This window comes from Solanum verrucosum, unplaced genomic scaffold (assembly GCF_900185275.1).
Source record: "Solanum verrucosum unplaced genomic scaffold, falcon-dt-bn FXZP01000180.1, whole genome shotgun sequence".
Taxonomy (NCBI): domain Eukaryota; kingdom Viridiplantae; phylum Streptophyta; class Magnoliopsida; order Solanales; family Solanaceae; genus Solanum; species Solanum verrucosum.
In genome coordinates this window covers 754134-898312 of record NW_026020402.1, presented here as the reverse complement: position 1 = coordinate 898312, position 144179 = coordinate 754134, and the positions used below count along the sequence as shown (strand labels likewise).

At 30.6% G+C, this 144179-nt stretch overlaps 11 protein-coding genes and 2 pseudogenes across 11 annotated transcripts; 6 read left to right on the top strand and 7 right to left on the bottom strand.

The window, feature by feature from the left end:
- Window positions 1-1211: 1211 nt before the first annotated feature.
- LOC125840215 (uncharacterized protein At5g65660-like) lies at window positions 1212-2446 on the bottom strand. Its single transcript, XM_049519178.1, has 2 exons — window positions 2122-2446; window positions 1212-1755 (listed from the first exon to the last, which is right to left on the bottom strand). Exons 1-2 carry the CDS (start codon window positions 2353-2355, stop codon window positions 1564-1566), a joined length of 426 nt encoding a protein of 141 aa, XP_049375135.1. The 5' UTR covers window positions 2356-2446; the 3' UTR covers window positions 1212-1563.
- A 5765-nt stretch (window positions 2447-8211) lies between these two features.
- On the bottom strand, window positions 8212-9587 carry LOC125840218 (uncharacterized protein At5g65660-like). The gene is made up of 2 exons (XM_049519181.1): window positions 9384-9587; window positions 8212-8421 (listed from the first exon to the last, which is right to left on the bottom strand). Exons 1-2 carry the CDS (start codon window positions 9585-9587, stop codon window positions 8212-8214), a joined length of 414 nt encoding a protein of 137 aa, XP_049375138.1.
- Window positions 9588-22357: 12770 nt separating this feature from the next.
- Window positions 22358-24419, top strand: LOC125840096 (cytochrome b561 and DOMON domain-containing protein At5g47530-like). The gene is made up of 2 exons (XM_049519077.1): window positions 22358-23519; window positions 24196-24419. Exons 1-2 carry the CDS (start codon window positions 22358-22360, stop codon window positions 24417-24419), a joined length of 1386 nt encoding a protein of 461 aa, XP_049375034.1.
- Window positions 24420-24951: 532 nt separating this feature from the next.
- Window positions 24952-27203, bottom strand: LOC125840202 (uncharacterized protein C594.04c-like). The gene is made up of 3 exons (XM_049519165.1): window positions 26927-27203; window positions 26419-26682; window positions 24952-25522 (listed from the first exon to the last, which is right to left on the bottom strand). Exons 1-3 carry the CDS (start codon window positions 27140-27142, stop codon window positions 25046-25048), a joined length of 957 nt encoding a protein of 318 aa, XP_049375122.1. The 5' UTR covers window positions 27143-27203; the 3' UTR covers window positions 24952-25045.
- A 6578-nt stretch (window positions 27204-33781) lies between these two features.
- Window positions 33782-67859, bottom strand: LOC125840095 (putative E3 ubiquitin-protein ligase RF298; annotated as a pseudogene).
- Window positions 57783-59872, top strand: LOC125840195 (replication protein A 70 kDa DNA-binding subunit B-like). Its single transcript, XM_049519160.1, has 9 exons — window positions 57783-57926; window positions 58016-58301; window positions 58395-58485; window positions 58638-58771; window positions 58848-58926; window positions 59008-59143; window positions 59234-59391; window positions 59477-59603; window positions 59681-59872. The coding sequence occupies exons 1-9, from the start codon at window positions 57783-57785 to the stop codon at window positions 59870-59872; spliced, it is 1347 nt and encodes a 448-aa protein (XP_049375117.1).
- An 8711-nt stretch (window positions 67860-76570) lies between the features above and the next one.
- LOC125840219 (uncharacterized) lies at window positions 76571-77094 on the top strand. Its single transcript, XM_049519182.1, has one exon. It carries the CDS (start codon window positions 76683-76685, stop codon window positions 76998-77000), a length of 318 nt encoding a protein of 105 aa, XP_049375139.1. The 5' UTR covers window positions 76571-76682; the 3' UTR covers window positions 77001-77094.
- Window positions 77095-79547: 2453 nt separating this feature from the next.
- Window positions 79548-81407, bottom strand: LOC125840093 (agamous-like MADS-box protein AGL21; annotated as a pseudogene).
- A 780-nt stretch (window positions 81408-82187) lies between these two features.
- On the top strand, window positions 82188-84731 carry LOC125840209 (protein C2-DOMAIN ABA-RELATED 2-like). The gene is made up of 3 exons (XM_049519173.1): window positions 82188-82419; window positions 82893-82988; window positions 84297-84731. Exons 1-3 carry the CDS (start codon window positions 82309-82311, stop codon window positions 84588-84590), a joined length of 501 nt encoding a protein of 166 aa, XP_049375130.1. The 5' UTR covers window positions 82188-82308; the 3' UTR covers window positions 84591-84731.
- A 3528-nt stretch (window positions 84732-88259) lies between these two features.
- On the top strand, window positions 88260-89584 carry LOC125840212 (protein C2-DOMAIN ABA-RELATED 2-like). The gene is made up of 3 exons (XM_049519174.1): window positions 88260-88471; window positions 88768-88863; window positions 89215-89584. Exons 1-3 carry the CDS (start codon window positions 88361-88363, stop codon window positions 89494-89496), a joined length of 489 nt encoding a protein of 162 aa, XP_049375131.1. The 5' UTR covers window positions 88260-88360; the 3' UTR covers window positions 89497-89584.
- Window positions 89585-107312: 17728 nt separating this feature from the next.
- Window positions 107313-107940, bottom strand: LOC125840214 (probable calcium-binding protein CML23). Its single transcript, XM_049519176.1, has one exon. The coding sequence runs from the start codon at window positions 107938-107940 to the stop codon at window positions 107503-107505; it is 438 nt and encodes a 145-aa protein (XP_049375133.1). The 3' UTR covers window positions 107313-107502.
- A 13739-nt stretch (window positions 107941-121679) lies between these two features.
- On the top strand, window positions 121680-121961 carry LOC125840220 (polcalcin Nic t 2). Its single transcript, XM_049519183.1, has one exon. The coding sequence runs from the start codon at window positions 121701-121703 to the stop codon at window positions 121959-121961; it is 261 nt and encodes an 86-aa protein (XP_049375140.1). The 5' UTR covers window positions 121680-121700.
- A 956-nt stretch (window positions 121962-122917) lies between these two features.
- LOC125840191 (probable serine/threonine-protein kinase PBL7) lies at window positions 122918-125441 on the bottom strand. Its single transcript, XM_049519156.1, has 6 exons — window positions 124874-125441; window positions 124530-124787; window positions 124269-124441; window positions 123996-124075; window positions 123738-123885; window positions 122918-123354 (listed from the first exon to the last, which is right to left on the bottom strand). The coding sequence occupies exons 1-6, from the start codon at window positions 125439-125441 to the stop codon at window positions 123013-123015; spliced, it is 1569 nt and encodes a 522-aa protein (XP_049375113.1). The 3' UTR covers window positions 122918-123012.
- Between the last annotated feature and the right edge of the window lie 18738 nt (window positions 125442-144179).

The following is a 144179-nucleotide window of genomic DNA, read 5'->3' as shown; positions in this document are numbered from 1 at the left end:
ATTTATTTTACTTGTCATTATTTGACTTGCACATTCATTAAGAAAATATTTATTACTATAGGTATTTAACCAAACTATTCCTATTACATGATGTTAAGTATTAGGTATTGAAAAATAAGTATTTAATGCTGATGGTAAAGTATGAAAAAATAATAATTGTTTTTTCTTGGTATGTCAAAGTGACTAATGAAAATCTATTTTATGAATAAGTGACCAGTAAAAGTGGACGAATAAAGTACTTTCTTAGTTTCAATTTATCTAATTTTAATTTAACATAAAAAATTTAAAAATAAAAAGAAATTTTAAATTAATATATTAAATTAAAAATATATAGAACAGTACATAACTTAATTAGTACTTGGGCAAGACGGATAGTTTATGATTTTCTGAAAAATTTATAGCAACTCTTCATGTGTCTACTTGTTGAAACTAAATTTATGTAGTCATTCATAAATTATGGTTTTCTAAAAAAGTTTCAATCGTTGAAATTACCATGACGGATTTAGTTTTCAATCAAATAGAGTAAGATAAGTTTGCTAAAATTAGTTATTTTTATTTTTTAATTTAGTAGCACTAATCTCCTTAATTTAACTTGAAGTTGTGTTACTTGTGCATAACACAACTTAGAAGTGATAAAATCAAATAAACGAAATCTTAAGCTGATTTGCCAATGTTCTTATTAATACTGTTAACAAATATGCCACATGAACCGTATTTTGTCCTTTTTCTTTAATTTGAGAAATTTTAGATAAAACTTGCATCCCACGAACTTTATTCTGCTGACGTTAAATACTTTTTAATACTCTCTCGTTTTGAATTTGTGTCAGTTTTCATACTAACATGAGGGAAAAAAAGTAATTTTTACTCTTCTGTCTTATTTTGTGTGATACCATTTGATTTGATATGTTGTTTAAGAATATGTGACACCATTCGATTTGATATGGTGTTTAAGAATATGTGACACCATTTGACTTGATATGATGTTTAAGGAAAAAAATGAAGATTTTTAAAACTACTGGTCTAGAACAATAATTTATTCAAATTAACTCTAAGGAAAACGAAAAATGTCATAATTTAACAATTTTTTCTTTCGGTCTATTTGAAAAAAAAAACTACATCTTCACATATATAATTGACATTTTTTAACTTTTAATTTTTTTATTTTACCCCCTTAATTACTTATTTTACTCTAATAATAGGAATGTCATAACATAATGTTTAAGAATACTTTTGATAGATAGATGAAGTATATACAAATCAGGGAACTGAAAATTTTTCGTTGGTATTTACAAATGAAGAGATTGGGAATGATTGAAATAAAATTCAATTTATATACTCAAGTACTCATGTATATGTACATACAACAACATCCCCTTTTTACTTTCTCTCTTTTCTCAATCGATGTTTGTATTGAAGTTCCAATTAAATTCAAACCACCCATTTGGTGGTGATGCTTTCAACAGATTTTTCTCCATATTCAAAGCTCAAATTTGAAATTTCTGATTAAGCATGAACCGAACTGACCATTACATCACAGCCCATGTCGGTAATGATCCCTTTTTATCAATATAAAGGTAATCCCACTACCATACGAACTGGTTTAGGAGGAGGAGGCTGCGGTGGCTTCTGCTCTTCTACCACCACTTTTTCCGGTATGGGCGGCTGACATGGACAAGGCATTGCTATGAATTTTGGAACTACATCACCTGGCATCAACACTGCAGGCATGCTTTGGCATTGGTTCTGCTTCTCACTCTGTAAAACACACAATTATAAGCAAATTAAGTTTAGCCATAAGCTTATAATTGACAGCTCGATACACTAAGCTTTTATTATATATGGAATTCGAGAAAAGAGTCAGATCACAAAGGTCTATGACAGAACAATTAATTATTCATGTTTATTTTATTTTTGTAATGGAAAAATCACTTAATTATGCATATATCATTTAAAAGATCACTCAACCTGCCTAATACTTATTATATCCTCTAAATTATCAACCTTAATCTTCTTTTATTAATATTATGATATTTTTTTTAGAATTATTCCATAAAGAATAAAAAAAATAAAAAAAAAATGTTTTTTCCCCTCTTTTTCATCGAAAAATGCAGGAGATCTTACCGTGTTTGTGTGTTTGGGTTTCAAGGATGAAGGATCGTCGTCTCCGGCTTCGATATCAGCGAGAGATCGACGTCGTAGGGTACGTATTTTGTCCCAATGATAACAGCAAGAAAAAACACCACTCAAGCTGAAAACGACAAGAAGTAGAAGCGCAGTCCCCAGAGGAAATCCTAGAGATGGACGAGACGACGAATCCACAATTTGGGGTGGTGCATAATATTGAGGACTCTCCATCACTTATTTTGCACCAACAACTTAATGAAGTATTAATCACTCTTCCTCCCAACATCCAACGTTGCACAAAAACAAGAATAGTAGATTGAATTGTGAGTTGTAAGAATGGGGATTTGATTTTGGGGTATGTATGTATTTATAGAATCAAATAAAATAGAGTGGGTACGTGTAAAGGTACGTTTGGCGTCCGGGTCGAGGTACGGAAAGAGAAAGTTGGTGAGGGTCCTATTTGCTTAGGTGCTCAGCATCATCTCTCTCTATATGCCCTACTTCTTTTTTATGTAGTGGAATTAATACTAACCATTCTAACCGATACATTATAATATCCGTTCATTTGATTGTTTCGTATGGAATAAATTTCATAATTTCGAAGCATCAAACTCTTGTTTGAAGTATATATTCTCCACTTTTAAACTATTATGGCAGTGACGAAGCTAAAAATATACACATAATTAGCAAAGAGTTAAAACCTTTACTGGCATTAATTAATTGTCATTGGATCCAATATCGCTAAAAGTTTTAGAGACATATACAAAGAGTGTTAATTACCGCTAAATGTATATATTTAGTGGCAATTAATCTATTGTCATTAATTAATTGCCGCTAAAGATCATCAAAAAATTTTGATGTAGTGTCAATATGACCACGCAATTCAAATAATTTGTATATATATATGAGTTATGATTGAACTCAATCAAAATTTGCAGCTTATAGATCAATACATGTTAGATGAAATTATAATACAACACCGTATCCTTCAATATATTCTGAAATCTTCTCCACTTACTCCACCAAACTCCCTTAATAAACTCCTTATCTCTAATATTCATTTTCCTTTATATTTACAAGTTTATTCAAATTGATCCGAACTCTTTATTCTTGATGAATTATGGATAAATTTAATTTCTTACATAATCCATCCAAATCATTAGAATGACCTGAGCACGACTCATACTTTTGTGAGTCAAATTTAACACCTCTAGTAATGGAAACGTGTAAGTTGTAATGGCAACTATAACAAAATATAATACTTACAAAAACAAATAATGATAACAATGATGATACGATGATGTCATAGTACACACACAAAAAAAATCTACGCAAAAAAAAAAGAGAGACACTAGTAGTAAAGTAAATAATGGGATGGGGAGAAGAATTTTCCAAATTTTGTTGAAACTGACTTTAAAATTTGCTGGTTTTTGAAAAGCTAAAAATTGGAAAATGCCATTCAGCTGGCGAAAACTGGAAAGCAATTATCTCCCTCCTTCAACTTGCGATCTGCACTTTCTTAAGATATTTATATTTTCACTATCTTATTATTTACTACTACTCTATCAATTCCTTCATTCCTTTCAAACCATAACAAATTTAAAATTCACACAAGAATACGTTTGTAGTTTTTGAGAAATTATGAAGTAAAAGCATTAAAAGGCCGAGCGGGCGAGGGAATGCATTTTTCAAACACGGATAGAACGATCTAAAGTGGTTGTGCAACCTAGAGAGATGCATAATCATATCTTTTTTATGAATGTGGTTTCGAGGTTTGTTTTATTTCGAAAATAAAAATAAAAATCTAAAGAGCATTTGATTTAAAAATACCAATTGTGGCATCCCTTCTGTCGCACCTCAAATGCACCATCCTTATAGACATAAACAATCCGCATCACAAATCTGATTTTGCGTAATTTTTTTTAGTCAAAATGCAAGTGTTTAGACTTTAGAATACCCTAACAGACAATTTTTTTTCTAAACAACACTTGAAAGCCCGTTTAGATTGGCTTAATAAAAGTAACTTTTAAGTCATAAAAAAAATAAAATCAAACTTAAATAATTTTTAAGTCAACAAATAAAAAATAGGGAAAGTCCTACTTTTGGTTTTTAACCTTTTAAAGTCATTTTAAACTTAATTTAAGTTATTTTTAACTTACCAAACACTCCCCAAAGCTAAAAATGATTTAAAATAGTTTGACGAACTTTTAAGTTAATTCAATGAGGCTCATAATTAGCTTTCGAATTTAGCATTTAAATAAATAAATAATTAGTAAGAGATTTTTTTTAAAAAACTACACTAATCAATTTCGAGCTATCTTTTAGCCGTTTTAGGTTACTCAACATGTTCGACTATATATATTTATTTGTTATAATGAAATTTAAAAGTCCTAACATTTCCATCAAAGTATATTTAATTATTTTTTACATAAGGGACAACCCTCCTTTTTTTCCGTCTTCTCAATCGTATAACAATAATTCACAAACACTTCTTTGTCCACAGGAAACAAATTAAAATAAAATGATCTGTTGTACTTTGATTCCTGTTCTGATTTTGTTTAATTATTTCATTTTTTGAGTTCCAGGTTTCGATTACTTGAGAATCGTTTTGTTGTGAGAGAATTGCCAAGTGTCTGATTCGTTTTCAGTTTATTTCAGATATTATTGTACAAAACTTTGAGATATGTACGGACAATATAATATTAAAACTAAAATAATTGTAGTCCATTATGCTAATATAATTTGTTTTCTGTTTAGATTTTCATATAGTTGTACAAACGGCAGTACATGAACAAGTACCGTAGAATAATTTTTTGTGATGTCTCACTGACAAAGGGTACAGTCCTTTATTCTTTTTAATTAGGTACAAATAGTAGCAGTTGAATTATAGCAAATGGAACAAGACGTTAGTTGTATAATGAGTGTAGCATTATATGAATTGGAGTTTGGAATCAAAATCACGCAAATAAAAAAGGAAGGAATATATATCAAGTGATCATGACTAAAGTAATATTTAAAAAAAAAAGGGAAAAATTACGCGGATAAACAAACATATACTAGTTAATTAGTTAATATAACTACATTTTACTTTAATTACAATTTGCGACCTACTTTTAGCTATAACGCGGCTAAACTTTTAGTTTTGTATAATTTGCACGATTGTATAGTTCGGAATTTGTATAATATAATTAATATATATATCTTTTGTATAATGTAATTTGTATTATATAATATGTATAAATGTTTAAAGTTCAATTGTTTGTGTTTGCATAAATTCATTATTTTGAGTTTATACAAAAATAGTTGAATTATACAAATGTACCCGCGAATTATACAAAGCCATGAATTATACAAACGAGACAGCTTAAAGTACTGGAGCTACAATCCGTAAATATACAAACTATAGTTATGAAGCATAAAGTTTATTATAATGACTATTTGCGAAAGTTTCCCAAAAAAAGGTTATTCTACCTATTGCCTATCTAGTATTTATTACAATGCGCTATTAAGTATTTTGATCCTTGCGCTGATTCTCGTCTTTCGTCTTTTCTTTTGTGTGTCGAGCGAGTTTGGAAAGAAGATTCCCAATTGTCTTTGTATGAAGAATCTTATCTTTCTAGCCCTAAGTGAGCCATAGTAAGTCTGGTCAAACGTCAGATTTATATGTGATTTCGACTAAATTGAAAAGAACAAATTCTGAGTAACTCAAAAGTGAAGTTAAACAAACGAATATTGTATGTGCTTTGGACTAAATTGAAGTGATTGTTGTGACCGTATGACTATTTAGGCGTATTTTTTTTCATAATATGTTGTAAGATCGTGCAACGACAATAGCATAACACTAGTTAAACATGTGGCAGGTAAAATTTGATGTAATATCCATCGCAAATAATTGATTATGCTTTCAAACATGATTAACTTGTAGTTGAAAAACTCATGTGACTTGTTAAGGTATAATTCCCTTTTATTTATGTAGTAATATAGTTTGATTTAGCATGTAATTTAAGTAAAATGATGGAGATTATTTGGGGACACGCACCCGGAGATATAAAATTAGAGACCTGATTAATTGATTTATAGTGAAAGAATTGTTTTTAAAAAATTAAGTTATAGTAACTTTTTTTTACAAAATATATGATTTGGTAAAAATATATAATTGCTTATAGAAAAACATACAATTATGTTATTGAATATATTTTGTTTGTTTGTATGTCATGTATACAATATATTGGACATACAAACAATATACACCCGATATACAAAATACATATAATTTATTGTTCGTCTTACTCTCGAGATTCCGTCTAAAATTTCTATGAATTACTCTAATCTTTACCAAACTATCTCAAAATTGAAAGATCTCAATCATTTGCAACAACACCCAATTCATATAAATAACAATTTCGCATAATCAAATTTTCGAATTCAAAAGTCTTGAAACCTTTTAATGGTTGTCAATAGAATCTTTAATGGATATTACAACTTTGGGTGTGTTTGTTTGTGTGTGTGTGAGAGAGAAAAGGGAATAGTGAAACTGTGGAACCTAATCTCTTACACTTCCTATTATTTGGCTAGAATTGGTAAAATATTTTTATATTTTGATACTATCAAGTATAAGTACCCTAAATAGTTGTAATTAAGACTTAAAATGACTTATTTAGTTTTAACTATGTCATAATATTTATATAGTGATAAAATTAATGAAATTTGTGATTTAAACATGTCATAATATTGATCACTTTTCATTAAGGTAAAATAATATAAAATGTGTTATTTTGTCTTCAAAGCAACTAAAGAGGAAATAAAATAGTGTGAATAAACTAAAGCAAAGTAAACAAATAAAAAAAAGGAAGAGAAAAGATATTTTACGTCTCCTTGAAAATTTGTGACCCTTTGGGTACGTAAAGGACGCAACAGAAATTGGTGACATTTAATTTAGTGTTCCCCTCTAAAATGTGAAAATATTAAATAACTGGGACATGGAACACGTCTTTTCACATATGATATTATATGTTCATCGACAAAATTCTACCTAAGTAGGGACCCTGTAGAGTACATGGTGAAAACTCTATTTTGGAGTTCCTTTGTCTTCTTGAGATACAAAAAGAAGATTGTTTGATTGGCTTTTACAGTAATATAATACTTCTTCAATTTTAGGACCCCTTTGGTCATCTGATCAGGACATGTATGCTTGTCGTGGAATAAACAGTTCGTAGAATGTGGAAATATTATATTAAAGAATAGTTTCTTCTTTTATTTATTTATGAATCTTCATGACTAGCTACTTGTAATTTGGTGAATTGTAGTAGCTAGTGATTGCGTTGTTTTTATTAAAATATTGTGTTATGATTTTAGGATATGTATTATCTAGTTCATTAAAACAATGATAGTTTTGTGCCTAACTTATGAGTGTTTTTTAAATGTGTTTAAACTTATGAGTATATGCAATGTTTTATGTTTTTCAGAAAAGAGTGAAATATGTTTTGAAAATATATGATCAGACAAAATTTGAAACTTCAATCGAGAATCTGATTTTCTAATTTTTCTTTTTTTTGAGAATCTATGGCTAAATGCTAACTTAATTTATGCGGTATTTTTTATTTTAAATCAGTCATATAAAAGTTGACATCTTACTATAATACTATATGATTTGTTAAATCTCAAATTTCATTTTTGAATTTAATGTTCAATCAAATATTGTCACATAAATTGATACGAACAGACTAATTTGTTTGTCAAGGATTCCAAACTTACAATTTTTGAGAGTAGGATATTTTAATCCTTGATGTACAATTTTTGAATTTAGTATTTAATGTTACAAAAGAAATGTAGACTTTTGATCCTGAACCTAAAGTACAAGTCAAATACGTTGAACTTGCCAACCTCACTCATGTGCAAAAATTTTAGTTGTGATTTTGGGAAGTTTTAGTTAAGCTTGCACTGAACAAATCACTTTAGCACCTCAGGCATTAAACACATGGCCTTAATTACAAATAAAAAACTTGGTAATTTGGTTGAACCACAATTCAATCTATACATACCAATATTCTAAAATCACTACTACTCCCTCCCCTTTTACTAATAATATTACCACAAAAATAATCCGACTACCATACGAATTGGCTTAGGAGGCGGAGGTGGAGGCGGAGGCGAAGGCGAAGGCGGCAGCTGCACCTCTTCAGCCACCTTTTCCGGTCGGGGAGGCTGACATGGACATGGCAATGCTATGAATTTTGGAACTTCATCCCCTGGCATTAACACTGCAGGCATGTTTTGGATTTGGTTCTGCTTCTCACTCTGCAAAACAGAGAAAAAACAGAGTTATTTTTTGACAAAACAAATAAATTAGACATTAGTGTCTAGTTAGATGAATATGTCACATAACATGTTATTCAACAAGACACCGTAACCAACATGGTTGTGGTGCACTGGTCTCGGGTTTGAGCCCTGGATATGAAGAAAATCATGTTGGGAGCGTCACCTTCGAATGGGCCCTGCAGTACGCGATTCCAATGTGGGCTCCGGACATCAAAAGGAAAACCAAAGAAAAGAAAAGAAAAAAAAAGGAAGAAGACTCTGTTTAATTGGATTTATGTATAAAAGTATTACTTTGCAAAACTCTAGTAAATTTCACTAAATACTATGAATTTTTTGTACCTCCAAAAAACTCTTAACTTTATTTTTTGCACTAAACTCGGGTAAAGTACATACTCCCTCCGTCTACAATTGTTTGTCAGGGTAAGGTCATGCACACCCCTCAAGGAAAATTTAATACAAGGTGTAATTTGACTAATATAACCCTACTATACCAAGAATACTAAAAGTTCACATAACTTTTCAATTGAACTACACTATTATTAAGGGCAGAATTGGAAAAAAGTGACTAACTATTTCTTGATTGTTTAAATTGACAATTAATCTTGGACATCTATTTTTAGTATACCTGCTAAACAAATGTGGACGGATGGAGTAATTGAATAGTGTAAAAGTTCAATCATCACCATCAAACATGAACAAACAGCATTTCCACGTAATTAGATTTAAGGGAAAAAAAGATTACGCAACGACTTAAAAAATAGGTCTTAAATAGTTAAATTAGAGTTTAACTAACATACACCAACACCATAAATAACATTTTTACACTTTCAAATCATGTAAAAGTGTCTACAGGAAATATGTAATCTTAAAAATAAAACACTTAACTTGTCATAACAAGTAAACATGACCCCCCAATCCCAATATATGAGTAAATTCCTTACCATATTATAATTGAGTTTATATTTGAAGGAAGCAGGATCATCGCCGGCTTCAAGGTCTGCGCGTCGACGAAGCAACCGGATTCTGTGCCAATGATAGCAGCAAGAAAATATGCCACTCAGACTGAAAACAGCAACCAAAAGAAAGGCAGTGCCCAGAGGAAATCCTAGAGATGATGAGTCCAAATAATACTGAGGATGCTCCATAATTACTAAGTATTATTCAATTTTATAAGTATATTCATGAACAGAAATAACGGAAAGCTTGTTTAAGAGAAAAATGGGATATTGGATATTTGTTGAGTTGTGAGGAAAGAAAAGGTGATAAGTGGGTAAGAATTTATAAACTTCAAAGTGTAAAAGTACGGTTGCGCTAAGGTACGGAACAAAATTTAAAAAAATGGGGACCTATTTGATTAATTTGTTATTCCTTGTCCAACTATGGGTTTAAAACATGCTTTCATATATCCAACTATGGGTCTAAACATGCTTTGACATTATATATACTCGGATTCACGCCACCTTTCTTGTTTCGATTTCAAGGCGATATATTGAAGTTAATAAATTTAAACTTTGAAAATAAAAATTACAATTAAAGAAGCATAATATTTAAAATTGTTTGATCAAATGACTTACATATTGAAAAAAGTTAATATAAAAAAAATATCTCCCCCCCCCCCTAAACAAAACTCCTTAATGACTGACTGCACTGAGAATATTGTTGTTATGTTTTTTGGTATGACAACAAGATCTTCGATCTATAAAGGTCCAAAGCCTTTTCCTCCTATATTTACCCTTATAGTTACATAAATATAATAACGTATCTAAGATCATAAGTTTCGGGGTATATTTGGTATGTAATAAAAATCTCTATCTTTATTAAATTTTGTGTTCAATCTAATACTAAAGTGAAAAATAAAACAGATATAATTTACATTACAAATTTAAGATAATGCCAATGAGCTGACGAAAACAAAGGAAAGCAGCTCTGTCCTTTATGGTATTGCTATTCCCTTATCCACCATTATGTATAGACGTCAACTTGCGCACTATACTCTTCTACTATGTAAAATTTAGGTTACCTTACTTTCTTGTCTACCACTTTGTGCAATGGTACTGGGATGGTCATGCCCTACTCCAATCTTCATTGTCCTGTTTTGCTTTTTCAAACTTCACTATGCTTGTCCTATTTTTGCTTCTAGAAATTGTTTTATTTCATTTTATATTGTCACTACTTATCAAAATGTTAAACTCATCTCCAATCAAATAATGACACATAAAATAAAGACCTAGGGATGAGATATATAAGTTGAGATTAGGTGAAGAGAAATTTAATTACAATTGCATTAACTTATCACTTATCAGGCTAGAGATCAGGAAAGTAAATACGTCCAACTACATTACTTCTTTGAACGAAAGGACTTCAGAATTTATCTTTTGTACGAGACACATGATGTATTTGGTACGGACAGTGGCGGATCTATGAAGGGTTGTGGGGGTGTCACGCCACCCCCAAACTTCGACGGAAACTCTATATATACATAGGTTTATATATATATATATATATAATATTTATATAATTATAAAGCGTGCCACCCACAGAACAAAATTGGCTTGTGGTGCCACGGTAGGAGGGCAACTTTAGAAGGTTGATGTTGCGGGTTTGAATCCCATTTGTACCTATTTTTTTGAGAAATTTGCTGCATACGTTTTTTAAGAAAAAAGAAGAAGCTCCAAGCACGTTTTTTTAAGAAAAAACAGCTGACACAATTTTTTATTTTTTTTTATAATTGTTATTGACTTAAATTAAATTAATTACATTATTACTCTTTTGACTTTTCTTTTATTTGATTAAATACTCAATAAAAGTGTAATATCTTATTATTTATATTTTATTGATTGATTTATGATATATATCGAAAAGACAAATAATTCAATCAAATATAAAATTAATTTAATCGATAAGTCTATTTGGCACCCACGGACTCTAAATCCTGAATCCGCCACTGGGTACGGAGATATTTTCTCACGTTTAGTTGGTCAAATTTTTTAGAGAATATAAATCACTTAAACAAAAAAAGAAGTTTGGAAAATAGTATTCCATATTTGATTGTATCATCTCTACCCTCCAGCACATTTCATCTGAACCCTTATCCTCATAATCCCCATCCCTACTACCTCACACCCATCCCATATTATTTGTCTAGATTATTTCTTAATGCGTGTTTTAGGGTAATATTTTTACTTATATACCAAACACAAGAAAAAAATTCGAGTTTGAGACATATAGCCTTTAGGTATGAAAATTGAAATCATTTCGCTAGGGAGTGCTTCTTCACCAATATGAGACTTTTTTACTCAAATATGTGAATTTAATCGGATACCTGATGAGAAAAAATAAATTATATGATGTAATGAATTTACAATTGCGGATTGGTTTTACTTGTTTGATATGATAAACTTGTAATTGAAACTTAGAAAAAGTAGTTGGGTAGTTTATTGCTTCATCAATAGTTGTGACCCTTTGGGTTCTTAAAAGCCACAACAGAATTTGCTTACATGCATTTAATATGATTGTCTTGACTACAATGAAAATATTAAAGAAATGGGGCATGGGACACGTCTTTTCTTTGACTACTTTGTTTTTTTTTTTCAATTGAATTTAGGACTGTATGACATTATGTTCAACGACAACAAATAAAATTAAAGAGATTTTAGCAAATGCAAGTAGGGACCTTGTATTGTGTATCACCAAAAGACAATGTGAAACCTTGAGTTGTTTAGTGCCGTTTGCTTCAAAAGTTTGCAAAAAACTGAGTTTGAATCTGCAAAAAAATTATTGGTTTCAGCTATTTTTCCAATAATATTTTAAAACTCAATTTTGTTGGAGTTGTGGGAAAACTTTAAAATTACTTACTTTTCTTGGACAAATATTACTCTCTCTGTTTTACTTTGTAAGACTTATTTTAATCTGACACAAATGTTAATGTAGACAATAAGAATTTTTGAAATTTATGGTATTAAATATATCATAAATTTGTATGGTCCGTTATAGAACTTTTGAAAGCTTTGGACATAAATACTACATATTTCATCTGTCTCTAATTACTTTTTTAGTTGTGCCTAATTTTTTATCTATTTTGTCAAATCAGGGAAATATAATTTTGTTTTACATATTATACCCTCGATTAATTATTTTGAAAGTAGAACTTCTTGAAAATCTTAAGTTTTTAATTGATCTACTTCATAATTAATTGGGGTAAAATGGTAAACTCGCTATGTCAATTATTATTTTCTTAATAAGTGTGTCAATTCAAAAGTGGACAAGTAATTAGGAACATAGGGAGTATTATTTTGTGTAGCTATAAAATACTCCATCTGTCCCTAATTACTTGTCCACTTTTCCTTTTTTTAGTTGTTCCTAATTACTTGTCCATTTTGATAAATCAAGAAAGGACAATTTTTTTTAACGTATTATACCCTCAATCAATTACTTAATGGTAAACTTACTATGTCAATAATTATTTTCTTAATAAATGTGTCAATTCAAAAGTGGACAAGTAATTAGGGACAGAAAGAGTAATATCTTTATTGAAAAATATATCATTATTTTTTAACAGTTTAATAAAAAAATAATGTCAAACAAAATGAAACGGAGAGAATATCAAAACAAACACTCTTTTTTTAAAAAAAATATTCAAAAATGGAGTTTGAAAAGTCTAAAATAGACGTCGATAATGAGTGGACCATCCAGTTTTCACCACAAAAAACTTGGAAGTTTCGTGCTACATGCCTGGAACAAATATTATTCAACAAAATCTACCTAAAATAATTAGGGACCATGCAAAGGATAATGACAATATATGTGAAATTTAGACCATCCAGCTCCTAATACAAACACTTGAAATTTAGGGAACATATACTATATTTTAACAAGTTCATTGCCCAATCCATAAATGCCATTGACTCGTTCATATTTGACTTAACATGTCCAGAGTAATTTATAAGTTAACTAAATGTCAGAAAATGAATAATAGTTGGTAATAAAGTAAAATAGACAAGTTATCTTTTAATTTATTAAATCGGATAAATAAAAATAAATATTTATTTTTAATACAACAAACAAATAAAAATAAAAACAAAAGAATCTAGAAACTAATAAAGATGATGATAGGGACTAAGGATATCAAGATTGGAAGTCTACACAAAAGTATTCTTTTATATCCACCTCTAGATATTCAAATCTCTCCTCCTCCTTTTTTATTTTTTCCCACATAATTCATTTTCTTAATTGTCATGGACCAAAAAAAAGAAATAAAAAAAAATAGTCTTGTAGTACGTTTTGTGTTTTATTTATATGAAGACACTTTTTCTTTAGTGAATTCCAAAGGAAATATATTATGAACTTTGAGAAACAAGTTATCTTAAAATTAATTATTTTGAAATTAATTAATGTATGATTTATCTCTCGTATCAATCGAGCCAAAGTAAGACTGATTATATAAAGACGCACAGAATTGATAACTAAAGGCGGGACCATGTATATATAGCAGATTGGCTGGATTCAAGTAGCCACTTATATTTCTGCGTCGATCTGCCTAAACCAAGACCTGATTTGCAGGTCCACTATACTTATCAACCCTTTTAGCAGGGCATAAACAAGATACAAGAATATTTTAAAGTGTTGTATTAATAAATCATTATTATCACATATCTTCATGTTGCTTTTATAATTAAATATTTGTGATTATAAATTTTCATATTCATAATTTTATAAAAATCGACTAGTCAATAATAATGAATAATAAGTAACTAGTTATTCTTTAATACGATTCTTTCACATGATACATACAATCTCTTCACATTTAGAAAATCATTTTTTTCTAAATTTTAAAATGATGGGTGTTTTATTCTTATAAAATATAAACTTATTAGTCAAGTTATACATTTTTTAAAAAACAAATTAACATATATATGGTATATAGCAATATATAATAATATACAAAATATAATTCGGTGTATAAAATATATATCCAAATATACAATAATATACTAAACACAATTCGGTATAAAGCAATATATAGTCGGTATACAATAATATACAAGACATTCATTTCATCTTTTTAGAAAAATATTTTAAAACTTGACGTACAATATTAGACTACCAAGTACCAATATACAAGATTATACAAAATTATAAGATATATGTAAACGCTCAAATACAATAATATTTTGATTTTATACACTATTATACAAATTAAAATTTAGTCAAACTTCACTAGTAGATTTCTATAAAACAACAAAATAGAATCTCTTGAAAATTTGTAGAGAGGTAGATTCGGTGATGGCCTATCATTCCAATTTATGAGATATCATGAATCAAAACATACGTTGATTAGAAAATATTTTGAAAGTTGTTGTCAATTTGCTCTTGAAATTTCGCTATTATTATCGTGTTTATTTGTAATTTGCGATTTTAGAGTTGTGGAAGAAATTTTGAGATAATTCTTGTTGTGTTGAGTTGGGTTCATCAAAACCTATCATTTAGTACTAATTACTTTGAATTTTTTGGAAGTCGAGAGGGGGCTTTGGCCATGACAGTTCTTTAGGGTCTTAAAACTCTTCGTTTGACCAATTCAGATAAGCCTTGAACACTTTAGCTAAATTATGTAAAGTAATTTTATGGACTAATGTAATTATATAGAACTTATACATCGATCTATTGACTATTTTATATATGGAAAAATCCTTTTGGCCATAATTTGGCCAGAATGGTAAAAAGACATGTTCACACTATAAACTAGTTTATTTTTAGATATTTCTGCCCTTTAACTTAAATATTGAATATATTCTTCAATTTTGTTTCCAAGACATTGAAAATGATTAATGAGATTAATTATTGATGATTTCATAATTAAACATGAGAAAGGAACCACAAAATTCACCAAAGAAAACATAAGTCTAACCCATTCTTCTTACTTGAAATTTTCATGATCTAAAAAAATTTAAAAATATGACAGTAGTAGTAAGAAAATATAAAAAAATATATATCTTTTTCAATTTCTAAATTTCCTCCTTTCTATTTATTCTTTTTTGTTTATTTATTTTTCATTTCTTATTTCTTAATGATAAAAAAAAGTACAAAAGAGGAGTATAGTGTAGGCTATCTATTTTACTTTATAATTTCTAAACGTGAAAAGATAAATTATATCTAAATTTAAATATTAAAAATTTGTATCTATAATACTCAAATTAAAAATATGAAATTCACCAAGTTGACAAAACAATTACTCTTATTTATTTAAAGGAGTTGTTGTTATGCATGAATTTTCTAGAAAAAAAGTTAAATGATAAAAATATATTTTATCCGATTATACTTAGACTATATGTGAACGAAATATGAAGAAAACTGAAATTACCATCATGTTTCGTCCATTATGTGATTACTTTCATATCTTCGAACGTATATTGTCACGACCCAGACCATCGTGATTGGCACTCACACTAACCCTTCGGTGGGAGAACCATTACTACAACCCAAACTAACAACTCAACCAAAATACTAAGGCATTTAAGTTACAGAAGCAAGTTAAATAGCTAAAAACTAAAGTTCCCATAAACTTCCAAAGGACCTAACAACTAAACAATGCGGAAAAATACGCCTAGAACCTGAAAGTCAATGTACCAAAACATCTAACAAGATCCATAAGTCTAACAAGAAGGGTTATGACCCCAAACTAATGAACTAATAACTAACTAGAAAAGTCTAAGTCCGAAATGTGGACATAGACGAAAGGAGAACTCATGGCAGCCTGGAAGAACTGACTCACCCTTGAATTCGATCAGCGATCACTGATCTTCTAAGAGAGGTATGGCAATAGTCACCTGAAGATGCCCTATACTCAACAAAAAAAGAGCAAGTGCATAATCAGTACACAACCACAATGTACTGGTGGGATCACGTTGCTATCCCACTAAGTACAACATACATAAGTCAATATAACACTACAATAACATGCATACATCGAACATATACACTATCATCATCATTTAAGAACAATGTATAATTTCACATTTCTCAAGATACACAATTATGTCAACTCATTGGTCCTCTCATGAAACCTAAACCCAAACAGTTAGCATACCAAAATGTGGTATCTGATCTAATGTTTATGTCAAAACGTGGTAACCGATCCTATATTATGCCGGAACGTGGCAACCGATCCAAGTTAGTGTGTCAGAACGCAACACCCGATCCATTCAACAAGCCATAATCACAAAGTACATTCTCATAATCATACAATCAAGTCATCATGGCATTCATCATTCATATATCCTCATTTACAATTAATGTGATCAATAATGCAACATTCGCATACATACATGTATCATAATAAAGCTAGTCACACAATCATAGAATCACAACCATCACCTACCTCGAAACAAGCTTGAAACCCTAAGAAACTTGATTCTTCCCTTTTCGAATTCGTTTCGCTTGTTCTTGGTCTACAAACAATTAATATAATACGGGAATCAATAAATGATAAGTAATTACTCGAATTACTAACAATCCCATCAACCCTATTTCAAACCTTTGATCCCAATATCTCAATTATAGTTGTTTCCACCATAATTTTCAAATCAAAACCCTCCCCAATCGATAACTACCCATTAGATTACGTTCTACGGATCAAAAAACAGATTCGGAGAGTTAAAACCTTACCTTAGCCTCAAGAATGGTGGAAAATGGTCAAGAAGTCTCCTGGGTTCGTTCCTTAGCTCTCAAGTTCAAAAATTGCAGAATAAAACGTTTTTGGGGTTTATTTTCGAATTTAAGTCGTGTCTGCGCTGCCATGGCGGCACTCGCCAGCTACAGCGGCCCCGCCCTGGCGATAGAAATCCACGCCAAAGATGCTTACACGAAATAGTGAGCTATTTTAATAATTCCAAGATCCCATTTCACAACACACCTTCAACCAACGACACTCAAAAAATTACCCATTCACGCCAAGATCAATTTCGAGAGTCCTACTCACTCGAATTCAATTCCGTAAAGTCGTACGGATTCCTTAACATCTTATTTATCTACTCTTATGATCAAATTCATAATTAGATCACCCAATTGCTACCAGATTTCCCTAGACTTTAATGACTCTGATTTCGTTCAAATCTTGACTAGGTTGGGAAGTTCCAAGTTACTATGAAAAAGTTTTTCGACCCAAAAATTTTCCACATTGGCTTTTCTATAACGACGGAACCTGGTCGTTACAATAGATACCAATTTACCCATCACTCGTCCCCGAGTGACAAACTTAGGAAAGATAAGCTAAAGAAAAAAGGGAGTAGTACCTGAATCGATGAACAATTGGGGATACTTGTCTCGCATGTCCCTCTCGGTTTCCTAAATAGCTTCCTCAACTAGACGATGCTTCCATTGAACTTTCACGGACTTGATGTCCTTGGTCCTCAGCTTAGCATATCACGATCAAGAATTGTAATCGGTTCCTCCTTATAATGAAGGTCTTTGTCTAAAACAATTGAGTCCCATTTAATGATGTAATCCCCGTCACCATGATATCTCTTCAACATGGATACATGGAATACCGAATGAACTCCAAATAGATTAGGAGGTAAAGCCAATCTATAAGTCACTGGCCCTACACATTCAAGAACCTCAAAGGGACCAATGTATCACAGACTTAGCTTGCCCTTCTTGCCAAATCTCATCACCCCTTTCATGGGTGATACCTTAAGAAGAACATTCTCACCAGTTTGAAAGGTCATATCTCTTACCTTATGGTCTGCATACTTTTTCTGTCTACTTTGGGAGGCAAAGAGCTTAGCTTGAATACTCCTCAACTTATGTTGAGCATTCTTCACTAAATTAACCCCAAAGGTTTCACATCTCCAGCCTCGAACCATCCTATGGCCGGTGATTTACATCCCCTCTCATAAAGTGTCTCAAATTGTGTCATATCAATGCTGGAGTGATAACTATTATTATAGGAGAACTCACACAAAGGTATGAATTTATCCCAATGCCCTCCAAAATCAATCACACATGCCCTCAACATGTCTTCTAACACTTGAATAGGCCTCTCTGACTGCCCGTCTGTCTGTGGATGGAAGGCTGTACTAAAAGTGAGTTGTGTGCCCAATTCATCATGTAACTTCCTCCAAAACTTGGATGTGAATTGGGTACCACGGTCCGAGATGATAGAAAGGGGCACCCCATGCAACCTCACTATCTCTTTCACATAAACATTATAATCTATTCTTATCGAAATAAAATTAGCTGACTTAGTCAATCTATCAACTACTACCCAAATAGAATCAAACTTCCCCAAAGTCTTGGAAAGACCAACCAAATCCATGGCTATCCTCTCTCACTTCCATTCCAGAATTTACATTCTTTAAAGCAAACCTGCAGACCAACCACAATATTTATTTTTAAAAATAAATCAAATGAACTATACACATACACAAAAAAATATACAGAAAAATATTTTTTTATTAACTGAACAAAATATTCAGATAATGATAAGCAAATAAATCCACACATACGATGTTTAAGACTGAAATTAATCATTGAAATAAAAAAGTTTTTAAAAAAATCACATCTGAAAAGTATCAAATATATTACTGAACTTTGTGAGAAGTATCACATTAAATGAAGTTTCTAAAATCACCTTGTATGTAATTAACTTATTTATAGTGTTATGTCATATTTTCACTATAAAACATCAAAAGAATTTATAACACGAAAAATTACTTTCTTATTTTTTAATACATAAAATTCATCTAACTATTAAATTTATCATACGGAACTTATCTTTCTATATTTATCACATAAAAGTACAAACTTTATTAAAAAACGATTTGTTATTATCTCAAAAGAATAGTCTTTAAAGTTTATCATAAAAAATATTTAATTTATTTTTTAAAATATGATTATGAAATATAATATTCAAATAACTATTATTTTTTAAAATATTATATTCAAATGAATATATTAGTGAAGAAAAAAAATAATCAAATCATATTATTTTTTTATATTGATGTTAATGTATTAAATATACTATAATGAAATTAAAATAAAGAAAACAAATGTAATATTATCCCCAACAAATTTTGTGTTATGAAATTAGATATTAACGAATATTTTTTTGTGTGCTTGATTTTAGAATTGAATGATTTGTATATAATAGAAATAAATAAATGTTATTTTAGAAGTTCAAAATTAGAAAATCATTTATAAAACAGTATCCAAAAATATCTTATGGAATTAGAATTTGTATAATTTAATTTTACATGTAATGGAAAAGAAAAGAGAAAGGATGACAAAAAAAGATGAAGAAAAAGGAACAAAGAAAGAGTGAATTAGGAAGAATTAAAAGAGAGTGAAGTTAGATTGTGAGAAAAGGACCAAAATTGTCCCTTATCTTTGCCTCAAGACTCAAAATGATCCTTATCATTTCATATGAAGCACTAATAGTCCTCCTTCTTTGTAAAAATGATACAGTTTTAATCTATCAAATATTTTCCGTCTATCATCAACGGAAGTTGCTTATATGCGTGTCATGCATTAAATTAAATAATTTTTTCTATCCTAAAAAACTAATTGTTCTGTATATTTCCTATTCGTATCATTCTAGAGGGTAGATATAAGCTCTAAATGGAGTCAAACCTATAGCAGCAAATCATAGCTTGTATAGAGAATTTGCTACTTCTTATTGTAAGCACTTTTCAATTAGCAGATCCAACCTTCAATTCTATTCGTGCACGATAAAAAAAATCTTCGATATCATTATCTCCCTGATATTATCAATTCTATAAGGATGTATGAATTTTCTTAACGAGTAATGATAACCCAATAATAAATATTAAATTATAATTTTATGCTTAATTGATACTAACATGCTCTTGTTTTAAACTTGAAGTGTGTTTCTGGAATTCTAGACAAAGGATTTAGTATATCTATACAACCAAATGATGTAGTGTAGTGGATAAGAATGTTTATCTCTTAACCAAAGGTTTCAGATTCGAGCTCTCGATATACGAACCAAATGGAGCCCTACGCGGCACGATTCTAACATAGTTGGACACCAATATGAATATTCTGAGTGAGAGTCTAAGTATTTTTTTTTAATAAATTTGTAAATGGATAAATGGAGCCAATATATGAGGGTGATATTAATTGTGAATACAATGGATCCTGCCACTCAAAATTAATTCATTTGGTGGCCTTAATAATTAGCCTTCACTGTTGCTTAATGAATGGACAAAAGGAGCTAAACCTTGTAAATTGACGGAAAATGTTAGAAAAACTAAAATTGCACCATTTTTACAAAGAAGGAGGACTATTAGTGCTCCATATGAAATGATAAGGATCATTTTGAGTCTTAATTGGCAAAGATAAGGGACAATTTTGGTCCTTTTCTCTTAGAGTGTAATAGGTCCCACATTATAAAGTCCATTAAATAATTTCCTTCACATAGTTAATAATAATTCTAACTCACTAAACTTAATAATTGTTGTTCACACGTATTTTTAGAAGCTTAGAAAATAGTAGTAATAAAAGGAAAAAAGGTTAAATTAGTCTTTTTACAATTCTGGTCAAATTATGGCCACATAATTCTGTCCATTTAGCACTTCCCTATATGGAAATAGGCCAAAGTCGTCTTCTTCTTCTTCCTTCCCATTTCACAATTAATGGCTTCTAATCTCCTTCTTTTTGAAATTGGCCAAAATCTTCTTCTTCTTCCTTCCTTCCAATTTCACAATTAATGGCTTCTAATCTTCTTCTTCTTCCTTCCAATTTCGGCATTAATGACCTTTTTTCCCTCCTCTTTCTTTTCTTCTCCCCTCCCCCCCCTCTTCATAAAGACTTGAAACATCGAGAGGATTTCGTATCTAAAATTTGGGACCGTTTAGAGAGAGGTAATTTTGAGTTGATCAAGATTGAATAGTTAGTGCATACTTCATGTTTAGTCAGTGTATATTTTATATAGAGTTAATCTATATTCAACTTTTTGAGTATATCATAATGTAAGTGTATCACTCATGTATATGTGAGATAATATATTGTATAGTTAGTGTATACTTTCTATGACTTTTGGCAAGTTATGTTGTATAGTCCGTGTGCACTTTCTACGATTTTTGGCTATTTTTAATATAAATGAAAACAAGACAATTTATTGTAGATTAATTACTTCATTGTATATATTTGAAATTGCACTTTTATAAGTTAAATCACCCAAATACATTGTATTGTAATTATCTTTAAAAAACTAAAAATGGGTCATATCCTAACTTACCGCAATTTTATTCTTTTTGAAATATCAATGAACATTCCCCAAATAAAATATTCCAAGTAAAATCTTCATACCTATTAGTGTTGCAACAAGATATAATTTATACACATAAATCCTAATTTATATGTGATTTTTCTATTGTATCCTTCATATTGTTTACCACAATTCGTATATGCATTATCTTTTACAACTTAGAAAGTACGTACTTTTTCGCTCTATTGGATAAACATATTTCATCAAATGATTCAACTATCTAAAACTATTTTCTTACTTTTTCATAAATTGAGACATCTTATACATCTCTATAGTAGAGAATGATAGTAGTAGTATTTACTAATGAGTGAGTTTTCCTATTCACATCATAATGTGATTTACTTCCAAATTTTAGTATAGCCTAGTCCATCCATAAATGGGATTAGTTCAATTAAATATACAAATTAAAAGCGGGTTTTTTTTAAAAAAAATTTACCTTATGTTTAAAAATTAGTACTAATCTTTAAAAAAAAGGTTAAGTTTTCCTACTCCCACTCATAGTGGGATTATAGATCCTAATCCGCGAGTAACTTCCAAATTTAACTAACCTAGTTCATCCCTAAATTGGATTAGTGAACGCATATTATAAATACACCACCCTCTCATCATAAGAAATTAACTACGTACTTGATGGCATACTCTAATAACCTGTTGGTTTTTTGCTTCTTTTTCTCCCTATGGTTCCTCTCCTCATATGCTCGAACCAACTGCTCCGATTTCCACTTCAATGGAAAATCCTACGATTCATGCAGCCATCTTCATACTTTGAATTCTTTTATTCACTGGAATTACGACGTGCCTTCTCGTACTGTCGATATCGCCTTTAGGAAGTCTGAAAGGCAGCACGGAAGATGGCTTGCTTGGGCTATAAACCCAACATCTACAGGGATGATCGGCTCGCAAGCTTTTGTTGCATTACAACGTTCTGATGGTACTCTCGAAGCATACACGTCACCTATCGACACCTATGGAACCACCCTTGTGAAAGGTGACTTGAGCTTTACGGTTCATGATGTTTCAGCCCAGAATATCAATGGACAAGTCATCATCTTTGCGAGGTTTGAGCTACCTATGAATGGAAGTAATGTTGTGAATCATGTTTGGCAAGAAGGACCACTACAAGATGATGATACACCAGGAAGTCATGGCATGTCAGGAGATAACTTGAGATCTTTTGGCACTTTAAATTTCCATTCTGGGAAAACTGTGCCTATAAGTAGTCATAATGTAAAACTAAATTCAAGGTCTAAGATAAAGATTGCACATGGTATTATCAATGCGGTTAGTTGGGGAATGATGATGCCACTTGGTGTTGTTCTTGCTAGACTGAGATATCTACCATTACAAGAGTACTATCCAGCTTTGTGGTTCAGTCTACATATTTATTGTCAAAGTATAGCTTATTTTCTCGGTATTGCTGGTGGAGGTTTGGGATTTTATCTTGGGAGACAATCTTCTTCAGTTAAGCAACACACTTGTCATAGATACATTGGTGCTGCACTTTTAGTGCTTGCAACATTACAAGTGTTAGCTCATCGTCTACGGCCATCAAAGGAACACAACTATAGGGTGTATTGGAATATCTATCACTGGTGTACTGGTTATGGTACTATTATAATGGGAATTCTCAATTGTTTCAAAGGTTTCCAGATGATGGACGTCGGGATTTGGAAGAATGCTTACATTGCTTTTCTTGCTTCCTTGGCCTTTGTTGCTGCTGTTCTTGAAGTTTCCAGATGCTACCTCAACGCTAACAAAGGAACAGCTACACCAGAAGGAGTTTCTGCAAACGGTATAGAAGACAAGGCATAGAGTTGCAACTAGTTATTTTCAATTTTGTAGGCATAGTTTAATTCGTAGCCCAAATTTCATGTACATTCCACTTCTAGAGATTAGACTAGATGTACTTGTTATTGATTGATGAATGCTATTAAAAACACGGCAATATATACAGGGTTCTTTTTTTTTCATATACATATTTTCGATGAACTCTACATACTCCACATACTGGTTCTTCACATGAGCAATGTGTGCCTTTTCTTTTATTTTGATAAAAAAAAAAAAAAAAACTCCATAACAAGTTCATAAAAAAGACCCTTCTATTGCAAACATAAATCCTGATTTCTCATAATAAATCTGTTCAGCACGAGAAATGGTTGACGGAATATCAAGATTACATTCTCAAGATCTCATGCTTCCCCAACAACTGAACTAAGATTTTTAAAAGAAATAGTTGTAAGCAAACTGAAATAAGAATGTTCTTTTAGTTGCAAGTAAACAGGAATAAGACTCTTGAATATTTGATTGAACATATTCATAAATTGCTGCAGAAGACAGAACTAAAGTTCCAACTCTCCAGGCCAAGACTATCTTCAATGCTTCTACTCAATCAAGCTTTATCTTAAGTGTAGCCATGGAAAATTCAACAAATTTCTTTCTATATTGTTTGCTTTTATTTCCATTGACAGCTCTCCTGGAAGTATCGGAAAAAGATTTAAGCCCAAGCTATGAAATTTCATGTGTTGTTAAGGAGACTGATACAAGGAAGAAATCTGTAAGATCAGTAAAACGGGTCATATTTCTACCAAGACAACTTCATCATATTATCTACTTACTACTACAACCAGCTTGGGAGTTAATATGTATGAAGCACTTCTTTGCCTATGACTCTGCCATCAGTAACAAATCATGAGCTCAAACCTTAAAGTTCTTGAGCTCTCTCCATATTAGCATGATCTCAAGAGATTCAAGGTTTCACATTATTCTCTTGTCGCTATTCTAATGAGAGAATTACAGAAATATTCATTTTTTTGTATGTCAGGCTTACTAACAGTTGCAAATTTGATGCAAATCAAATTGGGAGGAAGGAAGAGACACGACTTGGATTGAGAAACAACATCAGAAAGTACAGTGAGCAAGAAGTGGGGACAATTCTCAGTTCTACGCTGGACTAAACTACAAGTGTACCGAGATGATAGTTTAAGCATATATGCAAGTAATTAGGTTGTTTCTTTTGTCCATTCTTCGAATTCCCTTCAACATATAATACATGTTGAGATATCTGGATTCAGTTGGTCTGATTTCTTCCTACCTTCTTACATGTATTATGCATGTTTCTGGTGGAGAACAATCCTCATATTTTTGTTTCTTCTTAGCAAGCTTTCAGGCTATTGGATGAATGACACGGGACAGTTGCAAGCAAATCAATTGTACAAGACACATAATTAAAACGCACATTAGTAGATTACTTATTCAATAGTTCTAAATCTTATCGTGGACATTTAACAAAGGAAGACACCAAAGAGATTGAAAATAGACTCAAGTTTTCTTATCTTTCCCTTTTGCGGATGACTTGAACCATGGTATCCACACAGATGTTGTCCTCTGGTAGAGCTTGTATGCTTCAGCTCTGTAGGCTTGCTTAAGCATCCTATTCTCAACAAGCACAGTGACATGTGCAAGACACAAGCTATTAGCGAGTGCACCAACAAAAGTCCAAGTCTGACCCAAGTTCCAGGCAAATAGGAAGAGTCCCCACCACCATAACTGCTCTCCAAAATAGTTTGGATGTCGTGAATACCTCCAGAGGCCTTCATCAAGATTGGGAACCATTGGCTTGCCAAGCTCTTTTAGTTTCTGATTTCTGCTCACAAAATTGTAGAGCTCGGTATCTGCATAATAAGCAATTATAATGGCAGACAAGCAGATGAATACAGCAATGAAATCCCAGATATTCCATGGCTTGTCTTCAGAGTGGACAACATACATAGGCAGGCATATACCGATCAGAAAAATCTGCAAAACCATGTCAAAAATAAATAAAACCATAGAGGATGATAAAGGAGTCACTAATGTCTCTCTGTTCCACCACCAAACCAACTGCAAATTCAATTTGTCACATTTCGAGATATTACAGCAACCAGACTTGATTTTACACAATTAATTCAAACAATAAATTGGCTGTTGAAAATGCTTGGAAAGCTGTTTGCTAATGCTTGGTGAAGGCCAAGAAGGTTGGTCCTTCAGTGAAAATGCAACATGGTATGATATTTACCAGTACCATGCTTTTGAGCAAACAATGTTTTTGTTTATATGGTCGAGCAAGCAGAAAATACTAACTAAAGTGAGTGGTATCAAAACTAGAGATGGTATCATCTGAACAGCAAAAACTTTGAGGGAAGAACTTGGAATGCATTTCTTGTTTGTGAGGCATACTCTTTTATCGCTTGATTGAGCACTTGAAGACAACACGACAATCTATGAAAGCAATTAGGTATGCTATATCATAGGGAAGGAAAATTCTAAAACAGGCAATGTTAGTAGGCTTTAAAATCAGTCGATAAATCCTTTCCCTAGTTAGTAATATGGGTTATGTCCCCTAGAATTTTTATGAATGGGACTCTTCTCATTGCACCACAAAATTACTAAGAATAGAAGTCTGACATTGAGTGAAGTTGCATAAATGATCATACATATTCTCTAATACCATCTAAACAATGTCCTCAATTCTGAATGAATAGTTCACGAATAATTTATGTGTTTCATTTTAAAAATAAATTGATGACACTGCTTGCTGATCTGTTGTTTATAGGCTTACACAGTTTCTAGCCATTAGTATAATAAATAAGCTACAGAAAAGAAACAAAGAACTGAATTCATTAGGGCATTTAATCAAACAGATAAAGAATCACCTGCTGAGAGAAATAAACAACAAAGAAAGAGATCCACCACCAGTTCTTGCCAAACTGGTGGCTCATATCTGTAAATCTCCAATCTTGCCTGTGTCCCCATTGCCAGTTCTCGCGACGGAAGTAGTTATGAGTAAGTCTTATACTCCAAATCCAAGTTAAAAGTATAACCACCTTAGACCTCCACACATTATACTGCGCCAACGGATGATTTGCATAGAAATGCACTAACATTACTGGAATCACAGTCCAGTACAAATCTATCATCTGAAAATCAAATTCCAACAATAACCCAATTCATCAAATCATTACTAATATTAATACAATAATAGCACAATTTCCCTGAGAAACTTTTTGCTTACAAATGATAAAATATAACTTCAAAATCAACTTAGCCTAGTTAATTTGGAATACAAATCAAATTACCATATTTCAACAAAAACCCAAATCAAATCTAACAAGAAATTCATCACTGAAATTAGTTAATCTAAAAAAAAAAGTATAAAATTACCCAGTGACTAGATTGGAGATAACCAATGGCATAGAAGAGGATATTGACATTGAAGAAAAACAAGACATTAGCAAACAGAAGAGGGTGGTGGTAACACCAATTGTAGAGTGGATTATCTTCATGGTAATGGCGAAGGAAAGATAGGTAGAAAAGTAAGGAGGGAAGTGGAGCAAGAAACGCAATCAAGGGATTCTTCAAATTGCTATGAGTTGCCATGGTAGCAGCAGTTGAAAATTTGGGAAGTGATAAAAGCCCCCCCAAAATACTTCTGATAGCTATTAGCTTGTTTGGCCAAAAGCTTTGGAAGTCAAAAATGTTGGAAAAGACAAAAAAAAAACGTGTTTATTTAGAAAGTTGACGTGGTTGGCTAAGTTTTTAGAAATAAAATTAATCATTCCTTTTCAATTTGATTAGTTTTTAAAGTTTAAATTAAATCATATTAATTTGATATTTTAAACGGCTAAATTTTTTAAATATTTAAAACTATATAAAAAGTATTATAAATTACAATTTTTTACATAACAATATAATGAAAAATATATCATAAAATATTAGGTAAATTTGTTACTATCATTTAACTCTAAAAAGGAAAATCATGACAATTTAAAAAGAACAGATAAAAGTAGTTTTGAATAATGGAGGAAGTTATTTTTAGAAGCTAAAAAATTATCGTATTTTATTTTACTTTTGAAGTATTAATTAAGCACAAAATGCTGATTTTATATTGACAAAAATATTTAGATAAATGATTACTGAACACAAATGTTTCTTTCCAAAAAGTAATTATTTTTGAAAAATAATTATATTTTCAAATAAGCATATTCTAAAAGCTTGGTAAAAGAAATTATGATTTTATTGTGGCACTACTATACTAAATTGATCTTTAAAAAATTACTTATTTATTTTGGAATAGTTTTTCAATTTATTTGAAGATCAGTGTTTGGCTAATTAATTAGTAGATTTTTAAATTTTGGGTCTAACTAATTGGTCAAATGGGTCTCTCCGTAGGATTGCGTTACGTGTCCCTGTTTGGTCTTTCGTTAGAGTAAAGGGCAAATATGCTCTAGTTTTTTTACGGTAGGGGCACCAAAGTCCCAAAAGTATGACAGAGGGTATCTGTATACCATTTACGATAGTTTGGGGTATATTTGTCCTTTTTTTCCTTATTTTCTTAATATGTGTGTCAATTCAAAAGTGCACAAGTAATTAGAGACAGAGAAAGTAGTTAGAGAGGATTTTAGTCCTAGTTTACTTTGGTTGTTAGCAGTGGTGGATCCAGAATTTAAAGGTTGTGGGTGCTCACTTCCTTTAACATAAAACGGTTAGCAATCACATAGTGTAAACATATACTAACTCAAACTCTTTAATAAAAAAAGTAAACGTATACTAACTCAAACTCTTTAATAAAAAAAGTAAAAAAATAAAATAACGATTAATATTATCATCATAAAAAACAACCTCTAATTATAAGTCACAATGATCTACTAGTAATATTATCATTACAAAAAGAGACTTATAGTCTTAAAGTCATAATTGTGCTCGACGACTTTTCATATGTTGAAAACGATTACATTTCCAAATATCTTACGCTCTACATAGCAAACTAAACAACCATTCAAAAATTCATCACCAATACAATTACGAAGTTCATTTTTAATGTACTTCATGGATGAGAAAGCTCGTTCCACAAAAGCAATAAAAACAGGAAGAATGAGAGTCAACTTGATAAGCAAAAAAATTAGTGGCCAAGTTTGATGCAGATCTAACTTGATCAATACTTTAGCAAGATCACTAATTCCCTTCAAGTTGAAGAACCTCTTGTCAGAACCACGAGCATAAACTAGAGAAAATAGTCAAATGCCCCCTTAACCTATTACCCAATTCTCAACTACACACTAATACTTCACGGGGGTCCTATTACCCCCTTGAAGTATTTTAAACAGAGATATTGACACCCTTAAAACGTCAATCCCAATTTTTTCTTGCCCAGTGTAATATACACACTTACTTTTTGCAGAATTAAAAAATAAAAAAAAATCATCACCAAAATCATTCCTTTTATGCATTTTTTTTGTTTTTTCTCCACCATTGTCCAACTTCATTATTATTCTATTCATCTTCTTAACTTGTCCCATTTTTCTCTTCATTGTTCAAAGATGTCTCTTCTCCTCCAATCATCTCCATCACCATTACACCATCATCCTTCACCTTTCTTCTATCTCTCCTATAACCTATTTTTCACAAAACCCAATTGGCATTGTTGAATTCAATAAAGTTGACATAGATATTGAATCTTTTTATGATGATATCTTATTGTCATTATTGTCTTGACAGGAAGGTCTACGCTTGTTGATTTTTCAATGGCCCTTCTTGATGAATCTGAAGATGAATTTTTTCTTGTCAAATCTCAAATTTTAGTACCCATTTTCAGTTTCAGTAAAAAAAAACTCAAACTGATACAATAATCAAAAAACAATTTCAACAAAAAGCTATAATTTCGTCTTTCAATATTGGACTGAAATATTTGTTTTATTAAAAAGTATATTTTCGACTAGGACTGGTTTTAAGAGTCGCCACTTAATTTTTAAAGGGAAATTAAGAAAATTGATTTTTTCAAAAGATTAAAACAGGAAATCAATTGAAAAATATTTAAGGGGGTTTAGGGTTCTTATTAGCATTTCGGGAAGGGTTTAAATGCACCTGAAATGCCCGCTAATACGCGGTTATCCGACGATTAATTATTTGGCTAAAATAATTTTAACTTGGCTTGACTTGCAAAATTGAACTATTTTATAATTAGAACTATTTTAAAGGGGAAAAGGGGAAATATTTAAATATTGTCTAAGTGAGTTATCTTACAAAATTATTTGTTTAAGTCTTGTTAAGAGATGACTGGTTTAGTTAATTTTTTTAAAGCGAAATGGACGTCTTTCGGGGATTTGAATTGTTGATCTTAAGATTAATGAAAAATATTAACGAGTAAATAAACGTAATAAAAATTAAGAGGGAAAGAGGTTTGGGCCCAAATCTGGTTTTCTGTCCGCCTGGGCCAGTATTTGAGCCCATTTTCGTTTTGGGCCTTCGGCCCATTCAAGTCATTTGTACCTGTCCTATTCTAGCATAATAGAAGTATTTTCTATCTTTTGGACCTAGACCCAATTCTTCCACCTGTCTTAAACTAACACAATAATAGCAATTAAAAGGACAAGGGCTTAGGCCCAAAATACAATCTTTTATAAAGATTAGGCCTTTGGCCCAATCTTCCGATCTACAACATATTTTCAACTTCGGAGCCTGTTCGTCGGTTTTTATGGCAGGCTGACTCGGATAAAATAGAATTGGGCCTCCATGACCCAAAGAAAAATGCAAGGATAGGGTCCATAAGGACCCGAACAAGTTTCACATACAACGACAAAAAGAATAGAGGTTAGTATATTAAAGAGAAAAGAGAAAGAGAGGGGGGGGGGGGGGGGGCAGCCACATTTTATACAATTAATAATGAGGAAATGATGATTTAATGGGCATCAAATATAAATATAAAATATAAACCAAGAAAGCATCGTCATAATATATTGGGAATAACATACTTGGATAGCAGGCAAGTATGTCATGTATGCTAATGAAGAGCAATACTACAAGATTAGTTTAAGCATGATGAACATATTTATTATTATTTTTTGTTTTTGGCCATGATTCATATTCTATTTACACTACCAGTGCTAACAAAGAGAATAACTAGTCATTTGTTCAGAAACATGATCAATAAAACGGGCTAAGACGATGAAGATAACGACCCTCAAATAAGAATAACATTATTGATTCACTTCTTCATAAAATGAACAAACCCATTTTCAGAAAAAAAATAAAAATAAAGGAAAAGACCGGCTACTTCAAAAAAAAATTAAACTATCATATGTTGCAACACTTACTCTCACATGCTTTTCCAACTCACTTTCAATTTGGAAAATGTAAGCCGACACACACATAGTATAGGGGACTGGAAAACCATGTTAATGAGCAACCTCAACAAGGAAAGGACTCACTACATCATTCTGCATTTATTTTTTTTAAAAAAATAAAAAAAATAACAAACCTATGAAAACCAATTGTTACAGAGAGCTTAAAAGACACAGCAAACCTAAAAGAGGAAACGGACAGAAGGAAAAACTTCACAGAATCGATCCTCACAAGTAAAAGGTTTAAAATGAAAGCACTACAGACACAAGATGAGATCTAAAACCTTGACTTCTTGATCCATTCACCCAACTCGAGGTACACGAATGGAAAACGTGACGTCTGACATGAAACGCTATCACAGAATCCCAACAAATAAGGATAAAAACCAATACGGGCAAAGAAATTTGAGACTAAAGGAGATAAACTATTTAAAGAAACAAGTAGGATATCGAGTTATAAATATGAAAATCGTCTCAAAAATATACTTTAAGATTCACACAACCATATAAGTCATATAACCATGAAACCAAACCGAATAAGCAAACAACAACATTCAAACTCGAAGTAACCTCAATGAAGGTATGGCTCAGAAGCAGAAATTAAGGTATGCTCTCTAAAATGAGTTTTGGTTATACTAAAATCACAAGATCGACCTGGAACACATCTCAACATTTATTCGAATCAATATAGGCAGGGGATATGCATAAATTATCATTGAAAAACAAACACCACTAGACCAAGAGTAGAATAAGCCTAATCAAACACACTAAACAGTGAACCCCAAGGCCCTTAATATATATAAACAAAAACTCATACTGTCAATACACTTTGGAGACATGCTTGCCTAAAATACACACTGAAATTCTAAAAAAAAAGAGACCTAAGTAGTAAACAAAAAGAGCAGAGGACAACTTAAAGGCATCACTGGAAAGAATATTATCTCCGGTACGCTAAGATTCATAGGGAATTTTACCTTTTCGAGGGCAGCGATTTGAGACAAAAACGAGCAAGGAGCCGCTATTCCTACCACAAGAACTTGAATACAAACAACCAAACGAAAATCTGGGCAGAAACTTGAACCCAAAATGCCAAAACTATTATCTCTTCTCTTTCAAAATATGTTCTTAGTATGTCTTTGAAATATTTCTGCTCAAGTTGTCTTCGTATTTTTTTACTCCAAAAATTTTCACCAAAAAAAATCTCCCCTCCCAGTGAACAACAAAACGAAATATATAGAAGGGAGAATGGGATTCGAAAATAGGGGGAAACGGACCTAAAATCAGGCAAATAAAGGCCCAATTCAAAATTCAAAAAATCAAACTCTTTCACCGATTTGGACAAACATTCTTTTATGAGGTTTTTCGCCACAATCCAAAAGAGGAAAGAGGGGAAAACGCGTGCTCTGTCCTGCTGTACGCCTTGGACTGCTGGAATTTTGTCGCTGCTCGCTGGTTCTCCTTTTTGGAATCGCTGATGTTGGTGTCGTTGTTTAACGTTGGAAGGCTGGAAACGTTTCTGGGTTTCTCCCGTATAGTTGTTGCTTTGGCTGGGATTAGAAGGAAAAGGGGATTGGGTCGGGTCGTTTAGGAGTGGCTTTGGGCCAAAAAAATTAAAGGGGACTGAGGGAGTGGGCTGGGAATGGAAAATGGATCGGCTGAATTGAGGTTTGAGAGAATTGGTTAGGCGTATGTATTGTATGTATGTTGTGTTGCTGGAAAATTGGCAAAGAACATGGGATTGTGGACTACTGGGTACAAATTTGGATTGGCAAAATTGCCCAAATTTGGGTCTTAAAAGAATTGGAGGCTAAGATGGGTATTGGTTATATTTTCAGTTATCTAATACTATTGAATTACAATTGTAGCCAAATTCAAGTTGAAAATTTAGCCGAATTGAATTATATTGGCGAACTCGGCTAACAACAAAATAACATGTATTAATATAATTAATTTATGAGCTTCTTAATCTTAACAAAATAAAATAATTAACTTAATTATAAACTAATTAATTTAACAATATAAACGACTAAATAACCAAATGTTTAAATAAAGCTAAAATCCTTTTGAGACAATTTTCGAACATTCATAAAATATACTAATTAGACACATAATTATATAATAATTAATTTAATTATAAACTAACTAATTAACTCAAAATTGTAAACTATTAAATAACTAAACAAACTAACCTAGCATTTATTTAAACAAAATATTTTTGAGACGATTTTTGAATATTTATAAAGTTTAAAAGTATACACATATTATTTAAAAATTATAAAAAGTGCCAAACCATTTAAAACTAACTTGAAAAATATTTTGAATTTTATAAAGTAAATTATTTTAAATCATTTGAAAATTAAGAAACTCGAAAATTAATTATTATCGGGGAGGGTCAAAATTGGGTGTCAACAATATTTTCCATCGAGATGAAGAGATGGAAGAGTTATCTTTTTCTTTCTTCCGGTTATGTTGTCTTTTTTTAGAGGAAGATTTTGAATGTGTTGATAATGAAAAAGCATATTGTGGATTAAAAAGGTGAAAAAATGAGAAGATAAAATATTGTATAGGTGCTTCTAGCAAAGGTTCCATGGCAAACTACAGTTGCACATGTGTAATTATTAAAGAAGAGAAGGGGCTAAAGAGAGAGTGTATGATTTTAGTTAATTAAATAATTTATTAATTATATAGTATCTAATTAAAAAATGACAGTTGTCAAATTAACTAATTTTAATTTATTTATTTGACTCACACTTGCTTTCAGGAAAGTGAACACACTTGCTATGATAAATCAACACTTAATGGTGTCAATATTTATGTTTAAAATACTTCAAGAGGGTAATAGGACTCCCTTGAAGTATTGGTGTGGTGGAATTGGGTAATAGGTTAGGGAGACATTTGGCTATTTTCTCGCATAAACTATAAAACTATCAAGTTGAAAACTGAGATCCCGAAGCTTGTTACTGTAAAACTCATTCATATAATATTTAGCCAACCTCATTATCTTGCCCTTATCAAAACTACCAAATGAATTAACTGAATTCAAACTAGCCATACCGAGAAGTAAGTCAGTACTCACAACATCAAAACGATTATTAAGCTCTTGAAGATGCAAATCAATAACAACATAAAAAATTTCAACGCGCAAATGATGATAATATGTAACATCAAGAACTTTACGCTTTGACTTCCCACGAAAATAGCTAGCATCCATCTCTGAAATGACTACATCATGTTTATCACAAAAAGAAGAGACATCATCCATTAATAATTTGAATTCATTATCCCTCATATTTTGTAATCTTTGCTTTGTAAGAGCAAGGAATCCCATAGCATTGACAATATATTGATCCATCCTTTGTAATGAGGAGCTCAATTCATTTGTCATCATAAGAACTTTCCACATCAACTGCAGCATAAAGGCAAAATCAAATTTCTTAATCACATCCACAAGAGTTTTAGCAACAAGTCTATCAGTATTGTTTGGACACTCGCATTCAGTAAATTCAAGCACATGAATAACTGATGAAAATAGAACAATAATATTATCTAATGTTCTATAATGAGAACCCCAATGAGTATCACCTGTCCCCTGAAGCCTACGTTCTTGATTTAATCCTCGCCCAATATGCACTTTCCCTGATAGGAGCAACTCCTCTAACTTTTCACCTTGGTATTTCCGCAGTAAATTCCTGCGCTTAAAAGATGCTCTAATAATATTTAACACATTAGTAACTAAGCAAAAAAAGTCATCTACATTCGAATTCTTCTTTGCAAGAGCCACTAGTGTTAATTGCAATTGATGGGCAAAACAATGAATGCAATATGCCGTTGGAATCTCATTCAAAATCAACTTAGTTTTAAGATCATTTAGCTCTCCTTACATATTGCTAGCTCCATCATAACCTTGCCCACATATTTGGGATGGACCTAATGAGTGATCTCAAAGAAAATAGTAGATTGCCATCTTTAATGAACAAACAGATGAATTACTAACATGAATAATACCAACAAATCACTATCACTTCTCCTTCTTTGTTAACATATCTCAAAACAAGTGTTATTTGCTCCTTGTGTAATATATCATTTGATTCATCGACTAGTATCCTAAAATAACCCTCATTTAAGTCTTCAAGGATAAATTTGATTGTTTCCTTAGCACAAGAATCAATAATATCCTTTTGAATACTTGGAGAACACATCATTTCATTTTTTGGAGTTTTTTCTAAAATAATGCTTCCAACATCTTCATTAATATTTCCATACCATTGCAAAAGTTTAAGAAAAACACCTCTATTTGAAGAAGATCGACTCTTATCATGTCCACGGAATGACAATCCTAGTTTCAAAAAAAATCTTGTCACATCAACTGAAGCACTCAAGCGACATCGAGACTTACGTTTTTCTTTCTTTGTTTTTTATCAAAGAAAATGCGTATTGACTGATGATTAATCAAGCATGTTGTTGAAACACTTGTTGTAAATGCTATTTATATCTCCAACATGAGCTCTAAATCTTTCAGTAGCTTTGTTCCAAGCTCTAAAGCCGTTCTTTGTGAAAGCAGCACCAACTACATCTCCATGACTTTCAAATTTTTTTTAAACAAGTAACAACACAAACAAAATGCAGCATCTTTTGTTATGCTATACTCCAACCACTTACGATCATTAAATCAATCAGAAAAAAACTATCGCATTTTCTTCCCAAACTTAGTTTTAGGAAATTTATGATCCTTAGGTTGGCAAGGCTTTTTAGAATATAATATTGTCACGTATATTAGGATTATATTCTACAATGGGCTTTCTAATTTTTGAATCAGCTTCAATAGATTCTAAATCAACATTTGAAATAAATGTTTCCCTTTGAATTTTTGGAGCTATGGTTGAAGCGGTAGAAGGATGAGTAGAGCTAGAACTTGGATGCCCAATTTTTGATCTTGTGACATACTTATCCATCTCAATTTACAAAGATAAATTCCTGCAAACAAAATTCAATTTTATCATATAATTAATTCACATAATTCAATTAATTTTTATTGATATCTATAACTTTCTGTCAACAATCCAAACAAAAATTAATATATCTATTTGATCTTTCAACACCACAAACAATAATTACCAATATATGAGTCAATGAGCACAAAATTTTTAATTGCACAATTTGTATACATCCTAAAATTTAATTTTTTGAATCAAGTAAGTTGGTAAGAAAAAAAATCATTTCAAAAGTACTCAAAAAATATATTTTTAATCACAAAAGGCTAAATATGTGAGACTCTAAACCTATTTATCAAGTGACAAAAAAAGTATGTGGAATCTATTTTAAGAATTAAGACTTAAGAATACTAGCCATAAGCAATGAAAATCTCCAAACCTAATTCCCCAAACCCTTTTTTTTCATTGTCTAACTTAATCAAACATCAAATCTTATTACCTTGCTTTTGTATTTTGATTTTGAAAATAAAAAAGCTTGAAGTTTGTTGTTGGGTTGGTTGCTTTCTCTTTGAAACAAGAAGAAGAAAAACAATTTCATCGTTTTGTTAAACAAAAAAAATCTCAAAAGACGGCAGTGGAAAAGGTTTTAAAGCATAGAAAAAGTTAAAAATAAAAAAGAAAGAAAAAGTTAGTCAGTCTAAACTAATTAAGAATAGGAAAAGTCAAAACACGTACAAAATTCGGAGTAAAAGAAGCCTTAAAAAAGGAAAAAGTTAAAAAAAAAGGGTGCAAAATTCGCAGTACATGGATGGGGCTAATGAGATTCGAACCCTCACCCGCGTTGTTTTGCACAACTTATATTTCAAACGAAAATCAGCGCACCCATGACTGCTTTTGTTCAATGGATGCTTATTTATATTTAATATCGTATTTTTGATATTTTCTACATATGTACACAATTTTTTTGTCGAAGTCAATAGGTGCTTGAGCACCCGAAACATCTACGTGGGTCCGCCCCTAATTGTTAGTATTATAAATGTGGGTGTCTTATTAGATATTTTCAATGTAGTAAATACAAGAGTTTATAAATAGAATATTTTTCTTCAAATTGGTATCAGAGCTAAAACTTTCTGCATAGGCTGCTAAACCCTTTGTCATTTGAAGAATTCTTTGTTTAAGTGTTTCTATTTTTTATATTTCATATTGAAATCTTAACGGAGAGATTTAACTCTCACACTTTTGAATTTATTCTGTATACTTTTGTATGTTTCTCTACCTTCTCTCTAAAATTATATCACTGCATTTTTTCCTTAGGGCATCTCCAACCCAATCCTCTATTTTACTCTCCAATTATAGAGTTTTCTATTTTTTCAGACAACCAACTGCACCTCAATTCTCTATTTTACTCTCTAAAAATGAATCTTTTTCTCTCTCCTCAATATTATATTATTATTTTTGTTTCATTCTTATTTTCTTATTTCATAATATAAATTCTTTATTTCTTTTTTTCCAAATAATTACTTTATATAATTTTTAATATGATATAAAATTATTTTTTATTCTAAATTTTTAAATAACATAAATTGCAAGAAAATATACATTATGTGCGGATAGGTTTTAAAATTGCGTAAAATGAATTATAAATTCAAACACATGAGATGCATGTATTAGATTGTTGTATACATTATGTGCGGATAGGTTTTACTCGATTAATATCTACATATAATTTTATTTATCTAAAATAACTTTGAGATAACTATGAGAATCTCATCCTACGATTAAAAATATGATGAAATTCATCCAATAGTAAAAATCAAAATTACATTCTGTCCTATTTATCTACATAGTAATTTTATTTTATCTAGAAGTAATTTTTTGAAATAAGGATGAAAATCTCATCCTATGGTTAAAAATATAGTGAAATTCATCTCATGGTGAAAATGAAGATTACACTATCGTATTAATATTTATAGATAATTTTTACTTATCTAAAAAAAAATTGAGATAAGAATGAAAATCTCATCCAATGGTTAAAAATATAGTGAAATTTATCCCATGGTAAAAAGCAAAACTTACATTCTATATTACCCTTATGTAGAAATGAGACTTAAAAAGGACCAACACTGCATCTTTTCATTGTACTAAAGGCAGTACTAATTGTACATTTAGAAATGGGACTTAAAAAAATACCAACACTGCATCTTTGCATTGTACTAAACATAGTACTAATTGTACATCAATAAAGACACTTTCTCTAGAACTTTCTTACTGTATTTGACAATTTCCTAACCCTAATTTCTCTCCTCCTTGCTAAACTCGATGTATTCTCTCAACTCTTCCTTCTACTTTTGACCTCTTCAATGGCGAATCCATCTACTGCTTAGTCTTTTCTGTTTGTCTACAGACTTCAAATCTCTCTCTGAAGCTTTGCTGAAGATTTCTGTTTGTTTCGGATGAGCTGCGCAAGTACTTCTTCATGGTTTAAGTTTCTCTCCTCCTTGCTAAAGTCGTTATATTCTCTCAACTCTTCGTTCTACTTCTGACCTCTTCAATGGCGAATCCATCTGCTGCTTAGTCTTTTCTGTTTGTCTACAGATTTAAAATCTCTCTCTGAAGCTTTGCTGAAGATTTCTGTTTGTTTCGGACGACCTGCGCAGGTTCTTCTTCATGGTTTAAGCGAAATTTACATGTTTGCTCCATCATTTGCTCTTTCTCTCATTCCTAAATTGTCTTTTGTTTTGCTCTTTCTCCGATTCCTAATTTGTCTTCTGTAGACCATATTAAGCCATATTATACTGTATGTATGTGCTGCAAACTTCTGCTCAATAATTGCATGTATTTGTCTATTGCACTATCTTCACCATCGAACCACCAGAGCTCCTCAAAACCGCAAAATTGGCTTTCACACTTTCAGTGCTTGGAAGCTTCCGATTTCAAGGGTTTCTCGGTTTATTTTTTTCCTATTGTTTACGCTTTCAATTTCAGATCTTTGTACTCTTAAAATTTTGGTTGGTTTTTGGCTTTTTCCATCTGGAACTGTGTAAATCTGCATACATGAATAGTCACCTGCAAATTATAAAATGGATACTCATGTTGAGGGTGTGAATAATTTTCCTTGTCCTAAAGATACATAGGATTGTTTTTTTTTCTTTCAAAGGCTTCTCAATGTTCATGTAATTCCATTATTGATATTCTCATTGTACTATTTCATTGGTTCACATAGTAAATTATTGATGTTAGATTATATGATTTAATTTTTGTTCTTTTTAAAGATATGTTCCTTAAAGTACTAAACCATTAAAAAGCCATGTTGCTGTCTTTTGCCTTATCAAATAGAAGTTCTCCCTATTTTAAGAGTTCTACTAATTACTGGAAAGTAATATTAAATAGTTTTAGGAGAGTTGTAGTTGTTTTGTTCATGAGTCCGTTTTAGTAATGTTGGAATTTGAAGATATGTATTTGGTAGCTGCATCTGGTTCATTATTGTGTGTGATTTTTCTTTTTTTTCCTAACTAATTTATCCACAAATTCTTTCTTTTTTGCTTGGTATCAACGGACTTACATGGAGATTCCACCATTCATGTGAACCTCAGTTTTCATGGTTAAACATATTGTCATTTGTCACATATGTTGTATCCTCACATGTTTTTCAGGATAGTCCGAATTGTTAATGCCTATTCAAACTCATTAACTGCTAGGCCTAGCATTGTAGGGAAATAGTTGCTTCTAAGCTTATCCTTACTTTGTTTCATTAGCTTATCATTTCTTTTTTCACAATTAAATATCCTTAAAATATAAAAGCCATTTACATATTACGCTTACATAACAGGGAAAAAACTAAATAACAAAAAGAAGCACTATAATACAAAATACAACTTTCATGTTGTCTGTTGGTGAAGACACAATTATTATATTCAACAATAAATGTCACTTCTATTTCTAAGCCCTTTAACTAAATTCCAAATTAATGGTTCGTCCTTTAGTTTACTTTTGTTTAGGAATGTTAATTCAAAGGAGGAAGCATTGTTTAGTTGTTATTTTTTTTCCCACTTTCTAGGTCCTGTATTCCTGAATAAGGACAGAAAGCTTCTACAAAGTTGGGAAGCTTTGTACTATCTTCAAATGCAAAGTAAAAAAAAATTATTTGTTTTTTCCACAGATTTTCTACAACGTATTCCTTTGTGCGTGAATGATACAAAAGGTACATCATTTCTTTCTGCTACATGTCTGTTGTTTATATATTTTTCTCTAACAAATACATTTGAAAGGTCTATCCTTTATTTGCATCTACTTCAATTGTAACTTGTTGCTATTAGTTTAACTTTCTGTTCCTAACTCATTTTATGTCTTAATTGACCTCCGCTAAAGCGTCCTAACAGATTTAGACATGACTGTACTTCTACTATGACAACACTGTTCTTTCTGTTTTTATTTCTTGCTTATTCTTTTTTTTTACACAACATACAACGTTTATTATACTTCTGCAGTTTATATGTCATACGACCGAATAGTAACAGCTACAACTCTGAAGTAGTATAGTTGTTCCACATTCTTTCACAACCTTCAAATTAAGGTTCAAACAATTTTCAGTTCTCGAACTTTCTCTATTGATAATGGACAGTCACTGATTTTGGTGTTGTATTTGTATGAGAAGTTGTTTTGGGATTGGATAAAAGTATGACATAAAAGCTAATATACCACTACATTTAGCTAGCAAATGCACTGCCGATGTTTCGTTGGACAACTTCAAACTTATTGGCTGAAGCCTAACATTGGTTTTCTTTTACAAAAAAACATGTATACATCAGATTCAGTGTTTCCTCTTTTATTTCTTGTGGTTCTGCTTCAGATTTCAATTTACTTTTATTCTACACATATGGTGATAGTTGAGCTGGCAAAAAAAAATGGAACAACCAAATGTTGATGTCTTGGTGATAGTTCAATTAGGAAAAGGAAAAGAGAACAACCAATTGCTCACGTGTAAAATCCCATCATCTTAAAACACCAAAACTTTGTACGACAACCGCAAATAACCAGTTGCTCACATGTGAAATCTTACTATCTTTTCAATTAACTTTGGAGTAAAAAGACCATAACTTTGTACGACGACTGCATCATTTTCAACATTTCGACAATGTAAATAGTTCCATGTTGCAAACTGTGTTACATGCCAGTGGTTAGATCAATAGGCTACCTTTGGGTTTTCTCTGTTTTCTACATTGCTGTCACTCTTAGTAGTCTGTTAGGATCTATATGTCTGTCAAATTTTACCAAGGAATTATTACAAAGAACGAACAGTTAACACTTATAGGATAGATTAGTAACAACATAAAGAAGGAAAATATTAACTCTTCATTGTTACTTGTATATAGTGTAAAAAACTGAAGAAAAATTACAGAAAAATAAATGAGCTGATACCTAAAGGGACAACAGCGTAAAAAGTAACATAATCAAGGCAAACAACAGCAATAAAGGTCTGATTTTGCCTACAAAGTACCTGTAGTGCCATCATTTTCATTCTTATCTGAGGCTTTAATTCCTGTCCACTGTCATCCAACAAAAACATAAAAACTCATTTGGTTTCCCCTTAAAATATGTACATGCTGATAGTTTAGGGAGGAGAATAGAGGGAGAACAAATTGTTCATGGGTGAAAAACGTAAAAAACCTTTGACGAATGATATGTACATAGTCATAATTCAAGTAGGAAAACAAAAGAAGAACAATTGAATGTTCACCTATGAATCTCGCGAAAAAATAATAGTTCAAATTGTACACTTGTATGTCATGGTTGAGAAATAACTAATTGCACATAAATGGTTACGAGATGAAGATGGAAGCAAAAGTTAATAGTATGATACATGCTATGTGCTCTTTTATGCTTTTGTAATTTATGTTCATTATTTGTCCTAACCTCCTTTGGCAACATTCTCTTAATGCTTTGTTACTACATCAAAAGCTCATTTATGCGGGTAGACGGTCAGTTTTACTCTGCGTTGCTGCTTTCATTTGATGCTTTTTCCCCTTTTCTGTAAAGCGGTGAAACAATCTACTATTTTTGTGCAATTTCATTGTCTAAGCTCAGTTTTATAAGTCATTATTGCTGTACTTTTGTTTTGGATATGTGCAATGCCTATATTACTTGGAAAGGCATTCTCCAATGTAATTAGGTACTTATGTGACCTACTTTTACATTTACGTCATGCCTTTCTGTTTTCTTGTCGACAACTTCCCCATTTTCCGCATCAAATGACTGCAAACCAACTATTACTTCAAAATATTAAATGTTACTTCATGAACTTTTGTTTTCTCATATTCTACTGATTGTTTATGGTTAATGTACGTTCCTTTCAGTTACAGAAAAGATATACACCAGAGCTTTCACTTTTCAAGCATTATTTCTTTGCATTACTGCAAAACAAGGTAATGAAATACTTCCCTAGCTCATTTCTCTATTACACTATTTTCTTAAGAACATGAATTTTATAAAAAATTTAATCTGGAATGCTATTTTCATCCTTTCTTACAACAAATCATTACGTGTGCATATGAACAATTTAATCTAATTTGGTCTTGCATGTTTCAGAATAAAACTAAATACATACATCACTTTGGATTCTTTATGCACATAGTGCAGCTAGGGAGATTTTCTGGTAATAGTTTCGCTTACTTTCATTTTTCCAGTAGTTTTAGTTTCGCTACTTTGACCTGTTTCGAGGTTAACAATGAAGTAGAGGAAGGAATTCAACATGCAAATAAAGTGTTTGGTCAAAGTCTTGATCTTCTGTATCACTTCTATATAAGTTGTGGACAGAAGAGCAGCTTACAGCTAAACATTTGCAACAATCTCTTCAATTTTAGGTTTTATGGATTTTGCTGATTCTTCCATGTAGGACCCAAAATATAATGCCTTATATTCATGGCTCTTTGTTCGGTTCCATTTGAGAATGGAATCATTTTAGGGAATGCCGCACAAATGTGGATGTTGACCGCATTGTAAGATGTAGGCTTAAACAAGCTACGATAATCTGACTCTAACATTAGCTGATAATGAAAGATAGTTAAAAATCCGGAAAACCCAATTGTAACATCAATAGAAAATGGAGCCTTAAAATGATAAAATTACTATACAACAGAGTCGCACATTTAGCAGTATGAGACCAAATGTTTCCACTGAAAGCTGAATCACTTCAATTCTGCTGATGTAGCTTCATTTTGAGAGCTTTGACAAATAAATTTGTACATTAAACACTTATAGTAGTCAAATACTCATGTGTGTATATATGCATCTGCAAATCAAAACACAGACTTAAAAGGAACACACATTTTAATTTGATAATTTATCGTAACTTCAGTGTCCACTTTTTGTGCCTTCCTCTGCATATGAATACAGCAAGTTTTGGAGCTCTGTTTCCCAATTGTACGTACTGTCAGCTTTCTTCCCAATATTTAACTCATTCACGCCTTCTCCGTTTCATTCTATGCAATTCTTTATGGTCTTATCTAATAAAGCTCTTCAAATTGTACAGAAACTACTATGAAAGTTCTTAATTTATTCGCTGTTTTGTTTGTTTACAGGAAATTAATAAATCTGTTGTTTCTGATTGTTCAAATTTCTCAAAAACACAGAAAAAGCAAATGCAGTTCAGGTAACAATGTTTTTGAACTTACATTTGAACAGCTAATTTTATCAATCAACGTAGGAATTCTTTACAGCTATTAGTATAACCTTTTTCATGATTTACACCTACCATAAAAGTAACATTTGCCTATGCTGCCACAATCTTTATCTTTATGTTTAGCTTAGTGTCAATATCAGTCTGTTGCATTAATGAGTTGGGTGAATTGGCTTAGCAAAACGTTTTCACTATCATATGCCTGAAATCCATTGATGTCGTTACACTACTCTTATAAACAGTTGAACGTAGAGGTTAGTTATTATGAATAGTGAAACTGCAAAGTTCATTATACACTTTCTTACAATATTATTTCCCTTTAACTGTAGTTGAGTTACATTAACTACATTACAAGATTATGAGTACATACACGATAAATAGCATAGTGCCAATATTCTCTACAGATACATTCATTTTTCATCCAGGGTGTAAGTGTGTTATACAATTTCTTACAATATTATTTCAACTCTTCATCATGCATTTCCCTAAAAGTAAAACACATTTGAACCAGCCACACCAACCAGAGCAGTATAGGTTTCCCCAGCCCTAAACTTTCAATTCCTTTTACCTGTATCAATAGTCTAATATCAAATCAAGGTGCTTCGCAACAAGTTCAGAATCAAAATTGTGCTCTTCATTAGGTTTTTTTTTGTCAATTCTATGTATTTTTCCTACATTACATTAGGTTATAAATTATTTTAACAAATCATGAATTACTTGAAACAGGAATGGAAGAAAATAGAGATAATGTGCCTACCCAAGAAACAACTTCTAACAGAAATTTGCGTCGACGTACTAGATATGCACAAATGTCACCGGAGAGAAAAGACTTATTTTTATCCCAGCTAAGAGAAAAAAGGGCTGAATCAAAAAGACAAAAAACCCTTCATCAATCAAATAATACTGCTACTCTTACAATTAGCACTTCTTCATTATCTCCTCAACAAGGTTAGCTAGGCATATTCTTATCTTCGTTCTATGAAATCTCTCTTCTGAATATCTATAGCTATAGTTACACGCTTGAACTGACCTTCTATTAATAGATTTATTTTCCTCATTTTGTAGTTGCAGCTTCCAAACCTACAAATGTACCATGTACTTCAACTAGAAGAGAACATATAGTTAATTGCTTATCTACCTTCGAACTAGGTCAGTTCACAAATATTACTTCAACTATTTTGCCTATATTCATTTTTAATAATTACCTAGCTATCTCTAAATATTTCTATTCCTCGGAATAGATGAAACTTTGACAATAGCAACAGCCAAAGATTATCCGTATTTTTAAAGCAGAATCACTTTAGACGTATGAATAAAAGTTGGGTGCTTTGAAATGGTGACAAGTGATTTGCAAATGCATAGAATATGTCTGATTTATTTCCCATATGGTATCTTCAGTCTATTTTAGTGCTAATAGTGAATCATCGTGAGAATATTATTTATTCTACAGAGAATTTTTGAATATATAGTGTTTTTACTTTCGGAGAATATTTGCAATAATTATCTTGCTTTAGTGATGGTAGGAGACAACCTAACGAAGTTATGTTTTCCCTTTCCATTCTTTGAATGATCAAAACTGTCCAACACAATAATAACAATAGATTCATCCTTCGCAGCAACATAAAGTTGTTTATATGGCTATTGAACTACCAAACAAGCTTGAAATTGTCAAAATATCTTCTATTAGTTAACTTATCTTTCATTTGTTGTAAAGTACAATCTTATGTCTTCGAAGACAACATATGATGTAATGAATGTAGGAACAAGTACTCATTAAATCAATTGAAGAGGTTTTCTATGCATACTTCCATCGAAATGTTGTAATACTTATATGATGTTTCTCATTAGTCCATATTGGGCTCATGCTGACACAAGCCTTTTTTATTGTCAATTCTATGTATTTTTCCCACATTACATTAGGTTATAAATTATTTAAACAAATCATGAATTACTTAAAACAGGAATAGAAGAAAATAGAGATAATGTGCCTACCCAAGAACGAACTTCTGATAGAAATTTGCGTCGACGTACTAGATATGCACAAATGTCACCGGAGAGAAAAGAATTACTTCTATCCAACTAAGAGAAAAAAAGACTGAATCAAAAAGACAAAAAATCCTTCATCAATCAAATAGTACTGCTGCTCTTACAATTACCACTTCTTCGTTATCTCCTCAACAACATTAGCTAAGCATATTCTTATCTTCCTTCTGTGAAATCTCTATTGTAAATATCTATAGCTATAGTTACACGCTTCAACTAACCTACTCTTAATAGATTTATTTTGTTCATTTTGTAGTTGCAGCTTCCAAACCTACAAACCTACCAGGTACTTCAACTAGAGGAGAACATATAGTTAGTTGCTTATCTACCTTCGAACTAGGTCAGTTCAGAAATATTACTTCAACTATTTTGACTATATTCATTTTTCATAATTACCTAGCTATCTCTAAATATTTCTATTCCTCATACTAGTATCAACATCAGCTGCATCTCATGTTGCAAGCAAATTACCTTCAACACGTACTGCAAATAAAGGTATGCTTCTTTCTACCAAAATCATTAAAAACAATGTATTGTTTTGACTTTATATATAAAAAATAATTGCTTTTTACCGTGCACAGGTAGAAATAAGTTAGAAGTCAATCTACAAAATGATAATTTATTGCCAAAAGATTACCTGCTTTTAAAGAAAGTTCCAAATTGCAAATTTTGTGTAGCAAAAAGGTTTCAATATGAATCACCAGGTTTTTGTTGTGATAATGGATCAATTAGACTAAGTTCTCATAAGATGCCTACTGAGTTGCGAAATTTGTTCTTGGGTGACTCCAAAGAATGTCAACATTTTCGCACTTACAGTAGAGCCTACAATAATATGTTTGCCTTCACTTCACTTGGAGTACATTATGATAGAGAATTAGCAAAGAGAAATTGTGGCATCTATACATTTAAAGTCCAAGGACAAATGTATCACTTCATTGATGATTTGATACCCTCAACAGGAAAAGCAAAAAAGTTACAATTATATTTCTATGATAATGAAAATGAGCTAACAAATCGAATGACGTTATCAGATAATCTTAATGAGCTGATTGTTACAAAACTCATGGATATGCTCAAACTTAATCCTTATTCTACTTTTCTTAGATCGTTAACAGTTGTTCCAAATTTATCTGAATTTTACATTGCTCTAAACTCAAGTTCCAATTTAGACCAAAGAACATATAACTTACCAACTGCATCTGAAGTTGGGGTAATTTGGATTGAAGATCAATTAAATGATAAAATTCCCACACCACATATTCGAATTTACACTCATAGTAACAAAACCCAATTGGTCAATTACTATTATGGATGTTATGACCCATTACAATATCCACTATTGTTTTCGTATGGTCAAAATGGCTGGCATTGTGGTATTAAAAAATTCAACAAGACATATAGTTATTCCAAAACACAAATTTCTTGTGAATATGAGCAAATACCAAGTATAAAAAACATAACTTCTATTGATAGACTCCTTCACATTGAATCTATAGTTTTATCAAAAGGATTAAGAAAAAGAGAGACTATTTCTTGTCATGAATATTATTGTTATAAAATTCAAATAAGAGATGAAGAACCAAATGAAACTTTACATTCTGGAAGGGTATTTCAACAATACATAGTTGACCAATATATCAAACTTGAGACACAAAGATTAGATTTTGTTTCATTTAATCAAGATCTATTTAGAGTTGAAGTCTTTCAAGGAATTATTGATTTATTGAGGCAAGGAGAAAGAGATGCTTTCAATATTGGCAGACAAAAATTCTTTCCTGGTAGTTTCATAGGAGGCCCAAGAGATATGCGTCGAAGATATATGGATGCCATTGCTTTGGTACAACATTTTGGAAAACCAGACATATTTTTTATGATGACTTGTAATCCTTGTTGGCCTGAAATACAAGAACATTTACAACCAATGGAAGAAGTTCAAAACAGACTTGATTTAGTTAGTAGAGTATTCAGAGCAAAAGTAGAAGAACTTAAAACAGATATTCAAAAAACCAACATATTTGGAAAGATTGCAGCTTTTATGTATACAATTGAGTTTCAAAAACGAGGTCTTCCACATGCCCATTTTCTCATTATACTTATGGATGGATATAAATTGCTAACACCACAATCATATGATAAAATTGTATGTGCTGAATTACCTGATCCTTATATTGATCATCATCTATACAAACATGTGACCAAGCACATGATCCATGATCCTTGTGGGTATTTAAATCCTTCAAATTCTTGCATGCAAAAAGAAGGAAAATGTAAGTTTAAATATCCAAAACAACTTACTGAACAAACAATCAAAGGAAAGAATTTGTATCCTCTTTACAAAAGATCAAAAATGATCACACCAATGAAAGTTAGAGGACACAACATTGATAATTCTTGGACTGTCCCGTACAATTTGCTTTTACTGAAGAAATTCAGTTGTCATATTAATGTTGAAATATGTTCTGACATTAAGGTTATCAAATACATTTACAAATATATTTGCAAAGGACATGACAAAATTGCATTCTCTGTACATAATAATGATACTAATGTAGAAATAGATGAAATCAAAGAATACCAATCTGCTAGATGGGTTTCTCCTCCAGAAGTTGCGTGGCGTCTGTTTGCTTTTTCAATAAGTGAAATGACTCCAAGTGTTTGCCAGTTGCAATTGCATCTTGATGGACAACAATTTGTTTCTTTCAAAAATAACCAAACTATCGATCAAATAATAAACAATCCAATGATAAAGAAAACGATGTTAACAGAATTTTTTCTTATGAATAACGATGCTATAAATCTCAATTTACTATATAAAGAGTTTCCCCAACACTTTGTATGGTCATCATCATACAAAATGTGGTCACGTCAAAAACAACGCCTTACTATTGGACGTATTGTCACATGTCATCCAACCGAAGGAGAAAGATATTATCTTAGGTTGCTTCTAATGAACATAAAAGGACCAAAATCGTACGAAGATCTACGTACAATGGATGGAAAATGCTACACTACATTTAGAGAAGCTGCAGAAAAAAGAGGATTATTACATTCTGATAACAACTTAATTGAGTGTATGTCAGAAGCTGTAAGCTATCAAATGCCTTATAGTTTAAGAAGATTATTTGCAACATTATTAGTTTATTGTAATCCTGGTAACCCAAAAGATCTTTGGAAAAAATATGAAGACTCTATGTCAGAAGATTTTAAAATAATTTCAACTATTACAAAAAAAGATATCCAACAGTTAGTTTTAAATCATATCAATGAACTTCTACTTTCAATGGGAGATAACATAAATGAATTCAAAGATATATTTGGAAATGTTAGCTTTTCTAAAACAACTAATGAGGCGAAAGAAATATAATAGTCTCTGAAAAAGATATACATCTACAAAGCAAATTGAATGTTGAACAAAAAAGGGCATATGACATAATTCTTGAAAGAGTATATTCCAATAAATCAGGAGTTTTTTTCATTGATGGTCCTGGTGGAACGGGAAAAACTTTTCTTTATCGAGCTTTGTTGGCTGCTATAAGAACAAAAGGATGCATAACTTTAGCAACTGCAAGTTCTGGTGTCGCAGCTTCAATACTTCCAGGAGGACGAACAGCTCATTCACATTTCAAAATTTCTATTGACATCGATGAAAATTTCACTTGCAATATTAGTAAACAAAGTTCATTAGCGACTCTAATTCAAGATTCAAAGTTAATTGTTTGGGATGAAGTCTCAATGGCAAAAAAAAACACCATTGAAGCTCTTGATACACTTTTAAAAGATCTTATGAATACAAAAACATTTTTTGGTGGAAAAGTAGTAGTTTTTGGGGGAGACTTTAGACAAACACTTCCTGTTGTTCGTAATGGGAAAAAAGAAGACTTTATTGGTCAAAGTTTATTATACTCCCATATTTGGAATCATCTCGAAAAATTGTGCTTATTTGAAAACATGTGTGCAAAAAAAAATCCAGCATTTTGTGCATATTTAATGAGAATTGGAAATGGACAAGAAAAAACTAACAGCTGCAACAAAATTGAAATTCCCAATAATTTTGTCATTCCCTTTGCACATGAAATAGAATCTTTGAATCTTTTGTTTAATGTAACTTATCCTGATTTCTGTACATTCTATTCTAATTCATCTTTTATAACTTCCTGTATTATTTTGACAACAAAAAATGATTTTGTTCATAAAATAAATGACATGCTTATACATAGATTTCCCGATGATGCTACAGTCTATACAACTATTGATGAAACAATAGAACCAAATGATCAGTGCCAATTTGAAGATTTCGTGCATACCTTACATCCTGCTAACTTACCACCTTATAGATTAACTTTGAAAAAAAATTGTCCAGTTATATTATTAAGAAACTTAAATCCTACTGAAGGTTTATGCAGTGGTACACGTTTGATATGTCATGATTTTAAGTCACATGTTATCAGTGCTACTATTTCCAGTGGTGATTTTAAAAATAAACATGTTTTTATTCCAAAGATACCATTACTGGCATCACAAGATGAGAAGCTACCAGTTCCCTTCAAAAGAACACAATTTCCAATAAGGTTATGTTTTGCTATGACTATAAACAAAGCTCAAGGTCAAACATTAGATATTGTTTGAATATATTTGCGTGAACCAGTTTTTTCAAATGGACAACTTTATGTTGCTTTATCTCAAGCAAAATGTTCAGACAACGTAAAAATATTAATACGCCCGCCTATAGCAGAGGACACAAATGATCATTCTACATATAATGTAGTTTATGACGAAATTATTCGAAAAACATTCTCTTGATACTTTTAAAACCAATAAATGTAACAACTAAGCACCCTCATGGTACACATTCTTAAATTTCAAATTATTTTACTTCAGCTGTTTTTTTTAAAGATAAGTAACAGTTAATAGTTGATATTACTTTGGTCTCAATTTCACCTCCATTTACGTCTGACAATTTCGAGGTCCGACTAATTTCACAACTATACATTTCTCTACGTTTTATGTATTTTTCTCATGAGTTTATTTGGTCTGTGTTCTAACTTCGTTTTGTTCTTGGTACATTGTGTTTTCCTGTAGTTTTTTTTTCATACTTCAAGGATCTGGTGGGCAGAGAAGTGACTGTGGAATTGAAGAACGACTTTGCTATTGGAGGAACACTACATTCAATTCATCAATATCTGAACATTAAGCTTGAAAACACAACAATTGTTGACGAGGACAAGTACCCCCACATCGTAATTCCTTTTTATTCTTTCTCTTCTGTCTTTGTTCTTCTTATTTTTTGTTGTTCATTGCATCTGGGAAAATATCATTTATTGCCTATATTTAGTTTGGACATGCATTACATCTTGCTTCTCTTTCAGCTTATCTATTTGTGCGTGTAGATCTGTTGAAAGACTCTTTTTTGCCATCTCTTTCTCAATTGAACAATTCTTGAATTATTTCTTTATGTTTTTAGTATGCAATAAAATAACTCGTTGTTTCTCTTCTATAGTACTGAGGATTTTTCAACCCGATACTTTTGCTCCAAACTACTAATTTTGATTGGATATGTGAATCCAGCAGGTCAATTTGATGTATTCACTTTTCTCTGTAAAAAGTCCGAGTTACAGTTTTCTTTTAAATTAATTCTATATCTAGGTTCACCGAAAGTTCTTGAAGTTATGGCAAATAGTCTATTATTCAGTAATTTACTTGTTTGAATCCAAAATATGGAGACAGTCTTGATGACCTGCAGGTAATGGAGCTTTCTAGAAATAACTTAATCTTATCTTCGAATCAAATGCCTAATAGTAACAAGTACTTTATAAATGTCTTGTAGTATCTGACTACGAGAGAATTTTGTATTATTTTTGTATTCTACCAAACAAGTTGAACCTTGCTTCAGTTTATTAAAATATATTCTTCCCTAAGTTCATAAAAGTGCTTTCTTTATCAAAATGTAGATTCTAAGTTTCGTATGACACTATAGCACTGCTATAGTCATTAAGTCAAGGTCTATACCAACTTATAAAAGGAGCATTCATTTTCCTCTCCTCATCCATTAAACTGGCAGGAAAGTGGATTATGTAGACAGAGATTCTGACAGGCATTTTTTAGGTCATGATTATAATGATGACAAGGACAAAAACGACAAAGGACAGGTAATAATAGTACTACAAATTTCGCTTACTTTCCCTGGAATACATTCATTTTGATGCATTTTCCTCATGTCTGCACAGCTGTACCAGCTTTGATAGAATAATAAGTATCAATGAATTAATAAATGTGTGCAAAATAAACATAGTAACTTAATACTTTTACAACATTTTAAGTAAGGCATATTAAATACGAAATGAAGTAGTGGCTAGCATGGTAGGATAAGATCAATATATTATCCATGAAAGATAGGGGATATTTTATCGCATTAATTATTGAGTTTAATTACAATCAAAATGATCAGCTGGTATAGAAATTCCGTGGTCATTTTTTTGTAAAATTTGAAGGTTGAATGTGTTGTTGGATCTTAATATCAATATGATTTATGGATCGGTATTTTCTCCAAATCCAATCAATTTTTTGCCATTGAATTCTTGAATATCAGGACATGGAAGATAGTAATTGAGCTTGAAAATAGATTCACTGTTAAAGTGTTTACATAATCATCTTCAAATGAAATGTCTTTTGTTGCCCTGTGACATGGCCCATGTCCTGGCCAATCAACCTTTATCTCTCATGATATGAGCTGACATTGTGAGGGAAGGTATTTTTGTTAATATGGTCATTTTCAATATTAATATATTTTACATCACTTAATCTTGTCTCTTGCTCGAATTTGAATTTTTTTCCATTTTTGCATCTTCGGTATGTTTTCGTATTTGAGCTAACTCAATTTGGGCTTTTAGGGTTAAGCCGCCATTGATGATATTTTGTAACTATATATCTGTTGTAATTTCTAATTGGTTTCCTTGTCTTACGAGACTTTCCACCTGAAACAGAAACGACAAAATTCTCCTCACTAACCACTCGCCAGCCGTCTTCTTCAGCGGCACCGGAGCTTCACTCTCACAGTTCATCTCGTGAAACGGTAACAACTCTCTTCTCTCTTCACAAAATTTTAGGTTTTTTACTTTCAATAGGTTTTGCCATGAGTGCTGAGGCGAAACCGGTGATTAACTCGCTTACTACAAGCACATGGAACTCAGGAAAGGCGTACGATTTGAAACCAATGGTTTCCTCCTCTATTTCGCAAGCTTCCTCTATACCGGAACTGATTTCATATCTAAAATCGGATTTTTGTCATAAAGAGTTCTCTCTGGTTCAAGGAATTCTAATGGACCGTGAAAAACACCTGCGGACAGAAATCCAAAATCTTAAGAGAGATTTTGATTCTGTAAAGACTGGGTTAGATTTAGCAGAGATGTTTTTCATGAAGATCTCCATCAGCACCAGAAGCTTTACTATTCACTTCTACAACATCATCATCCTTCGCTTCCAAATATTCTACCATTTTTTGGATCACTCAGACATTCACAGCACGATTTTTAGCAGCTTCTTCCTCCTGAAGTGATACTCTACTTTCCAACTCTTTGAACTTTTCCAAATACATCTTCAGTTTTTCCTCAACTTTAGCTTTTTCATTTTTACTCTGCATATCCTTCAATCGATTCTCCATCGATTGAAGGATATGCAGAAGAAAAATGAGGAGCTAAAAAATGAAGAAGCTGAAGTTGAGGCAAAACTGAAGATGTATTTGGAAAAGTTGAAAGAGTTGGAAAGTAGAGTATCACTTCAGGAGGAACAAGCTGCTAAAAATCGTGTTGTGGATGTCTCACTGATCCAAAAAATGGTAGAAGATTTGGAAGCGAAGGATGATGATGTTGTAGAAGTGAATAGTAAAGCTTCTAGTGCTGATGGAGATCTTCAGGAAAAGCAGTTGTCACCACCTAGGCCTCCATCGGTTGATTCAACTGCAAATGGAAATGGAAATAGAAGTGCTAAATGAAGAGATGAAGGTATTATTATGCTTATATCTGTCTTGTTGACCTTTTTTTACAGTTATGTACTCAATTTCTGTATGGTTTTCAATTTTGGTTAGGGACTTGCAGTTATTGACTAATGGTTTTTGTGCCATGCTTAAGCTTTACTTAACTATGCATGCATGTTGTAATTTTTGCTTGGCTTTGGACCTAAAGCTAACTCCTAAGTATTTATGTGGAACTGGGAATGTGGTAGACACTGATATGGTAATTGCGTTCAGTGGATGTGGTTTGTATTCCTTTGTTTTTAATTTCAAAGTCTAGGATTAACATGGTCACATGACTGTAGCTGCAGGCAGTGGTAACACGGACTTCATTTCTACAAAAATGAATTTGGTTAATTGTCCTGATGTCCAAACATTGCATTTCATGCCTTCTGCTGGTGGTTCTACTCAAGTCAATACCAATGTTTCCAACATAGAAAAGAAAAGACGTCATTCAGAGGAAGCAGGTACAGATGATTTGTCACGCTTATTCTTACATTTATGTTCTTATTTGTGGCATTCAACCCACATCCTTGTTTTTCTTTGACAAGTCAGAATATCAATCCTTTTGGTTTTGTGTTGAGAATATCAATCCTTTTGGTATGTAAATTGACCAAGATATTTGCTTCTATATGTTGCATAGTGTATCAAGAGAAGAGTCAAAAGGTCTTCATTCTCTATGGAATTTATTATTATTCATTTAACAAACTTTATCAACCATACTTCATTGCAGCTTCACCTTAGTCGAAGAGCATAGGGTCTTTACCTTGTATCACATAATATTAATTGAAAAGTAAATGCAAACTAGCCTTTTGAATTGCTCTCTCAACCTGTTAAAATTATTGTAGCAACTTCACATATTTGGGGATTAGAATTGTCAATTTCTTAGTGGTCAAAAGGCAGCAAATGAACTCAGCTAGAGAGAGGAGTAGAAGGTACATTTTAGCTCCATGTGGTTTAGTCACAACCTTAGTTCTCATGCTGAAGAAGGCCACAGAAAGATCCAACATTTATATCAACAACGTGATGAATTAACTAATAGACTACATGGTCCCACCAAGGCAGATAGAGTCTGAAGACTAACTTAACTAACTCTGTGAGTTCCATCAAAAGTACATACTTTTTTCCTCTTAAGCATATTCTGTCTAAATTTACAGTTCAAGTTTGGTGAAAAATTAATCTTCTATATTTGCTTACAACTTAATTTATTTACTTTTCAAATATATATAAAGCTTTAGCATTTTTGCTCCACTTAGTATACTTAATTCTGCCCGTAATCATATAGGCTCGAATCATTCACATTTAAAGTCCCTAATAATGTGAAATACACATTTATGAATTTCCCTTACTATAGGAGAAAGCTAGAAGGACTATCATTGAAGTTTCCGATGTAGTAAAGGAAAAGGCAAAGGCAGTGAAAATATTCATTACTCAAAGGTATATAATATGTAATCTTACATTCATTTTTTGCACAGTGTCATATTATATATTTCAAGTATTTAGTTTGCTTATAATTTAAGACTATAGCACACATGTTCATTGTAAACACTAGCTTTCTATACTCTTCTGTATTTCATATGTCATCAGTTGAAAGAGAGTTCATATATATTTAAAGAACACAGTCATTTAGACCATACATTGTCTTATTTTCATCGCAACTTTTAACTTGTTCTTATTCCTAATTTTGAGAAGACAGACATATATATATCCTAAAGCACATACTTTCTCTTCCATTGTAGGTCAACCGTTTTCAATTTGGAGGAAAGATGAATGTGCTTACTCAACTTCTTACCATGAAGATAATAAGAATCTATAGGAACATCACCAAAGTGCTGCAACAATGACATTGTACGCACTGCTTCAATTAGCTGGCACCTCATCGCTAATGTAGATGCTCAAGTACCAATACTACAGCAGGTACCACAATTTTCTATTTGTTTTCAAAATCCCTTTCAGGCTTTATTTCTTCTGAACATTTCTCAACTAATATTACAAACTTTCTTCCCACTGAAGGAGTACTGCATAAGACATATACATGTTTCCTGCTAAAGTCAGACGCACAACGAAAAAACTTATTCAATATCTTAAAGCAACAATTCAAACAATGGTATCTCAGGTTAGCACTAATGATTTACTTAATTTCTAAATATTTTTAGATCCATTGTTCAACATATATTGCAAATGAAGAATCTAAATTACATTATTTTTGTTATACCAATAGAGCAGTAGTGATCTCTGTGTGTTTGTCAACTAATTAAGCATTCAAATGTATTTTACTTTTAGGGAAATGCATTATCTACCTTTAGCCTAACAGTTCATACATTCAATTTTACAGTAAAAATAAAATGCTAATCCTATACTATTTTTCCTACCATACTAACCAGATGACACGTGATTTGATGTGTGTGTGTGTATATATATATATATAGAGAGAGAGAGAGAGTATATATATACACATAGATAGATAGATAAATATTTTTTATCCTTATTTAGAAAGGACAATTAAACTACATCTGTCTTGTTGAAAATTCATGCAGTTTTGGTTGCCAATGAAATAATGCCAAAAAACAGACAAAATCATTACATTAGGTAGTCAAATGTAATGATTTTGCCTCTTTTTTGACTACCAAATGTACTGATTTTCTGTCTTTTTTGGCACAATTTCATTGGCAACCAAAACCCCATGAATTTCTAACAAGACACATATAATTTTTTTGTCCTTTATAATTTCTATATTTCTAATATAAATAAAAATAACAAATTAGATAAGGGTAAGGTAATACATATTTATATATATATATAATATTACCCTTATATATATATTACTCATACAACACAAATTTAATAGCCTTTCATTCAAGAAAAAATTTTACTCCCTTTCTCAGGTATTATTTCTTCCCTTTTCATCTTTTCCCTCTTCCCATTTTCAATTTTTCTTCCAGATTTTGCTTGTCACCAAAACGGAAAATCAAAATAGATGAAAATTACAGTTATTAGTTGGACGTCAATTACTGTGGTATTACATTTGTACTGATATTGCAAATGTAAAAGCCAAAGTAATAGCCTCCCTTATGAGTTTCTTGTTTGATGGTTCATATTTAATGCTTTGAATACTATTCAATCTTTCATAGATATACCATGGGCCCAGAAGTATGCTTTTAGTTTGATGCCCAACATGATCAAAATATCTGCAAGATAGCTGTTTTCTTTTGTCTTTTTTTTTGGTTTCTTTTTATTGAAATTTTAAATAGTAGCATGAAAGTTTAGTTTCTATGAAAAATAGGAAACATTTTTGGTAAGGCTAAATGGTGCCTTTGGATATAAATGTGACAGATTAGCTCTCTTCTACAAATTGTATCTTTCATGATACTAAGTCATACATAAGCCATCAGATACTGGCTTCAGTAAAGTTTTTCATATTGTTTTTCCCAAATGTATAGTGGTTTGACTCAAGTTTCAGAGATAATTGTTGATGTTTTAATATTCTGCAACATTTTCTGTCCCTGTAACAGATTTTCTGTGAAAAAAGAATTGTCCAATTGTACTTTGCACATTAATAGTGCCTGCTAACTGATTTTATGTCTTCATTGAGCTCCGCTAAAGGACCCTAACAGATTTACACATGACTGTACTTCTACTATGACAACACTGTTGTTTTTCTTTTCATTTGTTCTTGATTTCGTTTTTTTTTGGAACATACAAAGTTTATTATGTTTGTGCAGTTTATATCTCATAGGACCCAATAGTAAGAGGTACAACTCTGAAGTAGTATACTTTGTTTGGTCATTTTGGGTGTAGGTGCTTTGTTTGTATCAGATTATCAATCTCCTACTTTCGCATTCTACAATTGTACAGTTGTATCTCATGATTGACAAATAACTAATAGCACATAAATGGTTACGAGATGAAGATGGCAGGAAAAGTAAATAGTATGATATATGCTATGTGATCTTTTATGAGTTTCTACTTTATATTCAGTGTTTGTCCTAACTTACTTTTACAAGAGTTTCTTAATGCTTTGTTACTACATCAGCAGCTCATTTATGTAGCTAGAAGGTGCATTTTACTTCACAGTGCTGCTTTCATTTGATTCGTTCTTTCCTTTTGTCTAAAGAGATGAAACAATGTTGCATGTCCCTAATTTAATCAGCCCTGTTCATAAAAACACAAGAAACCAAGTACTTTGACTGAATACTCATGTTATCCTGCAGATACTACTATTTGGTTAACTATATTTCCTACAACCATGGTACTAAGAGTGAACATCGACCAAATAGAACCAGCAACACGAGATTGGATTTGCAAAGTTCAAATTGTCGAAATAGGACGCCCACGAGAAAGCCTTGACAAGAAATGTACATTCCAAAATTTAATTTTGGAAGATGAAGAGGTCAGCTCATTATTATATTTTATCTTATGACTATTGCTCTTTCCCTCTCAACTTAGTTAATCTCAACTTTCTATAACTCTTACTTTCAGGAATGCCAGATTAAGGCAGTTATGTACGCTGACGAAATTGAGCAGTATGCAGATAAGCTTAAACTCCTCAATACCTACCTCATCTCTACTGCAAGAGTCAAAGTCTCACCAACTTCATACGGCAAGCCAATACATAAATTTTACTGGATTCTTGACAAAGAAACAGTAATTGAACAAATCAAACCATCTAATGAAGTTGCAAAACCACTTCCACCGCCAACCAAGTTGAATATCACAAGCTTTGACCGCATTCCTCATCTGATGGTTGATTCTGCTGCTGAAATAGGTATATCCATCGTAATAGCTATTATCAGACTGAAATATACATCTTTACTGCTGCAGAAAACTTGCAACATTTCATTATGTATTATATACGCAGATATACTGGCAATCGTTCTTCGTTGTGGTCCTCAAAAAAACGCCGGTCGCAGTCATCATAGGTGTCAAGAAATTACCCTTTGTGACAATCAGTAAGTATAACATTTGACATTCTATTTTCCCATTTTTTGCAAATATTTTGAATCAGTAACCACTTTTTGCATTTTTGTGCTCACATCATCAATTATCGTCTAAGCATTATCATAGTACTTACTCTTCTGTCCTTATGTTCTCACACTATCAGGAAAAATCAGTTTCTCTTCACTCTATGGGAGGATTTCGGAGAAATAGAAGGACATGAAATTGCCTCTAAAATGGCAACAGAGGCAGATCTGCTTGTAATCCTTGGAAGGAGTATAGGAATCTCTACTTATCAAGGTACGTATGCGCTCAACTTCTTACCAACATAATTTTATATAATAACAAAACAATATACAACCTATGTGTTATACAGGGTTGTCACTGCAGACTAGGTACAATTCCATAATACGTGTGAATCCGAATTACCCACAAGCAGTGGCACTCATCAACTGGTACTCAGATTTCCTATTTATTCTATAGCTTTAATTTGCATGTAAAGAACCTACTAAACATATTATCTGTTCTAACAATAGGGCAAAAGAAAACAAAACAATGTTGTTAAGTTGTCCATCAGAGAAAACCTCAACAAGCTCATCTATCGCTCCCATGATAGTCACTCCTGCTGGCCAACAACTTATCTCTATTGCAGAAATCTCATCAGCACCTTCTGTAAGTCATACTTGAACCTGCTCATTTGAGAGTATCCTTATTCATTTTCTCATTCTGTAGCTTTGCCTAAATAATCAAAACTTCCCACAGATAGGAGTGTTGTATGTTGAAGCAGAGATGTCCGTATTAGATGAATTCCAAGACTTTTGTGTGCTTGAATGCTCAGGATGCAAACAGAAGAAGCGCACAAAGGATAGAAAGGATTTTGAATGTCCAAAATGCAATCGGAAAACAACATTAGTGCCTCGGTACTATACTTTTGACGTCTAAATTACACTTTCTACAAAATATAGCGTATATTATACACATATTTCAAACTTGCCTTCATTTCAGCTGTAGCTTCCAAATTGATCTTATTGACAATACTGCTACAACCACAGCATCTATCTCTGCTGAATTAGGAGAAAAGTTACTATCCATGACAGTAGAAGACATATTTGACATAATTTGCACTAAGGTTATCTCTCATTCCCACTAGCTACTTGTACACACGTATTGTCATAATACCATATATCTTCAGCACAAACACTTTACCACATATCATTGTCTCTTAATCATGTCCATGAGATGTTGTCAAACAAAGTATTCAAAATTCAGCTAAGGAAGTCATCTTGGGCCAGCTCAAATACCACGCATGCAACTTTGTCCATTCTTTCCTACATGAAAAAACAACATACTCCACAGAGCACTACTGATAGGACTTCTAAAAAGATAAAGCCTTGGAAATAAGTGAGGTAGAAGTGATGGCAACAACTACTGCAGCTGGTTCTTCAAATGCACCGCCAAAATTTGAACCACCCACACCAACCAAAAAGGTCTAAAAGGTCAGTCTACATCTCACTTTGACACCAAACTATAGGTCAGAATGATTATCAATTCCACATATTTACAATTATTTCAAAAATTGCTGGTAAAAGTCTCTACTTTTAGCTGTAGTTTACTTTCTTTTATACACGTATCCATATAGTTCCTGTGAAACATTGTAAATGTCATACTTATATTATAGTGCTGCTTTTGCACTTGCTCTTATCTGCTTTCAAATTTCACAATTTTGTTATGTTTATGTCTGACATAACATTGCAAAGTCTCACATTAATTCAGGGCTAAAAACTCTCTATCCATGTTCATATCCATGCTCAAATCAATTGGTTAACAATTTCTTTTTAATTCCTCATCGCATGTTGAGTGTTGAATTAGCTTATTTTAATTACAACAATTGACCAACTTCATTACTTCACAGTTAGCAGCAACTTTTTTGCACACTGACACTAATTTTTTACTCCTTCATGTTTCTACTCCTTGCAACAGCTCAACTCACATCCAATCGAATTGCCTTTCAACACTAAAAAATAGACTTACACTTTTGACATTTTATTATGAACAATGTTGCTCACATTCATATAAATCACAGTCAAAGAAATCCTTATGTCTGCTGTGTGTTTGTGATACCATAAAACTCTAGCCTCTTTTTGCTCTTTCGTTTATGTTTGTCATTTGACACTGCAGTATAAGCCTATTTACATGTTTTTCTGGATAACTTGCACTGCATACATTCTTCTACATTTTTCTTATTCTACTTTGTTATGATGTCATACACTATAATACACAATTATCAATAGGAAAAATAGGAACGAGGTTTGTGTCTACTAGCTAACCTCCACTATTAGGCCAATCACACACAGATTCAACAACAAATCTATCACTTTTATGATGATTCCATGATTTTCTTTCTATTTATCCCTATATTAAAATTGTTTTGCTATCTGTTGCCATATTTGCAGTTTCTAACATACTTTAAACTGTCTAATTACAGGAACTCCCTCACACCATTTTGTCACTTTTGCTTATAATAGGGACAATATAATGAATGACTCTCCCTATGCTCTGGTTTTTTGCATCAGGAAGATTAGCTATGGAGAAGCAAACTGCAGTGTCCTCTAAATATGATAAACAATGACATGTTAATCTTATATACCAAAACTGCAACATGTACTATATTATTTTGGTTATATTACATTAGTTAGTATGTGCAAATCGTTCAACTCGACATCATATTGATGTTTATTGTACATATTCTGAATATTTCTAAAAGTACATAATATAATATATGATATTATCTATCTTCTACAAACGCCCTAACCCTTGATTCATTAATATTAAAATATTTTTACAACCATAATATTTTGACTATTGGGCCCGTGCTTGCCACGGGCCTCCCCACACTAGTATAATATATGTAGAAGTCTATTCTTGTCATAAAGGCAAGATAGTACACTCACATTTCCCGAAAACAACTAAAAAATGTCTCGATCTTCTGGATACTCTCTCAATGAGGATAAATTATTATGTCAAATTTATGTAGACATATCTCAAGACCCGATCACCGGCATATGCCAATCCTATGATCAGTTTTGGGTTCGAATTGAACAAAGCTATAATAATTTAAAGGAAGAATCATGGATATATCGCAATAAGAAATCATTGCAGTGTCGAATAGCCTTAGTTGAGAAGGCAATAAGAAAATTAAGTGGATATATTAGACAAATAGAAAATTTGCATCCCAGTGGTGCTTCAGATATAGATATTGTAAGTGACTATTTTCTAACTACTTATAATATATTTATAAATATTTACTTTTATACAATTTTGATTCATATTTTTGCAGATTAATCAAGCAAAAATGCTACTTATGCAAGAACCAACTTATAAAAAAGATTTTAAGTTTGATCATGTATGGAATCTCATGAAAGATTTTGAAAAGTTTAAGGATATCGACATCGGAAAGAAAAAAGTTTGAGACCAAGGCTCTACTTTGCAATCATCGGAGTCCGAGGCTCCTAATCATATATCACCTATAGTATCATCTCCTAACTTATCATCTTTTTCACTTAATTTAAATGAGAATTTTTCAAGTCATTACATTTCATTTGAACGACCTATTGGGGTGAAGAAATCAAAATTAAAGAGATCAAAAGATGAAGGTCTTTCGTCAGCTATGAAACTTTTCGAAACAAAAAATAATCGACTTGGGAAGATGTTATCAGAGTCTGCTACATCCAAACAACAGGACGGCGAAAGGCTAGATAGATATATCAAAGCCAAGGAATTTAGAGACGAAACTAAAATTTTAATGAAAAATTTAGAAACTATTAGTGATCCAAATATTCGTGATTACCTGCAACGAGAAAAACAATGAATACTTGAAAAAAGAAATCGACAATCACAACCGCAGTCACAACCGCAATCACAACCACAATCGCAACAATTCTCGAAATCATATCCTATTTTTTTTTTGAATAGTGCTAAATCTAGAAACGACCTACCGGATTTCTAAATTATTGTTGTGATCAATTAATTATTATGTTATGTATTGTATTTTATCTTGTATTTAATTTATTATGTTATGTATTATATTGTATTGTTATCTTGTATTTAAATTATTATGTTATGTATTGTATTGTTATGTTGTATTTAAATTATCATATCATGTATTGTATTTTTAAATTAAATTTTTTCATCTTGCTATTTTAATTTTGCATATTCTTTATAATGAAAATTAATAATAAAATAAAAGTTTATTAGTCACGAAAATTAGAAAAAAAAAATACTATTAATTTGAAATTAAAATAGTATATATTAAATAATATTTTTTAAAAAAATTATATTACATTTAAAAAAGAATTATGAATATTATATATTTAATTAATGGAATTATATGTAAAATAATATGTTAATTAGAAAGTAATAAAAATATTAATAAAATAATGAAAAAGTGAGAGAGTGTGAATAGTAGTTCTCCAAATTTGGAGAACTACTATTCACCTCTCTATAAATGGAGAATAGAGAGTAATTTAGAGGGTGGTTGAAAAGCCCTTTCTCTATTTTACTCTCCAAATATAGAGAATGGAGAGTAAAATAGAGTGGGGTTGGAGATGGTTTTAACACAAAGTTGTTCTCTTTCAGCTTTTAAAGAATCAGCTTGTTGTAGAAACATTTATTTCACCCATTCCACCTGTTTCAATAGGACTTCAAACTGACCTACAACCTTGTTAGCTTTCTCAGCTTGCTGTAAAGAAGTTTTTTCCTATTTGATAGTAGATAAATCCTTCTCAAATGAGTGTTTCTCCACGTCCGCTGCTTGACACTTCTTTATTATGTCATGTTCCCTTACTAAAGCATTTTTCATGCACACTGGTAGAGAGCATTAAGGCATCCATATCCTTGTTTAGTTCAACATTATCCATCTCCAAAGTGTTAAGACGAGAATTAGTTGTCTCAGTCATGGAATTAATATTTACCAACACTTGTTCTATCTTCATAATCCTCTCCCTGGTGTTTTCCTCCAGCATTTGCTTTTTCGGGTGAACTTTTTCAACTTCTTTATTCTTTTCTCAACATTTTAAGCTCAGTCTGGTCCGTGCCAATTCTTTAAGTAGCCTGCATTACCTTTTCATTTGCCCAAGTAGACCATTCTTGGAGCTTTTTCTGCAGTGTCTTCAAATGAAAAGTTTGCAACAATATAGCTCCATGCCTTTCATTTTGAGGGACTTATTTCTCCAGAGACTCATCATATGGGATACCAACATAATAATTTGACCCTGCAGAAGAAATAGTTGTATTGTATGGGCTTTTATGCTGGAGTTAGGCTTCATGACTAACAAATTCAAACTTTTTTCATTTACATTATCTTGCATAAGTGACACTTTAGAGGTGTCACTTGAAGGTGCAATGGATGAGGAAGGGCATGGACTATTAGAACTTGCTTTTGCTAAAGGTTAATTGCATTTAACCAAAGTTTTTACTTTAGAGTAAGAACACCTCCTTGTTGCACCAGATGAAGACGAGTTTAGTTTCTTGTCCAAAACCAAACTGCCCCAGGCAATCATATTGGCCTTAATGCTCTTAGCCGTACGACTTCTACAGTTTTTCTCAAATTAATATGTTGTTCACCTATGCAAATCCTTTTTGAAATTTAGGGCCTTTTGACCAACCCCTGAATTGTCTTCTAAAACTGTTGCTTTCAATTTAGCATCTACTTTTTGAAGAGGTGTGAAACTTCTTTTTTTCTTTTACCCATGACGAACATGTGAATTCTTAGACACAAGTTCTTGAGGGGCTGCACTAGGAACAAGAATTTTGACTGCGATGTTTGAGTAATTGGGGTAAAAGGTTTTGACAACTGTTGTTTAACCATGTTTGACCGAGTATTCTCAAAAACCTCAGTCTTTGATTGGGAAAGATTCATATTAGACGAGCTATCACCTGGACTTTCTTGACTGCATAACTCAACCAGATGATAGTCTTCCATTGTACATGCATTTACCAGGTTCAAGTCCAAAATAACAACCACCACATTGCTTTTACAATTGACAAAGCTGGCTTAACCTCCCAAACACACATACCATCAATCAAGCTTGATGAATCTGCCAGGTCTACTGATATCGAAAGTCTTTTTCCTACTCAATAAGGCCAAGGCACAATCAACAACATTTGAGACAACATTTTTGCTGCCATGATAAAGGCCACTTCTCAAGATAACCCTTTCATCAATTTCCTCACTGTATCCACCCTTAGCAATCCTTTTGAGTGCGCTCTAAAAAATTGTGGACGAATTTTGGGTCAAAAGCTCCAGAAGTTGAGTAGCTATCGTATCTTCCCAATCTATATCTAGTGGTGTTTCCACTTCTTGTTCATCTGAGCACACCCTCCCTTTAATAAGGTCAATGTAAAAAAATATCCCTCATTTCAACGTTTCGTATAATAATTCATATCTTGAAAACTTTGTAAGAGACGACACAAGTGAATCAGTAGGAGTTCCTAGAGGAAGCTCAGAAACAAACTTCCTCTTGTCCCTACTTCATTTTTCCTAGTCAAAAACCACCGCCGATTTTTCATTGACATCATTACTGATTTTATCATCAATCATATAGATTATGTTTTCTATGAGTGTTATTACTATTGTAATTTGATCAGTCAAGTGTCTAGCTACAGTTTACAATCCTTTGAGTCACAGTAAACGAGCTCCTAAAAAATCACTCGAATAAATAAAAAATCTTCATTTTCTGCTAAATAAAATCTCTTAAATGAATTGAACTTAATTTTATGCAAAAAATAAAATCATTCAAATGAATCAAAAGACTTAATTTTCTGTAAAAATATCACTCAAACGAATCAAAACACTTAATTTTCCGCAAAAAAAAAAATAATCAATCAAATGAATTCTAAAACTTAATTTTCTGCAAAAAATAACTCAATTGAACAAAAAAAATCTTAATTTTCTACAAAAAGAAATCACTCAAATGAAACAAAGGGGGGGAAAACAAGCATCATAATTGCCCAAAAAATAATAATATATCAATCTCTATCCAAGTAAACAAGTAAAATCACAAATGAACACAGAAAACCCAAAGCTCAAATTCTATCAAGAAACCAATAAAAAAAATAATCTCTTGAAACCAAATAAATTCATCCTACAAATAAGAAATCTAAAAAAGAGATTGTACCACACACACGCACGCGCGCGCACACACACATCGAGAATGAAACTAGATATAGCAAGAAACCAATTAAAAATAATCTTTTGAAACCTAAATAAACTTATCTCACAAACAAAATCAGCAAACTTGAAAAAGGGGTCATACCAAAAGTGAAAAAAATGGATTTTTTTTAAATATGTATGTATCAAGAATGAAACTAGATATAACAAAAATTCAATCCAGAAACAAAAGACTACTCATAGTTTGTGCTTAATGGAGTTTACCCTTTCTTGATTTTGCCTTTTCAACACCAAAAATAAAAATTGGTGGGAAAGGCATCAATGAAAATTGGAGAGAAAGTGCTCCAACAACAACAACAATAAAAAAAACAAAAAAAAAAGTTGGTGGGAAGAGCATCAACCTTGGAAGTTGGAGAGAAGTACTCCAACACAACCAACACAAAAAATATCGTGAGTTGGAGAGAAAGTGATCCAACACAATCAAAAGAAAAAATATTGTGAGTTGAAGAGAAATTGCTTAAATACTTGGAAGTTGGAGAGAAGATGATCCAACACAATTACTCCAACAATTTGAAGATTGAAGAGAAGTACTCCAACAATTGAAGATTAAAGAGAAGTTCTTCAATTCAACAACAATGAAAAAAAGAAGAAGGTAGGAGAATACAACTTTGAATTACGGGAGAATGTTGAAATAATAATTCAAAGTTAGAGTAGGAATCCTAAGTTGTTTAGGATTTGTTATTTATGGTATTTACTTATTTATGTTTAATTAAGATTTGTTAGTTAGAGAGGTTCCTAGTCCTAGTTTACTTTGGTTGTTAGTACTTATAAATAGAAATGCTTTATTACATATTTTCAATGTAGTGAAATACAAGAGTTTATAAATGTTACAAGATAAGATAGCCGATAGAATGATAGAATTCTCTGTAGTTTCTATTGAATAGAATTGTTGAATAAATACACATTTGTTTTCCAACTACCTACAGAAGAATAAGGTCCTAAAATATAACTAACATAGCTTATCTATGCTAACTAATAGAGATCACTATCCTAATTTATAGCAATTGTACATTATCTCTAACATCACCCCTCAAACTAAGAAGGTTTGCCCTAGATTCTTAGCTGACCTTTGATGAGTTGAAATTGGCGGGTAGACAAGGGCTTAGTAAATATATATGTCAATTAATCAATAAAAAATATAAACTGCAATGATATATGACCAACCTTGACTTCTTTTATGAAAAAGTGAAAATCAACTTCGACATGCTTTGTTCGAGTAATAAAATAAGGATTAATTGCTAGATATGAAGCTCCAATGTTGTCTCACCAAATGATTATGGCGTTTTGGGATGGTTGTTTAAGGTTTTGAAGAAGAGAAGAAGCTGAATTATTTCTGATGTGGTATTGGCGACAGATCGATATTTAGCCTCGGTTGAGGAGCGAGCGACTGTGAGTTACTTCTTAGCTCACCAAGATATTAAATTGTGCTCTATATACACCACAAAACCTCATGTGGATCGCCTATCATCGGTGGTGCCCGCCCAATCAACATCACAAAAAGCCTAAAGTTGAGAGCTGGTTGAGTGAGTAATAAACAATCATTGATGCAAGGTGGATTTGACATATCGAAGAACACGTTTGGAAGTTGCTCAGTTAGTGGTTGGAAGAAGAATGAACATTTGCGACATTGGCAGTGATATTGTCTCAAGTATAACGCTTGTGACACCACTTAACTTGATGATTGTTAAGTCCACAAATCTGACAAGGATGAGGAAACCACTTCTTGTTTCCAGTAGAGGACGCACCAATGTTTTTGTAACCATTGTATTTCTGGGATCTCTGAAGAGAGAGACGTGCAAATAAAGGTTGTTGGCGATAAATATTGGCAACAATGGAGATTTGGTTGCGAGAGTTTTACAAGAGGATCTCATGAGCCATAAATCTACCATAGAGATCAGAAAAGGATACCTGTGACTTTTCGACAGATAAAGTTGCAATGACATGGTGATAATCAGAAGGAAGTAAGCGGACAATAGAGGCATTGAATTCATCAGAAGACACAGGTGTGCCAACCGCAACAAGCTCATCAACGATAGCTTTGGCATTGCGAAGAAATTGAGCCAGTGGTTTGTCACCAAGAGTCATGCTTTGCATGGTGATGTGTAATTGGACTCTTCGAACACTGTTGCTTATGCCAAATGCATTTGAAAGAGCGGTCATCTAAACCATTCACCTAAGAAAAGATATCCTTAGTTAAAGATGATAAGATCCAACTTAGTAAGAGTTAGTCTGCTTGTAACGACTTAAGATACTCAAAAATTGATCATGATTGATTTGTTGTGGTATTGATGATGATAAAGGTAGGTTCAGGTGTACCATTGATATGATATAATAGATTGTAACATTAGATGATAGGAACAAATTGAGTTTTCCAAGTGAGGTAGTTTGTTGGTTTGAGGTTTATGGAAAAAGAAAGTGGAGCGTGAGGTAAGGTAGCAAAAAGACTCGAGTGGTTAATGTTATTGCGGTAGAGGTGGAATCCGAAAGTTGAGAAGAAGATGATTCCATTGTAGGCTCTGTTACCATGTAACAAGATAAGATAATTGACAGAATGATAGAATTCTCTGTAGTTTCTATTGAGCAGAATTGTTGAATAAATACACGTTTGTTGACCAACTATCTACAGAAGAATAAGGTCCTAAAATATAGCTAACAAAGCTTATCTATGCTAAATAATAGAGATCACTATCCTAATTTATAGCAAGTGTACGTTATCTCTAACAATAAATAAAATATTTTTCTTCAAAAACTAAATACAACTTCATCTTCAAATTCATAAATTTGCAAAAGAGAAAAAAAATATTTGGAATCTATACCAAATGCCTATTTAAGTCAAATTCTCTGCTCTTCCGGCTTGTAATTTGTACAATAGTGTTAGGATAAACTTATTGATGCGTAAATATTCTTAATAATGAATAGAGTATAAGTGTATAACTTAAACCTACAATAATTTAATCGGAAATGGCTAAAACTATCTTGATGTATTAAATTTGGTACAAAAAGTTTTCACCTAGAGTAAAAAAATGCAAAAATTGCATTATATGGCATCTATTGGAATGGGAAGGAGGGGGAGGAAGAGGACAATTACGTGATCATCTGTGAAATTTACCTTGCAATAATTTATATCACAATTTTTTAGAGATATTTTTATTTTTTAAACATCGTGCATAATCAAGCATTAATGAAACGTAGGGAGTGTTACATTTCAGTACGGATGTGTAATCCACGAGATTGCTTAGTTTGGCATTTATTTATGATGACTATATAACTTCATCTCAATAGAGTGAAAAAAAAAATCTGAGATAAAAAGAGTTTACTGCTTTCAAGGACCTCAATTGATTTACAATCCTTCCTTGATATACAAAGTGGCAAAGTTGGTAACCAACAGTACTGCTGGACTTTACATACAATTATAAGATGAAAATTATATGACAAAATCCGTGTGTATATATACGCAGTCTCTCAGTTTTTGTACTTCATGGTTTCCTTATCAAAACCAAGAACTACTAATCTAATATTAAAGAATTAAAATAGAATGTAAACATAATAATTAAATATTAAAACAATAGAATTATTATTGGACAAGTTAAAATGAAATATTAATGTTTGTTAATGGCGATGAAGATGGTTTGTAGTGTTGTTAGTGACACTGGTTGGTGTTAGTAACTAATAACGGTACTAATGATAGTTTTGATGGTGGAGGTGGGGTTGGTGTTGTAATGACTGACATGATGGTGATGGTTGATAATGGTGATGATAATTATGATGGTGAAGTTGGGTGACGATTAATAATAATGCTAATGATTGTGATGATGAAATTGGTTGTTGTTAGAGGACAGATTTAGTAATGGTAGAATTTTACCTTCGTAAATTTAATAATTATTTTAGAAAATATCTAATTACTAGAGGCCCCTTCCAAAGACCATCCATAAAAGGTCACTGTTTCTATAACGGGTAAGGACCCGTTACTCTCGGGGAAACAAATATTTGCTTTAAATGGGCCTTCAGACGCAACTGAGTGGATCTAAACTTTGATGGGCTTAGCAAACATGCGTAAAGGGCCCATCTGCACCATTCATTTGGACCAGGACTGGACTTCTATAGTCTATCTTTCCTTCTCATGATTAGAGTAACAAAGTAGAAAATATCATTTTGTTCTTTTTCTTTTCTACTTTGTTCCATTTTTCTTTCTCATAATCAGAGTAACAAACTTTTGTTCCATTTTTCTTTGTTTCTCCTATTTTTTAAAAGGAAAAATTAGACAAAATTCAAATATTTGACATCATCAAGATGCAATACAATGTAGGAAATTAACAGAGAAGTACAAAAACAGTCATGGAAGATAAAGAAAGAAAGAGCATGGGAAATTAAGAAAAATTGGAATAATCCATCATGAAGAGCTTCAAAGCTTATATTTTAAAATTCAATTCGAGTGAATAATGTATCAAAAGAATCGAAACATCAAGATAAATTCATATCTAGACTTAAAAAGAATATTTAGATGAAGTTTGAGTTGATCCAGATCGGGAAAAAAGATCAGCTTATTAAAGATGAACTGTTGTAATGTATAAATATTATATAAACCATATATATGTATGTCTATAAATCTTATATACATAATTATATATTATATATACATAGTTATACATAATTTATACTACATCAATACAATATATAACCTGCAATCATTTTTATTGAATTATTATTTTTTGTCGCCTATACAGTTACGCAAGAAGCCTAAAGATAATTTGGAATAAAAAACAAGGACCATAAAAAGAAATTTTTGACATTTCATTCATCAATAGCACAAATTACAACATTTTCAACGGAATAACATGGGCGAGACACTTTATAAATTTAAGGTGAGTCATAAGCCTCATGGCATGGGACTTACACCCATGAGTTTTTAAATTACGATAATTTTTCTATATTAAAAAAATAGAAAAAAATATTGAAATCATAAGATTTATAGTTGAAGTATTGAAATAAATACTAGGAGTTCTAAGTTCTAACAAATACTGCAAAAACAAAAAATGTATAAACTAAAGTATCATAATAATTCCCGCTACAATATTCTAATAACCCAAACATTATAATACTGGAGAATTAACAAAAGTTAAATTCATGAAGAATTTCATAAGTATTATTAGCTTTTAAAATGTGATAAATGAAGATGGATTTTGAAGAGTTAAAGGGCATCTAAATATTTGAGGATTTACAAAGCTAATTACACAGAAATTAATGATTACATAAGAATTATAGGGCGAGTCGCATGCATCCGAGTGCCTAAGATATAAACCATTTGAATAAAGCCCACAATTATGTCTTCTAAGAGTGTGTTGTCATGACTGTGTGGTAAACCATGACGACTCCATAAGGATCTATGGGCTAGACGTAGTAAATAAGACTGGTCCAATTGATATTATTGAGCCAAGTAAAATGTTGGAGAATTTTATTTGAAATCTATGCTCAATTAGTTATGGTTAAAAGGGACAAAGATTACAAAGAACGGCTATGGAAACTATTATGTTGAAGCTTTGACTTTCTGGTTCTCTCATATCTCTTTTTATTGGTCTTGTATCTCATCCCTTTGTGATTACTTCGTTCTTGATTAATCTCTCCTTACTTAGTGTATTATTACTTTGTTGTGCATATTCTACATTGTAACTTGTATTCAGTGAATAAAATATACTTCCTCTGTCCCAATTTATGTGACTTACTTTCCTTTTTAGTCAGTCCCAAAAAGAATGACACATTTCTATATTAAGTAACTTTTCAACTATAAAATGTCTATTTTACCCTTAATGAAATGATTTACAGTCACACAAATTTCTATCATTCATTTTGGACCACAAGTTTTAAAAATCTTCTCTTCTTTCTTAAACTCCGTGCCGGGTTAAACTACCTCACATAAACTGGGACTGAGGGAGTAACAGTTATTGAAAATCGGGCTTGCTTCCTCACTCCGAGACGACTCATAGTGACCCCAATTTTGTACTTTGAAACACTGATATTTACCTGACTTCATTGAAGTGACTCTCGTTACAATCTCAAATTAGTTTGGTTGTAGTTGTATGGAGAAAATGACCAAAATGGTCAAAATGTATGGGTAATAATTTATTTTGATTCTTATGTATTTCACTTTATTGAAATAGTTCTTAATATATAACAAATGTGTTCATTTTGGTCCTTAATATATTTTACTTGATTGAAATGATTCTTAATATATGACAAAAAGCGTTCATTTTGGTCTTTTACCCTAAATTTAACATATTTATTTTTAAGAAAAGGTGTTAATTTAATTATGAACCCCACATGGCTAACAAAATTCATTGTTGAAGTTTTCTTTGTTAGTTTCAAAGAAAAATCTCATGAAATCTAACGTTATTTTCTTTACTTTCTCTAACAAAATTCATTATTTTCTCTTGCTTAAAATAAAAATGTGTATTATGTCAATAGAATAATATTTTAGAAAAGAAAAAATAGTAAAATTTGTTGAAGAAACTAGAAAAAATGGTTTTAGATTTTATGAAATTCTTTCTTTGAAGCTAATAAAAAAAAGATAAAAATAGTAAATTTTGTTAGCTACGTAGGGTCTATAGTAAAATTTAACACTTTTTTAAAAAATAAATCTGTTAGGTATAGAAAAAAGGACCAAAATGAACACATTTGTTATACATTAAAAACTAATTCAATCAAGTGAAATACATTAAGAACCAAAATAAAACATTACTCATACATTCAAGATCATTTTGATCATTTTCTCTAGTCGTATGACATAATTAAATACCTTTTGTTTGCCTATAAAATATAAACAATTGATACAAATTGCTTGAGATTTCTTCATATTTCACAAATTAGTGAATTCACTATTTGTAAACCCACAAATGCAAAATTTGAGTTCACAATTCATCAATAAAATAAAAAAAAGTCTCATACAGGATCAAAACTTTTTTTTTACCCTCACAATATTGCCAAAGTGATGTGTGGATGTTTTTTATAGGATAAGATTGAGTGAATAGAGGTCCAACGACATTTCCCTCGAATTAAGGTTCACTTTGTCTTGCTGGGAGTTTTGGATTTCGTCACGTTGATGGGTGAGGGAGGGTCCCTTTTAATTTGGAGTGATTTGTTTGACAACAAACAGTCGAGGCAGAGCAGTGATGGTACCCAATTTTGCAAATCGAAGAGAATCCTATGGCCATTGTGTCAGACCACATTTAAGCACTAACGTTGAAATTAAAGCGTTATTAAAAAAAATAAAAGAATCATTTTTTTAAAAATGGACTAAAAAAAAGGATAAACAAATTGAAACGGAGGTAATATATATTATAGATATAATTCTTCTGTCTAGATTATATAGTTTGACTTGTCACTGCGGATGGCTCAGCAGATCTCGTGGCCTAAGGCAAAATCATATTAAGAGGCCCTTAAATTTATTTTATAAACTTTATACACTAACAAAAAAAAAAAATTTATTTTCTACACAATAAATTAATCATTTAAGACAAAGAATAACAAATTTAACACACACAATTTTAAAAAAAAATAAAATAGGAAGAAGAGTACAAAATATAAAGTGGTGGATTATCTATGTTAAACTTCAAAACTCAAATTGAAATTTTAATTTGGCTATCATCACAAATAAAAAAAAAAAAAAAAAGAACATAAATAATTTAATAGTTGAAGTTTTGAGCATGGATAGTATCAAAAATATATACACCTTCTTATCAAATGTCTCATCAATTTAAATGATATCTCTTTTTAAAGATATATTCCATTAAGTAGCATTCATTGGTGAATATCTAAAATAACTTATAAAATTTTCATATAATATATTAAAGTAAATCGAAAAGGAAACTTGTGCATGAATGCTTTTGTGTTCACATAGTTTAAGAAAAGATTGAAAAAATTCACTATATTATCGATATATATAACTTAGTTCCTATATGAAAAGGATAAAATATAAAATTGGAAGTTAAAACAAATATATCAAATAATGAGTGAAAAGATTATGAGAATTTATGAACTTATTGGTGTAAAATACTCTCAAACAAATAATAATAATAAATATACAATAAAATTTTTATTTATATAAATTATATAATAAATAATTAATTATTATTAATAATAATTTAAATAAAATTTGGGCCTTCAAATTTTTGTCGTATAAGTGACAAACATCTCTGGCAATGGAAAAGTGACTAGTAACGACAAGAATGCCAAAGTCCCTACCAAAGTTATCGGTGGGTATGGGCTGGCAAAATGCCTTTGGTTTTGTTCTAACAAAGTTCACATGACTTAATTACTAATTTAGAACATCAATCAAAACAAAAAAATGAAACACCTAATAAACTTTACCTTTATATATACATAGAGAGAGATCATAGTTGTAACTTGTAAATTATATATCACATAGAGCAAGTTCAAGTTGTTGGAACACGATAAAGTAGTTGTTATTATCGTGTAATCAAGATATAATATATTTTTGTATAATAGACCTAATGTAGTTCAATTTTTTATAAAATTAGGCACATAGTGAGAATTTATCGTATGATGATGTTCTTTCCAAAAAGAAATTATGACACCTAATGATCCAACAACCAATTAGAAATTGCACCTAATTAGGCATTAACAATTTAACTTTAAATCATAGTACATAGTACTAGTTTTTTTTACTTAATACGCTACATAAAGATTGCTATGGCCAGCTTGTCCATTAAATTTTGTGCACTTTTTAGCCAAGAGATTTAGGACAATGGAAAAAGCTTGTCCATCAAAAGTTCAAACAGTACGTATAAGTAGGTCAGCTGAAGTTGAAATTTTTTAAAACCCATAATGGTCTGGCATGTTGGCATCATTAATTCATCTTACGTATTGAATATTATTCAGTAGAATTAGTACAATAAAGAGATAAGTAATTATTAAATACACGTTGTGTGAGTTTTATACGTTAACTATCAAAGGTTCTATTTTCTTACATGAACTATATATCATGACAAGTTATATATTAATACACACTTCAACTATCAATTGTTCCCATTTTTCTGCATGAACTATCACCATCGTTCATGCAGGAAAATAGAATAAACTGATAGTTGAAGTAGGTTTTAACATATAGATGATGATAGTTCAAGTAGGAAAAAAAGAAACAATTGGCAGTTAGGATATGAAATTCGTGAAAACAATAATTCAAATGTATTTTTTATCATTAACTCATACGATTAAAAAAAATGAGATGGAAATATCATGGTATGGTGTCTTTACATGACAAAATAAAGAAATGTCATAAATTACTTGTCGCTTATAATCGACTGATAAAACTAAGGACTCTACATATATCTCAACTAGAAATGATTTTTCTCGTAACATAATTAACATAAAACTAGAACATATCCAACTAATAGCAAACTAACAAATAAAGATCAAGTTCGAGTTTTGAAAATGATATAGACTATACATTGTAAGAAAGATTTTACCTTTTAAAGTGAACTTTTGTGTCAAATCAGATATTGACTATGGCGACAAATAAAAAATTGCCAAAATAATATTGAAAATTGAAGTGAAAATAGTTTGTTGATTTTTTACAAAATTTTGAACTCTAGAAAAAATGTAAACATAATTATGGCCTAACGCTAAAATTTTAATAATGTAACTTCCCTCCAGAAAATATAGAAACAATTAATTAATTTTTATTTCATCAAAGTCCTTAATTTTTCTATTAAAAGAAAAACGCAAACAACTCTAGGTTGGGATGATTAATTATTAGTGTCCAGGACCACTGAGTATCTGTAATAGGTTTGTTTATTTATTTATATTAATTAATAATAATAATAATAATAACAAATACAACACCAAAATTTGCCACACATTATTTATGTTTATTGGTGATTGGTCTATACAACATATATGATGCTCTAGTTGGTGAAATCACACACATGAATGTTTAATGATACTCGTAAATCTCACTAATCAACCCTTCACGAACCATAACAGCAGTTGTACGTGACTAATTAAAAGTTTCTAATTAATTCATATCAATTAATCTCTATTTTAATCTATAGTTGGTGTCAATTATTTACATGTGCTACATCTATTATAACCATAAGATACCAAAAGACCAGCATTATTGTGATTTGTGCAGTTAGTTACGCATCCATTCAGATATACCATAAGTTCTGAGTTGACACAACTCTGAAATATTAACAAACTTTAGTTTTACTTATGGGTTTAAAATTCTCTTTTTCCTTTTTGGATAATGAAACTATGAAATCATAAATATGTGTTGAGATACAATTAAATTTTAAATATTGGGTTTTCTTTCAAAATTTGATGATCACATATTTCAATATAGAATCAAGGCAGACAATGGTCTTGAGATCAAATCTCATTGTCACTTATATCAAAAATAATTTTCTTGAGATCAAATCTCATTGTCACTTATATCAAAAATAATTTTCACATGAGAGGATGTGTGAATACAATAAAAGTGTGCTAAGCTTAAACATTTAGATGAAATAATCACACACTTGAACAATATGTCATTTAATATGGGCTCAATTGACATTTTTGTCCTCCCACTTTTGTATGTACAAATAGAAACTTAAATTTATATAAAGTTGAACACATATAAATACATGTCCCACGTGATCCCAATAATTCATATAAAATGTAGCGTAGAATACCAAATATTACACATATATGTATTTGTTCAGCTCTATACAAATTTAATTTACGTTTAAGATTGAAGGAGACCAAATTATATGACACGGTTATAACCCAACTATGAAAGAGGGGAATTGGTTAGGCCCACGTAAAAGTGGTGAGGATAAATTTGCTACCAGTTGCTAACAACATGTCCTACATATTCTATCCCACTACCCACACTCCACAAACACATTATAATTTATAGTGAGAGAGAGAGTCTCCATAAGCAAAACCAACAAATTTTCATCTAACTCTCTTTAATTTGTTAGCATATCCATGGGGACGACTGATTCAATTTACCGCCGGCCGGCTTCTCAATCTTACAGCTGTATGTCTCCGTCGTGTATTCTGGTGCACGATGAATACTCACGCATAAATGAGTGCCGCCGGCGAGATAGCGGCAGCTGCCGGAGATCGTGGAGAAAGTTGCTGAAGAAATTGGTGAATGAAGGGAAGAATGTGTACGGAAAGAAGACTTTGATGTTTCATTATGATGCAGTTAGCTACTCGCAGAATTTCGATGAAGGATGTAACACTGATGATTATCCTCCTCCACGTCATCACCAAGTTTACAGAATTAATGTACACAAGTAAATGCAGTTCTTTTTTTTGGTTAACTCAAGTGAGCATAAAATTAATTAGTATATGTATAGTATCTTTCAAGAATATAACGCAAGCTTTGGCTGAATCTTCACCATCTTCTTGAGTTTTTGTTAGAGTGGGTAAAAGTTTTATATTTGTTGGGGATTGTGGAATGGACGGTGATTTTCTTATATAGATTTAGACAATTCTTCTTGTGAGCTAATTTTGTAGTGTCATAATTAAAAATTAAAGGTTGAGATTTAAGTACCTAAATTAAAGTTCTAACCATGATTAAAATAACAAATAATTTATTTATAATATTTCCTAATTAATGCCAATCTCATAAGTCATAATTCTAGCTAAAATGATCTCAATTCATAAATATATCTAAATTTCTTTCTTTATTAAAAATGATTTTTTTAAATATTCTTTTTAAAATTTTAACATTATATGTTGATTAGATTTCTAACGATTTTCGGTAAGGCCTAAGCATTAGATGACTATTTTTCTAATGTTTGATGGAAATGTAAAGAAGAACAGGGAAAAAATTAAAGAACTCCTACATTACCAAAAAAGAGGACAAAAAACAATACTAGAGTATCTTTTTTTTTAAAAAGAAGAGCTCGCAATCAAATGGAATTTTCTGAAATGACTTTTGAGATAATTTTTAGCTAGAAATATGGATTTGATATTTTTTCTAAGAAAATAAATAAATTATTTGTTATTCTAATCATGGTTAGGACCTTGATTTAGATAATTAAATCTCAACCTTTAATTTTAATTATGACACATGACTTTCATTCGAGTAGGAACTTGGGGAAATGGAGAGAGCCTCATCCAACATATCATATCTTTACCGTTTCGAATATTAGGCATTGCGTCAATTATAGATCTAGAATTCCAGAGATCATTAGTTGATTGACAAATCAAATCCTTCTAATTATCTTCATATATTTTAAAATTGTAAGTTCATAATTTGTATGTTGTGAGGTTAGCTTCATAAATCAGGATTAGTGTGAACTATGAAGTATGGAATATAATTCATTTTAACTTCAAATAATAATAATTAAAAAAAAAATTCATTCTAACTAGTGTTATCCCTCCGCCGGAGATAATAGTGACAAACAAAATTCATTTTAAAAAATTTGATAAAAGAAAATCATCTACTATTATTATTGAAATATTTTATAAAATATTTAATATTTTTTTTCAGGACTATTTTTAGTGTTTCAATTAGTAAAAGTTTAAAATGTTAGTTAAGTGAAACGTTTAGAGAGTAGATTTGGAAAGCATTCCAGAAACTAGCCTATGCCTACTGTCATGTCACTGCAAGCAAACATTCTAGAAAACAATTTAATGTTAAAACATGTACTATGTAATAATTTGACTATTACTATCACAAAACAAATTAGCTTTTAGCGACAATAAATATAATTAATATTTTTATGGACATTAGTTAGTTGTGGATTCCATATAAAGTAGTTAACTACCTAATAATGAGCTATGTGGATTGTTTTAGATTATAATAATAGCTCATTGTATATATACCAAAATGTCAAAGAATAGTTTCATCATTATTTATAAATTTAGACGTCAAATCATAAAAATTAGTTGGAGTAATTATAACCAACAAAATTAGATCAAAACAATGGTTGTTTTGGCCACATTATTCAGTAGTCACTTTTACTCCAAGTTTTTCCTAATTGATTTTTAAGTCATATCTCACAAAAGTAAGAGAGTATAGTATGATTATTAAAAATCTACTTTTCATTCCAAGCACATCTCTTAATATAACGAATTTCTTATCTTTCAAAAGAATAAGCTTCATAGTTATTGATCGATAGCATTACAGTCAAACTATTAACATGAGGCAAATTAATTTGGTGAATTTCGCATACTTTAAATATATTTTTTAAAATCTTTTTCCGTACTAATATATATGAAAATGAAACTCAAGTTTTTGAACTAGTAAGATGAGCAATAGAGGCAGATTCAGAATACATGTAAAAAAAAACTTGTTAAATATACTAATCAAATAAGATCGATCATACACATTTCGAGATTGTGTCTTTGATTTTCTGTCACATATATAAAACCTTCGTCAACAAAATTTTAATCATAAATTAGAGTAGTTTGTCTCGATGGTGATATATAATTACATGTATAATCCCATTATGTTTAAGATATACAGTAGTTCACATCATACTATGAGCTCGCTTTGTTACTACATATGTGATATGTCATGACAACAATCCCATATATAGCCTTTAATTTGTTGGCCTTTTCTGTTATGCTGCTGAATAGTTCAAACCTATCATTCATTTACCTTTATTTTTGGACCTGTAAAAGGTCAAAAACCAAATAATGAAATTCTTTTGGCATATTGATTGATTGCAAGAAAGTTGGATAGTATTTTGTTGTAACAAAACACCAGAATTTAGACTTTCTCATGGAAAACATTCATTTTGTAAAAATGACCTTGATCATACGTACAAAAAGACATTCTGAAGTTATTTCCAAGGTATAAATTAAGAAACAAATATTGTGTTGTAGATAGACTTACCAAGAGTTAGATACTGTTGCAGGAGTCTCAGAATTGTGTAGCTCAGGCTGGCTCAACTAGAGATGGATAGGGGAGTTTACTTCCCTACGAATAGTGAAGTAATATGGAGTGCTACTGACATTTCCATTCAACGTATGTGCATGAGAAAATTCTCTTTGAATATGAAAAAAGAATTTACTCGCAGCTAGTGTTGTTTCAAATGAATGAATACATTTGTGTTATGCATATGAGTATTTAATTTAGTCAGTATCCACATTTTGTGAGTTGTTGAATGATGGAAGAGTTCCAAATTTTCTTGATGCATTAGACTCCCCTGTTTGAGTTAAAACATAAATTAGCAATACTTGTTATATATCCTTTTTCCAATCTCTCTTTTATGTTTGAAAGTTACTGCTATTTTGCATAGATTCTTCTTGAATTTCATTCTGTATTATTTGCTCTTGCACCAATCAAAGGACATTAGCTGGGCTTTTAAGTTCCAATGATACAGTTGCATATTATCACGTATCGTGTTGAATTGATTACTGACCTTTTTTTTTCACAGGAATGTCCCTTAAGCTCGTTTCAAGTCGAGCCTCCAGATTCTGCAGGTCCTTAATAGTTAAACCAGAGAGCTGTTCTCCCATAGATTGTCTGGTTTATCAGATATCTATTGTATTAGCTAGGTTACAAAGATTTCACTACGAAATGTTATCTTTTGTTCAGATTAATCAAAAGGCATGATTTGTGATGTTAACACTGTCTAATGCTTGAATTAGACTACGAAGTTGAAGTATCACGAGTAATACACAGTACCTATGAGTAATTTATTGCAGTTCCTCTAACTGTTGCCGCAAAATTGCTGCCTCTTTCTGCCAAAGCTAGCAATTAAACTGTGAATATATACGAGATATTCTCGTGAAATTAAAGATACATGTAGATTTTCCTATTTCATGTTTCTGGTTACGAAAACCACACAGAGAAAGAAGATACTCACTCCTCTTGAAAGCATCTCAGAGTCTCAATTTCACTTACCTCTCTGAGCTGAAGACGTTGTATCCATTTTTCTAGGGAACTAAGTGTCATGTCCCGCCACTGACCTAGTCAGATTTTCGCGTCCGGATAGGGGCGGAGGATTTTGGAATTGAGAGGAGGTTTATGGAAAACTCTAGAACACCTTAGATATTTCATGAAAGCCTTGGAATATCCTAGAGTATGTAGAGAGTTCTAGAGAGGGACCAATGTGTAATATTTTAGGGACTTGTAAAATAATTTTAATTTACACTTTAGCCTTTAGGTGGTAGTATAAATAGAGGTGTCATTCATTTGTAAGACATCACTCAACTTGTAAAGCATTCTCCAAGTTAATACAAAAGTCTTCTTCCAAAAGCTCTCTTGTTCTAAGTCTTTCTTTGCATTCTCTTAGTGATCGTAGTCTTAAAGGCTTGTTTGAGCTTGCAAGATCTTGAAAGAGTAGTGAGTAAGTTGTCAAGCGCCGCACGGAGCTTTAGCGAAAACTCTAAGTCCATGACATAAGTCTGCTAATTTATTCAACACATTGGATGTGCGGACTGCTAATAAGCAGAGACAAATCTCGTCCCTAGCTTTAGAAATATCTTGTTTAATCTGTACATATACACGAGATATATTTTCATGTATAAGTATTTATTGATCGAGCTGAAAGTAATAGGTTGAGTTGAACTTATTGTTGCAACTAGAAATATTGATATATTCACAACCTTATATAGCTATATAGCTTGGTGCTATACTTGAGGAATTAAGTGTCACGTACCTTCAGTTGTGAATTGTGATACTGGGTTGTGCAATTGCTGATATTCACCTTTCGTTTTACTGTATCGTTCAACAATTGATTTCATACTGCCATTTAAAACACAAAGAAAAAAAAAAAGATTTATACTCACACAAACATCTGTAACTTATTTTAGATCACAAGTTTTAAAAGCGAGTCTTTTTTTAAACTCCGTGTCAAGTCAAACTACAACACATATACTAAACGAAGAGAACATAATCTTTTCACATAGTACGAATAATCTATTCACACCAGTGGCGGATGCAGGATTTTCATTGAGGGGTTCAAAAAATAAATAAGCACGCAACAAGCTAAAACTCGCGAAGTCAAGAAGAGTTGGCTGAATCTTGAACCAAGTCTTTAGCTTATGTTGAGGGATTTTATATATATATATATATATATATATATATCAATAAATCGATCCTATAAATACAGTGTAATTTTCCAACGAAGGGAGTTCGAATGAAACCCCTTCGCTCCATGTAGCTCCTCCTCTTCTTCACGCCAAACCTAAGTTTCTTTTTTCTTTATAAAATTTAAAATGGTTAAGAGTTTTTTCTTGTTTTTTTTATACAGAATATAAATATAATCCAAATTTTATATTAAAAAGTTGAAATCATAATTAAAAAATTCAAATTTGAATATTCATTATTATAAATGTTTAAAATCATGATTTGAAATTCTAACTTCATATAGCATGTCCAATTAGTGCTACCTAAGTCAACTTTAAAGTTAAGTTATTTCCAAATTCATTTTTTAAACTCACGTGCAGACAAACCAAAGATCAAATTAATATATAATAGAGACACAGTCGAATTTTTTAGCAGTATATATTATACCCATCTAACTTTAATAGTAGTAACATTGTAGATGTTTCTTAGCATCAATACCCTTTCCTTTCTCATTTTTTCACCACTACAATACAATTTTCTGTCTCAAAATACTTGTGTGTAGAATTAAAGGTTTAAATGGAGAATCAATTGGGTCTTTTGAGAATTCGTATCATCAGAGGAATTAATTTGGCCATTAGAGACTTGAGAAGCAGTGATCCTTATGTTGTTGTTAGGATGGGCAAACAGGTAATTTCTCCCCTTCTCTTTCACCTCTTTTTTTTCTTCCTCTTATTAAATTGGAAAACATAAATTTGTCTTTGTCCTCAAAATACCCTTCTTTGGCCATTTTGCGTGCTGAAAATTGCGTACGGCAGACGCTGATGATTATCAAATCAAAATTCTGTAAAGCAAGACGATAAAACCAAAGCTTGTTTATATTACCTCTATTTTTGTTGTGTGTATTGGAAAATTGTGTTAATTGTAAACAATTTTCAGTACTTCACCATTCAAATGGATAAAAAAGAGATCATCAAAATTAAGTGACTTTCTAGGAAAAGACTCGCAGTGACCATCTCATAAAAAAGAAGAACAATAATCTAAGATGAACTTCAACAGATGATGTGATTTTCAGTATCTTCACTAAAATAAATGGAGCTCCAAATTGCAGTGTTAATTTGGTTGGTGTTCACTAATTTTGTGATTAATATTATTGGAACCAGAAATTGAAGACTCGAGTGGTGAAGAAGAATGTTAATCCCGAATGGAATGACGACTTAACGCTATGTGTTTCTCAACCTATTCTCCCAATCAAGCTGGTAATTTCCTTCATTTTGTTTGATTATGAAATTAATTAGTAAAATATACTTTGCTTTACCAAGAGGAAATTAAACAATAAGACGCGTAAAAAGACGGCCTTTAGCAGAAAACTAGATATATTATCATGATTTATAGTATTTTTTAAGCAATTTTTAAATATATAAAATTTTAAAAAATAAGACAAATAAATTAAAACGGAGAAAAAAATAGGTAAATATATATATGTAAGTGTGGAACCACACAGGTGAAGCAGGCTGACCGCCACATGTGCGGTTATCCACGCTTATATAAGTAGTAGATTTTTTTGTCTCACTTTATGTGACATAGATAAAATTTAGAGAGTCAGTTAAATTTTGATATGATTTATAAATATTTTAAGTTGTTAATTATTGTAATTTTTACGTAATTTTTAAATAATAAATGTTACCTTTCCTTGACCCAATATATATAGCACAAATAGAATTTCAAGAGTCAATATGTTGTTAATTATTGAGATTTACAATACTTTTTATGTAGTTTTCAAATTAAATAATACATGTTACTTCTTTTGTCCCATTTTATGTGACACGAATATATTAATTTTAGTTGTCAATTGTCATGATTTATAATATTTTTTATGCGATTTTTAAATATATTAAAAATTAAAAAAATAAGACAAACAAATTAAAATGAAGAAAAAAGTAGACAAATATATTATGTAAGTGTGGAACCACAGAGGTGAAGCAGGCGTGCTGACCTCCACCTTTGTGGTTATCCACATATATATAAGTAGTAAATATCCATACCTGATACCAACTGTATCAATTCAGTCTTTGAAGGTAAATTATGCTTTCAATTTCAACCACTACAATAAAAATAACTTTTGGCGGCAATAAATATTGACATTAATAAAGAGTGTTAAAGTCTTTACCAGCATTAGTTAAGTGTCATTAGAATCAATGTAGCTAAAGGTTTTAGGGACATATACAAAGAGTGTTAATTGCCGCTAAAAATACATATTTAAAGACAATTAGCAATTAATTGTCGCTAATGATCATTTTTGATGTAGTCAACTGAGATGAAAATAAAATGTGTGGGTGCGCTACACTTTCCCATTTAGTCCAAGTTACTTTTGAATGGGCCAATGACCCACCAATTTATTAAGTCAGTCTATTTTGATCGCCCGAAATTCAGCCTAACCTGTCCATGACTGATGACACTGCGCTAGTGTACATGACCTCTACAATTTCAATAGTTTATATTGACTTGTTTTTAAAATTAATTAATATACCCAGAGAAGTGAATGTTTCTATTGCTGTCATCTGCAGCAAGTTTATGACAAGGATACATTTTCTCGCGATGATAAAATGGGCGATGCAGAAATTGACATTATACCATTTATAGATGCAGTAAGGATGACACGCTATAAGAACATCCCCAATGGAGTCATAATTTCCAGAATAATGCCTAACCGGCAGAATTGCTATTCAGAAGAAAGCTGTATTGTCTATGAAAATGGCAAGGTTGTCCAAAACGCGTTTCTTAGGTTGAGGAATGTTGAGCGTGGTGAAATACAACTCCAGTTGCAATGGATACACGTTCCTGGTTCCAAGAATCTATAGCTATTTCTATTCCAGTTACTATGGCCATTATGTACAGTATGCTTGCCCTGTGTTTTTTTTTTTGGAATTTTAATTGCCGGCCTTGTAAAGAAAGCTAGATTTTGTATTTATCTATATGAATATTGATGTTCCATTAAAATGAACTTGTCCTTTTGTTGTTGTTGTTGCTTACATGCTGATAACAAAATATGACTACATAATCGATTGTATTTCTGTATTATTTTGGCTTGTGTGCCCATTAAAGAGAGAACCAATCCCTGCCATGACTTAATTCATTGTTAGTGTTCAAACTTGAGACTACTGATTAAAAGTAGAGGTAGCACTTTTTTCATTGTTAGCCTCGAACTTGAGACTGTTGATCATTAAAGGTAGACGTATCGTATTTATCCCATCACAATATTTAACTACAAAATGTATTAAAATGCTATGCCCAGCTTTACCGTCTCTGAGCATAAGTTGGTCCAAAATGTGGCCAAGTTACTCCCAATGATAATTTCAGCAAATGATGACGATGTGAAGGTTATTGTTCTGTTTCCACTCTGGCAAAGAATAGACCTAAAGGCCTAATTACTCCATTTGCAAGAAATGTCATCACAATCTTAAAATCATTAAATACAAAAGCTAGTGACAGATATTCAAATCCTTTATCTTTTAGTAGGATGTTTGGTATTCTTTTCAATATTTTTAGTTTTGACACATCTAGTAAAATTCAAAAAAATTCCAAGCATGTAATTCATCATTCATATACTAGTATTTCTCGTCCAATTTATATTTTAAAAACTATACACCTGATTGAATATATCTGATTATCACAAGTCGATTTAACGTCCAAAATGGAGCAACGTTAAAATAAAAATACATAGTGCACAGGTAGAAAAAGACACAAATTTGTGACGAGATGTTAAAATTGGTCTTGGATCTAATTCACAAAAAAACTAGTTTAAAGAGAGGAGGATTACTTAAATCTTATAATGAGATCACTCATCTCATTAACTATTAAGAGTTTTTCATTCTTCAATAGCCCACTTCACCATTAGTCATCAGTCATCAATGTGAAACTTTTTCATTCTTCAACACTCATCTCACTCTGAGGGCAACATTTGGTGTGTGAACAATTTTAATTTGGGCATCCAACATCATGGTGAGATGGGTCCTATTTTAATACCATATAGAAATTGACCTTGGGCCTACCTCACAAGTCACACCTAAAAGCTAGCTTAAAGGGAAAAAAATGTTGGAGACATATAAAAACAATTGTTTTCTAAAGGATGTAAGCTATAATTCAAACCACGTTAAATCTTGTGTTCTTTTCTTTTACACTTCCACTATAACATGCAAGTACTATATTTGGATGAGCTTCTAAAAAAATAACTTATATATAAGTCAAAAGTTAAAAGTCATAAGTAGAGGGTACACTATTTTTGACTTATTTTAAAACTTTTTGGCTTAAAAGTAAGTGCTTGAAAACACTTTTCAACCTTTCCAAACACCTTCAAAATAAAATAAAAAAAATATTTAAAAATAAAAAATACCTAAAAATAAATTAATCTAAACGACCACTAAGTCAGGTGTGCATGTATATACAGTGTGTACTAGACTTCTAACTGACTATATATGCATGGGATCAGGAGTGCTCCATCCATACACAAGATTGTGATGTCTGAACTCGCCTTTTGGTGGATTTCTTAATTAGACTTTGCTTGTGGATGGATATGTAACCCTATGCCAATGACTTAACTTCTGACTGTTAAGGAAATTATATATCATCCATTTTCTTTGTATGATTTCCTGAATTATAATGACATCAAAAACATTTTGATCCTTTCGTTTGTCCACGTCTCATGTTTCTTTAATTGCAACATAGTGGTCACTTTTCTATTTTGTAGTATAAGTATATGTTGAAAAGGGTAATTGTTCACCCCTAAAAAATTTTGTCATTACAATCTCGCATCCATATGCTGCTTTTGAATAAATTAAAATATTATTATCAAACTATTATCAATAAAGCAAAATTTTAAATAATTAATGAATTGATCTACCCAAATTAACTTGAATACCATCTTTATTTTTTTAAAAAAAAATTGAAATGGAAAGCAATGATGAAGTAAGGAATAAAAGGAAGAGGAAAAAGGGTAGGAAAGAGAGGGTCCAAATTTAAAGAGACCGTATTTACTATTTAGTCCTCCATAAATATGTTTGTTAAAGAAACATTGCATGTTAAATTTGTCGCATATTGACTGACGCGATGCTAATTGTCTTTTTTGCGCTATTCTCATATACTTATGAGTTTGACTTGATTTATTGGTCATTTTTTAATATAAAATATGTTGGTGTTGATACAAGGCAATTTTGGGGAGACTTTTGGGCGGAGTATAGTGAAACCACATTGAGACGAATTGTGGAGCTGAAAATATCATGAGACATAAATCCTATCATTTTGGATGTATGCTTAGGTGAGACGCGTTTTTCTTTTGAGACGTAAGCTTAAAGAACTTTTCCTAATTAAAAGTGTTGATAAGTTCTTAAATTAATTCCAACACTTAAAATATAACTTATTATTGTTCGGACGAACCTAATAATTTTTCTGTAGACCTTATATATATATATATATATATATATATATTAGGGCCCGTTTGGTCATGCGATATGGAATCATGACATGGTACCATAATATGTAATCATGAGATGAAATTGAAGTTTTGTTTGGACATGCGATATGAATTTTTTGTGTTATATATTTTCTCATACTCATAAGGATCACATAAGTTGTAAAACTATTAAAATAACCCCAATTGTTTATTCAATCTTACCAAATAAACAAAAAATTATAAAATCGCATAATAAATTATTACAAAGCTATTTGTTTCCCACCTAAGTAACTGTTTCATCAAACTTTAATTCAATAAAAAAAATTGAACATAAATTGTAGTGAACTAGTCTTTTATATAATCCTCCCACATAATACGGACAATTTCTTCACGTTGAACTTACATTTCTCGATCATGTGACCGAGAAGACAACCAACATTGTTACTTTGAGCCATTTTTTGGTCAATATCATCCGCAACTATATTTTCACGATCATAGACCATAAATATTTCATTACTCCTTTTCTCCTTTTCGCAAATAATTATGTAACACTACACAAACTATGACAATTTTCACTTGTGTGTCAATATCATAATGGTTCATGCCTTGTTTCAATATTTTGAATCTATTTTTCCAAGCTCCAAAAGTCCGTGGAGTTGTTTTAATAAAATATAAACTTGTGGATCAATTTTTGTGTTTAAAAAATCTCAAATCATGATATGGAATTCCCATATAATTTCATATCATGATTTTTGGAGAATATGGTATTCCATATCATGATATGGAATCATGAGATGGACTCAGCGTGAAATCGCATGTCTAAATGTTGATTCCATATCGTGATATGATATCACATGGCCAAATGCCTATTTAATTTATGAACCTTCTAACAAATTTAATTGATGTCTTAGTGGTAAGGAAGAGATGGTAAAAATACTTTTCCATGCTGGGTTTGAACCTCTATCGTATCAACAAAAGTTGTTTCGTATTTAGTAAAGATATTGAGGGGTAACGTGCTAGATATTTCTTGACATCTTTGTCATTCCTTTCTGGTGTACACTTCCTATTTTTCAAACTTTTGCAGTTCTGTAGACCCACTCCCCTGCCTATACCCTTCCAAGGTTTTAACTATAAAGCTACCCACTTCTGCAAAATCAATCACTACAAGTTTTAAAGGATTACATGGAGAATCAGTTGGGTCTTCTGAGAGTTCGTATCATCAGAGGCATCAATTTGGCCATTAGAGACTTAAGAAGCAGTGATCCATATGTTGTTGTTACCATGGGCAAACAGGTAATTTCCCCCTTCTCTTCTTCACTCTTTCAGTTTCACCTCATTTCTCTTTTTCTTTATTCAAAATTGCGTAACCTCAGATTTCTCTGTGTTATTTTTAATTATAAAATCAGGATTTGAGAAAACAAAGCTTGTTTATCGTATCTCTCGTTTTGTTGTTTGTTTGTGTGTGTGTGTAGGCGGAGATTTATGTAATTGTTGACCATTTTCAGTTTATACAAAAATTTGTCATTCAAATTGTGGTGGGAGTTGCTGAACTGCTTTGTTAATTTTGTGTTTGATATTATTGGAACCAGAAATTGATGACTCGAGTGGTGAAGAAGAATGCTAATCCCGAATGGAATGAAGATTTAACGCTATGTATTTCTGAACCTATTCTCCCAATCAAGCTGGTAATTTAATTTTGTTCACGTTGTTAAATTATGAAATTAATTTAAATATACTTTGATTTATCAAGAGGAAATTAAATGATAAGACGCGTTTAGAAAGCAGCCTAAAACTGTATCAATTCAGTTTTCGAAGGTAAATTATGCATTTGAAGTTCAACTGCCTTGTTCTAGTTATAATTCATATTCATCAAGTGTCGCTACGTGTAGGGAGATAACCCAATTTGACCCTCCCATTTATTAACTGGCTATTTGATCCGCCTAAATTCAATCGCTCTATTTGACACACCGACTTAAAGATGACCTTCACAATTTAATTCAGTAGCTTATATTGTGTTGCTATTCTTGTCATTGCAGCAAGTTTATGACAAGGATACATTTACTTGCGATGATAAAATGGGCGATGCAGAACTTGACGTTGTACCATTTATAGATGCAATAAGGATGACGCGCTTTAATAACATCCCCAATGGAGTCATACTTTCCAGAATAATGCCTAGCCTGCAGAATTGCTATTCAGAAGAAAGCTGTATTGTGTATGAAAATGGCAAGGTTGTCCAAAATATGTTTCTTAGATTGAGGAATGTTGAGTGTGGTGAAATACAACTCCAGTTGCAATGGATAGACGTTCCTAGTTAATTCTGTTCCAGCTTATATTGTGAGAATAGCTAGATTCTGTATTTATCTATATGAATATTAAATGAACTTATCCTTTTGTTGTTGTTTTTGCTTACATGCTGACAACAAAATCTGCCTCTGATTACTCAAATCTATTGTTTTTGGCTTCTCAGTTCTCACTAGTGTTTGGTATCCGCTTTGAAGAGAGTCGTGTTGCGTGCCCATTAAGGAGAGAACGCCTCCCTATCATGACTTTATTATTTTCAGCACTAGAACCTCGAAATCTTGGGTTAAAAATAGAGATGTACCATTCATCACACAAAAACCATAGGTGCTTCCAAAATGAATTCAAATGTTATGCGTAGCTTTACTCTGTCTCTGAGCAGAAGTTGGTCTAAAATGTGGCTCCCAATAGTTCCTTCAGCAATATGTATAAATCATTGTTCTGTTTCCATTCTGCCAAAGAATAGAACCTGGAGGATTTGGATATGAGCCAAAAAGCAATGCAAGCGACGAGGTTTGGAAAATTGCAATTTGTTATTACTCCTTTCACCTAATTTGCTCATTCTTCTACCTATTGGATAAAAAATGTTACTATTAAAAATGATTCAAATTTAGGACTAGATAAACCAACAAAACTTAGGACTAGAATCTAGATGAAAGGTTTTCTTGCAGGGCAAATTAAAGTGGGATAAAGAAAATTGATTTTTTAAGAAATAAAAAGGGGTATAAGGGCAACTTTGTCCATATATGAACTATTTTATAAAGGAAATATGAAGGGAAATTCACACCATTTACACATTTAAGAGTAAATTTTACGGGTTTTAAACATACTTTTAAATAATTCTTACTTATAACAGCTTATTTACGGGTTATGACACATCAATTTAATTTAATTTAATTTAAAAATCAATTTCAATTTATTTAATAAATGATTAATCTGTTTATATTTTTATATTATTTTATATTATTAATTAATAACATTTAATTAATTTGATTTCAATTCCTTTTTTAAAACGGAAATCATCAGTACACATATTAAGGGATTTACATAGATTAGACTTCCTTGTTTACTGTTACACTTCAAACCTCTCATACCTCAATCCCACCACCCTCCACCCACGCCTATTCAAATCCACTTTCACCTTGTCTCTCCCATTTTTCTCACCAGCCAACTACACCATTTTCACAATCGTCCGTCCAATTAAGTTTTTCAACAAAATCATGTCTAAGAAACCCATTGAAATGCCTCGAAAGAGTCCCAGATTGGTTGAAGGAACTTCTATTGATGAAGTTCATGCTCCACTTGATATCAAGCATATGATGCATGTTCATCAACAAGAAGATAGTTTCAAGTATGTATTTCTTTACTTTACTGTTTTCATTAGAAAAGGTAACTTAATTTATTTCCTAAAATATTTTTTCTTTCAATTTTTTTCAGTGATTATGGTTTGTTCTATTTGCTGAATACATCAGTAATGATGTTTTTGATATGCATTTTGTTGATATCGATGCAAAGTACCATCGTCAAAGGTATGCCACAATCCTATGTCATTATGGAAAAATAAAGAATGGGGATGGTGCGATCAGTGAGAGTGAAGTTATTGGTACGGTTGCTAGCAAATTTGATGGACCTCACATAACAAAAGAATACCACCAATTATCCTACACCAAGACCACGAACAAGAAATTTGAGATAGTTGATTGCACCTTCTATTTTTTTAGAATTACATGTTATTTTTTTTAACTTTTGGACAATTTTTTTGTGTTTAAGTACTTGATGATATATAATATCATATGTTTTCTTCCAGTCAGATACCATCTACATATGAATTACTGATTGACTATTATAATTTCAGGATACTAGCATAGTAATATACAAACTTCATACTAATTGGATTCAATTTTTTTAAAATATCAATGTGTTTTCAAACTGTATATTTATTGGATGAAATGCATATGAAATCTGATTAATATTTGTATGACTATGACTTTAATGTTTTGATTTTGAATATTGTATAAATTGAGATATAATATTGGTATACAAATGATATGAATTGTATTTTAACATTAGTGTGATTGTCTATTAACTGTGTATATGGTATGAATTTTTAAACTGGTATGAAAATGGTATGAATTGTCAAACTAGTGATTTTTTCTAAAAATATCACACTAATGCTTACTTTCTATTCTAAACATGTTTTTGGATGAAACATGTATGAAATCTGATCAATACGTGTATACCTCCGACATTAATGTTTGCTTGATGATATATAATATCATATGTTTTCTTCCAGTCAGATACCATCTACATATGAATTACTGATTGACAATTATAATTTCAGGATACTAGTAATATACAAATTTCATACCAGTTGGATTAACTATTTTTAAAATATCACTGCGTTTCCAAATTATACATTTATTGGATGAAATGTGTATGAAATCTGATTAATATTTGTATGACTGTGACTTTAATGTTTTGATTTTGGATATTGTATGAATTGTGATATAACATTGGTATACAAATAGTATGAATTGTGTTTTAACATTAGTGTGATTGTCTATTAACTGTGTATATGGTATAAATTATTAAATTGGTATGAAAATGGTATGAATTGTCAAACTAGTGATTTTTTCTAAAAATATCACATTATGCTTACTTTCTATTCTAAACTTGTTTTTGGATGAAACGTGTATGAAATATGATTAATAAGTGTATGCATCCGATTTTAATGTTTGATTGTTGGATATTGTATGAATTGTGATATAATATTGGTATACAAATGGTATGCATTGTGTGATTATATGAAATTGATTTATTGTTGGTATAATATGTGTGATATAAATTGAAGTTAGTGTTAGAACGAAACTTGAACAAGATTGGTAAAAAAAATGTTTTAATTTTGTTTATAGTAGGACACCAATTGAAACCAAATTAATATTCATGATAACTTACATTAAATACTCAGGATACCAAATGCATTACATAATTACCTTGTATAATTATCACTATATTAACACTATCTTATATATTAAGCTCGAATAAATTTTATTTCCAGCAGTATGAAATTTGTATGATTAATGAATGAAACACATATAAAAAATGAACAGTATATTAAACACTTAGGTATAATGCATTTCACACCAATTATGTTTCATATCAAAACAAAACATGAGTCATAAAGTCAAAATAAAATTAAAATTTTATACAGTCTAAACAAATAAATAATCATTTTTTTTGCACAGGATAATTTGAATATGTCGTCCTGTTGTGGCCAACTTGACGACATCTACTGCAAGTAACTCTAGATGGTTTGAATTGCATATCAGCAAACCCGTTCCAGCGTTCAAGTTGCGGTCTTCCTACCGTTCTTTTTGGACTGGGCGGCATCAATTTAGGCTCTGAAACATAACTTGGTATATCCCATGTACTCTCGCATGGGAGAGGTTCAACCATCTATCATAAGTTGCGATGTTATCACACTTACTAGACCACTATAAAGACTAGAAGATTCATATATAATCCCTCCATCTGAAAATCAACATATTTTCGGGTTTCATTAAAAAAAATAACAACTAGTCATCCAAAGAACATACAAATTTCATCCGCAAAATTCATTATAATAACAACAAAATTATACACACTTGTCATTATCTTTTCATGCAAATGTCATTCAGACAGTACTCTACAAAACATATTTCAAAAAAATAATATTTCACATTTCATACCCACTTAATACATATTCCACATAAACAATCATCACTCATACCAAATTTATACACAATTGACAAAACTTATATAAACAATAAAATTTCAAATTTTATACCACTTAAAACCTTTTCATACATTTCTTCAAAATTCTAAATAACTTTTTTTAAACATTACTGAACACACTTTCATACCAAATTCATTCCATTTATACTATCAAATTCATTCAAAACTATACATTTAATTTATATTTTCAGGAAAAAAAACAGTATTCAGTAGTATAATCTTAATCTACGAACCCAATCTACAATGATAAGCATATTTATATGCTATACATTTATGCTCAAATAATTCATATATTACGCTAATTTTTCACGAAATCAATGTTTTAACATTTTACAAAATAACCAAAAAACAAAAAAAACAAAAAAAAATAATCTTACCAACACAGTCACTAATATTACAGTTTCACAACAATTAATACATATTATGAACAAAATGTTTTGTTTATAAAAAAAAACTAAAAAATTAACTATAGTGACGATTTACAAAAATAAAATCACATAATGTGATTTACAGTTTCATTGTTTTTTTTTCATTTCACTGAAATACAAAAACAAATTATAAACAATAACAAATACTAACCTGAAGGATCCCATCTTCCACCATGTTTAATTAATATTGATATGTAGTCGTCCATCACAACAAAAGCAAGATTTTTCAAACAAAAAAAACTTCAATTAGTCGATAGTGACAAGATTTCTGGAAGAAAACCGAAGAGAGAGAAACGTGGGAGAACAATGGATAAAATCAATTTTTTAAAATTAAATTTAACAAATTAGAGTGAATTAAGGAAACTGAATATTCTTAATTATTTTGAATTTCCTTAATTCATGCTAATTAATAATTATATTCAATCATTTCAAATCTAATTAACACCTCTATTTCCGTTTTTTTACCTTTTTTTAATTCCAAAAACGTTTTATTTTAATTTTTTTTATCTTTTTATTTTTTTCAAAACAAATGTTTTCAATTATTAAAAACAACTTTTTTTTTAATAAACTGTTAGAACCTGAAATTTTTAATGTTACAACTTGAAAGTTTAATTTTACTGCTATAATTTGAAAATATTAGTCTAATATATGTCATATATTAAATTTTCACATATACGAATGTGCATGACTTTAATTTATAGTATGCAAGTAGTATTTGATTTTGAATTACAAGGGTGTATCTAAAACTGAGTGATATTATAGATATAACTAGCGTAATTTACCAAAAAATGTATAGCGCGCTACTAGAGAAAACACATTTTTTTGATGGACCATTCATGCAAGATAAACGATAAGTCCGTCATAATTTTGTAATGGTTTTTTTTATTTTTTTTACGGTTTTATGATGGTTCGAATTTTGCCACAAACACAAACTTTGTAATGGATTCTTCCGTTACAGATTTCATATTTTCTTATACTGCCTTGATATATTTAGTTTATATGCCTATACTATATTGTTTTTATTAGTTTTATTAAGAAATTGCGATATCAATGAAAACGATAAGATTGTTTCATGCTATTACAAGTATGAACTTCATTACTTGAATGTAGGCTCAATCAAGAGAGTTAGAAGTTTGGATAATCACTCGCTTTTGGGTAATTTGTCATTCACCCCAACTCACATAAATTGCCAGCTCGTTGTGAAGAGCAGATCCCTTTGGGCGTTCCATCAAAAGGTTGTGTTCCGATCAGTGCATCGTTGGTCGGGGCTTCATCGATCAAATCTATTGATATTTGATAGGTTGAGATATAAATTATAAATGATCAAATCGATGTAAAGGAAATGTTGTAACATCAAGGTGATAAACTTAATTGAATAACCTTAATAGAGCAGTTTATTATATCCTTTAATACAATTTACTCATACACAATTATTTTTCTTTAGTGGTCAAATATAAATTAATTGACTTGTAGTATATTCTAGTTTCTTTAACACTAGACTAGAAATCTTTTTTACATCACATGTAGGCGAAAAGGTGACGATTTGAAATATATATTGCTTACTTTTGTTGTTGCTCCTTACTTTGGTCCGATTTCTTTGTAAAATTTGAAAAAAGTACTTTCTATTTTTAAATTAAAAAATAATATTTGAAAATTGAATTGTGTATGACCATGAATATGCATTGAAGTTATTTTCATCTTTTTAAAATAAAAATAATTTGAAATGAATAAAGTGAAAACACTTTTTATTACTTTTTAAATTATTGAGAACTTTGGTAAAAAAATTGTTCAATTCCATAAAGTAAAAGTAAGAAATTCACATCTACTAAAATACTAAGAGGTCAGGCCACAATTCAAGGAACTCTTCGCGAACAGGCTAGCAATCATGTCCACATCATGAATGATTATTTATAAAACAATTTACTTCAATCTTCAAGCATGATCAGTATTTATAAAGGTGTTTTTGGAACAAGTTTTAAGGTAAGGCGAAAAATACTCTAGCGCAAATTAAAGGTGTAGATTCATAGTGCAGTCTAGAATTTTGGGTGTCTGACTAAAAATAAATAAATTGTTTTGCTATAAATCATATATTTTTTGCTATCCATTCTGGCAAAGAATAGACCTGGAGGATTTGGATATGAGCCAAAAAGCAATGCAAGCGATGAGGTTTGGAAAATTGCAATTTGTCAATACTCCTTTCACCTAATTTGTTCACTCTTCCACCTATTGGATAAAAAATGTTAAGTATTAAAAATGATTCAAATTTAGGACTAAATAAACCAACAAAACTTAGGACTAGAATCTAGATGAAAGGTTTTCTTGCAGGGAAAATTAAAGTGGGATATAAAGAAAAATGATTTTTAAGAAATAAAGAGAGGTATAAGGGAAACTTTGTCCATATATGAACTATTTTTATAAAGGAAATAAGAATGTGCATGACTTTACTTTTTAGTCAGTGGCGGATCTAGGATTTTCGGCTTGTGGGTGCTCACTTCTTTTACTATAAATTATTATAAATCACATAGTATAGGTGCATAGTTATTTAAATGCGATGTTTAAAACATAATGAGAAAAAATAAGATTAATAGCATTACAAAAACAAAAACAAAAAACGTTCTGTTTTTTAGGAAAAAAAATTAGCTTGAAGGATTTATAGCCAAAAATTTCTCAAGTAAAATAAGAAAAGTGATTGAATATGACTTTTTAATTTTATCATGTCACGAGAATTTCATATAAAGTAAATGAAATTATGACTAAAAGCTAAGTATAAAAAAAGAAAAAAAGAAAAGAAAAGGAGAGTTTATATTGAGAGGAAAAGAGAAAATTAGAAAATGTGTTCAAAGCAAGAATAGAACCCTTTGACCTCCTCTAAAACAAAGCCTTCAAACTCACTATTAGACCAATACATCCATCAGGAGATTTGTTCATTGGGTGTTGGACATTTAATATATTCAGATTTTAAATAAATTACTATATATATAAACAGTTTTACATCGAGGTTAATGGGTGCTCGAGCACCTGGACGGCTGCATGTGGGTCCGCCCCTATTTATAGTATGGTATGCAAGTAGTATTTGATTTTGAAATACAAGGGTGTATCTAAAACTGAATGATATTATAGATATAGCTAGCATAATTTACCAAAAAATGTATAGTCCGCTACTAGAGAAAACACATTTTTTATGAAAGATGAAAGACAAGCCCGTCATAATTTTGTAATGGTTTTTTTTTCGGTTTTATGATGGTTCGAATTTTGCCACAAACACAAACTTTGTAATGGATTCTTTCGTTACATATCTCATATTTTCTTATACTGCCTTGATATATGTAGTTTATATGCGTATACTATATTGTTTTTATTAGTATTAGTAAGAAATTGCGATATTAATGAAAATGATAAGATTGTTTCATTTCATGCTATTACAAGTATGATCTTCGTTACTTGCATGTAGGCTTAGTCAGGAGAATTAGAAGTTTAGATAATCACTCGATTTTGGGTAATTTTTCATTCACCCCAACTCATATAAATTGCTAGCTCGTTGTGAAAAGCAGATCGCTTGGGCGTTCCATCAAAAGGTTGTGTTCCGATCAGTGCATCGTTGGTCGGGGATTCATCGATCAAATCTATTAATATTTGATAGTTTGAGATATAAATTATAAATGATTCAAATTCCAACCCTGCGGACTTGTGAGTATCCGTCTATGTAAAGGAAAAGTTGTTAACACCAAGATAATAAACTTAATTGAATAACCTTAATATGGCAATTTATTATATCCTTTAATATAATTTACTCGTACACAATTATTTTTCCTTAGTGGTCAAACATAAATTAATTGACTGGTAGAATATTCTAGTTTCTTTAGCTCTAGAGTAGAATTTTTTTAACATCACATGTAGGCGGAAAGGTGACAATATAGTTTGAAATATATTTTGCTTACTTTTGTTGTTGTTGCTTACTTTGGTTCGATTTCATTGTAAAATTTGAAAAAAATATTTTTTATTTTAAAATTAATAATAATATTTGAAAATTTGAGTTGTGTATGACAATGAGTATTAATTGAAGTTATTTTCATCTTTTTTTAAAAAAAAAATTGAAAAAAGTGTTTATTGAGAACTTTGGTAAAAAATTGTTCAATTCCATAAAGAAAAAGTAAGAAATTTGCACGGCCAAACACATTAATTCTACTCAAATACTAAGAGGTCAAGCCACAATTCAAGGAACTCTTCGCGAACAGGCTAGCAACCATGTTTATAAGGCGTTTTTGGAACAAGTTTTAAGGTAAGACGAAAAATACTCTAGCGCAAATTAATAGTGTAGATTCATAGTGCAACCTAGAATTTTGGATGCCTCATTTTTAAAAATAAATGTAGTTTTGCTATGAATTATTTTTTTTATTATTGGTGCAAATGTATAATGATATTTATATTTTATGTTATCATATTTTTTTAAAAAAACTAATAGATATGAAGATGGGGGATGATTTTATTTTAAAGATTACTACTTAAGACTTTTATTAACAAAATATCAAAATACTTATATTTAATTACAAACTAAGTTTTTAAATTACATACATAACAAAACATTTAATTTTTGTATTTAATTTAATTTTATTTTACAGATTTTCTCTCTCATACTTTTAGTAATTCGTACCTTTTATAGGGAGTATAATTAGGATATTAATATTTATCAAACATTCTCTCTCCTAAACAGTTCCAAATTCACACGTTCATTACCTTTTTTTTCCCCTTTTTTAGGCATAGTGGAACTCTTTGGGATCATAATTAGTTTTTTATTTGTTCTGATAAAGCTATTTTTTTTACCAAAAAAGGGTGTACTTATCAATGTTGAGTGATAGTTTCAAGAAATCTTGAAAATATTTTGGGAAGTCAAAAGGGTTTCCTTCCATATTCTTCTTCAACTTTCTTAACCTTTAATCTTCTCATTCTTTTTCAACTTTCTTAACCTTTAATCTTCTCACAGAAACGTTTCACAAGCCAACTAATCTAAATAATTGTCATTGTTCGATGGAAAAGACTCCACGTAAAAGTCCTAGACTTAACAAATCTGTGGTAGTCGTTGATGGCCCGCCGATCAGTTCAAGACCATATGGTAGATCTAATGAGTTTATTGTTATCAATTCTTCATCATCCTACAAAGTTCAACAAAAAGATGATTATGGGGCTGATACAAAATCGAAGGGTAAAGAAAAATTGGTAGAAAATCATTATCCACATGACAGCGATTTTGAGGACGATATCCCCCTTTCTAAAAGATTAAGAGTAAATAATGATCATGATTCAAAGGTATTTATTTATTTGATTAAATTTCTTTTTTTTTTGACATGCAAGTGTTGAATCTTATTCTTAATAGAAAGATTTGTAACATTAATTAATTTTTTATGCCTTAGAATGTTGATGGGGGTTCAGTGAGCAAAGGTATGAAAGGTTTAAGTCAAAAATGGACTAGGTTTGTTAATAATAAAAGGAAAAAGGCATCACAAGTACCACCAAAAGGTATGTTTTTACCGTCGTTTTCTGTTAATGTAATTTTTTATGCAAATTAATCTTTGCTTATATTATAAATTTTGCATTTTATGACTATTATAATTTATTGATTTTTGATATATTTTTTTTAGATCAAGAAGAAACAATCGCGTTGGTGTTCTTATGTTAATGTCAACGTTTTTGTTGATATAACAAAGCTACTTGAAAAAATTGGCAGTGTTCATTTGTTTAAAGAGTCTCCTTTTGGTTATCTATTAGGCTTGTCCCAATTGAAAGTCCAACCTCAGATTATTAGATATCTTCTTCATCATTTATCTAACAATCGGGATGACATGTTTGTGTTTGACATAAATGGTAAAGAAATGCATTTTGGGCTTAGAGAATTTTTGGTAATTACTGGTTTTAAGTATGGTGGGTATATGATTTTTTATCATGATCAGAATAGTACATCTAAGTTACTTTCTCGTTACTTTCCAAATGTTGTTGATAAGGTTTTGAAAGCTGATTTCATAAGAGTGTTTAAAGAAGATGGGTTGATTCAGGAAGAAGACTTTTTAAATATGTCTATGATTTATTTCATTAGTACATTCATTTTGTCATCTCCACCACAATTGTCACATATTTCAAAAGATCACTACTTATGTGTTGAGTCGGGACAGTACATTACATACCCCTGGGGCAATCTCTCCTTTTTTAATCTTCGTCATTCTATATCGAGTCAAATGGCAAAAGATCCGGATTATGTGAAGTTTGAAGGGTTTCCTCTCGCATTGCAAATTTGGTTTTATGAATGTTGTAACAAAGTTGATGGTTCAATTGCAATTCGTAAATCCAATCGATCGCCTAGAATATTCAATTGGGATATATCCAAAAACAAGATATATTTTGACCATCTCCAGAAAGGAATGTTCAGAAAATACGGCAATCAGGTAATAGAAGTTCTTTTGTTATTATTTATTAATTTTCTTTTTTATGAGTAGTGTATTTTCACAATTTATTATTATTGTGTTAGTATACATTTGAAGATCTTGTGTTCATGGATGATGAGCTTGATATCATTGAGTCGGAAAATCTTACTGTTTTGACTGATATTCCATTCAATAAGAAGAGTAAAAGTGATAGTTATGTAAGGCAAAATCAGAATTTACAGACTCATTCTGTCATTCGACAGAATGTTAAAGATTTGCCTCATAGTTCTGCACAAAAGGTTGGAAGTGATCCGAGTTTGTCATTTAATAAAGATTTGCAGAAAATTGCCCAAGAAGTTGTGAAGGTATGATTATAAATTTTATTTACTTTCTGTTAGAATTTTGGTTGAAAAAACATTAATGTCATTTTAATTTTTGTTAGGTTCGTAATGAGTTGGAAAAGTTTGAAACAAATGTAGATGCTAAGTTTGTTGAAATGAAGGCTTTTATGGATTCATCATTCAAATATATCATTCAAGAGTTGAAATCTCTTCATAATGATGTTTCAACCAACAAAGATTTTGGTGGTGAACGGGTTAGTCTACTTATTAATATATGGACTTATTATTTACTTATAAACTAATTTTTAGATCAAGATTATTATAAATGTTAATGTGGATACTTTGTGTTGATTTTAAATATTATTAATCTTCTTGTTGATTATATATCCGTAATTAGCTCTATTGTGGTCTTATTGTAATAGTTGAATGACTCAAAATTTTATTTTTATTGAGAACATTAAGGTTGTTGTTGAGGATCAAAGAAAAGGAAATGTTGATGTTTAAAATGAACATTTGCAAGATTGTGGAGATAAAGATGGTGTCCAGACACCATCTTCGTTTCGTAATCATGTTTTTGATAACAATTGTAAGTTCTTTTTTGTTAGCTTAAATCTATTTTTTATAATTATTTTTAGTTCATTTCTGATTTGTGTTTAAAATTTCATAAAATATAGATACATAAATGATGTTTGTATATCTTGATAGGTGGTGTATCTGTTGATTTTGAAATAAATAGAAAAACTCCTACATTGGATGACTTTGTTATGCCCAATATGCGTGAATCACAGTTGGTTGCTCTTGAAACTGGACAAACATACGTGTCATCATTGGTAGATGTTGTATCTGAAAATATTTGTGTCACACCTTTGGAAGTTGCTAAAGCTGGAAAAACAAAGTTCAATCAGTTTGGTGTTATTGAGGGTGAAAACACATTTATCTCACCAGTTCAGCATGTTCGTACGAAGATTCCAGGAAAGTATGCCCAATCACCATACACAAACTTAAGTGAATCAGGTGGCACATCGGTGAACACAGTGAAGTACTGTTTATGGAGGCATCCTTTTGTAAATTACAAGGGGTTTGATATGTACAGTTAAGTTATCCTTCAATTTAAGAAATGGGTTGATAGCAAATTATCCAAGAAACGTGGAAAGTATGTATTGTTGTGTAATTGTATTTTACCATTTGTTCATTCACTTTATATGCTATAACTACTCATTTTGTTTTATAGGAAAACCAGTTTCTTCACTGCTGCTTCAAATCCAATCGATCCTCCTTTTGAGTTTGGTGTTGGTAGGGTGGATTTGATGGATTGGTTTCGCCCTTTGGCTTATCCAGGGCAGCCTTGGAGTGATTTGGTAATTTCTTACAGTGTAACTCTATATTAAAGTAAGATTTGGTATTTGTTTTTTGTTGTGATTTTTAGTGATTGGTAAGTAAAATTGGCTTCATTGTAGTCTCTGAAATATGTGATTTAGTTATATGGGGACAGTTGTTTTTGGTATGTATGTTAGGAAAATCAACTACTGACACAAACAGAGACTCCTAATTATAGTTTAATTGTTACAATGACACAAACATGTAATTTTAAATATAGTCTAATAGGTAATAATCAGATAATGGTGATTCTTTCAATCAATTTGTGATATTATTTTATTGTTTGGTGCTAACTAATAAAACTTGATATGCAGCATGTTGATGTGATAATGTATTATCTTCGCAAGTTTTGCAAGTATGGTCCTGATAATAGTGCAAGAGTTACTACTACTGACCCTTTTTTCATCAGTTGGGTTGTTCAAATTCATGATGCGTGGGAGGCTAATGGCAAAGATGAAAGTCTGATTAGTATACATCATGAGGTTGCACAATATATAAGAGGTGATAGGATTCTTGCTAATACTCCATGGGTGGATGTTGATCATGTATGCATTCCAGTCAATAGTAGTGTTGCATTCCACTGGTTTCTAGTTGTTTTTTCCATAAGAAAAAGGTGTTTATATGTTTATGATTCTTTAAATGGTTATGGGGTTAAACATACCAATGCAATAACAAGTTTGGTTCAAAAAATATCTAGAATGATACCTTTGTTCCTAGTTGCTACTGATTATTATGCTTTAAGGAAAGACATTGACTGGAATACAGATGTGCATTATGCTGGAAGGCAGTTGGTGATCCGTTGGTATATGGAAATCGTGAAAACATCCCACAACAATGCAACAATTCAACGTAAGTATAATGTGGCTTTTTTATTGTTGATTATACTATGTATTGTACTAATTATGCTGATTGGGTAATATTTATAGGGATTGTGGTCTGTATACCTGTGCTTTTGCTGAATATGTGTGTCGTGGAGATAGGAACGTATCTATGTCGGGTTTAAATGCTGAAAATCTTCGGTTGAGATTTGGAGCATTACTGTGGGAACATGGAAAGATGAAAATTGATACTGAATCTGTTAGTGAAGATGAAGCTTCTAACCAAGGTGGTCAGTCAAATCGGAGGGTCAAGGAGTAAAAAGTGTCATTTCTTAAGACATAATTTCATGAATGTTTTATGCTTTTGAATCTCTTTTGTAATTTTGGATAGTACTTTAGTTGCGTTTATGGTATTTAGTTCGTTGGATATTGTCTTTATTCTGTGATTATGCATTTATTTGGTTGTTTTTTTGATTAAATTTTGTGATAAATTTATAGTGTGAGTTTGGTTTGTACATGTATGAGTTTGGTATAAATTTAGGTATAATTGAGTTTTATCATTATTGAAAAATTATACTAAATGCTTGTATATGATCGATTGGATTTCTTTCAAAGTTGCAGGTTGGTATACATACCAATGTGTTTACCCAGTTTGGTACTTTTTTTCTTTCATATGTAAACCAATTTTTTTCTTTAGCATAGTGTGTTTTTTTTTTGTTTCAGTGTTAACCAAGAGTGTAGTCATAAGCCATTTATTGAAATATCAAAGTATTTTATCAAAAAATTAACCATTTAATGATTTTTAAAAAAAACAGTCAAAGAAATACCAAAGTATTTTATCAATATTTTAACCATTTAATAAACTTAAAATAAAACAGTCAAAGATTACATACCCTTAAATCAATTTTTAAAATTTATGATTTTATCAGGTTATCATCAATAAATGTTGGAAATATTTTTCATATTATTATTTACACCAATTCACATACTTAAAAAACACTAAAATATGTACCATATTTTTATTTACGAGGTTCTAATTATATACCATAGATCGTCAAACTTGTAGTTTTATACACCACCAATTACACCAAATAATTTATTAATGCATTCATTTTAATTTATGTATGTCCATATGTAAGATAATATACCATCATCATTATGACATTTGGTTTTAATATATACCATCATTTATACCAAGCTATGTACCAGTTGTAACAAGAGTAAACCAATTTTATAGTAAGTGAGTGTTAATTACTGTAGCGTCCAAACTAATATACTAACATTTATTACTTTTCAATTTATTGTTTTAGGTTGGTAAACTGCAAACATTTGTTTTACTAAATACACAATTATTATGATCCTTTATTTTTACCATATATTTGTTCTTATTTACCATAATTTTACCAAGAATTTGGCTTATATTTTTTATCAATATTTCTGGATATGTGACAACACGTAATCCAAAAGAGTTTATGATATCTACTATATACAACCATTTATAACAACTATGTATTCAAAAATATGAATAAGATAACAAAAAGTAATCAACTTTGAAATAAGGTAATGCAATTAAAAAACAGTACATCTAATAAAAGTAATATAGTTCAATTGTATAACTGCAAAGTAAAAATAACAACAAAAATATCACAAAGCTAATTATCATGAGTTTTTTTTTTGGGCAAGTCTTCTTGTTATGCCCAACTATACCAAGCGGCAAGATGTGACCTATACAACAAATATCTTCAAAATAAATACAACATATATTGATTATATATAAAACAAATCAATCTAGTTGCGGTAATGGTATAAACAATACCTCCTGGATCTAATGTGCTAGCTATTAACATTGTGCCTTCGTATGTTGATTTTAAATGTGTACCATCCACGACTACTATTGGTCGACAATACTCCCAGCCTCTTATACTTGCATCAAGTGCTGTAAATGAATATAAAAAACAATTTTCATCTGTTTTTTTATAATTCACAATTGTCCGTGGATATGTCTTCTCCAATATATATAAATATGTTGGATTGTTTCCATATGATTCGGCAGGGTCACCTCTTAATGTCTCGAAAGCTTTTTTTTTACCTCTCCATGCTTGCATGTATGTTAATGAAATACCATGTATCCTTAGCATGTCTACTTGTATGTCTGTTGGTGTGTAAATGGTCTTCAGATCGACATACTTTTCAACCAACATTGCCCCAAGCACACCACTTGTTGATTGTCGCTTTGATTGAATCCGGTCCTTCAATGGACAAGAATGTGTATCATAGAATTTCCTCACTTTGAATAACTTTGAATTATTCAAACATGAGGATTTAAAAACCCATGAACAGTTTTATGTAGCACACTTTAGATAGTAACTGCAAAAACTCATGCATATTAATACATGGTAAGTTGTTAAAATATATTGATAATTTTTAAAATCAACATATATAATAACTCACCAGGTAGGACTTGATCTTTTTGCAACGAAACAAAACTCTCTTAGAAATGCATAACGCTTCATAACTTTTGATATAGTTTGCTTGTTTATATAAACTTGATCCTCGGCCACCAAATAGTGTTGAGGATTTGAAATTATTTCAGTTCCTTGTGATTCTTCAATGTAACATTCCAAAATTGGATCTATGTTAGGCAAACATAGTGTGTTGGATCCCATAATATGTTGACGTGTTGTTTGGAAATTTGTTTGGTACTCAATGGATTCCATAGCTTTGTCCACACATGTCACACATAAAAGATATTTTGAAATGAAATCTAAATGGCATCTCTTTTAATCTAAATAAACTTGCATTCCCATATCGTTATGTATCTTCATTGGTGGAGATGGACCAATCACGAAATACCTTAGTTCCAAATGATAAATTGTTGTGTCCACTCCCAATTGTGAAGATATAGATGTAAGCAAGCCTTCGTATTTGGTGGTTGGATCATACATAACTCCTTCAATATTGTAATCCACGTAATTGCCTGTTTAAAATAACAAATTCTTTGTTAAAATTAAAAGGAACTTTCAGAATTACCTACTACAGTCATCAACTTATTTAGATTTGTTTATACATTGATTTTCGTTGGTATATAAGCCATTTATTGAAATACCAAAGTATTTACCAAAATTTTAACCATTTAATTATCTTAAAAAAACAGTCAAAGAAATACCAAAGTATTTACCAATATTTTAACCATATAATAAACGTAAAAAAAACAGTCAAAGATTACATACCCTTAAACCAATTTTTAAAATTTATGATTTTATCAAGTTACCATCAGTAAATGTACGAACTATTTTGCACATTATTATTTACACCAATTCACATACTTAAAATTCACTAAAATATGTACCATAAGTTTATTACGAGGTTCTAGTTATATACCATAGATCATCAAACTTGTAGTTTTTGACACCACCAATTACACCAAATTATTTATAACTACACTCACTTTAATATACGTTCATAAGTAAGATACCATAATTTGACCAAACAATACACCAAATCATGCATCAGGCTATTTGTTTGGTGTCAGCTATTAGTGACAATTATACCAGATCAAATACCTAAACAAATACAGAAATACATATTGAAAACTTATTGATATAAAAATTTGCTACCATACGGAACACATCATATCAATTAAACATAAACTTTAACAAAAAACAAATTTTACACATCAGTGTACAACAAAATCATACGAAATTGTTGAAATTACACCAAAATTTGGACAATCCCGAACATCAACCAAATTGTATGAATTAATTTACACCAAAATTGACAAAATAAATAAAACGAATAACTACCAAAAAGTACAAAATAGATATTTGTGAAAAATCAAATTCAACCACAAAATAAAAAATCATGAGAATTATTTTTTATATAATTACCTGCTGAGTCCCATCACCCGTTGTGTTGAATTAGAATTGAGAAATTATTGGTATGCATTTTTTTCAATAATCGTTCTTTGTTTGGCCGATTTTTTAAGTGAGAGAAAGGAGTTATGTTTTTGGTAGGAAACCTCTATTTATGGGAGATAATATATAGCATATTTGAATAAATTAGGGAAGGTAAAATTATTGGAGAAATTTATGGGAAGTGGGATAAGCATGGCTGATTTGGAAAATCTTTTTTTTTTTTAAAATTTAAATTCTACTTTTGAAAAAAAAAGTATTGCTATATAATTGAAAAAAGAAGTATTGCTATATAATTGAAAAAAAAAGTATTGTTATATTGGTGTAAATACAATTGTTAATTTGTATACTTAAAAAATCCGCCCATGTTATCATATTATTTTAAAAAAACTAATAGATATGAAGATGGGGGATGATTTTATTTTAAAGATTATCCAAGTTATTACTATCATTTTTTGTATTGTTATCTTTTTCAAATAATAATATACTAATATTTTTCCTATATAGTTAATTTATTTAAATTGATTTGCAAAATTATTTAAAAATTTATTTTTATTTATTTTCTAAATAATATAAAATTAAAAATACATAAAATATAGGCTCCGTGGATTAATATCATTTGCGTGTAAACCTTCTCGCCTAACACTAATCATGGTTATGGTTTAAGATATGGAAGTCGGCAATTGACATTTATCCAATTTGAAAAGTACGGTAAACCAACCGACAAAAGAACGAGCAGCAGCAACAGAATCAGAAAAATATGCAATGCGCAAAGCAAACAGATCTAGTACGCAATTTGGCGTTTTTGAATCAAGGATGATTGATATTCGATTATTCAACTTGGTAAATCGAATTCCTATTAACACTTTCACCCACATTTATATGGCGAAATCAGTCAAACGAAACAAACAGATTTATCTACTAATCTACGTACGAAATCAGTTCAATTAAACGCCTACCATTAAGCTCTAGTCATCATCTTCTTAAACTCCTCAAAATTAACACTTCCATCGCCGTCGACATCAACGGAACTGATCATACGCCGGCAATCCTTAAGCGAACACTTCTCTCCAATGCCTTTCATAACAGAGTGCAACTCCGCAGCCGAAATCTTCCCGTTCTTATCCTTATCATACAAATCGAAAGCGTCACGGAGATCCTTACTGTTAGAGCCTTCATCGGGACAGTGAAACGCAGCGAATTCTTCCAAGTCGATGAAACCATCACCGTCGGTATCAACCTCTAACATCATTCGCTTGGCCTCGTCCGGCGTCGTTTTAGTGCCGAGAGCCTTCAAAACTTCGTCGAGCTCCGATAGAGAGATTTTTCCGTCGCCGTTGGTGTCGAATTTTCGGAATACTTTCTCGACTTCCTTCATCCTCGCCGTAAGCCTTGCCATAATTTTTTCTAGTTGTTAGTAAATTGGGTGTATTGTGGAATTTATAGGGGAGGATCACGCGGTTTAACGCGGAAGAAGGGCAATCGGGTATAATGGCCCTCCCTGTCACGCGGATTATTCGCGTGATCAATGAAATCTACTCCACTTTAATTTCAGTTGCCATCACAATTGGCATGCAACTACACGTCTAGTGCCAAAATTAACCTTACCAAAATAATTACTCCTACTACTTTTTAATTTTTTTATTATTATTTTAAATAGAAGAGTACTTTTTGCAAAATAAGTGGAATATTGATAGTGTTATTAAATATTTGTCAAATAAAAAAAAGTGTATCACATAAATTGATACGGAGAGTCTTTCCATTTCAACCAACTCATTTTAATCTCACAAAAATTAGGTTTAACATAAAACACAAATTGATCAGTGAGAAATGTTATTAAAATATTGTTAAAAACATCTTTTTAATTTGATATGTTATATATAGTGATAATAAAGAAAAAATAATTTAATAGTAATTAAAAACTATAAAAAATAAATTTAACTTATTTCTGCCTAAATAACTTTTGAACAGACTAATAACTCATTTATTTATTAACTCAATCAATTTAAACCCATCAAAATTCAATTCAACCCGTCAGTTTGATAGTGGGTGCAAATTGATTATCAAACGCAAAGTACATATCCCTGGCTTCCTATAGTTCTATATATAGGATACCACTTCACTTTTTAAAAGTTTACTTAGACAATTATTACACTGAAAAGATTATTGTTGGCATAAGATATTTTTTTTTCTCTTTTGGTTCCAAAAATAATACAATCTCAGATATGCTAAACAAATCCAAAGTTGACGCGATGAAAAAGATAACACATATAACATATTACATGATTAGTTAATGCCACATTTTCCTTTGTTTTGTCTCTCCTTATCCCAACTTACCACCCTTCGCTTACGTTTGTAAAATGTTATTCTACAACTCAAGAAATAGAGGAGTACAAGCAAAGATGGGAATAACTTTTTGGAGGAGTGGAAGTAAAGATGGAAATAACTACAACTTATTTGTTTTGATATTTATATAATTATATCAATAAATACTCCTAGTAAGGCAATAATCATGTAAAGATATAGTGCGTAATTGAAAATCTCATCAAGATGTTTTGTTGGTGAAATGGTAGACTCGCTAGACTCAAAATCTCGTGCTAAAGAGAGTGAGGTTCAAGACCTCTTTAAGGCATGATATTGAGCATTCTCAACATCGGTATTGATATACCGATTCAATTAAATTGAAATAAATTCGGCAGTGGTTCGCGAAATCTTAGTGATCGTCAGAATGGGATACGCATTTTCCATATATTATCGATTAACATATTAAAAAACAATATGAGTGATACATATGAGGAGTTAATCATTGAGGACTACCTGTCAAGGCATGGATTCAGTTAATTGTTGGGGGACAAATTAAAAGAAAACAAGTGATTTTGCTTTTGTTGCCCCTCACAATAATGGGACTTCACATGCTAAAGTCTACACAGTTTATCTACTAATTTATTTCGCCAGATCACCACAACTCTTTATGCTTTCACTTCACGTTTGCTACCACTATTTTCATTTTTTATAACCAAAGGTGAATTTAGAATTTCTAGAATATGAATGTAATTTTGAAAAGTGAAGGAAAAAATATGTTGAGTGGAAATTGATCCTTAATTCTTTTGGTAAATAATTTAATCTTCAACCAAGTGCACTATTTATCCTTATTATAGCATGAGTATCAACAAATAATATTATACTAATTTTAGAAAATATATACTACATAAAATATCTAGTTTTACGAAGAAATGTGTCCCATTTTTAAGCTACAAATATAATTACCCTTTCGGCCGCACTAACAAATACTATATGGCAAATATATTTATTTTGTATCTTAGGTATAAATATTATTTTCTATTATATACATAAATATACAAATGATATATATATATATATAAAATTAATATCTAGCGCTTGCAATTTATTTTGTCCGATGGGCCAAAAAGTAAATTTAACAGGAGTACTTCCGTGAAAAACATAACCGAAAGTAGTGCAAATTTGCACTCGTGAATTGTGATACTTCCGTAATTTGTTGGTTTGTTTCACCTTTATTGGAGCTCGGAGATAAATATTTTTAAAAAGAGAATAATATTAATATACTTTGCTTCTAAACATCAAAAGAGTTGATAATTTGAGTAAAAGATGGTTAGATTTATGAATTATATTACTTGAAGGACTAGCCTCACCTTAAGGCCTTCTTTTAATTTAAAATAATGTACAAAATATAAGGGACTAGACTTTTAATTAGTTTAATATGTCACCACTACTACCAGAGGAACAAATTACTCATACTGAAAGCTAGAGTTTTAAGCTTTGAATTTAACATGAATTATATTATACACTATAACAAAACAGATATTTAGTCGTAATAAAAAAAATTAGCATCAATATTTATTTTATTGCCGTAACAACATTCAATAATAATTAAGTTAATATTATTACATTTAGAGTCAATAAAGTTTTTAGCAATATTTATATAGAATATTGAATATAACGACAAATATATATTTATATTATTGCCGTAAAATTGGTTATTAGTTGCACAGATACTTCTGTTTGAAGCAAAGGGAAAGTTTATCACTATTTAGTGAATGTCAAAGGTAAGGTGCACTACGGTTTCCTTTTTAGAAGAATTGACATTAGAAATTTGGGAAATAAGTGCATGTGCTTGGATTTAGAATTATTCAACTATTTAAAATGTTTTTCTAAAACAAAAGGCTACATTAGACTGTAATTTTTGATACACTAGTTTAAGTTGGTTTTTAATTTTTGAAAGCAAAATTGTATAATTGATTTAGTTTTCTAACTAATAACTGTTACAGTTTCTATTAACTACTAGATAACTTACCAACATTTTGAAACCATATATAGCCTTAGTATAAAAATGTGCATCCTTGCTTTCAACTTTTGCCCACATAACTAAAAAAAATTATAAAAATATATAACAATCAGGGGTAGAGCTAAGTGCAGGTTCATGAGTTCGGACGAATTCAGAAGTTTTTTTGTAAATTCTGTATTTATATTAGAAAATTATATAAATATGTATATTAACTTGTGAATCCCTAACAAAATTAATTAACGGTTCAGTTGTAAGAAAGGGCTGTGAAAATGCTTTCCACATTAGTATTGTTGGTTTGAACTCCACTATCAACAAAAAATTCTCTTTTTTAAAAAAAATAGAAGCATGTTGTGCTCACGATCCGTAGAGACTAAGGGTGTGTTTGGTATGAAGGAAAATGTTTTCCTAGAAAATGTTTTCTTGGAAAACAAGTAAATTTTGGACTTATTTTCTCATGTTTGGTTGGTGAGTAGAAAATATTTTCCGGAAAAGATTTTTGTGTGTTTGATTTATGAATGAAAAATATTTTTGAGAAAATATCTTTTATTTTTACTAGAGAGTGGAAAATAATTTTTGAATTGAAACTGAAAATATTTTTTAAAAAATAAACTTAAATTTATTTGGGGGAGGGTGGGGTGGGGTGGGGTGGGGTGGCGGGGTAAGATGGGTAAAAAAATAAAAATTTGATTTTTTTTGGAGGGGGTGGGGGACTGACCGGGGGGGGGGGGGGCGAGGGGGGTCGTGGGTAGTGTATTTTAAAGATATATATGTACCTACGTGGACACGTTACTATTTATAGTGATCAATATTTATGATGTCCATGTGGGCACATAAATACCTTTAAAATACACTATTAAATAGTGCAGAGGGGTAAAAGGACCTTTTCAAAATTCGGTATTATTACAACAATTTTGATCAAAGTACAAATATATTTCAGACTTTTTTCCCAATAATTAAAGATAAATCTTAGTTTTATGTGAGATTTGACTCCGTACTCAAAAATTAAATTATATTTATAGGTGTCACTTATCTTTTTTAGAACGAGTTTTGGACATGATCAACTTTTGGCATCGTTTTCTTTCTTCATATTTTCCATTGTAGTTAAGAATTTTAGCATTACATTTTCACATACTTTTATGAGTTGTTAATTATCTATTCATGAATTTGATGGAACCAGGAGCGGCTCAATATAGTCATGTGACATAAATCCAAAATTTAATAAGAAATAATAAATATTTTAAATAAAATTTACATTTTTTTTAAATCATTCTTTTATCTTTTTTTTTTAGATACAAAATTATATATAACGTTATCTATTATTTTTTTTCCATTTCGTTGATAATTCCCATTATTGTCACAGGAAAGATTACATTTGGACAATAAAATAGCACTGTAGTGTAAAGAAGGAAACTGGCATCTATCTGTATTTAAAGGAAGCAAGTGATTCAATTAAAAATAATTAATTTAGAAAAAAAGAGTTTAAATTAATATACATAAATCAACGTGGGGTAGATATATCTACTAATTAATGAGAGATAAAAATTTGATTCAATTTACTCACTCATTTGAATTTTGAACAATCCAAACTAAACTCTTAAAAAAAATAAAACATTTCATTTATGATAATTAGAAAAACCATATATATTACATATAATTAAGTATCATCTTCAACTCTTTTTAATATAAAAAAATATAATTTTTATTATATAGTGTCATAGGAATGTATTAATTATTTTTTTTCATACTATCAAGTTTTTATTTCAATTTCTTATAACCACTAGAAAAATACTATGTATTTCAAAGTTACAACTAATATTTAGAAAATTTTATTATTTCCTTACATATTCATGACATTATGAATATAGTAAAATTTCTTTTTCAAATTTTAAGTTTTTACTTAGATAAAACAAAATTTTATTTGATATTTTAGAACTTTAAATTAAAATACTTAAATTTATTTATTATCTACCAATAATATTTTTGAAAATAAAAAACAACGTGTTGTGTTGCAACAAATGACTTATATATTAAACTTGAAAACACTTTTTCCAAATTATATATTAAGATGCTTATTATTTACCTATACGCTTGAGCTATCCATGGATGACACTTTGGCACAATGAATTTTTGTTACGTTTTTATATAACTGAGTTGTTAATTTTTTTTTTATCTTGTTCCAGTCTATTAAATTGATTGCGTTTATTTATTATGTATTGCTTGAGAAAAAAATATACACTTAGATTGAAGCACCCCATTCTTAGTACATGGAAGTTCTGTTGGAAAACTATATGCACAGCAAAAACATATCAAAATCATACTGCTTACATGAATAATGGATAACCAAAATATTTATGTTAGGACACATAAACTTGCTAAATTTAATTCAAAGATTATCTTTCGAAGTGTGTTTAGATATCTTGAAGCAATCAACTCCAGTTCTACGGTCTTCTGCAGATATTTTGAAGCAAATCAAACTCCAGCTCTACGATCTTCTACAGTGATCCAAATTAACAATTGAACTCTTTCAATACTTGGGTGGGCAAGTATCAATATAGAAAACTTAATTTTTTTCTAAGTTAGAAGAACCTTATTTATAGAGATTTCTTTTCAATTCAAAAGGGAGAAGAAAACCCAAGCTTTTCTTTAAAACAAAAAAAAAACGATTTTTTTTCCAGAAAACTAACGCTATTCCTCTTTTTCTTAAAAAGAAAATTCTGAGTTCTAGTTAAATATGGGCACGGTAGGGACAACATAATTAATGAATGAGACTTCCTATTATGGAAATAATTCCAAATAATTAATTTGAATTATTCTTACCCTAATAAATTACAAATTATTCCACTAGAAATTCGTAATTGCACTCCTCTATTTATATTTCAAAATTTCATATTAAACACTTGTGTAATTCTCCATGTTAAGATTACATATACTAATCAATAAATTAAATTACTGACGAATTTAATTCAATGATTAATTTCTTTAGAACACTGCTTAACTTATTTCATGTGTCGGATTCATAAATTCACTTGCAAGATTTGACACGATGAAAACTTATAAGCTTCTCAAAAAGGGCATATTATCAATCTCTATATCGAGAACTTTGAAATTTTATTCATCATCGTCGCTATTTTGTGATTCGATCAAAACTAAGGACCTGAACTGAATAAAATTTCAAAGTTCTCGCTCGATTATCTAAAAAAATGAAGAATTGCTACTGAACGAGAGTGAGTGGAGCACGAGTTAAATAGAAAGAATAGCGACGAGCTACTAAGGAATGACTGTGTTGAAGTTTCAAACATAAAGCTCGCTACTTTTTTAATATCATGATTGTATTCGCACAACATCCTTATATACTCATTTCATATCTTAGCCCTAGATGGTGTAAAAGGCGGCTTCGTATTCAGTGATATGCATGCTTCTTTGTTAACTTCTAGTTTGATGAGAGAAAGCACAAAAAATGAATACGCTAAGGTTACATATTAGGTCAAGAGAAAGAAATTTAGAATATCTTTGTAGGTCATGCTTATTTTGGCTGGTTCATCTTCCAATAGGCTAGATGTTCGTACACATCATATCTTTGTTTTTTGTTCCTCTAATGAATTAGATACATAGTTCGAAAATGTTAAATCTTTTATGATTCCATCATCTATATATGATTGAGTAGCAAAAACATTTAGATAAGTATTCCCAGTTTAAACCGAATTTTTCCTGATCAAAGAATCCCTTTCTAGTAGCTCCAGAACAATTAGGAGATTCTATTAGAGTTTTGCATTTGGAGGCAACATGATTACCCCGCCTATGGTTAAATCAATACGTTTTTAAGAAGAAAGACTAAAATATCAATTTTCTTCGAGACCAATAATCTTATACCAATCTCAATCACATTTTCAAAAAAATATGAGACATCTAAGTCAAACTTGTGAAGAGATTTGTCTAGCATTTCATACTTTTTTGCTAATTATCAATCCAAGATTTTGATGGAACCAGGGCGGCTCAATACAGTCAATGGCCTAAATCCAAGATTTAATAAGAAATGATTTATACTTGTAGTAAAATTTCATGTATAATTTTTTTTTAAAAAATCATTCTTTTTAACTTTGTTTTAGATGCAAAATTATATGTAAAGTTATCAATTTTTTTTCATTTGGTTGATAATTCCCAGTATTGTCACCGGAAGAAGATTAGATTTGGAGGAGAAGGATTAAGTCTTGATGATTTGGACAAAAGTAGCATTATAGTGAAAAAATATAAAACTTCAAGGAAGTTTCATAGTAGATCATTCCAACCTCTTTTTTTTTTTTTTTTAAACTCTAAAAAGAAGGAAAGTGGCATCTATCTGTATTCAAAGGAAGCAAGTGACACAATTAAAAATAATTAATTTAGATGAGTTTAAATTAATCAACATAAATCAATTTGGGGTCAATTCTCAATAATGAAGTTGTATGGAAGTAGGGGTGTGCACTATTCAGATTAAACCAAATAATCAAACCAAATTTTTATTTGGATCGTTTTTTTGGATTAATAAATTACTTTGTTTGGTTTTTTGGTTTGATTTCGGATTTTAGAAAATAAAAACCGAAAAAACCCGAATTATATATATAATGTTTAGGTTTAGAATTAAGTTGGAGTTAACCATTTTTGTCCCTTTTTGGCTATTGCCTTTCATGATGATTACGTTTATATTTTATGTTTGAATTACATCTATAATAGGTATACTTATAAGTATTGTGTTTTAAGTTTTACTTATGATTTATATTAAAAAGTATATTTAAGGGATTAAATATTATTACTTTAGTTATGTTATTAATTATTGACATAATCGAATAACCAAATCGAAAAAAGTCAAACCGAATAGAGGAAAACCAAATCAAACCAAATTTATTTTGGATCAAATTAGGTTACACTTTTATAAAACCAAAAATTAAAAAATCCAAATCAAATAATGTAAAACCAAACCGAAAAATCGAATGGGAAGATTGAGGGGGAGTTTCCAAAGGTGCAATGGAGGAGAGTATATTGTGCAATAACGTAACTTTGGCGTTCGCTTTATATTATATCTATTTATGAAAGAGCAGATTGTTGACCAAAGATAGAGTTGAAGGATGGTGTGCTATTGACAATCTGAAATGACTACGAGCAAATTTTGATTAAATTTAAATTGTTTATTTTTAAAAATGAAAAGTGTCACATAAATTGAGATAGAGAGAGTATTTTTAAAAAAAAAATCAATTGAGCCTAATTTAATGTCTAATTTCTTATATTGAAGATATGAATTATTATTTATCTTATATCTTTTAGGAATTATTTTTATATTTGTAATTTTTTTTAAAAAAATTGTTAAGTCGAAATTCAAATTGTGGTTATAAAAATAAAATAATAATATATTAAAATTATTGAGATTAAGTGGGTCAAATTGGGCAGATCATGACTCAAACCCATTTTTTAGCCCATTTAAACCCAACTCATTTGAGCCCAGAAAAAACTTAGACGGATCATGACCCAATCCAATTTCTATTTCAATCCAACCTCTCTATTTGACACCCCAGCGTGCAACATATACAAGAGCTGGCTGGAGAAGAACCAAAGAGCTTTTCAGGGGAAAAAAATATCCCAAAGGACATGTGTTGGTGAAGCAAATCATACAAGAAATACATGGGCGAGACACAATGCAAAATAGATTACATAGTCGTCTAGCTAACTTAAAGGGTGTTTGGATTGACTTAAAAGTTAGTCAAATCTACTTTTAAGTTAGTTTTTGATTTCTTAGAAATGTTTGGCAAATATAAAATAACTTAAAATAAGTTAGGAAGTGTTTGACAAGGTTAAAAATAACTTAAATTAAGTTAAAAACGAAAAGTAATCCTCTCCCTACTACTTTTTAATCCAATTCAAACGGACTCTTAAACTATTATCCTTAATTACTGGTTGAATAGCTAGTATAAGAGATGTTTAGACGGGTATTGGTTAGCATGTTTGGGAAGATGTCCAAAAACTACTAATTTTTTTATTTGCGAAGTTCATTTGATAAATAAAGGGAAAAAGGTCTGAAAAATACTCTAACTTTGGTCGAAATTGCTGTTACGATACCAAACTTTATGGAAGACCTTTTACCCCTGCACTATTTAATAGTGTACTTTAAAGGTATGTATGTGCTCACGTGGACACATTACTATTTATAATTATGCATTATTTATGATGTCCACGTGGATACATATATACCTTTAAAATACACTATTAAATAGTGTAGAGGGGTAAAAGGTCCTTTCCAAAGTTCGATATTGTTACAACAATTTCGATCAAAGTTTAAATATATTTCTGACCTTTTTCCCATAAATAAAATCTTTACTTAAAAATAATCAACATTGGGTAAATATATCTATTAATTAATGAGAGATATAAGTTTAATCTAATTTCCTCACTCATTTTAATCAGGAACAATCCAAACTAAATTCTTTAATAAAACACTTCAGTTATGATAATTTTAAAAACCATATATTACATATGACAGTATTAAATACCATCTCAAGTCTTTTGAATATAAAAAAATGTTACTTTTATTATACGGAGTCCGTTTATTATATAATGCCATAGTAATGTATTAAAGACTATTTTATTTTCATCCTATCAAGTTTTTATTTTACTATCTCTAATTTTAAAGTTTCATCAAAAGATTTCTTATAACCACTAGAAAAATACTAAAATGTATTTCAAAGTTACAATTAATATTTAGAAAATTTTATTTCCATATATAGTCATGGCATTAGGAATATAGTGATTTTTTCTTTCAAATTTTAAGTTCTTAGTTAGATAAAGTAGTACTTTATTAAATATTGTAAAACTTTGAGTTAAAATACTTAAATTTATTATCTATCAATAGAATTTTTAAGAATAAGAATCAACATACTGTATTGCTACAAATAAATTTTTGAGAATAAGAATCAACGTATTGTATTGCAACAAATGACTAATATTTTATTAACTTGAAAAAACTTTTTTCAAGTTACCTGAGTCTATTCAACCTTATATGTATAGTAATATACACATGATCCATCTCATAGAAAGAAGGAATGTCAAATTGTTTAGAGTAGAAAAAATAATACACAAGAACTATGTGCTAATAATCACTTGATAGATAAATCATTCAATTGTAGGACAAAATGCATTAACAATATACGTACATCAAACAGGTTAGATTTAACAGAATAATTTAACTAGAAAAGAACTTAAAACAGAAAGGATTTAGTGAAAAGAATTTTGTTGATCAAAAAATGTTTCTATAGTGAGAGAGAAGATTGAATCTTTTCTTTGAAAACTTCTATAAACAGAATTTATTTTCTAAGAATTTAATAACATTCTCAAGGTGATAGTTCAAAGTCTTATTTAGGGTGAGAGTTTTTCTTTGTAATTATAAATTAATCCTCTTTTTGATTAATTTTCTTATATGTAGCCATAAAATGATATCAAATCATTAAATTTTAAAAATAAAAAAAATAGTTTTCTTTGTCGTTTGATTTATCGCAGCTAGAAGTATATATATACTGAGTTGGTTTGAGTTTTTTTTTTTAATACCAAATCAAACTATTTGTATGGACATTTAAATCTATAAATGAAATTAAACTAAAAAAAAAAGTTAGAGTTTTTCAACCTAAAAGGCACACAATTATAGATTGATATTTCACCTAAAAAGTTCATCCATTATATTTTATAACCAAAAAATCACTCAACTATTGGTATTCCACTTAGAAGTCACCCAATCAATTTATATAATTTTTTAATAAAGTTTTTACTAATATGAAAATTTTATTTTAAGCTAAACTTTTTTTAAATAAAAATAAATACTCATTTTATTGACCATTTGACCCACTAAAATTATACTAAACTGTGTTTGTTCTGATGTGCAATATTTTCATAGAAAGGTCCTGGTGTGATTATTTCAATTTTCTATTGAAACTGTCACTTGCGTACTCTAGATTGTTTTTGTCTTGAGTCAAAGGTCTATTGAAAACAGTCTTTTTACCTCACCTCTGAAGTAGAGGTAAGATTTGTGTATACTCTACCCTTTCCAAACCACACTTTGGGACGAGAGACTACTCTGAATATTTTTATTGTATATATAATCTAGTGGTATAGAAAGCGGCTATAAAGATTAATATTTGGTCAATTGAACCTATTTTTTCTGAAAAATTACTGTCTTTATGCCAATTGTTTTTAAAGCAAACTAGATGTAGAATATCTGGACTATTATCAACCAAAATGTTATACCTAGCAGGTACTTTTATATGATGTTTGTTGAGAAGTTAGTGAGACAGGAAATGTTCAACATGTCATTTTAAAGCATTTGTGAGGAAAAAAAGAATGCTCAAGTGTTTGCTATGGATATGAATTAATTAAAAAAGTTCTCCCTATATATATTGTTTTGCTGCAACTATTATTAATCAAATATAGGAAGTTTGAAGAAATTTGAATGCACAAAATTCAACTTGGCTTTCCATTTGGGGTTTGTGCTCCCTTTTATGTTTCCATATAACAATAAACTTTTTAATATTCGCTCCCTCTATTACAATTTAGGTGATACACTTTTCTTTTTAGGCATTTTATTATTATAGTATAATGACGTTTGGCCAAGCAAAATCTCATCGTCTAGTGATTTAGGACATCTCTCTTTCAACTTTGGTATCTAATAAGCTTCACGATCCACCTTAAGTGATACTTATTTTTTGCTTTTGTATGTTTTCCATTTCATTTTTTAATTTGAATTTTCGTATCAAAATTGAATTCTGTTCATTTTATTTGAATGTATCCACCTGAAAAAAAATCTAAAAATAAAATCTCACTAAAATTTATTAGATATGGTATAGATCAAAATGGAAAACTAAAAGAATTGTTGGACCGTATGAAGTAAGAAATTTTCAAATATGATCTAAGAGAAGGTATTGAACTTTAAATGATCAATCGAATTTCGATTCAACCTTATAAAATTAAAAAATAGTTATTATCGTTGATTATGATCATTATCTAAAGTTCATGTACAATTGATATAGTGAAGCATAATTGAATCAAAATATGACATTCCAATACAACATATTATTCAATTTTTTGTGCAAAAGATTTATAGATGGAGCTAATCATTTCAATTAATATCCAAATTCACTCTATTAATTGAAAGGAATTCCTACAAATCCAACAAACAAAATAAAAATAGGATATTCATATTATATTTAAAGAAAATACTAAATATCATAGTCAATATTTAAATCTTTTTAAAGGGAAAAAAAAGACAAATAAACTCCTGAACTATCATAAATGGTATGTGCATACCCTTCGTTATACTTTTTAAGCACCAGTACCCTTACCGTTCAAATTTTAGAACGTATATACCCTTTATATTAAGGGTGGGACATATGCCTCAACCTCAACCATCAACCCGATATTTACTAAATTTCTACTAAAAATTAAAAGGTCTTTTTAATTTGGGTGGATCTTTTTAATTTTTGATTAAAAAAATTAATAAAAATCGGGTCGGTGATTAAGATTGAGACATGTGTCCCATCAATAATATTAAGGGTGTATACTCTCTAAAATTTGGACAGCAAGGATACTATTGTTCTAAAAGTATAACGAAAGGTATACACATACCATTTATGGTAATTCAAAATATATTTATCCTTTTTCTCTTTTTTAAAATGTGTTGGTGTAATATACCACAAATACAAAATATTATAGTTGAAAATAAAATGACAAAAATGAATAAATCATCTTTAGGCTGAGGCACGGATATCTCGCTCTCTTTAAGAAGATTCAAGCCCACTGCGGCATAATCTACACCTATCCAGCAGTATATTTCTTGACTTGTCCCCTCCAGGATACAACAGCCCAACAACGTGTACAACTCAAGCAACTCCGGAATAGTTGAAGAGTCCAAAGCTCCACAAAAGAACACCTTCCTCCAACATATAAATACTCTCTTAGTGAATATAGTTGAAGACTTAGAATATTTTTCTATGTCTCAACTCTCTCTTTCACTACACTAACCTCAATATAAACTTTTCATCATTCCTTTCACTATTTTTCCTCCTGTTCTTCAACCCAAAGGAAGACCACTATTTATAGATGATGAATTCTTCCTTGCAATGAATATGAAGATAATGGGTAATAAATTGGATAAGTGAATGACCTATTAGTTACATAGGTTACAAGAATAAAGAGGTAGAATAATGGGTGGAATTAGTGGTAGATCATGACAATAGTGGTTACAAGAGTTACACCAAAGTAATAACCACATTCTTGTCAACTTATACCCACTAACATATGCACTTAATATTTTTATTTTAATATTAAAATACATAAACACCAACAAAATGCATATAAAGTACGGTATGAAATACCAAAATTTTCAATTTTGGTACGGTAATTCGATATTTAGCAAGCATACCCACCCCTGCATCTAGCTACAAAGAGCGTTAGGAAATAGAAAAGAGCTCAAAGGAGCAAATTATAATAATTGCTGACCACGTATGGATCCACGTAATTCTAATTCTTGATTTCAGATACAATTTATTTAATTGGTCCCTCAATAATGAATTTGTTATTTCTGTTAATGATCTTTGATTATGGTTATTTCCGTTAATGATCTTTAGTAGTTTCTCCACAAAAAGCCCATGTCCTAATGATAAGGTTAACCATACATTAATAAACATCTTCCCTTTTATAACTTCAAAATTAAGTCATTTTCTTGGATCTAAGTGAGTGAAAATTAGAGTAATCACAAATTAGAAGAACAAACTTTGCCAAATTGCTATTTCCATTAGAACATATTTGTTAGAAATTGTCAAAGAATGGGAGAGGTTGATGAACCACAAGACATAGCTGACCGCGAACGAATCTTCAAGCGTTTTGATGAAAATGGTGATGGACAAATCTCTGCAACAGAACTTGGAGAGACATTGCAAGCCTTAGGTTCTGTTACTCCTGAAGAAGTTAAGTATATGATGGATGAAATTGACACTGATAAAGATGGTTTCATTTCCTTTCAAGAGTTCACAGAATTTGCCAAAGCTAACAGAGGCTTGATTAGAGATGTTGCTAAAATTTTCTAGTTATTGTGATATGGATTAACCACGCTTTGATTATTAATCTCTACTTGTAATTATCTATTACGCAACGTGATAGTGTGAATATACAAGATAAAGTCGATATCAGTCCAATTTTTTTTATTCTTTTTTTTCAAACCGTTTTAAGTTAGTTAATACTGTAACCTCCATTTTCCTTACATCATTATATATTGAGGTGGACTAGTGTATGTATTTTATTTATTTTTCTTTACCTCCTATTGTGACAACATGCAGCAACAAGTTCGTCTAATCTTATATTTTGGATTTATTGTTTGGACCCCATGTGAGAGTTGAGCTGTCTTGGTTTCTCACATATGACAAATAATTGCAAGTTGACCTGAATTTTGCTCGTTTCATGGCATAATGGTTGTATTTTCTGAACCATTTTTTTTCTTATTACCTAACCTGAATTGGATCGATCAACTTCTGTTGTTTTAATAAAGAAAAGATGTATTCGTACACGATGAGTATAGAATAGGCATGAGGGAATATGATATGAAATGGACAAGAATCTATGTTTTTATTATTATTATTTCAAGGTAACGATCACACCTACATAATTTAGACATTATGAGTTCTGAACTGAAAGTTGTATTTTGAAAACGTATGCTTAACTCGAGATAGTTTCAAAGGTTTGGATAAACAAATTTTGCATATTAATTTATGCAATTTGGTGACCAACTATGGATAAATTGTGGGATACTAATTGAAAGCAGATAGAAAAAGAAATCTCAAAAGGAAATGATAAGAACTGCCCACCAATATACTCTTTCATTCACCAAGTAGTAAACAAAATTACATATGTAATGTAGGCTGATTAGATAGCATTGTTGTAACTTCTTTTCTAATCTTGAAAAACAGAAACAGTTATAGTTTTCCTTTAAGAGTTGGGGACAAGAAACCAGTATGTACAAACACAGAATTCATATCTACAAGTTAAAAGAGCTTATCAGTTGTTGCGCGCTATAATTTACTCCCTGTCAAGTTGAATGGGGAAATGGAAATCGAGATAAAACTTCAGATTCACCCTTTTGTTTCAACAACGATAAAGGTCATCGTTGTCAAATTCTGCAACTCCTAGCATTGCCAAGGCTAAATGACTCTTCATTTCACTTCTAGTCTGCTGTGAGTGGTTGTAAGAATCAATCAAACAGCTGTTACCGGGCAAAATGTCCTTCTTTGTGTAGATGGAATCAGATTCTCTGCCTCTTAACATGTCAATGATTTCATCAATGTCGGGCCTTCGAGATTCTTCAGTGTGTATACATGCAGCTGCTGCTTGAATCATCCAAGATATTTGGTGCAAATTCTTTCGCGGGATTTTAAGTCTTGGATCAAGAAACTTTTCAAGAACATCTTGCTGCAATAGTGGCTTTGCCTGAATAGGAGAAACATCAAAATTTTCAAAATCTGCATAGAAAGCTGATTATGCTTCTACTGAACATCGTCAAAATTTTAAAGGGAAGTGCGACAAGTTTTGTTACAAATACTCAAGTGTCAGTGAGTTGGATACAACACCTTCAGATGCAGACTAGCGTGTGCAAGAACAAGAAAAATGATGGTAACTAAGTGAAGAGATTACCACATGCAATTCCAGAACTTCGTGAGAAACAGAGTTTGGACAAATTCAGATTGCATTAATAGTTACCAGTGACTGTAGTGTTTAACTTTTAGTCGACGATGGAGACAGACTGACTTAGATATAAAAAATAAGGCCAAATTGAATACAAATACTAGGCTTATATTTAAGCAAACACCTACCCACAAAACCATGTTTTCTTCTCCTGGTCCTCTTTTCGCTTCTATTGGCTTCCGTCCAGTTAATAGCTCCAACAGGACAACTCCGAAAGCATAAACATCAGTTTTATCAGAAACTTTACCATGTTGAAAATATTCTGGAGCTAAGTACCTGCAAATTTAGTTTAAAACCTTGGTAAATGTAGGAGAAATCTTGTTGTTAAGCTACATCAGGATCTTAGTCATTATGATGCTAAAGAGTTCACCATAAAGAAACCATACCCAAATGTTCCTTTAACAGTTTTACAAAGGAAAGGTACTGAAGGTGCAGGAGTCCATGTAGCTAAGCCAAAGTCACACAACTGCATAGGTCAAGTAACAATTAGCCAAAATATGATAGAGTTGCACTGTACCTATGAAATAGTCGAGGGGTTAACAAGTTGGGCCGGACACCAATGTTTATTAAAAGAAAATAACTGTTGGCTAGTAGATCCACCTAAAATAGACAATTACCTAATTGTGGTTTTCAAATGATATTCATATCCCTTCCATTACCTTGGGTGTCTTCTTCGATGAAAGAAGAATGTTCGAAGGCTTGATGTCCCTATGAACAACACATCGCTCTGTCCCGTTATGCAAATACCCAATTGATTCTGCAATTCCTACAGCCACCTTATACCTAGCAGACCATGGAAGTGCTGGACCACCTTTACTTCCCTTCTTCTTCCCTGTAAAAATTAATTGACAAAATCTGAATCCCACTGGAATACTGTGAAATCAAATTTCAAAAAGGAAAGGAAAGCAAGAACTATTTACCATGCAAATACCGCTCTAAACTTCCACCAGATACATATTTGTACACCAGAAACAAACCTTCCTCTGGATCAATGCAAAAACCCACAAGAGGAACAATATATGGGTTATGAAGAGAGCTAGCAATCATCAATTCTCTACAAAAAGCCTTTGGAGACTCCTCATCCTCCCTATCTAAACGCTTAATTGCCACTGTAGTCCTCAAAAATCCCACTCTTCCTCTAAAAACATAGCTCAACGCTCCTCTTCCCAAAACTCTACCTATCCAATTGAATAAACATAAATCAACTAAAACCCAATTCAAGAAACACAAATTGAAAAAAAAGGGGCAGTGAAATTGAAGATACCTTTAGAAAAATTTCTAGTAGCAGAAACAATTTCATTGTAACTGAACCTAATCAATGAATGAACCACAGGAGAAATTTTCCTCTCTAATGACTGAACTTTCCTCCATTTCACCTCTTGAGATTTAGGATCAGTTAACCCATTATCCAAATTCACCATTAAAACAGTAGCAGCAGGAGAAGAAAAAGAAGAAGAGCTATGATTCCCATTCACCGATTCAACCTCAACTTGAGTACACAAAGTAAACCTGAAAGAAGAGTGAACTGAATATGGGTCAGCATTAATCAACTCTGGACCACCACACCCTCCCGCCTCAGCAAGTAACCAAGCTTTATTATGGTCCAAAATTTTGCCATTCTTATCATCATTCTGATTCTTGACAGAAATTCGACGGCGTCGAGGAGGGATGATACAAGCCAACCCCAAATCCCAAATCATTTTGTAGATTAAAGATTTCATGTTTAGGTCATAGTTATGATCAGTGTCAATGGCTAGAGTTTGAGTGTTTGAAGAGTGTGAGTTGTGAAGACGCTCAACAGAGTCGGTACAACTACTTGGGGAATACCCCATTTTTGTAAAGGAATCTCAAAAGGCTACACGGAAACACAGAAACAGAGAATAAAATAAAGGCGGAGAAAGAGAGACAGAGAGAGCAACTTTGCTTGAAGGAGAGGAGAGAATTAAATCCCTGTACGAAGAAAAAGAGATGAAATTTATATACAAAAATAACACTAGTTTGACTGAAGAAGCAAATGATAAATTGTTCTCCCAAAATTGATATTGCACGTTTGACTAGACATAAATTTAGAATATTAATTAATTTTTTGATGTTTTTTTTTATACTTAAAATAAGTAAATTATTCAATATCCAAGATAAATATTTAAATTGTTCTCCCAAAAATTAGACTAGACATAAATTTAGAATATTAATTAATTTTTTAATGTTGTTTTTATACTTAAAATAAGTGAATTATTCAATGTCCAAGGTAAATATTTCAACTTTTTTCTATTTTTGTTCGTCATTTACATTTTCTAGATGATAAGTTTGAAAAGCTTAAATGACTCATATTTATGATTTTACCTCAAATTATTTTTATTTAGAAGAATAATTTGACAATAATTAAAAAGATAAAAGTGAATAATGATAATTAATTTATGTCCTAAACTTTTTTCTTAATAAATGTAAATTAAAAACTAAAGTATAACATAACGAAATAATACCAAAATTTGTTGGTAATAACTTAAGACAATTAAGAGTTGTATAACAAATCATTTTCTTTTTACCAAGAACGCTCCATATAAACCAATTTATGATTTGTCGTTACCTTTAAATGTGTAAAAAATTTTAATGATTCAATTTTGGATTAAAATAATCACGCATCGCGCAGATATGTATACTAATTCACTTAATAGGAGAATTCACATCCTCTCTCTCTCTCTATATATATATATATTATATCATGTCATATACATATATTTATTTGTGTAATTTTAGATAAATTTAAATGTATATTTATACATATCCAAAATTAAAATATATAAACAACAGATGAATCTTAATTTAAAAACACATATTTGTATATTGTGTCTATACAATAATTCCACACGTGCATGATGCATACACCCAATTTCAGTTTTGGAGAAATAATGATATAATTGATGAGAGAAGGGAAAGAGGAAGAAAGTGAGATGTTACCTAACCAAAAATAAGACAAAACCTATAAGACAAGCTTTACCCACAAGAAGAAGATTTCTTCATAATGGAAGCTTTGGGAGTAGGATAGACTTCTTTTGTACCAAAAAAATAAAATAAAAATGGGATGCTTGTGTCTTTTGGAAATCCATTTTTTTGTTTTAACTCTTTAAGGGGTCGTTTGATAGAGTGTATAAGAATAATGTTGAATATGATGTATTAGTAATGCATGCATTAGTAATGCTTACATTATTTCTTATACATTGTTTGGTTTGATGTATTGAAAATAGCAAGCCTTGTATAAAGACTATTAAAAAAATATTTGTTTACAAAAATACCCCCACATTCTTTTACAAAAATAATAATAATAATAATAATTTATTATTATTATTATTATTATTATAATTATTATAATTAGTATTATTATTATTATAATAATTATTATTATTATAATTATAATTATTATTATTATAATAATTATTATTATTATATTATTATTATTTTAATTATAATTATAATAATAATTATTATTATAATAATAATTATTATTATTTTTATAATTATAATTATAATTATTTACTATTACTATTACTATTATTATTATTATTACTATTACTATTATTATTATTATTACTATTACTATTATTATTATTAAATTATTATTATTATAGTAATTATTATTACTATTACTATTACTATTACTATTATTATTATTATTATTATTATTATTATTACTATTACTATTACTATTACTATTATTATTATTATTATTTTATTATTATTATTATAATTATTCTAATAATTTATTATTATTATTATAATTATAATTATAATTATTATTATAATAATAATTATTATTATTATTATAATAATAATAATTATTATTATTAGAAGGTAGTTTTGTCATTAGTTAATCTAATGCATGCATTAAAACCATTGCATTGCTAATACCTAGAAATCCATGGTATTAGCAATACACACCTTAATACACAATAGAGTGTATAACTAATGCAAGCATTAGTTATACATAGGTTGGAAAAGAGTACCAAACAAGGTACTAGTAATACACAATGTTAATGCATGCGTTATTTTTCCTAATACACTCTACCAAACGACCCCTAATAGCTTCATACTCACTAGTCACTTAGTATGGTAGATCAATTCAAAATTCAATGATCTGATTAGAAATTTATGTCCATAGGTTTCTTGAAATAAAAAGGCTCTCTATAGTGATTTTTTTTTTCAATTTTATTCTAAATCTCAAATTCAAAATATTTAATTAAGTACGGTGAAATTTATCCATCTAGTCATATTTCTTATTATTTTCTTTGCTTCATATTATATGTATTTTTAGTATAAGCGAAAATCACTTTTTTTCCTAATAAGTAGGAACTATTTTTATTAAATTATTCTTAATTAAATTTGATAAATGATTAAGTAAGAATTCACTTAATGATTAATTTCTTAAAAAGGTTATTATAACGTTTATTCATTTTTATTTTCCATTCTGAACTATGCATGTTTTTTAAGGAATTGTGATTAATATGAGTATTATCCATTTTAATTGATGCATAATGAATAAATGTAATCGATGAAGAAAAGATTAATTAGAGTGTGAACATATTTAATTAACCAGCTTGATAGGGAAAGAGAGCTGGTGGGATAAGGAGTAAAAATGTGAAGCAAAAGGGAAAATTGGAAGTTGATGGAGAATATCAAAGTATTTATTAATAAGCACTAATTAATTAGGAATCAGAAATTGTAGTTTTGTGTCCTAGTCATTCTTCAACTACCATTCTATACCTAAATGGTTTATCTTTGTCTTTTATGAATCTTTTAGCTCATAATGTAAAAATTGTGCTCAAGTAAATTTAAAACTCTATGAGAAAATTTGATTTTGATCTAAAATTTTAATTTATTCAAATATTATATGATAATTGAATATTATATGTAAGATTGAAAAATATATATAAATAAATATCAGCTTTGAGTCTAATATTAATTATGAAGTGATTTTTGAATTACACTTCAATACCTTTAAAATACACTATTAAATAGTGCATGGTTATAGATCATGCCCAAATTTAAGATTGTTACAGCAATTTCGGTCGGATATATTTCAAACTGTTTTCCCTTATATAAATGATCTTGGCATTGAACTTTATTTGAAGATGACTGGAATTTGGATTCAAATTGTCAAGCAAATCAAATCTAATAAACAAATATGAGATTTCTCAATACTCTCTAATCAACTTCTTTCAGATTTCTCTTTATATAGTTTTAAAGGTAACAAAATACACATCATATATAAATTCTTTAGATAATTTTAAAAATAACAAATGCATATCAGACTACAAATTATTTAGATAATTTTAGAAGTAACAAATACTCCGTCTGTCCCTAATTACTTGTTCACTTTTGAATTGGTACACCTACTAAGAAATCAATTAATGACATAGTAAGTTTATCATTTTATCCCTATTAATTATGAAGTAGATGAAAAATTCTGCATTTTTCAAAGTAATTAGTCATTTAATTGAGGGTATAATAGGTAAAAAAATTTGTCCTTTCTTGATTTGTCAAATTGGACAAGTAATTAGGGACAACTATAAAAGGAAAAGTGGACAAGTAATTAGAGAGAGTACTTATCAGATGAAAAATTGTTTAGATAATTTTAAGAAAATGTTTGAGTTGTGATAATTCATTATTTAGAATTTAATATCTAAACAAATATATTTCTATCCATTATTTTAATATCTTGTTTATACATATTTTTAATTTAACATTAGAGAGGGGCGAAAAATGAAGGAAGAAATATTTTAATCAAATTTGAACAACACACCATAATGCGGTGCGAAGGCACAATTTATCTAATTCATTAATTAGTTTTTAAAAGTTCAATTTTCCTAATTAATCATCATGCAACTCGTCTAAAATAAGTATGAACGTCGTGAAATGTTTACAAATAAAAAAGTTTATTGTACAAGTGAGAATATAGGCACTTGTTATTGTTGGATATATACTATTAACCATATGTTAAGAAATAATATTTATTATAGAATAAATATTTGCTAAGTTTTAATAGATCATATATTCGTTTATAGTGTCTGTTTACTTATATAGTAGATGATTTAGTGTGTAGAGTTTTAGCTTATACACAAAGGGTTAAATCATCGGTTCTTACAAGTATAATTTTTTTTTGTTCACAATCTAGGATGGAAATTGGACATGTCATCGGTACGATTGTAACACAAGATTATATGTAATTTATCTTGATTATGAGAACGGTATAGTTCCAACTTCTTGTGCTAGTGTATTTTGTATGTATTGAACGAGACCGAGTAGTGCTAGTTGTTTTAGGCTGACTGGCAAAAACATATTCTCTAAACTATAAAATGTACTTATATTCTCAATCTTGATATAACTATTATGATCTGTATATATTAATTATCGTTTTGATTTATTAAAAGGTGAGAATCTGAGATGGGTCAATATGTCTGGTAGATTGGATGATAATAATATATATTGGTGAAATAATAAGTTAGTTGATGGAATCCATATCTCATTATAGAGATTGATTGATATGCCTTTTTGAGAAACTTGTAAGTTTTCATCGTGTCTAACCTTGCAAGTGGATTTATGAATCCAACACATGAAATAAGTTAAGTAGTGCTCTAAAGGAAATTAATCATTAAATTAAATTAAATTCGTCAGTAATTTAATTTATTGATTAGTATTTGTAATCTTAACATGGGGAATTACATAAGTGTTTAATGGGAAATTTTGAAATATAAATAGAGGAGTGCAATTACGAATTTCTAGTGGAATGATTTGTAATTTATTATGGTAAGAATAAATTCAAATTAATTATTTGAATTATTTCCATAATAGGAAACCTCAGTAATTAATTATGTGGTCCCTACGATGCCCATATTTAACTAGAATTCAGAATCCTAATTCTTAGGGAAAAAAGGAGTAGGCATGTGTTTTTCTTGTTTTTCATGAAAACTAGGTTTTCTTCTCCTTTTTGGGTTGAGAAGAAATCTCTATACATAGAGATTCTTCTAACCTAGAAAAAGATTGATTAGTTTTCTATTCGAAACTTGTCCACCCAAGTATTGAGAGAGTTCAGATGTGAACTTGGAATCACTGTAGAACCATAGTTGTTGTCTATCTTGTGGATTCGCTTGAAGGTCTGTCTAACTTGGGGATTCACTTAAAGGTATTTGCTCACGCTTCAAGATGTATTTATCGAATTAAATTTAAGCAAGTTTATGTGTTCTAGCATAAACGGATTTGATTATCTATTATTCATGTAAGCAGTAAGATTCTAATATGCTTCCGGTGTGAATATAGTTTTCCAAACAGTTATATGAGTATTCAATTTGACTCAAACACATAATTAATTGATAATTAAAAAGGAGGGTTACAATTGTGCTTCAAAGTTCAAAATATTAAAAGAAATCCTGAATTATCAACGAGTTTTACTAGCAAGTAACAACTTCAATTCATAGTACTATATTATAAGCAACATGTTGTTAACAAATTTGTAACCATTTTCTTTTTAAGAATTAGCAACGATTTTCTAATAATTAAATATTTTAGTTGGTAAATATGATGTGAAATGATGACGCCTAAATTAGCAAATTCCTATTAATGGATTACCAACATAAATATTACTAAAACATACATTTATATTACCAACAGAGTATATATTTGTTAGTAAAATATGACAGAAAAAAATAGAGTATAGTTTATTAATAGATTACCACAGAAATGACCAACCAATCATTTACAAATAATAGTTTATTGCTAATTTTATCAACTAATTAGAAATGTGTTAATAAATTATTAACGGTTTTTCTTATATTAAAAAGGGAAAAGGGTCAAATATGCCCCTAAACTATTCGAAAAGGTCTAGATGTACCCCCTTTTAAATAAATTACTCGACCCGTTTTCAACAAAAAAAATTCGATAAATCTCGAAAATGAGTAATTGACTAATAAAAAATAGGAAAAATATGAAAAAAAAATAAAAAATTAACGCCAAAAATTCGCAAATAAATATAGTAACCTTAAATTCAACAATTTTTTTTTTAAAAAAAATCCGATAAATCACGAAAATGAGTAATTGACTAATAAAAAATAGGAACAATATGAAAAAAAAATAAAAAATTAATGCCAAAAATTCGCAAATAAATATAGTAACCTTAAATTCAACAATTTTTTTTAAAAAAAAATTCCGATAAATCACGAAAATGAGTAATTGATTAATAAAAAATATGAAAATGACTTTATGCTGAATTTTTAGGTTATATTTTTCATATTTTTTATTAATCAATTACTCATTTTCGGGATTTATCGAAAAAAATAAAAATTAAAAAAATTTGTTGAATTTAAGGTTATTATATTTATTTGTGAATTTTTGGCATTAATTTTATATATATTTTTTCATATTTTTCATATTTTTTATTAGTCAATTACTCATTTTCGGGATTTACCGAATTTTTTTTGTTGAAAACGGGTCGGGTAGTTTATTTAAAAGGGGGGGGGGGGTGGGTATATCTAGACCTTTTCGAATTGTTTAGGGGTATATTTGACCCTTTTTCCTTTAATATAAATGTCACGTGGTAATGTAAAAATGACGTGGCAATTTCATATGGCATTTAATGCCCATAAGGGCATATCTAGACGAAAAGTTGGACGGCGAGGGCACGAGTGAGCCAAACTTTAAACGGGGGTATATCTAGACCTTTTCGAATAGTTTAGGGGCATATTTGACCCTTTTCCCTTATTTCAAATTATTTTTAAAAGGCTAGAAAGTTATTTAAAGTTATAAAATACCACTACTTCATTGTGTTGCTAAATTTTTTCCAACTCATCAAAAATATAGTTAGCCTCTCCTTTTTTAAAATAAATTATTTAAATTCTAACCTTTTGAATTATGAATAATAAGAGTAGGAATTAATTGGATTATAATGATCTAGACCGTCGCACGTGCGACAAAATGGTTCTCACCCAAAAGATTAGATCTGATTTTCGTCGAATAAAACAATTCATGCATGTAGTTTCTTTTAGTGGCAAATAATGCAATGAATAATTTTTTATTTTATATGAGGGAAATTAGGTATAAATCATTTTTTAATCTCAATATAAAGAGTGCACGTACTATTATAGTTTCGTGATAGAATTTAAATTTATAAAGTCCCACTTAGTTAAGTTGTCCTGTTCTCTAACTACGACGTAATCAACATCCATTATTATATATTCCTTATTATAGGGGATGTCAATGATATGGTTAGGATGAAGTTATTTAATCAGATTTTTGAAATTATTTCATCATTTTGAAATTTTTTTGTGTATCAATATAATTTGGTTGAACTTTTTTTATATTTGTTTTCAACGTCATAAGATTTACCAATAGATCGAAGTCTTACGAGTAGAAGTTTGGAAAATATATCACGTATAGTTTTGTAGTCTTTGGCAAAAGCTTTCTAAATATTTTTATTGCTTAAAAGATGATGAATCAAGGAAACATGAAAGACGACAAATATTTATATATATATAGAGAGAGGGGGGGAGGGGGAGGGAGGGGGGGGGGGACTTCTATGTAATCCGAATAATAATCAAATTAGGACTTATCTCTCTCCGAATTCTGTTTGGTTTTGGTTTGGGATATTAATTTGGAAAATTACCTAATAGATATGTTATATTAAGAAAATATTTATTATTTATCGTAATAATATTTTTTTTCATTAGACACTTATAATATATTTTAATAGCGTTTTAATTTATATTTTAGAGAATAATTTATAAAGCACATAAAATACAAATTTTATTGAATACATTTAGAGGGAGTTTAGTGGAAAATATGATTTAAATTATGTCTTTGAAAGTTTATTTTTTAATAAGTGTGCATTACATCACAAATTCAATTAATATGGTATAGAGGGAGTATAAGTTATCTAAACATTTAAAAATGCATAGTAATTAATAGCAAAGGTAAAATAGATACAAAATTGTAGATTATTTATTGGCTTTATAAACTGGATAAGTATTGTTGAACATCTAAGATAGCATAAGTTGACAAGTAAAGATTAACGAAGGGAGTATAAATTAATCATCTTCTTGTTTCGTCTTTCATAACAGATTAAGTACACATTAACCCTAATTATACGTCCAATTTGGGAAGGTCAAGTATCTATATTGAGAAACGGAAAATAAATTAAAATAAGTTAAGGTAGAAAAAATTGAACATTGTGGCTTAAATTTATGTACCTTGTACTCAACAATAGTATACATGACATTAATAGAAACGAAAGTGCAATTTTACACCATTTGATAGTACTATTAATAACAAACTTGAGACATAATCAGCAATAGTGATTTAAATCCTATTCTTAAGTTTATCAGCTTTGCATAGTGGATTTTCCTTGGCCAAAATCGCACGCCCTCTAGACTTGAAATTGTAAGTGCATGCATGTTCTTCTGGATATCTATGAGTCTCGCAAAATACTTCATCGCACTTACAATTGAACCCTATTAATCCCACCTTCTTCCTGCAAATCATGCATCTTTGTGGCTTCGTCTTCATCATCAAATCATCTTTTCCGGTTCTAATAGTAAGAGAAAACATCTTGTGAAATAAATATATTTCGTCATAGGAATCGTGACTTCTTGAATTTGCATAGGAACCACAATCCCTTGAGCATAAAGTTGGGTTTTTTGTTTTGTCACAAGAAGTCATTTTTTCTTCTTAATTATTTGGTTATAATGTGTTTTTATGCAACTTATTAGTCGTAGTGATGGCTGTATATATAATGATGTATTTGGAGTTATAATTACTTTATATATAGAGGAAACTTTTAAGGAATCCAAATAATAATCAAACTAGGAATTTCCTAATATTCATATTTGGAAATTTGATTAGCTTATTTTAGGAAAAAACGCACAGCATAGCATCCCTTTTCCTAATTGGCAACATATGTATAGCCTTCTTTTATTTTTTTAACAAAAAAAATAATTAATAGCCCACTTATTGGAAAGTTCTTTTTTAATTAAAATTTTAAAAAAATTAGGCGATGGCGACATGATTCTCTTTTTTATTGAAAAGTAGTTTTTTTTTCTCTCTTTTTTCTCTTATTTTCCATACACACGGTTTGTTTTGATTGGTGTCTTTTATTGATTATGTAAATATTTATTCAATTCTTTTTCTTCATTATTTTAACACTCTGTTTGGATCATTATTACCCATTGTATTGTATTGTATCGTTACAATACCTACAATGTTTATTTTGATTGTTACTTAAAATATATTGTATTGTATTGTTAATAGGGGCGTATCTAGAGGGGGTGCCGTAGGTTCACGTGAACCCATGCTCCCCTCTCTAGATCATATATAGTAGTGTTATATTTTTTATAAAATATTTAAATATAGATGTGTGAACCCACATTCAAAGTATCATATAATAATACGATGATGATTGGGTGCACCCCTCTAAGTGAGGATAGAAATTTAAATCTTATATCTATCTTGTCTTTTACTAACACCTCTCTAAGTGGTTATTGGTTACACTTTTGGCGTTTTAACTAATTATTCTTTTGTTTTTTTCCTTTAAGCCACCACTGTATTCCTATGTTTTACGGCCTTTATCGACTATAGCCGATCGACGGAAGGCAGCTCTGATCCACCGATTCACCACTAAACGGCTTTGGCTTTCTTTTTCTACTCGACCGATGAGGACTTGAAAGAGAGTTGCCTGGACCGCTAACCACTTCTTGCTAACAAAGGGGGGGAGCATCTTTCAAAATTTTCAAGTGTGTTACATTGAAAATTCCTAAAATAATTAGCACTGTAAATTTTTTATATAATTAAATCAAATGTGTATATTAAAATTTAAAACTACTAGCATTATATGTTTTGGACCTATAATTTTCAAAATTTAATGGTTCATATTAAAAACCTAAAAATCAAACCGATCAAATTTATATTTAAGATACATTTTTTTGTAATTGTGCACCCATCTTGCAGAAATCCTGGATACGCCTCTTGTTAAATTTCGTTGTTACGTAATAATGAAAACTCCCATTTTATGGAACAACCGATTTGGTGTGTTACCATTGTTACTTAATTTCTTTTTCCAATTATATCTTACTTAATATTTCATAATACTATTTTACCCTTTATCCTATATTATTTAATTCTAGTCAAACCTCCTACCTAGAATAATTAAGGATATTTTAGTAAATTTATAAATTACAATACAGAACGATACAATCAAAACAAACAATAAAAATGTTATTAAACAACAATAAATAACAATACAGTTTAGCCAAACATTTTATCAACCATACAATACAATAGAGTATATTATGAAACAACGGTTAACAATAATCCAAACAGAGTATAAATAAAATATGATTTACTTTCTGTTTATTAGCTTTACATATTGAGTTCTATAGTATCTCTTTTTTCTTTCTCTTTTAAATTCTTGATCGGTTGCTTATGTCTACCAATAAATTTCTCAATCTGTTAGCATATGTGTAATCCCCTCTTGTATAATAGAGATTCATCCCAGTAATATAAAAAAGAGCTAAGCAAAGATTAAAAATCATGATCACACGAACGGAAAAAATTAATCAAGACGGGATGTAAAAGTGTGTCTAACTAATATTTTGTAGCTTGCTATTCAAGATCGCTAGAATATCTTGTAGCTAATTATTCAAGATATTAGAAATAATTTAGTTTCAATAGGAGTAGCACAATAAATTTGGAAATTGAGACTTTGAGAGTTTAATTATGTGTTGAAATCTAAAAATAAACGTTCCTCCCGTAATCATTTATAAAGAACTTTCTTCGACTACATTGTCTATAATTAGTTTAGAAAAAAAAGGAGTTAATTTGAATTTAATTATATTCATACGTCATACTAAAAACAGGGATAATTATGTTTGTTGGTTATAGGTTGGTTAGAAGGATGTTCTATCAAAAACTTTATCGGTTTAACATTTTTTTTTAATTCACGTCTTGTTTAGATTTAAATACCAAAACTCCAAAGGTTATGTTCTTGACGAAAACAATAAAGCAAAACTGTAAAGATAGCCAACAAAAAAGAGTAAGTGTCAATTAAATTAAATAGGAGCATATATAAAAGAAAGTTTAAGATAGGTAATAGAATAAAAAATGGCATGATATGTGAGTTGATGGTGAACTTTGCTTCATTCTCATTTTTCAGCTATTTCCTTTGTTCAATTTGTATTATTTTTTATCATATTTCAATATATAAGTCCAGCATTTTTTGTCATTTCAATTCATAGTTCATAAGCTTCACATGCAAATTCAATTATACCATTTTAATTCATAGTTCATAAACTTCACGTGCAAATTCAATTATACCATTTAATTCATAGTTCATAAACTTCACATGCAAATTTAATTATAACATTTTAATTTGGGATAAACAAATACATTAATGGGAATTTATTATCAAAGGAATAAAATAAAAATAAAAATAAAACATTGGGAAAAAATAGATGGTGAACCTAGTAATATTATCAATTAAAATTAAATATAAGTGAATATTCCACATGCACGGCCGTAGGGAGAAGGTCAGAGTTGGACAACTTGCCAAATCCATGCATGCAATTATTTATTTGTTCATTAAAACAAATAACTTAGGTTGTCAAAGAAAAAAAATATTAAAACAAAATAGACTAGGACGATATAACGATCTCTGTTTATTATATACATATGGTTTTTTCCGTTTGGGACAATTATTTATACATGTTCGTTAAATGCTCGCTCACCTAATGACATAACAGTTGCGCTAATCTGTTTTTTAATTATTATTTTGATTTCTTATTTAATGAGTTTGATTAAATTTGGATTCATGCATTGCAAACTTCATTTTTAGGGCGACACTTAGGATTTTTTCTATTCGTATGAACTCGAAATTCAAGACGTTTGATTAAGGATAAATAGTTTCATCATAACCGTGCTAACATCTACTACTATTGTTCTTCAATGAATAAGGAATTCCCCTTTACCCTTTGGCTCGCTATCAGCTGCAATTCCATGTTTTATTATATGTTCCACATGTAAATACCTGTTTTTATCACTGTTATTTTAGTTAATTAAGATCTACTGCAAAAACTTCTGATCCTTTTCTTGTTTTTTTTTATAAAATTATTGTTATTTTCTCTTACTATTATTTGCTGCTATATATAATTGGCATGCACTCCTCTATTCTTTATAGGACACAATTACTATTTAAAAAGCGAAAGGAATTTTTCCTTGTCCATCGATTTTTTCATATACTTTTAATTATTTGAAATAATAGTTAATTATCGTACTCTAAAGTATATTTACGTAATTTTTAAATTTTAATTTAAAAAACTTAAAGAATTATATTTGAAACTTCACACCAAAAATCAGGTAATTTGATTCTTGCAATGAGAGGGGCGAAGACACGAAGTACTATATTATTATTATTATTATTATTGGTGGGGGTGGGGGTGGGGGTGGGGGTGTTATCCTGGTTTTCAAGTTGAACAGACTAAAATCTTTTGTTTGGATAATGAAGGCTACGATCTTTGAATTGATGAAATAAATGATCAAAAATGATGTCGCTATCATTTGCTACAAAGAGGCGTAAATGCAAGTTTTTATGTGCATTTTGATTCCAGAAAATGACCCACCACGTTCCAGAAATACTATAATAATAAGTACGATCCATCTAATTGTCTTTATGTTCTAATTAAATTAAATGTTTTATCAATTAAACTAACAAAAGTGAATAGTAAATCGTATCATGCACATGGTACTAGCTCCACCTTGTTTTTGAATATGTCGCTTGGATCATATATGCCATCGATTAGTTCTATGAATTAACTTTACATGTACACGTTCGTAATTAGTGATGGATTTAGAATTTTTACTAAAAGTGTTTGAAAAATAAAAATATAGTACTTGAGATTTGAATTTGAATTCTCAAGGTGCACTAAATCAACTTCTAATCTTATGTTTAAGAAATTCAAATTTTATTTATATTCAATGTAATTAAATTTGAATGAATCTCGCACGATAAACAGCCTAGCCTAGATCAAAATATATGAAATCGATCCTTCGTGGTCACGGGTCAGCAAAATTAAACAGAAAATATTCCTTTTGCTAGCATGTGCAATTTCCATGGACAGATTAATGATTATATATATATAGGCCCAAATTTGTCTTCACTTTAATTCGTAATGACTCGATGGGATGTTAAAAATGTGAGTGAATTAATATAACATGTGAATTTGTTCTTTTTCTCTGACACACAGTGTCATATCAATCTTTCAGCGCATGCATGGTGTTGGTGTTGGTGTTGGTTAGTAATTGTTTCTCGTGACATATGTAGTTTCTATTAACGGGATGTGAGGGTATCCATACAAATCTTTTCGATAAAAAAAATTATATTTTATTTTTCGAATTTCCAATTTAAGTGAATTATGAGGTTAGTCTTCTCAAATTAACTTGATTCAAAATGTTCATTAATTATTTGTTAATTTCAGAACTGATCCTATTAGTGCATGATTAATGTTAGCAAATTTACATCAATATTAACTGCTTGTTAGTAGTATTTCTTTTTATTTGTTTAGAGAGTATAATATGTAATTAATAGAGGATATTGCCTTATTTCGATTTTATTTTTTGTGTTATTTGACTAAGCATTTGTCTCTTAGGTTGTCTTTTTCTTTTGGTTAGTTTCAAATATATACAATAAAAAATAATTAGTTTACAACAAATATAGTCATGTTTTATTTACATAATCAAAAGTCATAGAAAGTATACATTGAATATACAATATAGCTCCCCAAAGTCATAGAAAGTATATATATATATATTGACTATACAATATAGTTTATCTATAAATGAGTTGTACACTGACTATACATTATGATACACTCAAAAAGCTAACTATAGCATAGTTTTACATGAAATATATACTGACTATACATTATAATACACTCAAAAAGCTAAATATAACATAACTATACATGAGATATACATTGACTATTCATTCTCGATCAACTCAAAATCACCTCTAAACAATACCAAATTTTAGATATGAAGTATTCTCGATGTTTCAAGTCTTTTGATATATAATTTGCTCGAAATAACTCAGATTTACGGTATGCCAATTATTTATTTATTTTAATAAAGGGAGGATGAAGAAGCCGAAGCGGAAGGACAAAAGAAGCAGAAGTAAGGAGGACAAAGAAGAAGTTGACGTCGTTGTTAGCCATTTTTTTGGAAAAGAAAAAGATCTAAATCTTGATTAATTCCACGGGATACTTGTCATCTTACCTCCCACTAGGGGCGGTATTGGAGAAAGGATCACTTAGAAGCTATTGGGACTAAGTTATAAATAATAGAAGTTAACAGTGTTTGTTATAAAGTTAGTTAAAAGTCACTGTATATATAACAACTTTTGTAATTCATTGTAGACTGATTGAGTTGAATGAAACTTTGACAGTTATCTTCATCTTCTCTATTTCTCTGAGCATTGAGTTAGTTAACAACTTCTCCAATGGAGAAATCTAACATGGTATTAGAACAACTCGATCTCTGAAACTCGTGGACAAAATAGCCATGACAATTGTCGATAATGAGTTGCCAGAGAAGCTTGGCCACAATCATCCGCTCTTTCTCAGTTCAATCGATAATTCCAATGCTACACTCATCTCAATTCAACTAACAGAAGAAGATAATTTTTCAGTATGGAGTTGTGCAATGCGAATTGCAATTCTCGGTCGAAATAAGCTAGGATTCATTGAAGGGGCCTGTTTGAAGGAAACATATGGTCCAAATCTAACTGCATTATAGGAACGATGCAATGCCATCGTACTCTCATGGATTATGAACTGTGTATCCAAGGAACTACTTGGAGGAATTGTTTACTCGACAAACACAACAACTGTGTGGAGCAATCTCAAGGAAAGGTATGACAAAGTAGATGGATCTCGAATTAGTCAACTACACAAGGAAATTACCTTAGCAAGTAAAGGTACTAACTTAATCTATGTTTACTTTGCTCGTTTGAGAGATCTATGGGTTGAATTTGATAGTATCATCCATGTACCTGGATGTGATTGTACTAAATCAAGAGATTTTATCCTTTTTATGGATAATCAAAAGTTGTTACAATTTCTTTAGGGGATGAATGAGTCATATGAACAGGCGAGGAGTCAGATCCTTATGATGATCCTTTTACCATCACTAAACAAATCTTACTCTATGTTAATTGAGCGAGAAAGTCAAAGATCCATATCGCAATCTCATAAATTTAGCAGTCAACCTGAGATGACTGCACTTGCTTCCATTAGAACTGGAGCTAATCCTGTAAATAGATTGAAGAAACCTTTCTCTCCCTACAGTTATGATCCTAATGTTGTATGTGATCACTGTAAGCGTAAGGGGCACACAAAGGCTATATGTTTTCAATTGGTTGGTTATCCTTCTGATTTTGAGAGGAGAAGAAGGGAGAATCAGACTAACCAACAATCAAATTAGGGGAACTATCAGGCTGAGAGATGTGGTAACTTTCACACTGAGAGAGGTGGTAACTTTCACACTGCTCATAATGTTGTTGGTAATATAGTGAAGTATCAAGATCAGGCAACTAACTTCTCAGGGAATATAGACTATAGCAAAGGTATGGAAGTCATACATGAACAATATAATCATGCATATACTTGGGAAATCTAATCTGCAGGGAGGCTCAGAAATGGCTACTAGTTCACATGGTCAAAATACTGACAGTGATATTCAGGGTTCCTCTTCAACCAACACAACAAGTAATACCATCAATCATACAATAGGTAATCATAATTGGATAGTGGATTTCGGAGCCACCAACCATATGACGTATAATTCAAATATTCTTGTACAAAAGAAACCTCTCTCTCCCAACACTCCTAATCAAGTACACCTACCTATTGGAGAAACCACCACTGTTACTCACTCAGGATCTTGTAACATCAAGCATGAAGATGTTAATAATATACTAATAATACATGCATTCAAAAACAACCTTCTATCAGTCTCAAAGCTTACTAGAGATCTTCAGTGTACATTCTTTTTCTTTCCTGATTTTTTTATTTTTCAGGACTTTTACAATGAGCAGGTGAAGGTGATTGGTAGAGAATCTGATGGCCTCTACTTTCTTCCTGCTCACACTGCTTACAACACCAATCAAGTCTCTTCTAATCATATACATTCTTCTAGTGAACAGGAGGACACTCACTCTCAAATATTGTTGTGGCATCAAAGACCGAGGCACACCTCTTCCAGTGTCCTAGAACATGTCATCCCTAATTCTTCTAAGCATAGTTTAGTAGAAGTTAAAAATTATACCAATTGTCCCTTAGCCAAACAACATAGATTACCATCTCCTCATAGTACCTCTGTGTCATCATTTCCATTTCAATTGTTACATATTGATGTTTGGGGTCCATTCAAGTTTCCTGCACATGATGGGAACATGTTTTTTGTTACTATTGTGGATGATTGTACAAGAATGTTGTGGTTGTTCTTAATAAAACTGAAAAGTGATGTTTGTGTCATTATGCAAAACTTCTTTAGTTTAGTTCATACACAGTTTGGAGTAGTAGTGAAGAATATCAGAACAGACAATGGGACTGAATTTGTTAATGCTGAGTGTCATAAGTTGTGCACTTCTTTAGGCATTGTGCATCAAAGAACTTGCATCCATATCCCTCAACAAAATGGTATTGCCGAGAGAAAACACAAACATATTTTAGAAATAGCCAGAGCCATCAAATTCCAAGGATACATTCCTCTTAGATTTTGAGGTCATTGCATTCTAAGTGCTGCATATGTTATCAATAGGATGCCTACTCCAATTCTAAAGGGAAAATCACTATATGAGATGTTTCATAACTACAAACCAAATTCCCTGTATCATCTCAGAATAATTGGTTGTTTATGTTTTGCCAAAAATATGTATATCAATGATAAATTTCAGCCCAAGAGTGTTGTTGCTATTCATATGGGATACAGTGATCAGACTAAATGTTACATTCTTTATGACTTGAAAGACACACATTTCTTCATCAGTAGAGATGTTGTCTTTAAATAGTCTATATTTCCATTCTCCCTTCCTCCATCAACTGTTTGGAAACTATTTCCTACAACTGTTGATCCTACAGATTATGACTTATGTCATGTTGATGATATTGTCAGTCCTCCCACAGTCCCTATAATTACTTCTCCAACATCAATACCACCTATTCAGATGAGATCTCAAAGAACCAGTACTGCACCACTATGGATAAAGGATTATGTAGTTGTTGTACAAAATATTCATTCCACCTCCAAACCTTGATACTCCATTGATCAATATCTTAGCTATGACATGTTGACAACTCCTTATCAGTCTTATATATCTTCTTTTGGAGCTGATATTGAACCACCCAGCTTTGAAGCAGCTTGTAGAGATCCTAGATAGGTTGAGGCAATGCAAGCTGAGATTACAGCTTTGGAATCCAACAACACCTGGCAGGTTGTTCCACTGCCTTTTGGTAAATCACCTATTGGATGCAAGTGGATTTAAGCCAATGGTAGGGTTGAGAGGTTCAAATCCAGACTGGTTGCTAAAGGTTTTAATCAGAGGGAATTGTTAGACTATCTGGAGACTTTCTCTCCTGTTGATAAGCTGGTAACTGTAAGGAGTGTCTTAGCACTGGTTGCAGCAGGCAATTGACATGTACATTAGTGGATGTGTACAATGCTTTCCTACAAGGAGATTTATATGATGAAGTTTATATGACTCTTCCACAAGGCTTCCAACTTCCACGTGGATTTAATGGACAGGGGGAGAAACCAGTGTGTAGGCTCATCAAATCCTCTATGGGCTGAAGCAAGCACCTAGGCAATGAAATGTAAAACTCACTGAAGCACTCATCAGATCAGGCTTTGTGCAGAGTCATCTTGATTATTCTCTATTCACAAAAAGAATTGGTACTGCCTTAGTGATAATATTGGTGTATGTTGATGATATGATGATCACAGGTAATGATATCAACCTCATTCAGGAAACTAAAAGGACCTTGCAGGACACCTTCAAAATGAAATACCTTGGAGATCGTAAGTATTTCCTAGGAATTGAATTTGCCAGGTCTCAAAAAGGCATAGTTATGCATCAGATGAAGTACACTCTTGAGATCATTTGTGAAGCTGGCCTGAGTGCTGCAAAACCAGCCACTACACCACTTGATCCATATGTGCAATTAACCACTAAAGAGTATGATGAGATCAATGATAGAGGTAATACTAACAGTTTACTGAAGGATCCTAGTGCATACAAAAGACTGATAGGGAAACTACTATACCTAACTGTCACTAGGCCAGACATCTCATTTGCCATTCAGACCCTAAGTCAGTTTCTACAACAACCTAAACAGTCTCACCTTACTACTGCACTAAGAGTGGTAAAGTATATAAAGGGACAAGCAGGGCTGAGAATTCTGTTGTCAAGCACAGATAACAAACTACTACAAGTATATTGTGACTCAGATTGGGCTACATGTCCACATACCAGAGTGATTGAATTC

What these genes read in the sequence shown, in the direction of transcription:
- LOC125840096 (XM_049519077.1), top strand. Translation starts at nt 22,358, where the DNA reads ATGGCATACTCTAATAACCTGTTGGTTTTTTGCTTCTTTTTCTCCCTA. An exon ending in AGAAGGAGTTTCTGCAAACG is followed by an intron (nt 23,520 to 24,195) that starts GTATAGAAGACA and finishes TTCCATTGACAG; the next exon opens with CTCTCCTGGAAGTATCGGAA.
- LOC125840215 (XM_049519178.1), bottom strand. Translation starts at nt 2,355, where the DNA reads ATGGAGAGTCCTCAATATTATGCACCACCCCAAATTGTGGATTCGTCG. An exon ending in AACCCAAACACACAAACACG is followed by an intron (nt 1,756 to 2,121) that starts GTAAGATCTCCT and finishes TGTGTTTTACAG; the next exon opens with AGTGAGAAGCAGAACCAATG.
- LOC125840195 (XM_049519160.1), top strand. Translation starts at nt 57,783, where the DNA reads ATGGTACTAAGAGTGAACATCGACCAAATAGAACCAGCAACACGAGAT. An exon ending in TAATTTTGGAAGATGAAGAG is followed by an intron (nt 57,927 to 58,015) that starts GTCAGCTCATTA and finishes TCTTACTTTCAG; the next exon opens with GAATGCCAGATTAAGGCAGT. An exon ending in ATTACCCTTTGTGACAATCA is followed by an intron (nt 58,486 to 58,637) that starts GTAAGTATAACA and finishes TCACACTATCAG; the next exon opens with GAAAAATCAGTTTCTCTTCA.
- LOC125840214 (XM_049519176.1), bottom strand. Translation starts at nt 107,940, where the DNA reads ATGGCAAGGCTTACGGCGAGGATGAAGGAAGTCGAGAAAGTATTCCGA.
- LOC125840219 (XM_049519182.1), top strand. Translation starts at nt 76,683, where the DNA reads ATGGGGACGACTGATTCAATTTACCGCCGGCCGGCTTCTCAATCTTAC.
- LOC125840218 (XM_049519181.1), bottom strand. Translation starts at nt 9,587, where the DNA reads ATGGAGCATCCTCAGTATTATTTGGACTCATCATCTCTAGGATTTCCT. An exon ending in ATAAACTCAATTATAATATG is followed by an intron (nt 8,422 to 9,383) that starts GTAAGGAATTTA and finishes TCTGTTTTGCAG; the next exon opens with AGTGAGAAGCAGAACCAAAT.
- LOC125840209 (XM_049519173.1), top strand. Translation starts at nt 82,309, where the DNA reads ATGGAGAATCAATTGGGTCTTTTGAGAATTCGTATCATCAGAGGAATT. An exon ending in TTGTTAGGATGGGCAAACAG is followed by an intron (nt 82,420 to 82,892) that starts GTAATTTCTCCC and finishes TATTGGAACCAG; the next exon opens with AAATTGAAGACTCGAGTGGT. An exon ending in CTATTCTCCCAATCAAGCTG is followed by an intron (nt 82,989 to 84,296) that starts GTAATTTCCTTC and finishes TGTCATCTGCAG; the next exon opens with CAAGTTTATGACAAGGATAC.
- LOC125840202 (XM_049519165.1), bottom strand. Translation starts at nt 27,142, where the DNA reads ATGGCAACTCATAGCAATTTGAAGAATCCCTTGATTGCGTTTCTTGCT. An exon ending in ATCTCCAATCTAGTCACTGG is followed by an intron (nt 26,683 to 26,926) that starts GTAATTTTATAC and finishes TTTGATTTTCAG; the next exon opens with ATGATAGATTTGTACTGGAC. An exon ending in TTGTTTATTTCTCTCAGCAG is followed by an intron (nt 25,523 to 26,418) that starts GTGATTCTTTAT and finishes ATGGTTTTGCAG; the next exon opens with ATTTTTCTGATCGGTATATG.
- LOC125840191 (XM_049519156.1), bottom strand. Translation starts at nt 125,441, where the DNA reads ATGGGGTATTCCCCAAGTAGTTGTACCGACTCTGTTGAGCGTCTTCAC. An exon ending in TACTAGAAATTTTTCTAAAG is followed by an intron (nt 124,788 to 124,873) that starts GTATCTTCAATT and finishes TCAATTGGATAG; the next exon opens with GTAGAGTTTTGGGAAGAGGA. An exon ending in AAGAAAACATGGTTTTGTGG is followed by an intron (nt 123,355 to 123,737) that starts GTAGGTGTTTGC and finishes TCTCCTATTCAG; the next exon opens with GCAAAGCCACTATTGCAGCA.
- LOC125840212 (XM_049519174.1), top strand. Translation starts at nt 88,361, where the DNA reads ATGGAGAATCAGTTGGGTCTTCTGAGAGTTCGTATCATCAGAGGCATC. An exon ending in TTGTTACCATGGGCAAACAG is followed by an intron (nt 88,472 to 88,767) that starts GTAATTTCCCCC and finishes TATTGGAACCAG; the next exon opens with AAATTGATGACTCGAGTGGT. An exon ending in CTATTCTCCCAATCAAGCTG is followed by an intron (nt 88,864 to 89,214) that starts GTAATTTAATTT and finishes TTGTCATTGCAG; the next exon opens with CAAGTTTATGACAAGGATAC.
- LOC125840220 (XM_049519183.1), top strand. Translation starts at nt 121,701, where the DNA reads ATGGGAGAGGTTGATGAACCACAAGACATAGCTGACCGCGAACGAATC.